We start from the raw sequence: 101,123 nt of genomic DNA, 5'->3' as shown, positions 1-101,123 counted from the left end.
CCACCCTAGCCCGTGCTCACCTCTATTAATATGCATATTAAGTGTTTCTCTTAGTTCTGAACTCCAGTGACACAGTGAGAAAGTCTCTGAAATATTCATGATCTTCTGCTGTAATTAAGAGCTACAGAAAGGAGAGAGAGAGGGAGAGAGAGAGAGAGATGGAGAGAAAGAGAGAGAGAGAGTAGTCTTGCCATACTTGATAGTTCCTTCCTGATTACCCCACTTTAGGGATAAACATTTGTATTATTATTTTTCAGAGTGGGAAAAAAAACAGAAAAGTAAATAGTGTCTCCTCTTCCTTTTCGAGGAATTCTTAGAAGCACGTGTAACCAGCCAGTCCATGGTGTGCTTTTTGTCATTGCACAACAAGTGTTCACTAGTTAACAAGGTTCGAGAGAAAGGGCCGCAAATCCGGTAATGAACCTCCTCCGGTGCCGCAGCGGCTGAGCGCGCGGTACGTCGGGTTGCGCCGTCTCGTGGTGCTCTAGTCTCCGGCCTCCGCGGACCGGCATGGCAACACGGCGGATGTTGAACCGTTGCCCACTTGCGGTGCTGCCGTTGTGTCAGCCTACGGAGAGGCGTGTTGGCGGTGCAGGCCGACTGGTTAGGAGCTGTTACCGCGTGGCTCGCCGGGGCTCCGGCTACGGCGTTTTAAAAATGCAGCGGATCGGCGGCGGGCTACATGTTAACGAATCAGGTGGGATTTACTGATCTTCGCTCATCATTAACCTGCACTAGTCTGTCTGTTCATCCCTTCGTAGCCATACCTTATGGGCGTGACTAACTGGCTTTAATATTCTGGTGATATACAGGTTGTGGCAGATCTACCAAAAGGGAGGATAAGGGGAAAAAATAGGGTGGGTATGAAAAGGGAGGGGAAATAGGGTGATGGAGAAAGACCACGGGACTGTGGATGGGAGAGGGAGAAAAGAGAGAAGGGTACAGAGAGACAGAGCTATAGAGGACTGCCTCAGAGGAGGATTTTGCACAGGGCCTGACAGCCAGGTAGATTGCATCTGACACAGAGCCCAGAGATGAAAGCCGAGCGGACAGCTGGCCCACTGCACCCGCTCCTCACACTCTCCATGTGGTTGCACTCACCGTGTCTGAGACCTGCCTCTCACTCTTCCTCCCTCCAAGGAGGTCTCTCTTGAGGCATCCAGAGTGGTCTCTCCTCATCCCTCCACCCCCGGCTGTCCATTCTGGTACTCTGTCCCGGGGCCCGGTCTTTACAGGTCCCCCCCCCCCCGCACGCTGAACCGAGAGGATGCGTTCCTGGCTAGTACCGGATCTCGCCTTTTCCCTCCTCCTTCTGACCTCCCCACTCTGTTCCTGGCTGTCTCTCTCCCTCTCCCGGCTGCTCGCCTCCTCTCCTCAGCGCCACCCTGGCTTGTTTTGTCAATAACCATTTATTTGTTGGCCGGGACGGCGGTAGGCAGCCATTACATCTGACCTCCCTGTTTCATCAATTATGGATAGATTATTGGATGTGAACATCTGCAAGTGGGAGCCTTTCTGTTGGACTCACCTCCTGGCTGCATGGGATTATATCAAGTATTAAACTGTTGTTTATTGTCAGGCCAAAACTCCACTGGGCGGGGCCGGGAGGCTCGCGGGGATACCCTGCTTCGTTCATTCCTCCATTCGTCTCCAAGCAGGGCGAACGCCCCACCAGGAAGGAACTTCAAATTGTTTTGTTTTTGGTGTGTGTGTGTGTGTGTGTCCTCCTGTGTTCTGGATACACTTGGCATTGCTGTTGTGCTGGGAGGCCAGCAGGAGGTGCTTATTTGGGAATAGCGCTGATGGTGTGGAGAAGGCGTTTGCCGAACATGCTGTTTTAGCGTCGGACCCTCGAGGTATGCACACATATCAGTGCGTGGTTTTCGGAACGACTGGGCCGTGTTCACAGGCTGTCAGGATGTGACCTTCAACTGGCAGGTTCTACAGAGGTCAAGGGGCGGAGCAGTCAACGAGGCACGGCTCCCCGTCAGTTTTGCAATGTGGAGAAGGAGGTGTTATCAGTCCCTCGCACATATGTATATCTTCACAAAAAAAAAAAAACGTGTAGTCACAATTTTTTTTGTTGTACATTTGAGTTGTGGCTTCCATGAAAGTATTTAATGTGTGTGTGTTATCTGCGTGTTATTAACAGTACTTATTAATGGTTGTTTTAATAAACATGATAAAGGCTCCTGGCGTGCCCACAGTGTTCAGTCATTGTTTTTTTATCTTGTTGGAGAATGTATGAAGAGGAGATACGTGAAGCCTCTGAATGGCTGACAATCCATCGCTCCCTATTCCTTTCTGTCTCTCTGTCTCTCGCTACCTTTCTGTCTCTCTGTCTCTGTCTCCCTCTATCTTTCTATTTCTGTCTCTCTTTGTGTGTCTCTTTCTGTCTTGCGCTTTGTCTCTGTGAGGTTGAGTAAGTTACGACTTGGGTTATGGTTTTATAGGTGTCAGGTTTAGCATGTACCAGTTTGAGTTCTAGGTGTTTGGATTAGCATTAGGTTAAGGTTAGGATAAAGTAGAGCAGTGGTTCCCAACTCCTCTCCTCGAGTACCCCCAACAGCACACATTATGGTTGTAGCCCTGGACAAGCACACCCAATTGACAAGTTGAATCAGCTGTGCTTGGCAGGGTTTACAAAGAAAACGTGTACTGTTGGGGGTACTTGAGGACCGTGGTTACGAACCACTCAAGTAGAGGGTTGGATGGAAGTACTTTATAAACCCAAATGTGTGTGTGTGTGTGTGTCCTTTTTCTCATGGCTGTTATAGGGAACAGATGAGTTGTACATTCTTTGTCCATAATCAACCTACACACACACACAGACACACACAGACACACGCACACAGAAATGGCCACCACTGTGCTATCCACTAATGACCAGCAGACTCATAAAGGTGCACACATACACACACCCGCACACACACACACATTCACACACACACACACACACACACACACAGGCAGTGACCAATTGTCAAATCGTACTGTATAAGCACTGTATGAATGCGAGTTTCCTTCTATACTTTCCTTCTATACTTAACTTAATTGTGCCATTCTATTACATAAACAACCATTCCATGAAGGGCTTAATGAGGGTTTTCGCTCCCACCTTGTACTTGATTGATTGATTGATTAGGGTCACTAATTAGGAACTAATTACATAGGAACTCCCCTCATCTGGTTGTCTGTGTCTTAGTCGTTCACCAATTGAAAGGAAAAACAAAAAAGCAGCAGAGGCTGGGCCTTCTGTGGAATGAGTCCAACACCCTGGTCTAATGGAATGTCCTTGTGGTAGGTCTAATGGTTGTACAGTAGGCTAATACGCACTGGGCACCTCTCTTTAGAAGTATGGGCCACAGTAATTACTGTAATCTTGAACACGACCTCCCCCCCATTGTACTTCGGTGCTTTTGAACATACACTGTGGTGTAGTCTCTTGAACGTACCCCGGCCTTGGTAATTAGAATGTAATGGGGTAATCTATGCAACACTAAACATAGCTCCATACAGGCAGTATATTATCCCCTTGTGCGTTTTGCATTATTTAACAGAATTAATCAGCATGTAACTAAAGCCCCCTCTGCATCACTCCATTTTTAGATAATAAGAAACAAAAATCACATTATCATAATTTCCAGGCAGTTTGTAGTTTCGCCCACACAATACAGTGGAGGGCAATGCACCAGTGACTTTCCTGCCTGACTGCTCGGATTTGGGGAGATGAGATGATAATTATGATTTGATTGAGTGTTGCGTACTGTGAGTTTTTTGTCATTTCGTTCCACCCACCCGGTGACTTTCGAGGTTTTTTTTGGGGGGGGTGGGGGTGACTTGACAAATTGTTTTGGTTGATCCTGGGAGGATTTATGCGTAAATATTGAAACGGGGCTGTGATTTTTGGCAGTTAACGCATAATGAATTAATTCAGATGTTGCACGTCATGTTCACATAATCCGCACGGGCCGCCTCGCACAACTGGATTTGTGATGAGTTGACCGATTGAAAGAAGTGCACTGGATCAAATAAGCGGATATGTCTAGAGGGCGGCACTCTGAGATGTTTGTGAAATATCATACCCGAACTTATTTAAAGTTTTAAACATTTAGTCGGTATTTTTGATAGGTGGGCGTTGTTTTGCTCTACGCCTCCCTGTCTTCCGCGGTTGCCAGGCGTCCTCTGAGTTCACGTTCAAGGCACCTCCTCAGCTGTCATCTCCATTTATCAATCTGACACTGAGCATTTTAAGAATTCTCAACCCTAAAATAAAGATACATTTCATACGCCCAAGAGTGTATCCAAACGTCTCCTTATAACCCCAAACTATTTTCATTAATATCTTCCGATAGGTGTAGTAGCCCTGTCAATGATGTAACCTCTCAAACTAACGGGAACGTTTTTTATCCCCCCCCCCCCCCCCCCCATTTCCAGGCTTTGAACAAAGAGCGATGAGAGGATGAAACCCTCCACGCGCGCGGGGAGAGTCAGCGGGGCACCGTGCATCAAAATACTAGTGCAGGTTGAAAGGAAAGGCGGCAAAATAAGGTCAGTGTCACCGTAATACATTATTGAACAGGCCCACGGTTTATCCGCTCGGCCATTGAATCTGTTTGCAACGAAGAAGATGCCACCGAGCCGCTACCCCCTGCTATCAAATATTGATGCAATTTTGCGGCTACACATGGCAAAGTAGGAAATGAAACCAGGTTGTTCACACAGAGGTCTACTGAGAAGATTGGCGCGTTGTGTTGTCGGGTTCTTCTGTAAAACAGGCTGGTAAACTCTAGCAGTGACAAACGCTATATCCGGCTCGTCCTTGCCACCGTTGTTCTTTTGATCGTCAGCAGTAGGTTAGGTTTTCGGCGTTTGCCATAGGCCCGCTTAAAAATGATGCCCATTGCATTTCACATTTCCAAACATTTTGATATTTAGTCGTTATGAGGCGATAGACATATTTAGCCCACTTCCTTAATATCCTCGTTCCTGTGTAGAATTGAGATAGACTGCTCTATATGTTTGCCTTTGAGGAGTGTTTTCCATTAAATGGCATTGTTCCTTTTCTTACTTCATCACAGTTCTTTGTATTTCCAATCTAGTTTAATCACTAAACCTTTTTTCTGATAATAATTAACAATTTACTTGGCTTACATAAGAAATAACCGAATTCTAACAGCTTCTAACAGCTGCTAATAATCTTTTGATGGATAGTTTAAGGACAGGTGTATTTAGTTGTGAATTGCACAGCATTTATATTAGGTGATCTGGCCTCATTAGTCTGTGTAATTATTTTATTATTTGAAGCCATGCAGTTTTAAGTATTCAAGTGGAGTAGTTCAATATTTTATGAAACCTCTCCCTAACCTGCACACAAACAACAACTTCTGTGATCATCAGGGGAGTACTCAGTGTCGAACCAGGAAATAGGACTAGTACTAAACTAGAATGGCCCATTACAATTTGCAATATTGACAGATCCATGTCTCCATGGTTTTGCATAGACAATCAGAGCTCTTCTAATATACTGCCTATGGGTTATCATGCTCCAGGCTTAGTGGCTTTCGCACTGGATCAGTGATCTAACGCCCGAAACATGTCCTTTTTTCCATTATGCCTCTCAAGTAAATCCACGCACCCTAAAGAAAACCAAATGCCTTTGCACGATACAGAGCAAAAAAACGCCCCGCCCCCCCCAACAAACCCTTTAATCACCAATATGGCCGTGTGTCTTATTAGCAACTACAAGCTATGGTGTCTGTTTTCCCTTCAGTAGGGCCACGGGCCTTTCAGTCGGCCCATTGTAATCACCCCAGCAGTAATGCCTTCGGATTAGCATGCTATCAAAAAGCTTTCTTCATGCATCATCTGGCAACGTCTCGCCGCGTCCCAGCCAGGGCCTCTAAGTGCTTTATGGGTCGAGCGTCTCTTCTCCTGCCATTAGCGTTAGCATTGCAGCGGGCCCGCTGCAGGCTGGCTACAACGGTAGCGGCTGCAGCTGTTAGCGTTAGCATTGACAGACGCGCGTGGGTAAAGCGGAGCGGGAGCAGGGTTTTGGACCACAGCCCATTATTGAGCTAGCTACCCTGTCAGGAGGCATTAGGTGACACTCTTTGATTAATGCTCCTAAGTGATTGTGTGAATAGCACTCAGGGACCTGAAGGAGAGAGAGAGAGAGTGAGGGCAGGAGAGTGGGGGTTTATATATATATATATATATATATATATATATATATATATATATGAGTTGGATAGGGACAGAGGGAGGGATGGGGAGAGGGAGGGATGGGCAGAGTGGGAGGGAGGGGGAGAGAGGGAAGAATAGAGAGCGAGACTGAAGGAATGAGAGAGGAAGAAATACAGAGAGGATGACAGAGGGGGATCGGAGGTAGGCCAAGCAAGAGAGACGGTGAGAAGGAGAGAGAAATGGGGAAAGTGGAAGGGAAGGAGAGAAAGTAAGAGAGCGAGAAAGAGAGAGATGAGGAGAAGGCGTGTGAGAAAGGTTATTGCCTCACAGAGGAATGCCTGAACAGTGAACAGCGGAGTCTGAATGTCAGCCTTGGTGATAAACGAATCTGGGCCCTCCCCACCCCCACCCCCACCCCCACCCCCCCTGCTTTCTGAAAGCGTCGGTGTGCTTGTGTGTAATGTATGTGCGTGTCTTCATAAAGCAGATGTGTTGGCACTGGCTTTAAGGTGCCATTGGCTTTATTCTTGGGGCTGTGGGTTTTACTTCATATCCGTTCAGAGAGGGACCATGGATCTTTAGCCTGGCCAAACCTGGAGCTGTGGCGCTTCCCCTGAATCTGATCTCAGGTCGGTGGCTCCCCTGTTGGCGGCTATTGTGAACGATGAATTATTGATTGATAATAGAAAACAGAACTATATGGCGGATCACATCACCCCCCCTGTTTCTCTCATTTCACAGAGGTAATGGCGGTGATTCTGCCTGTAAACTTCCAAGAGATAAGCAGCGGTTCATCGCCACCACTTCCGTTACACGTTGTATTTTTCACACTCAGACATAACATTGTGTTGAACTATGGTATTTCTGTTTTGTGGGTTTGTTTGATTTCCAACCCAAATCACAGTGAGTTTCCACTCAGATTAGGTCAGATAGAGGATACAAGACGGCCGTTGATTTCAAACGTGTTTCTTTTTTTATTTTTACGATGACCACGGCTGAACCTCTGAGGAATTGTTTGGGGGAAATAATCACCATTACTCCCATTTCAGTTTCCATCTGGGCTGCCGTCCCAGTGCTTTCCCAACCAGCTATCTGTCGAACAGTCAGACCAATGTGTTCTCATGTTCAAATTAATCCATCTGCTTACAGCTTGTGTTCCTGATGACAGCAACCCCCCCCCCCGCCCCCCCAGTATCGGATCAATAAACGAAATGCTATGTTTAAACTGGATCCCATTTTCCACGTGCAGACCTCGTTGCTTTCCTCCACGACCAACCCTCTCTCTTGCCTCCCGTCTCGTTTTCCACCACCACACTGAGCTTCACCGTCGTATATATAATTAAACGCCCCAGTAACCTGGGCGTTTTCATTAGATTGGACCTGCGGGCCCTAACCACGCAAGCATCACCCCACCCCACCCCACCTCCAGAAAAATGACCAGCCAGCCAGTAATTGCATGGGTTTGTGTTTACATTAATTCATGAAACGGGAGGGGAAGTGTTTCCCCAACGCGTTTCCCCATCGCCGCATCCACCTGTCACCCTTTCCATTTGCAGCGTCAGGAGGGGAAAGGGGGGAGCCCCCCCCCCCACACACACACACACAGCCCCAAACTTGGGAGCCGTAATCACTGATCTCACACATACACACACACACAAACACACACACACACACAAACACACTTTGCCGCCTCCAAAGAGAAATATTTTCCTCTGCAATGCAATGCGTTCCCAGTTTCATTCCCTACCACCCTGAACAAATGATTACGTTTTCATGCATTTGGTTCAACCAAAATGTATGTGCACTCAACCACATCCTTTATTGATTAATTCTAGTGCAAACAGTAGGCCAAATGTGATATAAGTAATTGGACAGTTGTCAGGGGAGGGGAGGCGTTATCCGTCCTGATGGAAATAGATTGGAGACACCTGGAAACACAAATAGTCAGTCTGGCTTGTCGTCATAACAGTGAGATATAGCCACTTGCTGGCTAGCAAGGATTTTCCTTCTCTAATCCTAAAGTGGATTTGGAAACATAGATAGTACACTCTGGTTAAAAGATTTGCATGAATATATATGGTTTGGAAATTTAGTTTTTTACTTTGGAACTGTGAAATCTTAGGAGCAGCGAATGCTTTCAGTGTACTCTCTAAGTAATGTAGCCTGGAATAACCTTTAGGTTTCCTACATTTTCAGTTAAAAAGGGTTTTGGGGAGAAACCGCTCTGAAAAGTTTGGCATGTAAACCCAGTTCAAAAGTTGAAACATGAAGCTTTCGGTAATGGGAGGGGTTACATTTTGGAGGTGGAGAAGATTGGATGTGTGGCCATCAGATATTATTTACAGTTCTTTTTGGCCACCCTTCTTTTGGCCCCACCGAATGTTATTTGTGTTTATCATGTTAAGTTCACATACTGCACATGTATATTTACTTATTAAATATTCCAATGTAGTACTAACATAGCTGATTACACGTATGTAGGTAACCATTGACAAACGCAAGGTCTGTGAGCCTATGTGATGACAAAACAATGTCAACAAGAAATGGTCTTGTTGGCGTACAAGCAGAACGGATTCCAAGCATGGTTTCTTAGTTGCAACATGTTCTAGAATGCCATTTCGGTTTGGGGATTCGAACAAACAGCCTTTCAGTTTGCGGTCCACTGCTCTAACCACCAGGCTAGATCTGCCATCAGTAGGCATTCTGCCGTCACAGTGCCTGGATGTTTCTGCGGTAAGAGAGCACAGAGGAGGATAGTCACAGAGACAGGAAAGGCCCGGTTGGCCATTAAGAACTGCGCGCCACTAATGTGTTCTGTGACCACTGACTTCTGACTTCCTGTCAGTACTTGGATCATTGAACATGTCCTTTCCACTCTGCTTCTGTGCAAACAGCTGCTGTGTGTATTGACAAGTCCGGCCCCTGTCTGTTTGTGTGTGGCGTGGTGTGTGTGTCAGCGTCAGCCATATCAGACCTCGGCCACCGCATCACAGGTGATGGCTTATCTCCCATGGTCCATAGCGATTGGAATAAAATTACGCTCTCCAAGAAGCAACCTCTCCAGCCTTTCCTTGTATTGACCTGGTCAAATAAGAATCCAAGTGGAATTCGGCAGTAAGTGTGCATTCTATACGGTTGGTCGAACCACAGCCCTCCCATGAACTCTTCACCCCTTTTCCCTCCTCACTCCTCCTCTCTCACTCCACATCTCTCACTCCAACACACTCACCCTTCTTCCACACACCAAACTCTTCAACCTTAACACTCCAACTATCCACCCCTACCTAATCCACTCCTCCACCCTTAACCTAATCCACCGCTTCACTCCTAACCTAACCTGCACCCCTAACTTAATCCACCCCTAACCTAATCCAACCCTCCACCCCTAACTTAATCCACCCCTAACCTAATCCAACTCTCCACCCCTAACTTAATCCACCCCTAACCTAATCCAACCCTCCACCCCTAACTTAATCCACCCCTAACTTAATCCAACCCTCCACCCCTAATTTAATCCACCCCTAACTTAATCCACCCCTAACTTAATCCACCCCTAACTTAATCCAACCCTCCACCCCTAATTTAATCCACCCCTAACTTAATCCACCCCTAACTTAATCCACCCCTAACTTAATCCACCCCTAACTTAATCCAACCCTCCACCCCTAATTTAATCCACCCCTAACTTAATCCACCCCTAACTTAATCCACCCCTAACCTAATCCAACCCTCCACCCCTAACTTAATCCACCCCTAACCTAATCCAACTCTCCACCCCTAACTTAATCCACCCCTAACTTAATCCACCCCTAACTTAATCCACCCCTAACCTAATCCAACTCTCCACCCATCCCTGGCACCAACAGTGGTGTGCGTATTTGTACTGTGCAACAGCAGTGGTCCCAGTTATGTAAGTGGATGTTTTTGTAATATTGAGGCCCTTGAGGGAATAAGGGGTTGCCTGGAAGAGGCAGTTTGATTACCCAGCTGACAAAACCATGGTCTAACCTGCAGTGGGATTGAATGGGAAAAGGATAGACGTGATATTCTGGATCATGTCTCTCTGTTTACATAGCGCTGTGTCAACAGAGGGACGTGAGCTTGATGGAGTAATTCCATGTTTTTTGCTGTCAGGACCAGTGATTCTTGTCCTCCATTTGTGTTGCTGAATCTGTTACCCGTGTCGGGGAGGATTGCTAAGCCCACATTCTGCTGGAGCATCTCATCAGTGTGCTGTCATGGGTCAGTCAATTATCCCACATCTGTTTGCTTTTCATTACAGACATACAAACTTTATGGGGCCTTTCCTTCATCTAATAGCTGAACCATGTTTACTCTACAGATGATTAGAGGGATATTGTGCTAGCTAGCCCTGTGTCTCGGTCGCATAGTTTCACAGGCAGGTAGGGGATGGGGAGTATGAGCATGTGCAGTAAGCACATTTGGTACACATACATTGTACGTATACCAAATGAGTTAATTCAGCGGTACAGCGTCCACATGACCAAAGAGGTAGAAACGGCTCTCTGGCCTGTGCGGGTATCCTTCACACTTGCTAACACAGTGAGGACTAGAACCTTCTGGAACTCCTGAAGTCTGTTTCCGGAGGTGCGTCCGAGCACCCTGGCGGGTTGCATGGGTGGGCGATTGACTGGCCTGATTGATAGGGCAGGACACTTTTTACAATGCATCATGTCCATTTTAGGTGTGCGTTTGAGGACAACATCCAATTAACCTACTTCTTGTCATCCAGTATTTTATAACAATTGTTGGACCTTGAAAGATTTCAAGGTCCAACGGTTGTGAAGTTGTAATTTCTTTCTGAAAATCACTTTAGGCTGCAGTCAAATATTATTCTTTGTCAGACACTCTTATCAATATAGTGCACATCCGAACACTGGCCCGTAAATGGATAGTGTTTTAAAGTTTTGGTCCCACACATTATAACAGTGGTTTGGCGGAAGAATGTTGGTCAATGCTGTTATACTATTTAGCCAGTTAAATAAAGACTGCAGGTATGAAATGATAAATTACAAAGACGATAATAGTAATAATAATAATTAAAGTAAAAACAACATAAATGTACTATTCTTTCTTTACCTGGCTGCAATGTTGACTCGTCAAGGACGTCCACAACCTTCCCCGTATCCCATTATGTTCATCTGATTATCCCAATCGTCAAAGCTACACAGGCCAATCAGACAAAGGAGGGTTAATGCATACTTTGTCTGAATCCAGCAGTACTCTGCCCGCCCATCTCCTGCCCCGCAACATCACAGCAAGTCTTTGACTAATGGCTTGTAGCCGACCAATTCCTGAGACTCTCAGGTGGCTCCCTCCAGCTCGGCTCCGAGCCATGATGAAAAGCCGGAGATAAAATAAACTGACAGTTGCAACTCATTGCTGTCAGAGCACAGCACCGGCGCGGCATTGGTCCTTCTCTTCCTCCGCTCCTCTTCGCTTCCAGGCCCCTTCCCTTCGCCTGTCAGTGTGTGTTTGTTTGTGTGTGCGTGCTGTTCCCCTAATTAAAGGCCATTCCCACCTCTTTTATTTCAGTCCATTAAGCAGAAAACAGTAGCCACCCCTCTTTCATTCCCTGTCTCGCCTTTGCACATGACACACACGAATCAATACGCTCCCACCGGCTGCCTCTGTGTGAGCTCAAATGAATAGATTGCAGTGACACTAATTGAATTGGGTACCGCAACACTACAGCCACAGATTTCTACCTATCTACCTATTGGGAAAAAATGTTTTACACAGGAATCTTCTGGGAATTATTTTCCAGATTCCACCTACTCTGTGTTTGTTATTTCCCGAGGTTATCGAGAAACGGGAATAAATGTGGACTGAGACTTCCCGTGACAGGGGTGAATTGTGGGCTTAGTCGAGCGCAAACTCAGCCGTGCCGTGTTGATTACATGGAACGATTTGGCCCGTTCCCGTCTCCGTCCGACCAGCGGTTGTCGGTGTGGCAGGCTGCTGATACTGACAGTGAACCATGCAGCCGTAGACCCGGTGCCATAGTCACCTACCCACTTACCTCGTCACAGTAGTCCACATTAGCACTCTATCCCCTGGGGCACGGGAGGGAGGGAGGCCTCCCTTGCCTGGTGGCTGCGGGGGTGGCTGAGGTGGAGGAGCCGGGGGTGTGACGTGGAGGGGAGGGGGGGTTGTAACCAAGCCAGCGGGGAAGGTTGGCAGATGGTTCGGTGGGGTGTCTGACTGGCTGGCTGGCCGGCTGGATGGCTGATGGGGCTGACTCAGTGACACACACCCAGGGAGGGGCGGCACATCAAGGGTCACTGCCTCTCCGGGTGAGTTAACGCGTCACCTCGTTTGACATTTACCCGGTGCCATTTTCTCGTCCTCCTCTCCTCTCAGCTGTCCTCCACTTGTGGGCGAAGAGCAAGCTTGCACGTAGCTCCTCAATTCCCACTAATGACTTTCAGAAGCCGAGATCAGGGTGTTTTGTTATTTGTTATCATTTGTTTGTTGTTTTCTTGGCATCCCCGGGACAAGGAGCTGCTGCTTCTGCAGGACCCAAAGGGGATCCTGATAAACAAGCTCACACTGTACTGGACTATTGACTGCTATTTTTCACCATGTTGAAAATAACACTATATCCAAGTCAATCCGACTGAATACAACAATGCAATGTATATTATGCCCCATTTAATGAAGTACAAGCGTCCTGTCAGGGGACTTCAATATGGAACACCTTACTGTGCCTTTAGTGACCACAGCGGCAGATCTCTGGCCAATTAGCAAAGCCAGGCCCGTCTGACGTGCCAAGGCAAATATTTAGCTAATTATCAATATTTAATATCGTATTTTTTATATACGATACAATACCTCCTTCCTAAGGTCCAGCAGATGTCATTAAATCTCACCCATAGATACACAGTTATGACATGTAATAACTACTTGAATATAAAAGAGATTAATAATTCATAGGGAGCTAACAAATTAGGGCCATCATAAAAAAAAAAAAAAAGAAAAAACTAGCCAGGGCTTGAAACCATTTTGCATAAAAACCGGTGTAAGGTAATGTTCAGACTAGGCTCTCTCCTCGATAAAGAATTACAGCATTAATTCAGCCAAAGTAAACTTATTGCTCTAGTTCGTTTCATAGAGATCCCTGGAGCTTTCCAAGTGGAGATGGAGGAATAAAACGTGTGTGTGTGTGTGTACATAGACGTTTACATGTATGTGCACATGAATGTGTCGTGTGTGTGTGTGTGTGTGTGTGTGTGTGCGTGCGTGCGGGCACACATTGAGGTTGAATGGGGGTTGCAGCTTTTACCATGTGGTACAATTGCTGAGGTTGGCCCCATGAATACTGGGATGTTTGCTCTTGGTTTTCTCCCCAGAGAGGGTAGTAGGAACCACTTCTCTGCCTGATAGAGCTCAATTACGCACGCACACACACACACACACACACACACACATATACACACGCGCGTGCGCACGCACGAACGCATGCATGCACACGCACACACTGACCTCTGAAGGTCCACTCTGGAATAATATAGACACAGATAACATACTGTTGATGTGAAGATCTGCTCTGGCATCTTAATTGGATTTCAAAGCCGCTCACAAAACGAGCCAAACGAGCTCCAGCCATTGAAGTGATCACCTCATGAAATCGCTCTTAAAAAGTGTTTGTGGATAAAAAGCAGGCTGGTGTTTTTCACAGTGCGATGCGTTTTGATGTCACCCATAACATGTGCGACGTAATCTAAACACTTTCACCATGACAGCTAACATGATACGGCTTCTCTTATGTATATAGTTGACTAGAGAACACGGTTGTAGACAGGATGTTGTTAAGCCTTTAACATTAAAGCGAGTTCAATTCCCCTCAGAGTAAACATCGACTAGAGGGAAAACTGAGGCACCTTGTGAGGGAAAAACCTCCTTTAAAGGAGCGCGTTGCTCGAGGCGTCTGCACGCAGTTCTGTGATACGGCTACTGTTTCTTGTTGTTTCTGATTTATTTATTTTTGCGAATAGCAATGAAAAGATCAGGAGAGGTGACGAATCCCAGATCTCCCTTTTACAGTTTAACCTCGGTTGTTGTTTTTGACTACATTCTAATTTAAGACTTGACATTGAAGTTCCCTGCAAGGCCTTTAGGGATTTAACCTGTGCCAGGGAAAGCGGGGGAAAGCTATTCAATTTCCCCAAGGATGTACATTCATAGGCTAAGAAAACATCAAGAGACCGTCTTTGACGGTTCACATGAGTCTTTGTAGATCCGACAGGGACTCTTCAAATTGTTTTGGGACTGATCAGCAGGTGAATTCTAGGTCAGATCTAGCAACCTGAGTAGGCAGGGCTGAATTAACTCATTAGATTTGATTTCATATGTTGAGTCAGATAATTTGTGAAGGTTAAAACATTACTTATTCTGCTAGTTATTCAGATATATTGATGGCTTGGTCAGAGACCGTCAAAGGTTGGTTTGAAAAACTGGAAATTGCCCAGGATGATTGTAATTTATGTCTGAATCCTACCATTTATTATGGGTATTTTTTGGTGCAGAAATCTCCCATTGACTTCTATGCAATTTTTATTTGAAAACCCAAGTTCAGCGCACAGATTTCAAATTATTATTTTGTCTTCACTACTTAATATTCTGTAAATGTGAAGCCATGGGATCCTCTATGGGTGCAAGACTTCCAGGCTTCATCCACTTCCATTGTCAGGACCAAGCTCTCCTGTCTGCAATGAAAGGAATGCAGCTGTAAACTTGTATGGGCAGATCTTATAGGAACATATCTCTGCAGATTATTTGTCAGCCTTCTCTGAGACAACAAAGGGACTTGTCGAGGTAGCCCCAGGACATTACTATCTTGTTTGAACAGAATACGCACGCAGTAGTACAAGTTCTTTGCTTCGCCAATGTGTCTCGGAGCACATTGCCACTTTCTATGGGGAAGATGGAGAAGCCCAATGAAGTGTCTGGGTTGGGTGTTATTATTGCCTCATTACAGTGTGATCTCTCAGCAATACAAAGCCAAAAGTATGTCGTGAACTGTTGAGCTGACAGCTTTTTGGCTACATTGGATTATGCTGTTAGAATGGGTGTCTCGCTGTCCATTTGTTAATACGAATGATTCACTATTGTTCAAGCCAACCGTATTAAACACATAGCTCACACTGTAGCATGCAAATTGGGTCTTTCTGATTACCAACGTAAACACTTTTGAGGTATGGCAACTTTCTTTGAAGATGCTTTTTGGTGTTTTTGGCCCCTGGCTGTGAAAGACAAAACGGGTCCCCGTTTGGTGTACCTATGTCGTGTATTTGCTGATGTCATCAAAACTACTCACTTTCAAACGTAGAATTTCAGGACTAACTGAAGTACAGTGCGATACGTATTCTACTTACAGAGAACGCACAGATAAATGACACACCCAGCCCAAAGTGAGAGGTTTAAAAAAAATTATATATATATATATATTGTTGTTTTCAAAAGTCCCGGACTGAATCGTCGAAATGAGTTGAAACTCACCAGTACAGCTTTTACTCTCCTGACGGGTTAAGGTGGCCCCGATGGTTGTCGTTTTGATGTGGTTGTAATTGAGATGTGACAAGCATGTCATATATTGGACACGGCAAACCCCGAAGACCCTGTAAAGCACTTTGACAATGGATCAGGGCACATGACTTGCCGGATCTGGCTACAGTCTGGTACCGGAACCCTGATTGGAAGCCATGTGAGTGTTTTGAATGGCAAATCACATCCTGTTTGGAACCCAGCCGCTGATTAATATTTTGTCTGCCTGTAAGATAAAGATAATAAAGTCCTGTTGTCCCCAGGACACGTTCGAGTCCTGCAGTTAAAAAAAAAAACAGTTTGCATCTTTATATTTCTTTCTTTGTTTAAATTTAGGCGTGAAAATTGACCCGTGTGGAAAGTGCTAATGAGACAAGGAAACATGCGCAAGGTCACCACTGTAGAGCAGAAATATCATCGCTGTGGGGCACCGAAGACAGACATTTTTGTTTCAGCCGACCGACCGTCAAATAAGCATAATCTCCATCAGGATTCAAACAGCGTTCCGAAGTCATCCTGAAGGCGTCGCGGCGTCTCCCTCTCAAATTAGTAACTCAGATAAATCACCATTAATTAGCTAATAAAAGCCAGCAGGTGGTTCGGAGCCCGGAGACATTCCCTGGTCGTTTGAAGTGGGCATATTACACCGGCACACTGATAAAGTAAATGAGGGGGAACAACAGGCAGTAGCACTCCTGAGCTGGGCGGGGGGGGGGGGGGGTGGGGGGGTGGGGGGGGCCCCTCGCGTCTAGGGATAACGCCCCGTTCAAATCTCCTGCAATCCCCCAATACCACCCACAGGAACACACGACTCTCTGACCCCTGCTCAAACAATAGGAGGCACAGGGCTCCAGCGCCGAGCGCCGGGCATATTTCAAACATCGATTATGCATGCAGAATACTAAGTTTACTCAGCTCGGTTCCTACCCACCCCCACCAACTCTGCCGCGGAGCTGATTGTTTACTCTGGTTAAGAGGGAGGACAATTATTGCTACAGAGAGGCCGGGCGTGGGTTTAGTAATATCTTGGACCTTGAACCTGGGAGTGTTGTTAACGGACAATACCTGCAACCACGTGACTAAATTCAAACTTTTGAGTGAGTTCGTGCTGAGACGGTTTGACGGGGTTGGCGTTAGTTACCTTGAAAAGTAACAAAAAGGTTACAAAAGGTGACACACTATTACTGTATTACCATACATGGAATCAAACATGTCGTATTTGACCAATAAGGGATGAGGGGGTGTGGCGTATGGCCAAGGACGGTTCTACTAATCTGCTAATATGCTGTGGTGATTTTAAAATGACAGTATTGGTTTGGCAAACTCAACGAGCCCATATGCTTTGAATCCATATGTTTGCGCTGCAAACTAAAGGCACTAATATTCAAACCCAGAAATCTCAGAAAAGTACACAAACGTCATGAGTTTATGCCCTAATATAGCACCGAAAACCGCATTAATCAAGCATAATGGAGTCAAGTTTATTTTACTTCAGAAATAATTGCAGAAACATTGGTGTTTTACTCAAACAATCAGCTGGAGCTCTGACAGAGTGTGTGCCGTCTTAGCTTTTACACGTCTGCAAACTGAGACATTGTGAAAGTTGCCTGTTAGGGGTTTGTGACACGGACCAAACACCTGAAAGCGTTGGACTTGAATCCGGCCCAGTGCGATTCTAGCACACTTCTTTGCCTCCAGCCTTTTCTTGACAGTCCTACCTAACAAGAACATACAGAGAATATGAACAGTAAAGGCGTGCGACTACCTGCTTTATCTATGGGCGACAATGTTTGAAAGTTAACCTGATCACCTACAAAGTTCAGTGACTACCACCAAGGCCAAAATACACAGCACCTCCCTTAAGTGGGCATTAGCCACTTCTCTAGGCACCAACAACTCAACCAAAACCACATTTTCCAGCCTGCTTTATATTTTAATGGATGTCCCTTAGACACGTGAACTTTCAATGCTGCCATTTAAATTTTTTTGATACAGCATGACCATTTTTACAATCAGTGTAATTATTTTTATTGCAGGTTCTCTGTGGCAAGAAGTTTTGCAAATATTCCGCAAGCAGTGTTTGAGGTATCCAAATCTACAGACGGATCCACAGTCCCCTCCCAGATTTCTTTGTGCCCTGACAATAATGTAGTACACTAATACTGTAGTGCAAATGCATACATGCAGGTAAAGAGGGAAATTATGATACACTGCACATGCAAGGCTGCTGTGTTGGTCATCTGTTATACTGTGTCTGAACATCTGAAGGCAGATCACTTTGAGCGGTCTTTCTATGTGTTTCCCTACTATTGGACAAGGGTGTGAATGGATGATATACTCAGCTTTTATACGTCATGTTTTTGGGGCTGTTTTTGGTATTCTTATCATCAACCTCGATCATTTCTTTTGGATTTTCCCAGTAATTTCTAGTTTATTTTTTTACTCTTTCTGTGCATAGGTACATCGTAAGTATCAATAGGATATTTGCATTACATTACGGTATCATAATTTAACTTAACAAAGCTAATTATTTTCGTAACCCATCTTTCTAAATTTGTTCAAAACTGCCATGACCAGGTTACACAGCCAAGTGACGCTCGCACCAGCACACCAGACGAGCCGCGCGTGCACACACACACACACGCACACACACACACTTTGCTTCTTCTTTCCTCCTTTTTATTTTCCCTGGGTTAGATATCCTGAGGCTTCGACTTGGCAGTGGGTGAAAGAAATGGCAAAATGCATCCACACCAAGTGGGACATAGGAACAGATGGGACACTGGTTGCTGTGTTGTTTATAGCGGTTTAGGTCCTCCTCCGCAACCCTTGGCGGTCAGAAACTCAGAGACACATTGGACATCTCTCCCCCGTGCGGACACGCTGAACATTATCGTGGTGGTAATGTGTTCATTGTGTTTGATGTTCTTTCCCGCGGATCTTGACCTGTGGTCACCTGTGAAGAAGACCCTTCATGAAACCCATCTGCACAGAAACAGAAACATTTATAAAATGTCATTGTAATTCAGGAGTATTGTCCCATTCGATTACAGATACAGCATTATAACAGTGGCTGAGAGATACTGCTTTCGCCATAGAAGTACTTGTTCTCAATTGCACAGCAATTGTACAGAAATGTGTCATTGTGGTGATCAAATATGGCATGCCCTATGCCAGCTGGTAGGGTCCTGTGTGCTATCTGACAGGCAGGACTCGATGGTCTGCTAAACAGACCTTCCACTGATGACCATGTTTCGACAACTTTGCCAACCCGTAGTGTGTTTGAGGTGTAACAAGGCTTTGGAAGAATGTACTTTCCAGACTGAGGTTTCCTGCGAACTGGCTCAGATTAACATCCTTCAAACTGTCAGTTTCTTCATTAAAAGTTTGGATTTTTGTCCTCCCAAGAGGCACAGCGTTCGCAGTGTGGATGTGCCATTTCACCCTGGGTGTGAAAATAAACGGAACGGCTTGGTCTGTCTCAGTGGATGGGTGTCCCAATCTTCAACTCTCCTGAGCCCGTTGGGAGTGGCTGCCACAAGACAAGGTCGTAACAGCTAATTAGACGACACTGGGAGAAAAATTCGATTTTAATTGGACAACTAAATTAAATAGAAAGAATGCAGATTATCTTCCACTGCCTTAGTTGGTCGTACTGAAGGTGAGTAGGCAGGACAATTGGCGACAGCTGCCACCCAGCCTGAGTCTATGAGAAAAGCCATCCAACACAAAGGTATTTTGCGATCGTTAACATTTCTTTATGCCCGCATGAATCACTTTATATGGTTTAGATGAAACCTCTGCCCATTCACTAGCGCTCCATCAAGGCCCGGTGACTCTAGTCCACATCCAGAGCAATAATAGCCCTTGGCAGTGGCTGAAGGAATATATCCAATAGTCATCAACCTTTCGCAAAGACACCTCAGAAGCAGAAGGTTTCAATAGTGAAGTGTAATCCAATAAGGAGGTGAAAATACTGCATCAACATGATTTCGCCGAGATTATACTTTTGCTGTGTTGCGCATTTGCGCGGTTGGATCACTTGAGGTTTTGTCACTTGAATGCAATAAAAATGATAATGCCACACATACGTTGAATACAATATGTTGTAGAAACATTTATATAGTATTGAAAATGTGGGGGAGGTTTACATTTCACTCAGGCTGGTGTGTATATTGCTTGCTCCTACCACTAGGGGCACTGATTCTAGTGGGGTTGGAAATTATCATGAAGGGAAATAGTTTAGATTTCCTGTAATGTGTGTATATACAAGACTATTTGTTGACAGGAGACACTACCTATCCAAAATACACAACTGTCTTTAAATAAAAGGTAAACTAACCATAATTGTTCTTTACAAATCAGTACACCATTGTCGTGTGATCTGGTGGAGGGATTCCTTCTCTTCCCTTTGACTGATACACCAGCTTAGCCTATATGATTGACAGGTGTTAGGCCCAATGATCTTGAGTCAATGATAGCTCTCCGTCAGATCAATTTTTTAACTAATCTCTTCTTTTGCATGATTTTGAACTTGTTCTAATGTCTTGCATAAAAAAATACTGATTCATGCGAGAACAGTTATGAACAATAAACCATATTATTCTTTAAATTAAATAAATTAAAATGTTCCCCATTAGGTTCTGCAGTACAGGGGTTAATTTCACACCTCTGGTTCTCCATACTGTACTGCATTCAGCAGTTTCCAGTCCGCCGTTTGAGTTTCCCTCCCGATGTAGAACAAATGCACGGGTCTGGAGGGGTATTAGAGGGTCCAGCTGCATGAAGAGACTTCTACAAGATGACGAGTCTTTTTACACTGAGATAGTTTCATTTAGATGAAAAATTTATGAGACTTGTTGCCTTGGAGATGCATTTTTGTATGGTGTAAATGGCTGTGAAGGTAATTTGCCGCACCTCACTATCTGAGGTAATGTGACGTAAGACATGTGGTTTTGTAGCTCCTTGAACAGGATCAGGAAAAAAATTGCAGTTGGGAAGCAACTGAAAACGCCTCACAAAGGCCCCTCGAAAAGTTATACAGTCACATGCAACAGCACCTGCTCAATGGAGAGCACCTTGTCAGTTGCCAGGTTAGCTACGCGGTCAGTGATTTTATACGACTTCCAGATCAGGAGTCCAGCACGAGCATGTGGTTTTCCTCAAGGCGTGCTGCTTGTGTGAATCAAAAATACCGTTTTGTTGTAATGTAATGTTATTGTAAACAATCTCATTTAAATTAAATTGTTTCCATGACAGTTGTGGTCTAAATAGGCTCTACAGCAATTGTTGTGTAAATAATTGAATTTAAATAACATTAACATCATATGTAAATGACATTTTTGAGTTTCGGAAAAGTGCCGAACGTTACCACTGAGGCAACGTGGGACAATTGCCATTTCCGCCCGTATACACTCTAAAAGTAAGTGCATCTACAACGCAAATCTGACGTAAAGTCTCTTTCATCTAAATAAAACTATCGCACTGTAAAAACTCAATGTAGGCCAATAGATCAAGCATAGAAAGCCAGGCAAACCTCCAGTCAGTGTCATATTTACAGGCAGATATCAGAGAGAAACCCATAAAGCACTTTAATGGCCTAGTTGTTCTCTCTCTCTGTGTTTGTGTGTGTGTGTGTGTTGTAACATTCCCCATCTGATGGCATCCTAGCTACACAACGCTGTAGCCCCAATCAGTTCATACATGGTGCGTTTCCTTCTGTTTCAAACAGACACAGCCTTGATCACTCCCATAGGTAGTGCCGTTTCATTTCGTGGACGGGATACCTTCACATTAAGGGGGTTAAGTGGGTCAAGTGTGGAGCTTTGACCCCTGCATTGTGGGGATTTCAGGCTGTTCTGGTTTGAAAATGGCTGGCATATTGTGACTGGAACTGCGTCTCTGTGCTTTTGAACTATCTCCTTTTAATGGATCAATATAATGTACCTCATACGATTTAAACTACAGAAACGGTAAAGTCTTGCATATAGATTATGTCCCATTGTTTAGTATTGGAATGTTGTAATTCATTCATTGTCAAGGGTTATCTGAAGTGACTGAAGCTACACGCATTGACCCAATTTATTGTTGGTTGTTACAGTGAGACGTTTTTCCGCCCCCTAACCCGTTATTCAGTCCCTTCAGTTTAATATAGTATTTCTTATGATTAATTTAAGTACACAAAAAAGTTCACAAATAATTATATGGTTCATATGCTCGTTAAATAGGATGACATTCCTGTAGTTAATGTATTTTAATAATGCAAATATTGTAATTAGCCATCCCCCTCCGCCATGCCTGTGATCTCATGTGTATAGTGTTTTATGTTCACGTCTGATTTTGTATGCGGTGATGTACCTGTCCATTGTTCCACGTGCCGAGCCAGTCTGTTGTAATAATATAAAATTACTCTTACTTGGACAACTACTGAGGCTTATTATGTTGTATCAACGAATTAAATCGCCTTCAGGATGACACAAAGCGAAAGATCACCTGAGTGTCTCAAACATGATCCGCAAAACATTTGAAATTGATTTGGGACCATTACGGTACGAATTAGCTTGGATCTAATGTACGTGTATGTGATTTCTGTTCGCCACATAGCTTGGGCCTATTGACAGCACAGGCTATCCGAAGCAGTCTAGATTTTATGCACATGCATAATATAAAATATTGTCTTAGATTTAACCCACATATATGTGTGTTTATCCTCATTGGTGCTGGGTGTTTGAGATGCATGGCCGTTGAGCTCCCCTAATTTAGTCCGTGGTGGCCGTGGTTTCGCAGAAGTAGCCCCGGGCCTCTTACACCACACACCGCTCCGTGTCATTTGCTACCAACTGGGTTTTTGATGAGAGCCTGACCTGGACGCCTCATCCTTCACCACTGTCTCATTCCCTTTATTTACATCTGTCTTAGGGCTGCGTACCCAAATGGCAGCCCATTCCCTGTGTAGTGTGCTCTTTTCGAACGGGACCCTATTGCACTGGTTGAAAGTGGTGCACTACAAAGGGAATAGGATGCAATTTAGGACAGACTCTTTAGCCTTCTAATTACTCGCTTTATTGCTTTAGCCGGAAGGTATCGGTTCGGGGAGAGTAGAAAGAGCGCGAGAGGGGGAGAACTAAGGACATCAAGAGTTTTTAACCAATAAGAAAACGCTATAACTCGCGGAGTGGCGCCCACGGGCAACGGGAAGACACGTGCGTCCCTAATTATGGTTCTGAGGGCTACAGATCGTGAACCGTGCACATGGACCTCTTACTCGCTAGTCCTGTATCACGGGAGCAATATTTGTTTCACTCTGTGTGTAATTTCGTTATCAATTGACTTGACCAACAGACCCAAAACAATTGACATGAATATGGCAATTCGTACTGCTAATGCCACTGAATAATTATTGGATTTATTTGTGGCCAAGTTGCATTTTACTGACTATTATAATCAAGTGAGTTGATGGCCAATATATATGAATCACGAATTCAGAATGTCATAGACAAATTGTCGCCATGAAATGTGAAACTTGTGCGTACATGTCTTTCTCTTTTCCTCCTTTATGCGTGAAACGTAAGATAGCACATATGCATTTTCTAACAAAAACATTTTAACGACACCAGTAGCCTATAAAAAAACCGTTTAAATTCTCTGTCCTCGCTCTCCAGCATTTTATAAAACAGCAGATATAGCACATAGTGCAACAGCCTTTAATGAGCTTGAGCTCTCAACTTTAAAGACTTGAAGGATATTAACAAGCTACTTGACAAATGGCGCTTAGAAGCACATTAAAGACGCGGCTAATGGCGCGCATAATGACGGCTAATTTTCGATCAGATATAAATTAGAGCCCCCAACAGTTATTTGCCTTGAGGACTTTATGTAAATGATTCTGTTCTGTATAAACTGAAAGCCGGAGAAAAGGGGGAGGGAGCATGGTGTGTGTGTGTGTGTGTGTGGGGGGGGGGGCACTTACTCCTTGTGGATATGATGAATAGATCTGCAAGAAAGCACGCGGCTGTCAGAGCTCAGTGAACACGCATCCAGCAGACGTCTATACCGCCTTCTGGATGCCCAATATTTACCGCGACTTCCAACGCAACAGCCGAGAATGAGAGAATCTAACAGTTTACGCGTTAAATGGCTTTTGCAATGCAGATAGGAGAGAGGGTTATGGAAGGCGCGAGGGAGATGCACGGAGGAGACTATTAACTGTTCATAAACGTGCGTGCCCATCCTGGGTTGTTTAATATTTAATAGGATCGCGCCCATTTTGACGCTATCAATGTGAACAATGGGCCATAATATGTTGGAGAGTGCACAGGATGCTACGATGAGTTTGAAAATAGGGACATTAGAAAACATATATTGGAAAATAGCCCTTTCTGATGGCGCCCTCAGTGGAACTTGCGCTATTCAGGAAAGCGTATAGACTAGTAATTGTAATTGGTCTGATTTTTTGATTGTTTTGCATTTTGCTTTTACATAATCTGTTGTGTTGTCTCGGAAGTTGATATGTTCATCATGTTTTGAACCTTGGAATTACATTAGATACACCATTGGAATTACAGTAGATACTCGGTTGCATTGCCTAGGCTTTGGATGTCGGTCACTGGCATCGTTTAAAGGGTTGCAATCTAAGGCATTTAAGTTCTATTAATAATAAAGCATTACACCCGATAAGTGGTTCATTAAGAGTAAGCGCTGGTCTTAATTACAGATTGCACTCAAAACTGTTTAACTCGTTAAGGTCCACGTGTCCCTTTCACCCAAATAGGCTATACTAGGATTGGGAAATAGTCATTAGCCTACTGGATCTAATTTCGAATGTGATTATTGTGCGACTGTATTGGTGGCTGTAGTTGTGCTTTAGATGTTTACCTCAAAACATGCACTGTAACCACCCTGATGGAAATCAAGCAAAGATGGCCCAATTTATTTAAATAAAATCAATCGGATAAATATTTAATGACAAAATGGTGCTGCCCATGGGTATGCTGCATTCGTTCTTTCTGACAGTTTGACCATTTGAGTTGAGTAAGCAGTTCGCAACTTCGTTGGCTTTTTTTTTTTTACAGAGGTCAAACGTCAACGTCTAATTCATAACTCTTAAACAAGGCAACCTGTTTTTCATCTTTCCACTGCCCCAAAACAATATCGTTGCTATTTTGCATTTAGCAACCGCAATGTAAATATTTTGAAATCGAAATACATACATACCTACACTAACAACGTATAATTCAAATTGTTATAGTTGCAGCCGTTGCAGGTCTATGTATTCTCTATAGGCCTAGCACTCCATTGTGTTCTCTTACATGTACCTAATAGGCTGAAAATAATACTCAGTTTAAATCTAAACTAAGCACACAAATGATCAATTGTAATAATGACGTCAATGACCACAATCAGTAATTACATTTCCTGTGTACCTCCTATTGCATGATGGATCCACGTCATAATTGAGTGTTTCTTGTCCAATCACTTATCCGCAAAACATTGTAAATGGATCGCCTGCCATTGGGACATTAAATGCAACACAGCATTTAATAAGAAATCATTAAAACCTTCTGTGGGTTTAATGCAACCTGGTAAAAGCATTGGTGAAATTAAAATGCAACCTGGTAAAAGCATTGGTGAAATTAAAATGCAACCTGGTAAAAGCATTGGTGAAATATTTCAGTAGAATATAACTTACAAATGCTGACCTGTCAATCATTATTATGGCTGTGATTTAGATTTCAGCAGAATTCAAGAAATGCATTGGTTATTTTATATTTACTATAATTAAAAAAATGCTTTATTACGTTGTGGTAAGCAAGATAGAGTGCATCCATTATTTGTTTTCTGACATTACCCGGGTGTGAGTTTAGATGAGGGAGTGAGACACGTGCATAAATGGGAGATCAGGATTGTGTTTGTGTGTGAGTGAGTGAGTGAGTGAAAGAAAGAAAAAGAGGGGAGGGGTCAGGCGTCTGTACGTGCACGCGTTTTTTTTCCACCGCCTTACACATAGCGCTCCCTGCACTTTCAGAACAACATTCATATCAAAGAATAAATAAATACAAATGGAGAGTTGGCAGCAGCCTACTCACCTGTTTACACGAGTGAACCGAATAAAGGGCACCCATTTCTGTTCTTCGTCTCTGTAAAACACTTGACAAACTAATCACCAGTGAGAAGTAATTAATATTGCATCAACAACTCCATTACGAATCCAGAATTACACAGATTGGCGACCATATTAAACAACACGCTTGTTATTCAAAGACCCATGGCGCGCTGACAACAGTGTAGTTTCAGAACTACCAAAGCTAAATAAAGGGTTACAGTGTCTCGCGTTCGATTTCTGGCCTCGTGGTTCCTCTAATTCGAGATTGGAGATCTCAGTCGCGTCTTTGAAGGCAGACACTTGGTGTAAATGTACAGTTAAAATATTCTATTCTCAGGTCCCCAGGCGGATCTCCGACAGTCCCCGGCTTCATTAAAATTTCATCAGCATCCCTGTGAAAGGGGGGAAATGTTCAGGGGAAAGGAGAAAATAAAACAGAAGGCCTAATTATAACAAAGGGGAACACTGCTGCCCTTTTCTTTTTGAATGTAGCGACCACAGAGTCAGTGCACTGTTTCTGGAAACATAACACAGGCCTGCCTACTGTAGCAATGCGGGGTTGTGTCTCTCAACTTGTTGGCTTTGGTAAAATATTCCAAGGAAAAATATTCGATTCTAGGCCTACATAGTGTGTGTGTGTGTCTCTTTTCTTTATCTTTGTGTTGTCGGAGCGAGAGAGCAACCTGGATTGATTCGCAATATCAAAGAATCCAAATCGATTTTTTTCGCACCTATATCTGAAAGTTAAATAGGGGGGAATAGTGTGTCTAGCTGTGATGGGAGCTACCATATTTCCAGTGTGCAGACAGTGCAGTGAACACACGCTGGGCTGGTGTCAAGCAGCAAGACTCAATGAATTAAGTTAATTTCAATTCCCGATGAGACTCTCGGTCTGCAGCCCTCCCTGACCAGCACTGATAATTAACAGCGATAGCTAATGACTACTTACTCTTTGCTCGCTCCTCATAATTATCTTCTTTTCATAATTCGATGTGTAATTTAATAATTCGCTCTTATTAGCCTATTAAGTGAATGGCTCATTTAGTGAAAATTATAGAACCGCTCACCGGGAGCATCTTTTAATTGATGAATCATCAAGACTGTCTCGTTAATAACGTCTCGTTTGGATTTTTTTTATTGGTGAAATTGTGGTGTTATAAACTTCTTCGATTTTGTGTTTAAGACTTCAGTACATTTAAGGGAGAATACAGAAAAGAGAGAAAATATTTCTGTTATGGAATATTATGTAGGACCCATATTTAGCAAATGTATTGTCATAGCAGAACACATACCCATAGATTTAGCGGTTCAAGGTTCTAGTAATCCACTCAGTGTCTTTGAAAATCTCAGTTTAGAAATGATTACATATTCTGTTATGGCCACACTGGGAAATGAAAAATATAACATTTTCTCTGAATTTCAGGGTTATCATTGGTTTTAGAAATGTTGAGATGTCAAAGGTATAGACTAAGGTATACTAAGTAACTAATAGGATTTGCACCAATGATATTTTCTTCAAACAGCCAAGAGGCCCACACCAATTCGGCTAATTCTTGCATTTAATGTTCGCGGGTAATGTACTTCCGGTTGCACATCAATGAATTCCCCTTTGAAATTAATTGATGTAATACACTAATAAATGTTTTATTTGCAGCATTATCTGGTTACTAATATTTACTATTGACCGACCATGCTTTGTCATCTTTAAATTAGTGTGTAATCAAATTATATTTATTAAAAATAATCACATGCAAATGCATTCCACTGCTATAAATAATCTCTTTAAAATGTGGAAGACATATTTCAGAAGTGGATACCGAAGACGGCTGGCTGCTCTCCTCTAGGTTGCTTGGGAGCTATCCAAGGTGCTGAAAGCTGCTGTGCTGAAAACCCCATAGAACGTTAACGTTTCAAGCAGCCTGTCAGCCAACCGCACAGCCACGCCCCCATCGGTCTGACATGAACGGCGCTTTAGAAATGACACTCCATTCAAAATGTTTATTTTTTATCTAGCCCCGCACGCGAACCAAGGTGTAGGCTAGCCCGCTTCAAAGCCATATCATGCCCCGCGCTGGTGCAGGAATGAGTAGTGTTTGACTGTGTATTTAAATAGAGACGGGCACATTGGCAGGCGAGGCTGTTTTTCTGGCGGGCTGACATCTGGCAGAGCTGAGCTCGAGGGACCTATCCAGTTCTCTATAGACTCCATGATTAGACTCTAATAGAATATTAGCATTTGCTCTCAGGTAGGCTACTGCGAGCTGCAAGATCTGGCAGCCAGTCAGTCAAATAAAGCACGTGTCTTTTTTACAGTGCATGATGGAACAGTAATGGGATTTTGCTGGAATTTGTAGGGAAATTGGATGGCCTATGTAAAAATAGGATATCTTGATCCTTGATGGTCTATCTTTGCACCTTTCAGTAGAGAAGACAGATTTAGCTACAACATAAATCCTTCTGTGATATATACCTGTAGGTATAATCATGGCCTCGGTGTTTGTAGGATTACTATTTTTTCAATTCGAATTTTGTCTATAAAATCGAATTCGACTGAGAATGCATGACGATATGCATGCACATACAATAGGCATTAATTTCCACTCTTTCTAAGAATTGGGCCTACACAAATTCACTCATTCAAAACGTCCATTAAAATGTTAAAATTTGTTCTTTAATGAAACACATATTGCAATTCAATAATTAAATAACTTAAGATACAATTATGTAAAAAATAAATAAAAATAAATTCGACCAGGAACCTAAAAAGCAACAAACATTACAGAAATAAGTCACCTCAGCTAAAACAGCAATACAGCAAAACCTGTACGGATATATTTATGTGCATCGACTGGATTTAATGAAATATTTACATTTACACATATACTTCCAAGAAACGGTTCATTTCTCGATTAGAAAACATCAGCCTACTAAACAAGGTGAATTTAACAAGCAACAACTCCATAATGATGCGCGTATATTTATACAAATAACCAGACAAATCATACATAAAAATAATTTAAAATGAGAATACTATCTCATATATCTCTCGATTGTTCCATCTCAAACGTTTAGCAGAAACGAAATTAAATTCCTGACAATAGCTTTAGATTTCTCTGGAATTTCCCTATATGAAAACAACACATTTTACTTGCTGTCAGAATTTGATTTTCTCAAGCAAAACGGGGGACGAGGGGGGCGGGGGGAATCCCAATAAATATATAATGATGTAAACATGACCTCACTTAATAAATAGTTCATAAGAAACAGAACCACGTTGGACTGCAAAAACAAACGTAGATATTGCAACCGGTAGTAAAGTCCTATTTGGCATTTGTAAACCTCAATCAAATGCATACATTTGATCCACTATTTCTATATCTACAATCAGAGAGATGTTTATGCCATACAAAAACAACCCTAAACCAGCTATATTTTATATTTCGTTTTGCTCGTAGGGCCTATACTCCGGGAATGTCCTGTATATCCTCCTTATTTGTTCAGTTTTTTATCTCACTCTAAAATTAAATAGGTGGAATTAATTACATGGGACACAAAATGAAGGGTATGTGACAGCTAAATTAATAATTTACACATCGGGGTTGTTTGGCAGTACTCTAATAATAGCTTCCAAGGCCAAGCAAGTGACTACTGGGCTGCCCTATTTTTCCCTGTGTGAACCCTGAATCAATTCCAGACTGCATCGTCATTTTAATAAACTCAGAATCAAAATGTAGCCTACCGACTAAAATATAAACACACCAATACTAGCCCAGTGGGCACCGACCAAGTGCTCCCAAGTTCAAAATACAGTATTGGCCGCCTACCTTCCCATGGCAACCGTTATTTTCAGTACGTCCACTATTGTAGGCTAGACTAAATTAATCAACACCATAAACCAAAAACATATGTGTGATTAATGTCTATAATACTTCATTGGCATAAAAAGGTGAAGCATTGTAAGTGCAGAAAAACCATGGTCTTACTTGCTCTGTTCAATCACTCCTGTACAAGACTCCACGTCCCTTCTCCTGCGAATAAGAGGTGACAGCTGTGGTTTGAGCTTTCAGTCATTTTGAATCTAGGCCTATAGCCTATGAATTATTCGGGTTGTTCAAAGCACAAGTCATTGATGATTGAAAAAAGTGTGTGATAAGAAATATTTTACAGATCGTCTCTAAACAGTGTTCAGTCTCTCAACATTGTTTTGATGATTTTTTTTTTTTAGAGCGAGTATTCAGAGTCAGACGCAAGCAGAATACTTCATTCGTTTCTGTTTCTGCCTTTGGTTGCAAAACCAGACGCGCACCACGTTCTTTTTGAGGTCCAGTTTCTCTGCGATAGCAGCGATTTTCTCTGAGGAGGGACGCGGTTGAATGGCGAAGTAAGCTTCCAGTGATCTCTTTTCCGGTGCGGCTATCGACGTGCGCTTCCTCTTCTTCTCTGCGCCGTTATATAACTCTGGCTTGTTGAGTTTCTCTCTGTGTGATTTCTCGGCTTCTTCCAGCCACGCCTGCAGAATCGGCTTCAAAGCGATCATGTTGTTGTGGGAGAGGGTGAGGGACTCGAATCGGCAGATGGTGCTCTGACTGAGAGAGCCCACGCCGGGAATCTTCAGGTTGGCCAAGGCTCCCCCTACATCCGCCTGGGTCACGCCGAGTTTGATCCGTCTCTGCTTAAACCTCTCAGCAAAGGCTTCCAAGTCCCTGGGATCGGCGTCCACGTCGCTCATGCAGCCCATGTGAGAGGGTAGCCCGTGGGCATGAGCCATGTTGAGGGCTGCCTGGTGCATGTGGTTCATGCCTGCCATGTGGGCAGGGTGCGCAGTTGCGGAGCCGTCCGGCCCTGCCATGGAGCCTAGAGCCAGTCCTGGGGTGATGTGGTCCAGCAGGTCGCCCTCCAGCGCCTGGTGGGGCTGGTGGTGGTGGTGATGGTGGTGGTGGTGGTGGTGGCCGTGTCCGGACAGGGCGGACGGGTGAGAAATGGGCACCGAAGAGGAAGACGACGAGGAGGTGCAGGGGAGAGTATTCATGGTGTGGTAGGTCGCGTCCGGCTTGAAGGGACTGTGATGTGGAGGGTGGTGGTGGCTCTTGGTCTGCGAGACTATATCCACCGCCGCTAGAGCTTCAGCGCGGGCCAACAAACTCTCATCCAAGCCTCCGAATATATTGCTCTGCAATTGCAAATAGAATGCACACATAACTGTCAGCAGGGAATTCTCTATCCACTGCTCGGTTTAAAACATTTCCAGAATGAGATGAGAGAAAAAAAGAAATCCTAAAAAAGAACACACAAAACAAGACACATGCAACATCCCAGGTCATAAAAATTTATACGCAAGGCAAACCCGACTGAATACATAAGTTGGGCTGAGGTGGAAAAAAATGAGGTGTTGGGTGATTTGCTGTTGCAGACATGAAAAAAACATCAAGCAAAAAAGTGGGCTGTCAAAATGTGCCTTTAAGCGGTGATTATGCAGAATACGTACCGGTGGGGTCGGAAGACATCCTCGGCGCATCGCCTCCGAGCCTCCTCCGCCGCTGCTGCTGATGATGGTGCTACTGTGTCGGGAAGAGGAGCACGAAGAGGGCGCATTCGAAGTCAAGGTGGAGGACGAGGAGGAATGCAAGGAATACTTTGGCTCGGGCAAGCTGCTGTGGGCCATGGCGAATGCCTGCTTGCTGTTCAGAGACATCATCATCATATTTGCAGGCGTCCAAGTCTCGGCAAGTTCCTTTTAATAAGTTAAGACTCCGCCTCTTCGGTTGGAGTTGAAGAACCCAATGTTGCTTCGTCGGGAATCTCAAGTCACTGTCTTATATACTGTAACTGCAGCTGCTACAAAAAGGGGAAGATGATCGTCCAATTCTCTAGTTAGCGCATCTATTATTACCTAGCCTTGTGTGCGGAGGTATGGCCGCGCGCAGTCGTTTTGCTGGAGAGATGTCGCACGCGCAAACAAGCCATGCAATCGAACGTCGCCTGCGCCCCCAGTTACCTCTTCCGCTATGGGCTGTGGCGCGACAGCTCAAAAATAAATCTCAATATTTCTCGTTATTTTTCTCGCAAATCTTTCCTTCGAGTCTTATTTTTGTCACCGTGGATGTTTTGGAGAGCTCCAAAATTACGCAACGAAAAAAAACAGTAGGCTACAAAAAAGTTGTTTTCTGTCCTCCTGGTACGGATTTCTAAAATACAATTACGAGTTAAAATATAATCTCGTTTGTTTACCTTTTTCTGTAAAGTTTCCGTTTCACAAACTTTAATTAAGATAAAACGGTGACAGTCTCGATACCTCGACTACGTTCAATGCTGCGGGGACTCGAACTGCCTCTGCTCTGAGGCGAAGGGCAGGCTGTGTTTGCCCCTCTCTCTCTCCGCCTCTCTTTCACACACTCTCTCTTGCTCGTTCGCTCTCTCTCTCACTCACTCGCTCCCTCTACTCTCACACTCTCTCCGCTGTACCTGAAAAACCTTTCATGATTTATTCTTCATTAGCCACACTGCCGCTGGGGACTCTGCGCATGGGCAGTCTGCGACAAGGCATTCATTTCAAACCGCTCTCCAGCCAGTATTATGGTTTGCTTCGTCTAAGTTATGTTGGATCTACAAAAGATCCAAATGTAACCACGCCGATTTTTGATATTTAATATTGTACAGTTTATTTAAAATTAAATCAAAATGTTGTTCAGTTTAAAGATTAGAAACCGTCTTGTTTAGAGGAGGTCACAGAAAAGTGTTATAGGTATAGATGAGAAAAACGTACCATGGACAGCTCCATCAAGCACCATCCCTGTTGGGGCGAAATAAATCAAAGTTAAATGCTTGACTATCATTTCATTATGGCACCAAAGGCAAATTGAAGACAGGAGGAACATCTTTAAACAAATTTGGTTCCGGGGAAAAAATTGATTATTAGATTTAAAATTAATTTAGGATATGTGAAATAGTTTTTCAATTTTCAAGGGGACCTGCTCACGCGGTGCTTTATGTGCGTAATTCATCTTGACCAATCTATTGGCTATGAAAATAATGCAAAGAAAAACTGTAGCCTCATGCGTTACCAAAAGTATATTGTGATTTTTTTTTTGTTATTGGTGCATTAACGAGCGTTGTGTGTAAAATATTTTATTAATGACAGTGGAAAGTGGATTTTTTAAGTCTTTAGGATTTAATTGCAAACCCAATACAATTATATACTTCTCGCAGCGGGCTATTATCATATCTTCATACTAATTAGGCTACTTCATCAGTGATATAATTAAAAACCTTTAATCATATTCTAATTAACAAGGCTTGTCTAATTTGTTTAATCTGTCCAAATCCATTGGATGGGTTAATTGATATAACGTGGTGATTGAATACCCATATAGAAAAATATTACGGTTAGGGCTATACATAAAATGTTTAGCATTATATGGAACTCATGGCATCTGCTTATGATGATATATTTTGCACTTGTTCTTTGTAGCCTAAAAAGCTAAAAGCTATATTTTGGTAGCAGGGAGCTCGACAGAATGGAATTTAAATTGGGAGGGATTGGGCAAAATTCTCGGCAATCTTGTTTTTTTGCTCATTATTCCTGAGATATTGCTCATTATTCCTCGTTTTTTAAGTGCTTTTAGTCAAACAAACATTTCTGTCGCATATCTACTAGTATTGGTGAATAAATTATCCGATTCTCCGTTTATAAGGAGATGCAGTAGAGAGGACGTTGCGAAAAAGACAGCGCTTTTTCAGACAACTATGCTAGTGTTGGCCCATTGTATAGAAATAACACTTTTCTCCACACAACGGGTGTTTACTTTCAGGCAATGCTTCAAAAAGAAAACCTGCATAGAGCCGTTATAGTAGGATGCCCTCTCAAATTATCATTGCAAAACCACCACAATATAATCACTAAGATTCCCATCTCTGATCTAATATGCTGTTAGCAGTTTTAGTGCACCGCCTATGCCGAAGTCAATAAAGCAATTTAACGCTGAGAGGACAGATGTTGGGCCATGAATATAGCATGCAAAAACCCGGTTGCACGCTTTGCTACAGACGATGACGCGTCCTGTCTCCAGCACACACCGCAGGACGGCTCTCTTTGTTCGCGCACTGGTTGTCAGTGGTTTTTCGGGAGGATTCTGATGTGCACAGACATTTAATACGTCCCAACGGCTGCGACAAAGCTGTTGGTGAAAGTGCACGAGTACTTTACATCGCGAGAGCCACCCTGCGGGCTGAGGATTTACCTCTCAAGTGGGACCGCAGGCGCGCAGAAGCCACCCCTCCGCCCCGGAGACATCAAGGGGCAATCAGTGTCTACTCACATATAGCGACGGACTGATTTATGATGAAACTTTAACGAAATCATTTATATTTCACCACCTCTAAATCGGGATATGAAATTTTCATCCACAAATGAAACACAAAAAGTTAGATTGTACAGTATATCTTAAGTCAAATAAATCAATTGGGTTTAGCTCGCAAGCAATTGACTTTGAAGTGCGTTTTCTCCACTTTGACAGTGTTCAATACAATATTAATCCAAGTTAGGCCTAGTTCTTATGTGCTCGTTCACGGTGCCTTTAGGCCTAGGCTACTCGTGAGCAGGATATCTCCATTAAGGATATCTAACGACCCTAACTACTGACATACGGACAGAATAAGCAAAAAGAACGAAACATGGTTCATATGAATTCAATGAGATGTTGCAATATGGAAGATTTATCTTTTGCATTGATTGCGTGGAATAATACGATTTGTTATTTAGTCATTAGGGAGGGCATTGTCTCTGTGAGGCTGTCGATCTTGCTTTTACAGTCATCTCAAAACAATACATTGCATTATAGGCTATATAATTGTACATTTTGCACAAGAAAACAAATAGTGTAGTTTTTCACGGATTTCACTATAAAGTATTTCGTTTTTATTACCAATCACTAATTAATCAAAGAGGACTAATCATATTTCTTTAACAAACCATATCACATCTCAATGCACTGATTATTTGTATATAACTCAGTTTGTAATATGATACAGGGACTGAGTGGAGGACATGGCAGAATTGCCCTTCCTCATCTAAAGACATGCCTTAACACCAGCAGGTAGATTTACTAAAAGATATAACAGTAAAATAACATTCTCTGAGGAACACCGAATCAGAATCGAGCTTCACAGTAGCATTAACACATATACTAAATAAAAGTGCACCTGGATAAAAAAAAAAAAGAAAAGAAAAAAAGAACGAGAAATAAAAGCATAATAGTCCCAGCCATGGCTTGATATAGCTCAGGTGACTTGTTTGCTCTTTCTTTTTTTATTTTTGCTCTCACTACTGTACTTACACAGGAATCAAGGTACGCTGCAGAGAGAGGTTTAGAGCATGTGTGCTTTACTTTACACAAAGACAGGCACACTCCTCTCCTCCTCTCGCTGTCCCTCAGGAGCTCTCCGCGTTAACAGTCCCAATTACACTGGGACCACCAGAGACTGCTGTTTTTATTACAGTGCCTATCTACCGCTCTTTTGTGGCTCCCTCCACCAACAAGGTAGAACTGCTGCTAGCTCAGAAGAGAATGAGACACACCGTGAGAGAGAGAGAGAGAGAGAGAGATAGAGAGAGGGAGGGGGGGGGGGGGCGGAGAAGGAAGGAAAGGAGAGGACAGGATGAGAGAATAACTGATACAAAGCTCTGACTGCACCTACTGAGCAGAGAATGAGAGAAGAGAGGAGAGGATGAAGTCTCTTGGCTGCTCACGGTGGTGATGCCTTCATTCAAACACACGCACGACGGAGCGTGCATACACACACGCACACAGACACACACACACACACACACAGCTTCCCCCTCTCCTCCACCACTGTTCAGATCGCAGGAGTTCTTTACATCTAGGAGCAGAAGGTCAATGCTTGTTAGGAGAGCATCTACAAAGAGATCTGGCTTTAAGACACACACACATTCACTAGCTTTCTCACACACGCACGTACACACAAACACACACAAAGTTGTGTTTCTATATTCTTCACCAGCCCCATGACAGTTCTTTATTTATTCATTTGTTTTTACCTGGGAGACGTGTCAGGTTTCAGTGGCAGAAACACACTCTTTAATACCTTGTTTAATGCACAGACCAAAAAGAAAAGCCAGAGAGAAGCCTGCAGGAGTTACTTAATTGTCACGTAGCTCTTCTCCACGGCAGTGACTCACCAACGCTGAGATAATGCAACCTGTGATTTGGGGAGGAAAAAACAAACTGTTGCTTGAATTATGGCTCAACTGAAAAACAAAACTCCTTGAGCGTTTTCTATTTGATCTTTTGTCAAGGATTAAATATAGAATACACAGTGAGCTCAGGAATGTGTTATCACGCGGTATGTTGATAGTTCTTTGACAGAACTACTTGTCTGTAGCAATTCACCTCAGCCGAGGCATTTCACTGTAATACCTTCATAAGATAATCATAAGACCAACATACGGCCTGTATTTGGAGCGATACATTATCCGTGTTCAGGGTCCTGCGTGCCCCCGTGCAGTTGAACGGTTATAATAGACATGTCGGTTTATGGTCAATTTTATATTTTATTAAAGGAAACTCATCTCTCAAATATCTTCAAACCATCTCTTACACTCACATCCCTCCCCAAATATATCGATGGTTGGTCTGTATTAGCTGTTCCTCTACTGACAAAAAGTGTCAACAAGGCCTATTCTATTATAGCCTGGTCTTTTAGTATGGATCATCCACCACCAGCCTGGTTCTCTGGTATACATCTTCCTATATTAGCCTGGGCTTTTGGTATAGATCATCCTATAGCATCCTTGTTCTCAGGAATAGATCATCCTATACCATCCTGGTACTGGGGTTAGATCATTCTATAGCATCCAGGTTCCCTGGTATAGATCATCCTATAGCAGCCTGGTTCTCTGGTATAGATCATCCTATAGCAGTCAGGTTCTCTGGTATAGATCATCCTATAGCATCCTGGTTCTCTGGTATAGATCATCCTATAGCATCCTGGTTCTCTGGTATAGATCATCCTATAGCATCCTGGTACTCCAGTAGAGACTGCAACCTGTTCAAAGAGGAGGCGGAGCCTCAGGCGGCGACTGATTAGAGACCAAGAAGGTGAGGGGAGCCGGGAGGTCAGCAAAACAAATAACACCACCACCAATTTTCCCATGACAGACTGCCGGCCACCACACGCAGTCCTGTCCTCTGGGGCTAAGGCATTAGACTGGGCCAGGACACCTGAGTGGTAGAAACACACACACACAGGAGGCTGCAGGGCAGTGGAGGAGAAGGTCAGGCCTCATAATGATGTCACATACCTCTAGGTCCTCGGGATCAATATTGAGAGGCCCCCTCTCCACCTGTCAACCAGGCCTTCAAATAATGCAAGCAGGAAGAAATCACAGCCTCTTGAGAAATTGTCTCTTTCGATAATATGAGATTGAGAAACTTCCCTGGCATCACCAACCCCCCTTTCGGCAGTCTTAATGAAGCAGGCAGATTCACGGACTACTTTGAAACATGGTCAATATGGCAGACCTGTGTAAGAGATACGGAACAGGCATTATAAAACAGAGACGGGCAATATATTGAATGAAATAAAGGACGGGATTATTTCCCAAAACGAGCAGTGAGAGTCCTCGTTCCTCGTAGAAGCCGTTGCTTCAGTTGTGCCCAGCCTCGTATTGTCTTAAGATGCACCGCATAGGACGATGAACAAGGCCTCTCCGGAGCGAAACCTCTCATCGGTGCAGCGACATGTTGGTAAAGAATGTGTAGGGTGTCAAGTGCTTACTTGTGATTAGCATCGGAGTGTGGGGGTATCAGGGCGACTGCATAAACCCTGTTCAACCTGGTGGAATATCTCCTCTGCCGCTCTCATTAGTTTGAGTGCCCCGCGCGAGGCTGCGTAATATGGGGTTTGTCACGCGGTTGTCTAATAGTTGATGCTAATTGACCCCCTTTCCTCCTTTCTTCTGCACAAATGAAAAGATTTCCCCGTGTCCTCTGACGGAGCATGTCACGATCCGATCCGACAAATTAAAAAGCTCTCTGCTGTCACGCTGTCACACGGCGCTACATCCGCAAGCCGCCGCGCGCCTCATCATCTATAATGATCATTTTTACCACATCCAATCTGCCGCGCTGCACTACAGATACCAAACACCATATTTAAAGAGAAGTCACTACAGCTAGAGATGTCCCTGTATGTGCGTGCGCGCGCACTTGTGTGTGTGTGAGAGAGAGAGACAAAGTTAATCGAGTACCTAACATGAAGGGAAACTAAAGTAAAAGTTTCACCGTTTGTTTTTTTTTACAACCAAGTCCCTTTGCCACACGCTGAAGCAGAACACGGGTTGTATTGACAATGACAACCATGGGGCACATATTGACACGTTAATGACCCAGTACGCAATTTCCGGCACCGATTTGGACTCTACAGCACCAGTTTTACAAGCAGTGGACATTTATTTCAAGAAGTACCGGAGAAAGTGGACTATAACAGTTAGTTTCTTTTTTTTTAATAAGACATGTCTGATATCCGCCTGAAGAAGTTTTGAAATGGCAGGTGAATGTAGGCTTCACAAGCATAATGAAATAAATGTGTGGTCTATCTGCAGCAACTAGTTAACAGGGTTGACGTGCTATGGTATGTCCAGACAGTTTGCTATGTTATGTCCACACCAGAAAGTTGTCAAAATGGATAAAATCTGCTAATTTGTCTATAATCTATAGATTAAATATTAGGTCACAGTTTCCCAGTCACAGATTAAGACACCCCTAAGGGTTCAATGTTTCTTTTGGGGATTTTTCTTTTTTATTGGAATGTTTTACCAGCTTTCCCACAGTAGTGAAACTTAGAGAAATGTTTGGATTAAGTGGATTCTAAGTGGTTTTGATGGAAGGACATGCCGAATTCTATCTCTTGAGCTAGCCTTATTCATGTTAAACAAATCTGATTCATTGAAATGTCCATGTAGTCTCCACTAAAGGGCTCCTTAGAATATCAAAAGATTGTAGAAGACCCAGATATAGTATTGGGTCTGTATTTTAGATTAATAATAAATACATTCAAATTTACAGCAGTAATCCTCGGAGAAACTGGGTGTCTTCATATTTGTGTGGATATTAAAATCACATTATTAGCAACCGCTAATTTGGGTTAAACCTCAACACACGATCTTGACACCATCTAGACCCCACTGTGTATTTCAGTCAATGAAAAACCAATGGTCTTGGTAGACAAACACATGTTGGGCTTGATATTACTCAGCTACTTTATGCTATCTGTGCGTTTGTAAATCAGTTCACCTTGGGCACTGTCTACTTGGCATGGGGTGTATTCAAAATAACACAATTACAATACAAATATGGAAACCCAGTGCTTATAACAAGGGATAGTGACTTAGCCACGTGGTTTTGTGGCACAGTTGATGCCTCTCAGGATTACGAGCCTAGACGGTTGACGTTTTTCCGTCAACCATGTTGGAGCTCGCTGTCCTCTGGTTGCGATATGATAATAGCCAGTTGATGGGAAATCCACTTTTTATAACATGTTGTTGCACATATAATTCACTACATATTAATGTATTTCACTACATATTAAACCTTTCCTGGATAACATAACCAATAAGCAACATACAACTACATACCCATGACCAACTCGGGACATTTCAACATCATAATTTGCATTTCCAGAACTCCAACAAGTGTTATTCAGAAAAAGAAAAACATCAGGGCTTTTGAGAATTTTTTTCATATCACCTACAGTAGTAGGCCAGAAGTACAATTCCAACCATCCCAAAATCAACCAACACAAATGGAAAAAACTATATGCCAGTCATGTTTAAATAATAACACTTAAGATAATCAGCCTTAGTTATTTTCTAAACACATTAATCAGCATTATGTTCTGTCATTTTCTATTGGTTAAATCTTTCTGTAGTTGTTCAGCAATCAAAGGCCTGATATTTCAGTCATATTAGCTACCAACATCCTCTGTCTAGAATTCTAAGAGATATTTTAATAGTTCATTTCAAACGGAACCATATGTGTTGAATGTGGGTATAATTCAACCTGAAAGACCTGCATCTCGTCAGACCTATCAGACAGAAAAATCACAGACTACTACGGCTCAGTGGTTTTAAAAAGCCAAATGCCACTCTCATCAGTTTAGTTTGAACAAAATGTATTTTTTTAGTTGACCTTGCATTCAGACGAATCTCGGTTTGCGTAATCATTTCAATAGCGTTTGAATTTACAGCGGCATGTTCGAAACATATTGTGCATGATTGTGCACGACAATCACAATCAAATACGAACGATATATGGGCGCCTCGCACAAAAACCTGATTCTTCACCCTTGCAAAAACACCAAGGGGGCTCTATCAAATATGGCACTCAGGAGGTTGCGTCCCAAGCTTTAAGCAAGTTTACATCACAAAATAATCTAGCTTTGCGAGTCTTCTTCGATACGCCTTGGAAAATGTAGCGAAATGTAAACAAGCCCTATAAGAGTGTGTAGTTCAAACACAAAAGGAATCCACAACAGGTCTGTGAAGAAAGTCCGGATATGTTTACCGATAGTCTCTTTCTTCTCAGTGGGGATTATCTTTGTTCTTTGTTATGGTAATGTCAGCGGGGGCTAGTAGCTAATTAGCAAACCCTTGAACTTGGACATCCATTGTGTGATCATGCACGGCCCGATTTAAACGGAGCCGTGCCATATGGACTGTGTATCGCAATGAGCGTAAACAGTTTCTGACGCGTGTTTTATAGTGGTGCCTCCCCAAACAATGCATGTTTAAATCATTTCTGAGCAAAACAAAGTCCCGGAATTTCAGTCGCACATATCAGGGAGACTAAGTGTTTCCGAGAACAATATTTTCAAGTTGAATGGCAGAGTGTCCTAAGGAAATGTGCTTCCTTATCGGCACACTGAATTGAAGCAGTGGTCATGGATTTACACAAGCCTCAATGGATGGGCCATTCATCTGTTCATAGAATTCACAAAGGCTTCCTCTTTTGATCATGTGACTGTTGAGTAGTCTAGGTTCATTGGCCGGGGAGACCGCGCCACGGCGCCCATATGTCCGCCGCCGACCGGCGGCCGCCTAAGACCACAACGTTCGTTAGAGACAATCAGCGGCCCGTCTGCGTTCCCGGCGCATTATCGAGCATGGCACTTTACCTGCCGTCTCGGTGTGTGTGTAACCTTGTAATTTATTCGGTGTACGCCGCGCTATCGACACAAAACGCGCCGCGCTGATCAAAGGGTGCCGTTCAGCGAGTTGGACGGGGCCACGAAGACAGGGTCTGTAGCACTAATCATCTTCAAACGCCCCCCCCCCCCCATTTCACTGGGGGCCGTGCACAGCCACTCACCAGCGAGTCACCCCATCATCCCTCCCCCTGCGGAGGTAATTGTGGCTGGCTGGTTGGGTGACAGGTGTCAAGTGGCCCCTCCTTGTGTCATTCATCATGCTAAGCAGAGAGGAAAATCCCTGCTGCACTTCAGCCCCATTCAACCCGCTCGCTCGTTGTTGGATTCCTTACCTGGTGTTTCAGCTGTGTGTTTTTGCGTGTGGGTCTGTGTGTGTGTGTGTGTGCGACTGTGTGCACGCGCAAGTTCGCCATAGGCTTCAGTGCTCCGTCGCTGGACTGAATCACTGTGGGCAGTCAACCCTTTCAGTGGTGCTCTGAATGCAGTCAGCTCAGCTGTGTTGAATGTCGTTCCCCATGACGAGATGGGTGAAGGTGGTGAAGCAAGCACAACAAGCTTCCAGAGAGTCAACATGCTTGAGTTAGTGAAGCTGTGAATCTTCAGCTCTGTACGGGGGGTGACATTATGTTGACCGGTAGCGTTGGCGTTAACAGGAGGTTTACCACAGGGCCTCTGGCATGCCGGCCAATCAGGGCCTGGCGCAGTGGCCAGGTGACCTATGACCCCCTAATCTCAGCCAGAGAGAGAATGAGTGGTGGGAGAGGGCAGGGGGAAGGTGGGTTGGGGTTGGGGTTGGGCGTGTGTAAAAAACAACGTGAGGAGTTGAGAGAATGAGAGAGATAGACAGCAAGAGAGAGACCCCACCTTCCGCACAGTGAGCGTCTGCCTTAGCAGAACCCCATAGGGACCTGCCATTGACATGGCTTTCACACACACCCCTGTCATTAATTCCTGCTTTGCATCTCCACACCATGTAATATTTATGGGTCGCCGCAGCCCTGTGTTCATAAATGGAAAAGCCGAGAGGGGGAAAGACACCGACCTCAATCAATGCTGTGAATAGGGTTCGGTTTGTCCTACACTGTTTGTTTTTTTTGTCTGAGCCAGCGCTTAGGCAGGAATATTTTACTTGGACCTCTAAATAAGTTTTTGTGGAGACCGTTTAAGTACATACAAATGTCTCAGAGACTAGGCGGGCATCTAATTTAACCTCACTGGTGTGAAATAACCGAATCCAGGGGACAGCATGTCTGTGGTGCCGAACTTGACTTGAGCGATTGTGTGAGAATCATAAAGCGGCATTAGGCAATGTTATAAAATCAAATATCGACAAATCTGACAGGCTATCTGTGATTGAATTAGATTAATTTTGGAGAAACCGAACGTCTTCACATTCAAAACATATCACTCTATGCTAATTCACATCTGTAGATTCAGAATAATGAACTGGAGGAGCGCTTGTCTTCCAATTATTTACCTTCCCTTTAAGCCTGGCAGATCACTTGTAGACAAGGTAATTAGGGCCTTTTTTTCTTCTCCACTCCCTATGATGTTGTGGGAGACCCATGATGCAATGGGTGTATGGTGCTGTACCTCCGCCACCTCGCCTCTCAGAACGCTGGCCTCTCTCCGCTTAGGATCTGCTGCAGCCCCGGCACAGGGCCGCGAGGAACCCCAGCGGATCACGGCTCACCAGCCCCCCTGTAGAGATTTGAGGACCACTTTGGAACTCTAAACCACTCAAAATGTGCTGATAATTTTGCTTGCCAGGACACTCTGTGCCTGGTGTCACAAGAGTGTCCTCCCGGGAGCGGATCAGCCAATGATAACAAAGTAGCCAGATGTCTGGCGCTGGCAGGGTCCCAGAAGCTCAGACAGCGGTACGCGGAAGCATCCGCTGTGGGCCGCAGATCAAAGATACCTGAGAATTACTTATGGGCACAAAATATGTGTTGCTTACTCTACAGTTCCCATTAATAACAATCTGGGTGGAATTTGTATTTCTAATTAACTGTTTTCTTTCGGCGTAGTGTGAAAAGTCCTATAGGTTCCTTTCCCTCGGCTGCGGCGTTTTTTTTTTTCTACTTCGGCGAGTGAGCGCGAGTCGACAACAGGAAGTCGGATGCAGGCAGCAGCATCCCCCCCACCCCCCCCCACCTCGGCTGAAGGAGCCAGATCAGCTTTTCATGCAGTTCTGAGGCGCCGGAGCCAACACCTCTTGACTCCCCCCCCCCGCTCCCCCCCCCACACAAACAGACAGACAGAGCAAGAGTCAGCGGATTCTGCTCACACCAGGCTTGCGTCGCGAGGCCTACCTCCGAGACGGAGCGACGTTAGATGTAACGGATGAGAGGAGCCACGCCACGGGAAAAGAAGGGCGCTAAAGTCTAGGGACACCGAAGGTAGGCCGCGTTGCGGTGGCTCGTACGGTTTGCCGGGCACCAGTGCTGTTCAAATGCCCTTTATGACTTTTCAGGAGTGCCGATGTCACATTCTAATCCGTGGTTAGACTTTTTCTCCTGGGATAGCTGTCTTCTGCAATGGGACCACTGTCACTTGGAGGCCCGGTTATTCGTGGCGGGCAACATCATTTTACCAGACTCGTACCCGGTTTATTGTTATTGGAATGTCAGCATTGTTCAGATGGACGTTGAGAACTACTGCTGCTGTCCCATGTTGGCTGTTTGCCCTCGTCGGACCTGTACGTCCTTAAAGGAGTCGATCCGTTCATTCCGTCCTGCGTGCTATGTTAATTACACTCATATTTAGAATGGACCCACGGCACTCAACAGAGAAAACAAGATTTGCTCTCCGCCCTGAGAAATCGTTTGCTGCTTCTGTCCGCTTGGGTTTCGCGGCAGGGGAAGCGCGTCCGTTTCGTTATGGGACGTGCACATACGTTGCTGTTCAAAAGTCATTGTTCAACTGTGTTCAACCTATAGATGGCATGTATGCCTGTTCCAGTTTCATGTTGCTATCCATTATTAATGGGAGAAATTGTTGCTTTGTGTTCGGGTTTGATGAAAAGATCTCACCCCCCCCCCTCTTTCACCCAGCGCCGTTATGAAAATGAATCTGTATGTGTGTGCCAGTAATCCTACTTCCTATTCGTTGGATCGTGGTTTATCGTGGACTGCAATTGGTCCTCTGACTGTTCTGGGCAGGCCTGGTTGGGATGTCGGGATGCCTCACAGAAATCCCATAGTGACGGCTACTTTTTCCACCCGATTTATGAATCTTTCGCCGCATTTAATGATTATTTTAAGTACATTGATGTGTGTGAACTTCACACAGCAAACACAACAAGGATGGTTAGTATCGAGTATGTGTGTTTATTTCACCTGTACTATAATGTGTGTCTATATAACATGTTTATACATTTTTTGACTGAGAGAGGGGAAAAAAGGCAGCATGTCACAATCACATGTGTCATTTTTATGGTAACTGGTTGATATGCTAGTTAGTTTTAGGTGGGATGATTGCATACATGGTATACAGAATTCATTGGTAATCTATTGTGAATGCATATCTACAGGATATCTGATCTTATCTGATCCACTTCAACCTAGTTTGAGTATAATATTCTCACATTTCCACAAAATCCTAATGCATGGACAAATGGTATGTGGAGACAAGTTAAACTGCTCACGAAATCTGAATTCGCCTTCTGTCCTTTCACAACAATAGATGTTACTCCAGCTGAAAGGAAGTATAAAATGTTTTGCTTCTGCTTCCAGGCTCTACAACATCACACTAAAGGTCCTTAAAGTAGGTAAAATAGGTAATTTCACTTCCTATAATGGAACTTTAAAAAAGGGTAAGTTACACAACTACCTCTGTGAAAGAAACAAAGCAGCTTGTCACTCCTCCCTGAAAAGTTTCTCTCTCTAACTATGCTTTCTCTGTCTCTCTCATTCATTTTCTCTCTTTCTCTCACTTACTTTCTCTCTTAGTTTTTTTCCCTCTCTCTCTTTCTGTCTTTCCTTGCCCAGGCCCAGACCATTATTAATGTGCCCTGAATAATTTATTCGGGTAAAATTACCATGCTCTTCTGAAGAGATTTTTGCCTACACAATTAAAGAGCATTATAGTGATTTTAGTCGGGCCAGAAGAATTATGGCTATTTTTTTCCTCTTGTTCTGTAAAGCCTTAGTCAAGCTATGGATGAGAAGAGCTAACGCTCTCTTTCTCCCTCTCTTTTCTGTGTCATTTCCTTCTCTCTTTCTTTGTTTCTCCCTTTTCATTTTATCTCGCTCCCCCCGTCATCTGTCTTACTCTCTCCCTTCTTCTGTCTCTGTCTCTCTCTCTCTCTCTCTCTCTCTCTCTCCCCCTGTCCTAGGCTATGAGGAAAGGTTTTGGTCTAGCTGTGACCCTAACCAAGACGAACAACTAATGGATAATGTATGAACTGGTATGTGTTGAGTCTCCACTGAGAAGCCATATAATGGTATTTTCCTCACTCTAAACATAGACTGAGCTTGGAGTGTGTCTGAAAAGTACAGGTTTTGTCAGTTAGCATCACTTATTGTTAGCCGATCCAATAATTTGAAATAACTGACCATTTCCAAAGTCTTGCAAATGTAAAGAAAAATAAACTGACCTTTTGTCAGTGTTGCGATTCTGTTTGTAATTTATTTTAACCCCTTACAATCGTTAATAGGCCTGCAAGTCAATATTACAAAAGAAGTAGAAAAATGCATTTCAGTAGCTAGGGTAGGAAAAAGTGAACACACAACAGTTCGTCTAACCCAAGACTACATACAATGATCAATTTTACATATATGATATTGATGTTTTTTTGTTGCCACATACAATAATGAAATACTTTTGATGCATTCAATTTCATGATCATCTCCAGTGTCCTTGAGGTCTCCAATTGGACAGGGCCACCTTTTTTAACTTTCCTAGCTCTGGGATTAAAGAACTTGAGCAAGTACGCTTGTTTTTGTTTCGTTTGGAACAGAGCCCTGCATTTCCACCATCACACAATTACCATCATTATCCATGCAATCCAAAAACCATCCATCACCAGCCGGACCAAGTCTAATCATACATAATTTCAGAAGTCTTTTGATTGGCCCAGCTGACTGCAATAATCAAGTTTTGGATATTTGTACTTGGAGGTACATTGTACATTTTCACATCAAATCTCTTACCTAAAAGTTCAGTGGATTTTCAGTTTACTCCTGGAATTGACCGTCAAAAGGCTGCAACATTTATTCCTGCAACTTGTTGCAGTCACCCATGTCTGTCAGGCAGTGGAGGTGTGTATCCTGATTGCAGATTACCCCTGGGTCAAATGAAGGGTGGTGCAATCGACAAAACCACGTTTTTAGGGGGTTACTAAGCAAATATGGTTGCCTAACAAGGAGTTGTCAGAGCCCGGTCGAGCTCTAAAGGCTCCTCATTGCAGCTTGTGAGCTCAATCGAGCCATAGAGTACAGAGTGCATTCCCTCTGGCGCGAAGGATTCCGGTATATACGTCCTGGTTGCACATGCAGCGTGATCAGAACCAGCACAGCGTCGGATGAGCTCTGGAGGACACGTATCTTGACGTTGAGTCCACCCAGACGTTGCGGTCGTGAGGCAGGTTGTTGGTCACAAATTGGATATCAACACATTTGGGAGAAAAGTAAGATTAACAGGGGACAAACACCTGTGACAAGCACAGGCTCATTCTCTTTCAAACTGAAAATATATCAAGCATATCTGTCATAAACACTCACACTATATGGCAGTTTTGTTTTATGGAAATGTGAAGGGCACATTTTGATGGCATCAGAAAGCTAAATATTCAAATTTTCAATGTCTAATTTTCAAAAAATCTCCTCATGACCTCTAAATAAACAGCGTCCTTCTAATTCAGACAAGGAAAATGTTTGCCAAACTTGCCCTAAGTTGCCCAGCCGTGTTCCAATTTAGCCACTTATCAGTGTCCAAATCGACCTTCAAAAACCTGCATATGGTCAGTAGGAGTACAAGGATGTACGACTGTGTTGTCTCGGGCAAAAGTGACCACCCCCCTGCTTCTGTCTTCTAGAAATAGCAGGCGCCATATCCTGGTCATTCGGCGCTGGTGTTTTCCACAGAAACACCGTTGGACAGGAATATCCTGTGAGTGGCCCCCCCCCCGCCCACCTCCCAAGCGGACAACTGTCCACATCTCAAGCACCGGGCCAACAATTGGCAGTAATTGGCGCGTTGCCGGGGTCTGTCCTGGGAGAGATCTGAGAGAGCCACGGCACACGGGCGCGGACAGGCTGCCTTCTCCACCAATTAGAGAGGCTCTCCCCGTTGGGGGGGGTGGGGGGGGGGGGTTGCTGCCTCGCAGGAGTCGCTTGATCAGGTTGTTTGTGGAGAACGGGAGTTACCAGGTCTCTCTGCCTTGCTCTCTCACTCCCCCCTCTCTCCACCCCTGTCCTATAATCCCCTCCCTCCGCCGATCTCAGTGGCCTGTCAGTGAGAGGCTTCGGAGCCTGATGCCACTACTGATAGCCGTCCGTTATGCGGTGTCTGTCGGTCTGGCCCACGGTTGGGAGTGCTGTCAGCTGGCTGCCCTGACCGGTCAAACTGCACCTCCCATGGAACTCGCCGCAGAGTTTTCCGACACCTAGCCGCAGAGAGAGGAAAACTCTCTAACTCTCTCCGATGAGAGCCCCTCGTGCTTTTCTGATCAGTGGATCGACATGCACGCCAGATTCACAAAGTGACTGTTCTGTGAGCGGTTGATGCTATTTTGGACTTTATAGCTCTGCTTTTTCTCTCTGTGGTTTGTGCCGTCTTGTTGTTTGTGTCTCCAGGCGTTAGAAGGAGCATTGTGCCTCCTCTTTACTGGGGGAATAGAAGGCTTGCAGCTCCACGCGGTGCCAGGGGACCAACCAGAGCACAGGATCACAGGCCCGGTGCAGGCTGGGTAAAGCAGGGAGCGCCAATGCCACTGGGAGGCAGTGGGAAACCCCCCCCCCCTGTGATCCAACCCCCTTGTCTGTCCTCAAAGGCTTCTGTTTCTCTGCATTTCACTTCGGCACGCATGAGATGCTTCCTATACTCCTACATATGTGTCACGCGTCGATACTGTGTGCTGTTGGGTTTCACGCTATATGAAGGCCAGCGTTGCTTCCTGTAGTACAGCCATCTGCCTGGGTGGCCTCCGAAGAGTCAAAGAGTGTTAAACCCTCGACCGCTTGCAGAATCTGACAACGCGATGGCATGTTGAATGCAGACCGTCGTCGACATCATATGAACCCCGTCCTTGCACACTGCATTTCCCATAATTCCAGAAACGGCAACACTTCCCACGGCGTTGTGGACACGTGTGAGCGCCACCGGTTGATAGGCGAGCAGTGTGGCAAAGCCGCTTTATTTCCCCCTAGTTCTTTCAAATGGACCGCGGGGGAGTGGGGGCGGGGCGGCGGGGTCGGCGTGGGGTTCTTCCTACCTACTACCTAATATGCTGTCTGGCCCCGGGGCCTGTGGGGAGCGCGGTTGGATCATTATGTTAATGCGTGCGCCTTCTGCCCTCCCTCTGTCCCAGCTGGCCCGGGCTGTCGTTAGGAAGTGCTTTGCTCTGACAGTGGAGTAATATGCTTCATGATTGAAGGGCCAAAAGATCGAGCCTTTAAAAAAAGAGGGGAACGGCGAGCGAGCAAGAGAGGGAGAGCAAGTGTGAGAGAGAGAGAGGGGCCTCGTCTGATAAGCGTATGATAAAGCTGGTCCTATTGTACACGAAGGCCTCAGCGACGTCGGGGGAGAGACGACTTAGCGATTCCTATGGATTTCGAGTGTGGAAAAGAGTGAATATGTATTAGGGGTTGTGCGGTGGGTGTGTGCGAGTTGACTTTAATTGCCCATAGCATTGTGCGCGTTGTGTTACGCTACGGCCCCGTTATTGCAGAGACCGTTTCATTACGTCCCAGTGACACCAACACATACCTGTGAATAAGACAGCCGAACGTGTCGCAGAGGCTTGACAGTTTTAATCATACTGTACGAATCAATACAGGGCTGAGGTGGGAGTTTATTTAGTTAATTTGGTTGGGTAAAATGTGTAACAATATTATTCAATTGATTGTCTCTTACTTAAAATCCCATCAGTGAAACCATCAGTACCGCATTCGCGTAGATTCAATTTCGAAAAGCCGGAGCAATACCTTCCAATCGCCGCGTGTGCCATTTAACTTCACTGGAACACACTCAGTCCTAATATTAGTTGAACGAGATTAGTTGGTGAGCTCAGTACGGCGCGGGGGGGGTGAAAAAAACCCACAGTGACACTGTTCTGCCACGTGGCATTATCCCACAAAATCCATACCGGCGCACTCTCGCTTAATCAACGTGACACTCAAGCCGGAGAGAAAAAAGAAAAGCTAAAACTTATTTTTTGACTGTCAGGAGGAGCCAGCCCAGGACGCTCTTCTTCAGAACTGCACATAATTGTGTAAATATGTCAGCTAAACAAACTGAGGAGGATCGCTCTCATCACTCCCTCTCTCTCTCTCTCTCTCTCTCTCTCTCTCCCCCTTTAAACGCCTTTTCTTCTTCCCGTCTCCTCGCGTATGGAGGGGGCCCCCGCGCGCCAACACACAAAGCCTGTGTCCCAAATGGCGCCCTGTTTTGTTTGCGGCGCACTCCATTTGACCAGGAGCCTATCGAGGTTGGAGCACAGACTGAAGGGCACTGGCTGTTTGTGTCTTGTGGAGCTGGGTTTGTTTTCCTTTTTAATCAAGCAACCATATCTCTCATTTTCAATCTGAGGTGTGTTGACGCCTCATTCAGTGCCCCCCCCCCTCCGCTTTCATGTCTTCTTGGATCACAATGAGCCTCCTTGGTGGGAGCCAACCTGCACCTTGTTTGCTTTTTGCGGAGGCCCCGGCTTTATCACAAGATGAATGGCATCGGCTGGTAATTGCTGGGTAAATACGGTTTGCTCTGACTAAAAACGTCAGTGAGGAAGAGGTTGCAACTAAAGCAGGTTGTTGTGCTCCCAAACAAGAGATCTGAGAAAAGAAAGGGAGAGAAAGAGAGAGAGAGAGAGAGAGCAGGCGAGAGAGAGACTAAGAGAGAGAACTTGGAACAGGCCTTTTGCTGTGCTTGTAATTGCTTTTCTTCCAGATCTCTCGAGTGAATCCCCTTGCAGTTCTATTTCAACCTGTATGTCTTTAGTCAGTGTTCCATTTGAACAACTAATAAAAAGGGCTTACCACAGTGGAATACAATGGAGAGGGATTGGGTTTCATGTCTCAGGGAAGGTCTGCCTGTCGGTGGTACTAACTGACGTGAACATACATTCTATCAACCAAGTCTGAACTCTCCTGGCGTTTGAACCACACGTGAAAATGTAATCATTTCACATTTGCAAATTTTTTTTTTTTTTACTTTACATATTACAAAATGCAAATACCCACTTTATGAGGCTGAGACTCACTGATCTCACTCGGGTTTGTTGTAACAGGAGGGACATGCTTAGCTATCAGCTCAGGGCCGGCATCCCGTCCTCTTTCTAAACTCACAGCCGTTGTCTCTGCAGCTCGTCCTCTTTCCAAACTCACAGCCGTTGGTAAATACAGTCCCCAGTCCTCAAATGAGTCCTGTAAAACCTCAGACGGGAGATGATGCCGTCAAACGTTGTGACACACAAACGTCACCGTCAGCCCCCCCCCCCCCCCCCCCCCCCCCCCACTGTGCGCGGACCTGCCGAGTTGTGTACAGTGAATATGCCATCTCCGCCATTTCCCGGCGTCTCCTCCGCGGTTCAAACGCAGCCGCCGTCTCTGGTTCCCCTCAGCTTGTTGTGTGTGTGTGTTCCTGTGTTTGTCAAAGAAGCCTGCTGCGTTCTCCTCTCGGAGGATCCTTGGCTGGCTGGGGCCTGATGCATGAAATGACTGGGAATAAGAGCCGGATGCTTCCTACCATCCATCCAAAATGGGAATTCTTCTAACAGTCAGACACACACACACACACACACACACACCCACCCTACCTTCCCAACTTCACTGGATGTTACACTTCTTTGTTTCTGGCCTGGTTAGACTGCTCATCACTCGGTAATCAGTAGTGGCATTGCTTCTTGTTTGCACGCAATGTGTTCTGTGTGGTCCCCTATTTCAGGAGTCGGCTGGATCTCTGTAGGGAGAGGCCTGAGACATGTACTCTGACTGACATGTGGAGGTTTCAGTCAGACATTGTTTTTCCCAGGATGAGGTTCTTTCATTGGTTTCACCCAGCTGGTTTCTTCTTGCCTTTTTTTCTGGTTACAAGAATTCTCGATTTTGGCCATTTTGTTTGCCAGGGATTCTACTTGACATGAAACTGGGGGATTCATTGGGCAAACTTTAATCAGACCACAAGAAGTTGACACAATCAGAAATAAAATCCCAAGTTAAATCAATTTACATTCTTTATATTGGAACTGCATATTTCTTTTCTAGCGATATGCAGTATTTCTCAATTCCTACGAACGCCTCATGGCTTCACACCGACTGTGTCATTTGGGAGATCAAGGCAATCCTAATATGACATCCGCTCTGAATTGAACTCCTCCAAACTTTGAGAACCAAGAACTTTCCTCCTGAACCTGTCAATGTACCAATCTACTCCTATACCCTCCAACTTCAGACAGGCTCTGTCCCTCAGAGATGTCCTGTGATGAACCAACCCAGGCCGCGCTGACCAGCCCCACTTTCCTACATGATGAGAAGCTCTGGGGCAGACGGACGGACTCTGGTTCTTTGTCCGAGTGCGAACGCACACACTCACTCTCTCTCTCTCAGGCCATTAAAGAGTAAGTACGACCGCGTGGTCAGAAGAAGAGCCAGGGCCAACAGTGGGGTTCGTCTCACCCCTAGCATCGCTAACCAGGAACCGTGGCCAAGACTTCCCATCCCCGGTAATGAGCAGGATCCAGACCGCCAGGTCAATAATTCATACCTCATCTCAACTGGGAGAAAGGGGGGTGGGGGGGGTGGGGGTAGTCTGGGGGGGGGGGGTGGGGGTAGTCTGGGGGGGGGTGGCGGGGGGGTAGAGTTGTATCCCTTCATCCTCTTCTATCCACCAATCTCTCCTGTATCAGTGTTCTTCACCGTGCCTGCCTTTGCTCGACGCAATTCCTGTCCCGGCGTCGTGTGACTTTAACTGGCAGACATCAACGGATGAGGATGGACAGTCCGCCCAGCGTTCTGTCTCACTCCCTCTCGCGCACTACGCCTCGACCGCCTCCCCATTCTGTGATTCGTGGTTTACGGTGCACTCTCAAGGAATGTGTCATTGATCCCGATCGCTCATATTGATGCCGTTGTGTTCCAGGCCCGCGCTGCGCTGTCCAGTTGGAGTCTACAACCGAGCCGCGGCTCCAGTGTCAGCCAGAGAGAGAATTTGACACGTTTACAGGAAATCCCGATCACAGTAGCGATGATGACAGCCATAGGTCAACCCTGCAGGGAAATGACTCCAATACCCAGATTCCCTTTTTGAACGCTGGGCCACCGGAGGAAACCAAGATGGAGGATGAGCCGAGAGCCGATCGGGAATGCAAATTAGAAGCCTGATCAGCGTTAATGCCCGGTCAAGATGCATCAAGCCCATAGAGACCCCCCTTCACGTCCCTTTTCAAAGTAGACGCCCTGGAGACATTGAAGATAGTGATGGAATGTCTCTTGGGAACGGGCTGTGGGCTGGCTCTTCAGTTTTAGCCGTCAGGCTGCGCATTTCCATATCGTTCACCTTTTAAGGGGCTTTTTCTCCCCTTGCGATAATCCATTTAGGTGACAGATTGCTGAGCTTTTCACACTTAGGTTTAATGTTTATCTCTGTATTGATAATGTAGTGGGTATCCATCTGGTTAAAATGGGCATATTTTGCATATTATCTCAATACTACCATTTATTTGTATTTTAATTTATCTGCATTAGATAAGCATCTGAAGACGTGGCAGCAAGGTCCTTTGTAACAAGTTTGACAAACTGATACTTCTGCCTAGGCAAAAAAGAAAAAAGAGAATTGCCTGGTTGAATTAAACATTCAAGGTTCATACCGAAGTAATTTCCCATGAAAAAGAGAAGTATTTAATGTTCACATTGATGAAGAAAAGGTCACGAAGATTTAGCAAATGAAGTTTGCTAAGACTAGACAATCATATAATAATGGAACCTGTAAATGGAGCTCCTTCAGGTTTTTCCTCAGATTTTACGATCTGTCTCAGTTCCACCAGATTAAACGTAGTACAATCATAAAAGAGATCTGTCAGATCACCTGTAAAAGACACCCCATGAAATTAATCTTTTCTCTACACTCCACAACTATTAAATTAAGCCTATTCACCCAAAATGGGACAATAATGACCATCCCTGCTCCTGTTCTGAACCACAAAGCATGCTGGGTCGTAGCCACCACACTTGTCACCCTTAGCAGAGCCAGCGTAGACATTTATCAACAGGGAATAATGATGGCCGTCAGGAAGTGTGGAAATACACGGAGGAGGACATTCAGCTCTTTATTAGCTGTCGTCATCCTCCAGAATATATGTCCAAATAAACGGCTAGTAATAACCACGTAGGGAGACAATGTGCCCCTGGTGAGGGCTAGGGAATGTGGGGGGGAGGGGGGGGTAGAAAGAGAGAGGGAGAGAGGGAATGTGTCGCATATATAGAGGGGGTTGGAGGGTTCCTGGATGACAAATGGTTCTGGACCCAGATGCAGATAGATATTGTGGTAGTCTTTCTCTCTCCCTCAGTGTCTTTCCCTCTCTATCTCTCTCTCCCTCACTGTCTTCCTCTCTCTCTATCTCTCCCGCTCTCATCCGGCATCACACATCCATTCGTCACTGTCGCCGGTCCTGCTTCTCATTAAGTGGGCCGGCGCTGGCGACAACTTAATTTCCTTAAGAGGAACAGACACCTGATTCAATTGTGCCGTCCCATTACGAGGAGGCCCCGCGGAATCTGTTTTCCCCTGTCCGGGGCGCCCGCCGCTTCGCTGGGATGAGCGATGATCACGTGACGGCCACAGTACAAGGGTGGAACGGCAAGCCACGCTGAAGCCCGTTCTATATTATTGAACGCTGTGGACATAATTCCCTGACACATGATTCATGCCTGGCTCCGGGTGTCCATCCCTCACTCCTCTCCCCGCCGTTCGAATGTACTGAGTGACCCGGTGCCCCTTCAAACACTTCACCCCCCTCTCCCGGCTTTGCCTTTCTGTCAGCCGTACTCGTCCACTTCCTGTTTCCTCCTCAGCCAGCGTGGCCTGTCTCTGCTTCTCCCCCCCCCCCCCGCCCCGTTCCCACTCCCACCCCGCTTGTGGCATCAATCTTTCTCACTGTAAGTGGATGAGCTGTGTCCGCGGAGAGCTGTGGTAATCCATCCCCTCTTGGTCTGCGGTAAATCCGAGTGTCTGAGCCCGGCTGGAGATCCCACCTTTTACCAGCGCCTTGTTGACAGCCGGGGCAATTATAGCGGCTTCGTTCACCATCACATTGGATCCGCGGATCTGCGGTTTGATCAGTGAAAGTGTCTCCGCATATGCAGCGGAGAAGATGTGGAAGACAGAACCATTTTGGGGTACACATCCCCTCGACCAGTGGGAATATAGCATTGGGGGAAGGGGTGTAATGACATTATCAGTTTTGGGGTCAGTTGGTGGATCTAGGACTGGAGTGTCGGTAGGGGAAAAGAGAATACATGCCGTTGCTACTCTAAGTTGCTCTAAAAATAAGACTCTGTGCTAAATGACTACATCCAGACCAGAGCTCTCCACGCGCCCACGCCTGTCAGTCAAACAGTCGCCATCGGAGACCAGAGGAACACCCCTGTCTGAGTCTGAAATAGCATCCTATTGGCTATACGGCGGTACTTTTGATCAGGGGCCCACGGGGTCCGTGGTGTTCTGGTCAAACGGAGTGCGCGGCGGTGAACAGGTTACCGTTTCACACTGTTGTTTTCACCGGGACTTAAACTGATTGTGAACGTAATTGTTCTGTCAGGGCTTTTATCTGCAAGGTGTGAGCGTGTTTGATAGCAGCTGCTCACACAAAACCAACACAAAAGGCCCTGGTATTCATTTATTTATGCTTTTCTTTTTTTACAAGCCGTCCTGTCAATTACCCCAAAAACGTATCCTTTGTGGGGTTTCCCCCCCCCCCCTGCATCTTTCTCCCTATAGACTAGTCCAGACTGAATCGATATGAAGTGTGTGATTGTGGGGATTAAAGTGTGTCTGTCTCTCTGTGAAATTCAGAGTTTGTGAACTGTTATGAGCAGATAATTAATTTTCTTAACATTGCAACATTATTTTCTCTTCTCACACTCTCCCTCTCTTCATCCCTCCTTCTCTTCATCCCTCCCTCTCTTCATCCCTCCTTCTCTTCATCCCTCCTTGTCTTCATCCCTCCTTCTCTTCATCCCTCCCTCTCTTCATCCCTCCTTCTCTTCATCCCTCCCTCTCTTCATCCCTCCCTCTCTTCATCCCTCCTTCTCTTCATCCCTCCCTCTCTTCATCCCTCCTTCTCTTCATCCCTCCTTGTCTTCATCCCTCCCTCTCTTCATCCCTCCCTCTCTTCATCCCTCCTTCTCTTCATCCCTCCCTCTCTTCATCCCTCCCTCTCTTCATCCCTCCTTCTCTTCATCCCTCCTTCTCTTCATCCCTCCCTCTCTTCATCCCTCCTTCTCTTCATCCCTCCTTCTCTTCATACCTCCCTCTCTTCATCCCTCCCTCTCTTCATCCCTCCTTCTCTTCATACCTCCCTCTCTTCATCCAAATCTCTCTTTCCATCTTTCTATCCTGCTCTGCCCTTCTCTATCTTTCTCTCTCTCTTCCTGTCCATCTTTCCCTCAGTTGGTTTCTCTCTCCTTCCTCGCCCAATGTGTACACGTCTGTCTGTATCCATGCATACCATTGGACCTCCTAGATTCCAGTCAGTCAGTCAACTAGTCAGCCATTCAATCAGTCAGTCAGCCAGATTGTTGGTCAACTAGTCAGTCAGTCAGTCATCTAGCTAATTAGTCAACTAGTCAGTCAGCCAACCAGTTAGTCAGTCTGCCAGCCAGTCAGTCAGTCCCCCCTCCCCAACTCCTTATCCCCCCCCCCGCCCCCCCGTCCTCCCCCCTCCCTCTTCAGGAGGATCAAACAGAGCAGGACACACGCCGGCTGTTTGAAGAGCCCTCCGTGGTTCCCCTATGGGTGGGGAACTGGCAGATGCTCAAACCACACAACTCTATCAAGGGGGAGGAGCGTGCCTCTCATCTGCTTTTGTACCCAGCATCAGTTAGCCCGCAGTCACAAACGGACCGGTCCTCCATATTGGCTTTGCATTATACCAACTACATTTCTCAGTATCTTTAATTGGTCTGGATCTCCCTATAAGTTAATTGTTATATTGTGATTCACGTGATGCATTTTCCACAGCAAAAAAAAAAATCCCCATGAGATCAACTTGTTACCATGAGGATAGCCGTCTAGGGAACCCATTTACACTGGCAGAAAAAGAGAGTAAAATAAATTTGAATTATACTACTATACTACTACTACTGCAACTACACTACTACAATTCATTAGCATCATACTACTACATACTACTACTACTACTACTGCTGCTACATTATTACAATAGAGGAACATTTTACTACTATAGACTACTACTACTTCTATATTACTAGAATTAACATTATACTACTATAGACTACAATATACTACTACCACCACTACATTACCAGAATGAATTAGCATTAGGCTACTATATACTACAACAATATTGCTATAATACCGTAGCATTATACTACTATATACTACTACTACTATATTACTACAATACATTAGCATCATACTACTATAGACTACCATATTCTACTAATATCTTACTACAGTCCATTAGTACAGTAGCATTATACTACAATAGACAGGGATGTACCATAACCGCTGTCATGTTTCCTTTATCCTGGTCAGTTTAGCTGGTATAGCCACAGCAGTTCCTGAAACTATCAAAATAGGTTTTTCCGTCCTTTAGCCGCCCTTCTTTTCCAGAGCAATTAGGGTTACATGCCTTGCTCAAGGCCGCTTCGGACGTTTTTTATACCTCGGGGATTCGAACTAGCAACCTTTAGGGGGGACTGGCCCAACGCCCTAACCGGCAGCCGACCCGCCGCCCAATGACAGGCAGGTACTGGATTTACTATGACAGACGGGTCTGTTCTCTGTCTCACTCAAATGTGCTTGCAGGCATGCTGATTGGCTGAACCCTCTGGCTTCCTGGGAGCTAGCGCCGGTGCTTTGACCCAGTGCTGTCACACTGCCGTGCCTTCCTCTCCCTCCCCCGTCTCCCTCTCTCCCTCTTTCTCTCTTTCTCTCTCTCTGTCTTTCTCTGCGCTCCACATACAGTGGCACACGTCTCACATATCAGACAGGGCTTTAGACTCCCACGGAAAGAGTAGGGCCTCTCTCTTCCACCCCTCTGTCTCCCGGCCGCTCCCCGCCAGCCCGCCTGTCCGTCCATCACGACCGCTCCTCCTTGTCAGCGGGGAGGTGAAAGGGCTCTCCCCGCGCGCCAAGGAAAAGATTCTGAGCTTAGTTTTGTCGTGGCTGTAGATGGCATCCAGCTCCCCGCACCTCATTATTAACCTGCTTGGGACGGCGGAGGCTCTTCTCTCCCAGCCGGCCAGGTCCGATGGGCTGTCAGGGGAAGGTTTGTTTTCACACTCTCTGTTGTGTTCAGACGTCAAAGCTGCACTTTGACCCCAAGCGGTTGCGGGGACGGCGAAGGCGTGGATGAATGGCGGCGGTTGATGTCGTTGCGGGCGTCTTTTGCGTTTCACAGGTGTGGACGTGGTGATTTAGAAAACCTGTTTTATTTTTGTCCAATGAATGGATTTTGTGATTCAGTGGGGGCCTCAGCTAAGCAGAACACTCTTCTTCTGGCTCACTTTAATTCGATTTTATCCTTTCCTTACCAACCCCTCTATGAAAATATACTGTAGGTAATCGATGTAGTCACATTTTATTGTCGGCCCCATACGTTTCTTTGTATGCTGTTTGTGAGTTTCTATTTGTTTGTATCTGTGTGTTTGTGTCTGTTTGTGTGTGTGTGTGTGTGTGTGCATGTGTTTTTATGAGTGTGTACTCAAAGTGTGGAACTTTTGGCCGGTCCTCACAACGACACTACATTATTATTATTTTTTGCTTAGGGTTAAGTCAAGGATTAGAGTTAGGCTTACAGTTTAAGTTAGGCTTACAGTCAGGTTTAAGTTCAGGCGCGAAGGGGTTCCGAACACCTTCTTTAAGGGCATTAGATTTCCGGGGCCTGTCGGTGCGTGCCTGTCTGAGCGTGTGCGCGTGTGTGTTCTCCCACTAACACGATATCCATTTGATCTCTTGATCTACTAATCAAACAGGGGGCCGTCTCCTGCCCATGTTGAAAAGGGGCCGGCCCAGAAGGTCTCTACACGTGTCCTCCCCGTCATTAGATTTAGGATTACATTTTTTATTAATGAATATTTCAGTAGTTATTGCAGCGAGCTAGCCTGGCGCCTCAAATCTGGTCCCTTTTTTCCTATTAGAATCCCTTTTGCTCACAAGTGAATAATCGTTATAATTATTTAATTAATGGCATTGTACCCAAAGACGAAAAGCATATTTAATCTGCAAAACGGGTTTGAATTGGGACGTTTGCCTGCCTGTCATTGATATGTGCTGTTTGTCCCCCATGTATCTCGGGACGCCTTGAGACAGATACATTTAATGTGGAGGAGTTAATAACAAAATGTAGTCAGACATAATCCCAGGACTCACTCCCTCTGAGCTCTTAATCTGGCTGTTCTGTGTGTGTGTATCTTCTCTGCGTGTGTGTGTGTGTGTGTTTCGTTGTATTTTTGTCTGTGTGTGGATGTTTCTCTTTTTGTTTCTGTGTGTGTGTGTGTGTGTGAGAGACACACTCTAGTCCCTGGCTACACTCCCTCTGTCCTCTGTGCCAAGTAACACACAGCTGTTATGTTGCGCCAGGGTCACTATATTTACCTGAGAAGCCCCTGTGATTCCGTGACTGCCATATGTTAGTCCCCACTGTGACTGGTGTGTGTGTGTGTCTGGGTAGTGTCTGAACTGCAAGTATCCTACCAATTCTTCCGATTGTGTGTGCTCTCACTAAGTCTGTGTGTTTAGCTGAGCCTCAGCGTCACGGTAAGGGCCAGGCCCCGGTCTGTCAGCCCCCATCATTTATAGATAACGGGCCTGGGAAAATACGCGGGAACCTAATGAAATTATCAACGCCATTGAATTAATGATGAACCGGGAAGATAAGAAAAGGCTGGGCTCTCAGGAGCCGCCGGACGATGTGGCCGCGTCACGGGTTTGTTCATTAGCCATGCGGTCTCATCACATCCTCTCCTGGAGCTGCTGAGCTTCGCAGACCAGGACCTGCCGTTGGACTTATTTCAAAACTTACTTTCGTTTCAACCTGCCCTCCCTCGGCCGGTCCCCGGCTTCGTCCCTCCTTCGGCCGGTCCCTGGTGCACTTCAACTGCTGTCGTCGCCGGACAGTTTTCTTTTTAGTTTTTTCCCTCCTTGATTTCTCTTTTGATGAGACAAGAGGTTTTGGGGGAGTCATTTCCTTTTTTTCTTTCTCTTCTGCGTTCTCTGTTTGTTCTGTTTAAGGGAAGAGGTGAAGACGGAGGGGGGGAAACCAAATTTGTTTTGGAAGCGGCAATGGTCAGAGAGCAGAGCCACCTGCCTATCAATTATTTTCTTCTCTCTCTCTTTCTCTCTCTCTCTCTCTCTCTCTCTCAGATTTCTCTCTTCCTCTCACTTGGTCCTGGAGCTCTCTGCGGACATCGTTCCATGACTCCTTGATGCCGTGCAGGCATCCCCCAGGGAGGAGCAGGGATGAGGTGGGGGTAACTGAGAAAGAGGTGGAGGTGGGGATCTTAAGACAGACAGACCCAGGCACACTGACGCGTCGTGCTCTCATTAGGTAAGAAATGGCCTAGGCAAGATGGGCCCCATGCTCTTCACATGCTGCGTTACATTAGTCTAATGACTATATCAGTTCTCCGTGTCTTCCTGCTGCTACTGTACACCACATGTCTGTCAGGCTGGCTGGCCAGGTTTGCACTGTCCGTTTTAACTCTCCGACTGTGATCGACGGGTGACTGTCACACTGGTTTCGTCATTATCTTCGGTTGGTGAACGTTTGATGGATTAGATAGCATTTCAGTTGTAGCTCTGTTTAAAATACTTGAAGAATGTTACACCTGGCAACCGATCCACATACAATTGAATATATAAATATATTTAAATTCCAAAGGCTTGTTTCCGTGGTGCTCCTTGGTTTCATTCAAAGTTGTACTGGCGTTCTGAATAAAGACCGTCCTCTTTAAAACCATTTCAAAATGTTTAATTTGCACGGGTGCATTTTGGGTTCTTTTTTTGCGTGGCGGTGTTAAAAGACACTGACGTTCTCCACTTTCCCCCTTCAGGGCATTCCTCTCAGACGTTTGTCGGCTGAAGGATGCCGGTGAGTCCGTCCATCTCCCTCACATGGTCGTTCTGGGGCCTGCGCAGCGCATGCCTTGTTAATCTTTTGACGGTCGAGCGCCTATACGAATGACGTCACAGCTTGCGATGAACACGGGACACACGCGCCGCCGTAAGAGATGCATCTCAGACCCCGCCCTCTGAAAGCCTTGGCGTGGACGCGAGACGCCAGAGAGCCGGCAGACTATTGCCGCCCCGCTCCCTTTGCATGCTGATCCGATCCGTGGACCCGCTGAATTATTTAATAACAGCATCACCTCAGACAGACTGTCGTCACGCTGGAGTGCCAGTGTCAACACACTGAGTTCGGAGGTCACAGGTGTAATGTTATTTCTAAAGTCTGCAGCCCCCCCCTCCCACCCCCCGTCTGGTCCTCCTGCTCCTCTTCCCCATGAATTGAACTGAATTGATCCCCATACAAATTACTTGGTTGGCTTTCAAAGGGGCTCCTGTCAATACATTGACTCCTTTTATGAGGGTCATCAAACAGCCATTACGGGCGTCAGGGGGCCCCGTCCGTGGAGAGGTCCTGCCCAGGGTGACTGATGACTGGGGAGGAGATGGGAGGCCCTGGTCGGCCTGGCTCTCGGGGAGGGTTGGCTGGTTATTGAGTGTGGATGGATTCATCTGTTACATCAGGTCTGTTTTTGCCCTTTTATTTCGCCGGAGTGTGTTGGTTTGTTAGCTTGTATGTCGTTATTGTGCTTGAGTGTCTGTCTCACAGCTCCGACCGGTTTGTTCCAATAAATAATATAAGTCATTCAGTGGAGGCTTTTCTTTCAGAGACTCACAGCCATGCGTGCCAACTGATTGCTCTATCCAGTCAGGGCCTGATTACACCAAAGTCTCTCTGTACTGTGCTTAGTTTCTGATCAAATTCTCCCCAAACCTCAGGCCTTTAAGTCTTAATTAAGTACCATTAGCAATTAGCCTGGATTCTACACCAGGGCTGTCCCTGCTACATTGAATCCCAAGGGTACTTTGCGGTACAGCAGATGAAAAGGTAGGTCCACCACCTTTGTACAGTGGCATATACGGCTGCCTGTCTATAATTGTCAGTTACACGTTTCACTTGAACAGTATGGCTACGCTATGACGCTAACACTCCATCACGGTTTATTAGCCACCCGTCATCCAGTAAAATGCTAATCTTTTCTTCTGTTTTCCAATTATTGTAAAGCGGCAGAGCTTAAAATGAACGAGGGGGGCGGAGGAGATAATGAAATTAACTTCCTCTAACTTAGAGCAATTCTCTGTGGCACAATGATCAGATATTCTCTGGGTCTTGGTATGATGAAATGTATGCTAATGTTATTCATCCATCATTAGTTATTACCATTGCCGCAACATAAAACACAGTTTTCTTGAACAATTAGACTTAAAAACTGTGCATGTTAATCAGCCAGGGGACTTTAACATGAATAGTAACATTTGGGTAATTGAAAGGACTGAACTTTTGACACTTCTCAAAGTGACTGCTTGACAGCCATCGTTGGTGAGCGCTGGTTGTTGCTTGTTCATTTGGCTCTCGGCTGGCTCTGTGTGGATTCAAAGGCTCTTTTCAAAACACCTGAATGATACCAACAGAGGTTATGACAGTTGCATAGCTTTGCTTTCTTCGCTTTCTCTTTGTTTCGTGGCGGATTTGTCCGATTGACAAAATAAGGAAACAATGGCAAGATTCCTGATCTCCTCCACTGAGGAAAGTATCATGGAACTTGAGCCAATGAGAACCCAGACGGTCCATCTTCATTAGGAAGTGGGCGGAGGAACATGACTCGGGTCAGCAGAGACCATCTGTATACATACCATTCAGACATCCCACCCCCTCGTCCCTCAGCCTGTCACCACGGTGACACCGCTGGGACATAACCGCATTGGACACGGTCACCGCGTGACCCCTTCCTTTGACTACACCTGCTGTTCATTGAGACATTTAGATTTCGACAGCCCCGAAACCGAACGCACACACACACACACACACACACATATATATATATATATATACCATGACAATAGACTGACTTTAAAATGCCAGGATTTCACATTTGTTCTTCACACACAAACACACACCAACCAATAGCAAAAAAACGCAGAGCCAGGTGGAACTGTAGGCCGCCTCAGTAGGCAGGTACTGTAGGCTGCTGGCTGGCCCCTTGTTGTTCTCTGCTCTGGCTGGCGCACAACTGACACTCATCAAAAACAGCCCTTTGTTGTCAGGCTCCTCACACGGGAAAATTGCATATTCATGGGGGTGTATTTAGACCTGTTTCTGCTGGCATAAGCATGCAGTGTTGTTATCAGGTACTAGACTGGAGCCCTTCTTCTCCTCTCGTCTTCTTAGGAGTCTTTGCCACTTATCCCCTCCTGTGTTCTGGTGCCACGGCGTGCCTAGGAACGCACGCCGCCGTGCTTGGCGCTGTTTTGATGACGCCTTTGGTTTGGTCCCTGATCTGAATATCCCAGTTTAATAGTGGCTGGGAGGCCCGTTGTATGGGATGGTGAGACTAGGTGCTTCCTGTCTGTGCGTCGGAGGAGCGGGGAATGCAGGGTAATTCAATTGACATCATTTCTTTTGTGGGGGTGGCGGCGGTGGGCAAATAGAATTGCCTTTGAATTAGCGCGGAGCAGCGCTTCTCCGGCGGGCGTTGAGTTGTGGCTGCCGCCGAGTCTTGCAGGGGTTATGTCGGAGCTTCTGATTTTATTCAATCAACAACACAAATGCATGAGGGCAGTCTCTTTCAAACACACACAGACACACACACACGCGCACACACACACACGCACACACACACACATACCCAAACCTTCCCTCTCACCTGAGATAAGAGATCTATATTTCATCCGTTCTCCTCCATCCCCTTTAGTTTAACCACCAGCTAGCTTTCCTCAGATCATATCTCCGTGCTGGGGCTGAATCATCAAAAACCTTCCATTCTAACACATACAAAACAGACTTTTAAAGAGCAAGTCCATATCAACCCTTTCAGCCAATTGATCTGGGAGATTTCTTATTGAGAAAGAAGACTGTTGCAGTTCCGTGTTCAGATGGACCTGAATAATCCCTCACAGGCCCAGGTTCTACTTTGGTTCTGATCAACACTTCTTAGGCACCATTGAAGCCCAACACACACGGCCATTTGCGGGTGACTGATCTCCGTGTGTGTTGTTCTCGGCACAAACCGATGGAGTCATCAGACCCCTCCTGTGGACACGGCGTGGCCTCATTGATCCTGGACACGTTCCAGCCGAGCCGTCTCCTCTCCTCCACCTAATTGTGCCTTTGTAGGAGCTGCCAATAAAGATCTGGGCCGTTTGAAGACTGATGTCACAGGACTCTGGGAGCGGTACTCTAACCCTCCGGATGCGCACGTGCACACGCACGCACACACACACAGAGACACCCGTTGCACACATTCACACAACACACACATGCGCACGCCCACCCTCTCTCAGTCTGACGGACACCGGGCCAATAGAATCCACATTGAAAACAAGGCCTCATTAAGTAACCCACCCGTGTGGTTTTCCTCTCTGACGACTGGGGTGAAAGAGACACCCTGACCCCTGAGATCCAATGGTGGTGTGGTAAAGGCCCCTGAGGTCCAATGGTGGTGTGGTTAAGGCCCCTGAGATCCAATGGTGGTGTGGTTAAGGCCCCTGAGGTCCAATGGTGGTGTGGTAAAGGCCCCTGAGGTCCAATGGTGGTGTGGTTAAGGCCCCTGAGATCCAATGGTGGTGTGGTTAAGGCCACTGAGGTCCCTACTACTAGTTCAAAATGGAGAAAGCCTGAGTGGCCTTTTGCCTGAGTACGCAGGTGAGACCTCGTTCCATCCCGGAGTGTCATGCTCCTTGAGGCTTCTCTCCTGGAATACGCGGCACGCCGTTTCGAAGAACATCTCTTGGGCGCAGGTGTGTTTTGAACAACATGTATACAACAATTATTAAGATCGGATTATTTTCAAGTGCATTCACATGACTTCTTGTCATCTTGATATATTAGGTGGGACAGCACACCACCAAGTAACCCTAAGCACAGATCAGTAAATCCAGTGAAGACCTTAGTTGTGGAATTATTTTAGATGCCCTTTAAAAGGTAGTGTTTCAGAAGTTTTCCGAAATAGGCCAGAGGATGGTGTAACTACTTCAACGGGAGCCTTTACACATCACCGCTCAAGTCTTTAGCCGAACATTTTATACATAGGGTGTATAACTCAGCTTAATTAATGTTGAAGGCGGTGCGTGGATGAAGTATCTACAGGTGCAAAGCGATTTATAATTTACCCTCGGAATGATCACCACGTGAATTATCCTAATTAGGAATACAACCCCAAGCACTTCCTATTGATCGGCAAGCCATAGTAAAATACGCACGCGCGCACGCACACACACACACACACACAAACGTACGCACACATGCGCCCGTGTACACACTCGCGCATGTGGAGACACATTAAATAAACGAGGAAGTGGTTTTGGACAGTTACAGAAGGGGATGTATTGACTAGCTCTGCCATTCCTTTCCATAATTATTCTTTTACTGAATTTCTCTCCCTTTTAATGCGTCCTGGGTTGTTTTTGCCCGGTCCCACTCGTGTTTTGTATTTTTAATTTTTACCGCTTTTTGATTCTCCCTAACTTTTCATGACTTGCCAGTGGGCTCCAATGGTTGCCTTTTTTTCCTTGCGAGGGGGGTACTAGGACGTGTATAAATATGTTCCAATTGATTAATACGATAAAACGGTCGGGCATCTTTGATGGCCCCTTCTGGGGTCCTGGGTGATGTCATAATGGCACGGTTTAGGACTCTGGGCGAGACACCCCGAGTTTCCACACCAGAGAGTTAGTTCAGTCGCTGTGACTCCCTCTGTGTTTAATATTACAACACGGTATACAGGGCCAGACCAAAGGATGGGAAGAAGGGGGGGGGGTTTCGACTGCCGCTTTGGGGACTGGAGCGTGTTTAAGGTCATGCCATCTTCCACATCACAGATTTGTTGTTTTGGTGATTTATCTTCAACCCTGTTCTCGTTTTTAATGCATGCAGTCATTGGAGATAGATGACTGCTTGGAGTTAAATTTGACGTACATTTTTTTTTGGATTATGCCAAGTAAAACCTTTAAAAGTTCATTGACTGACATTGTTAGGCTCATGACCGCAATCGTTTCTCTGACTTCAGAACCAGAACCATTTTTCGGGGTGGGTCTTCGTTGATGTCTTGATAACGTATGTTGCATGTGGTGTTTGTTTGTGTCATAGTATGTCATATATGTTGTGTGCTCTTGTTTACTTATTATAGAAAATGTAAAATAAAATATTTCAAAGAAAACCAAATCTTTTTATTTATTTTTTTCTAAACCGGAGACACTGAAAGGTTGGAGGGTAAATCACCAGGGGGACGTGAACTTTTCCTCCACGTTCCAGAGGACGTTGCTCTCTCGTCTCTCAAACCCCAAAAAACAAGTGTGCGGTTTTTCCTGCTAAACAGGAAAGAGGCTCCAGTACTTTCTCAAAACCACCGCTGTGACCTGCAGTCTGGGTTTGAAATTCCCGTGGTTTAGGCTGTTTAATTGCATTATGTATAATGCATAGGGACTTAGGATGTAGATTATGACTTATTGCTGCTTATTCCAGAGTTTCCTCTCTTCCGTGAGGCATGGGTAACGTGTTTTGGTGGAGGAGGGGGTGGTTTGGGCGGGGGGGGCGGGGGGGGGGTTGCGATAAGTTGAATGCATGCAGCTTGTCTTGTTGATTTAGTTTTCCATTCCACTCTCTTTAAAAAGGGGCTGTCTCGAATGATACCATTCAGCCTTTTTTTTTTTTTTAAACAGATTTTGTAGTGTCGAGATGATCCAACAAAGGTTACCGACTCCCGGGTAGAGAGAGGGAGAGGCTGTCTGTGAGTCGAGCTATCGAACTTGTGTCCTGGTTTCTCCCTGCTAGATAATGATCTCTTGAAACACTCTGTTCTCTTCTCTCTCTTCTCTTTTTGTTCCTCCAGTAACTGTGGGTTGTGTGTGTGTGCCTGTGCGTGTGTGTGTGTCTCTATGTTTGCGTGTGTTTGTGTCAGTGTGTGTGTGTGTGTGTGTCTGTGTGAGATGAAAGCTGGTTCCGGGGCTAGCTGTGCTCCAGCGCTGCATCTGACTGAGGCAGGTGTTGGAAATGCAGATGACTGGGGGAGACTAAAGACAATACAAATTTGAAGTGAAAACGCTACTGGCACGCCTCCTCTGTTCTTAACACGTGAAGCCCCGGGACAATAAATTATTCATCCCTTGTAGTGTGTGTGTGTGTGTGTCTCTGTGTCTGTGTATATATATATACAGTATATTGTGTCTGTGTGTGTGTGTGTGATAGAGGAGAGGAGGTGTCTGTTGCAGTTAAAGAGTAAACCCCCTTGTCACTGTGGCAGGGGCTCTCTCTCCTCTCTCCTCTCTCTGTTTCTCTCTTTCATTTCTCTGTTTCTCTCTCTCCCCTGTCTCCCTCCCTCCTCTGTCTCTCCTCTCTTTCTGTCTTTCTCTCCTCTCTCTGTTTCTCTCTCTCCTCTGTCTCTCTCCCTCCTCTGTCTCTCCTCTCTCCTCTCTCTGTTTCTCTCTTTCCCCTGTCTCCCTCCCTCCTCTGTCTCTCCTCTCTTTCTGTCTTTCTCTCCTCTGGCTCCCCATCCTCTGTTTTTCTTTCTCCTCTCTGTCTTCCTCCAACTCTCAGTCCTTGTTTCTCTCTTTCTCTCTACACTTTCTCTGCTTTATCTCTCCTTTCCTCTCTCTGTCACTCTCCTTCTCTCTCTCTCTCTCTCTGTCTGTCCCCTTGTTTCTTTCTTTCCACGTAAATCACGCCTGCCTGAGCTGTTTTAATGATGGGATCAGGGGGCCACATTTGGTGGCTAAAGTGCAGCTTCAGTTATTTGAAGGAAGAGAAAGAGAGAAAGAAGAGGGCGACGGAGAGAGAAGTATGGGGAAGGCTTTGTACACTGGGGGTGTTTTTCAAAGGAGTGCAGACTCCAAGCCATTGGGAGGCTCCTTTGACTTTAATCTTGGGCTGATCCTTTGAAAATTATGGCCGAGGACCGCGGTTGCTTCATTAAAAGACATGTTCTTCTCTTTTCTTGTGTAGTTTCAGCCAGATTATTTTCGCTCCTCGCTCTGTGCTGATTTCAGCCTTCCCCCCGTGGAGCCCCACACCCCATCGTTGAGGCACTCCTGAGCACCTCGACACCAATGTGTTAAGGGCCATTCGCTTTAGAAATGGACCGCGTGTCTGACTGTGTATGTAAATAGAATGTCAGCTTGACAGCCGTACTCTTGTGGCCGACACGCGTGGTTCCAAACCAATTCCGACTCATTGCCCACCGCTCGTCCAAACAGGAAGTTTGTGGAATCAGTGCTTGCGGGGCCATGGATTCCTCGAGTAACGCTTACAGGTGCTCCGACCTGCCCACAGCCCCTCGGGACTCCCGTCACTAGACTGTGGTGGACTCGTCTGCACCGTGGACGATGCCGTGACTTGAACCACAGCGCCATCCGGGTGCCTGGACAGTCTTCCTTGCTCTTCTTTTTTCAGTCCATGAGTGGTGGTTAATCAGATAGAGATCAGGGTACTTCAGTAAATGTCAGACGCCTTTTCAGTAATGTCTGCCGCAAGACTCAAGCTCGTCCACGCTGCCTGAGAGAGCATACACAGACATGACTTCCCTGCTCTTCCTCTGATTGGTTACATCCCTATAAGGTCTCTCCCTGATTGGTTATATCTCGATGAGCTATCTCTCTGATTGGTTACTCCTTACAAAGGTCTGTTTCTGGTTCCCCCTCTCATGTAGGAAAGGTCACTGGAGGCAGACTTTCTGTCTCCTCTCTCTTTCTCTTCTTTTCCTCCTTTCTCTCCCTCTCTCCTTTTCTATCGTTCTGTCCCTCTCTTTCTGTCTCTCCCTCTGAGGTGCCGATGCTGTGGCCACTGGAGTTAGAAGGGCCTGTGTGAAATGCCACAGGAGGGAGGTTCTAATCGATCCCACACTGAGAAGGCTCAAGTCACGGCACATCAAGCTGCCTCTAATGACCCCAGCCTGGGCAAACACACACACACACACAAACCCCCACACACACCCATTATTATTACACACACACAGCCCTTTGTTCAGCAGGGGCGATAATCTCTCCTCCTCATTTATATTTTTTTAAACAGACACAGACACACACACACACACACATATACTGTACACAAATATTGGCTGGTAAATGCTTTATGATGTGGTTGTGTAAATAATGATGTTAGTGCGAGGACCCAACATCCCGCCAGGAGAATGCTACAGCAGGTTGTGATTTTTGCTTTGACCGATGCACAATTCATGGGGAACCACTACCGCTGTCTGCTTGCTTAAAGACAGGATGTGTGTGTGTGTGTGTGTGTTTGACAAAGACGTCACACCTTGTCGGGGTGTCAGCCTGCAGAAATACCACAAGGTGTTTCTTCCCAAGCGTGTCTGTCGAAGACCCGCGTCACCAGGTGTGGGCAGGACACACATCTAAACCAGGACACACCTCCAGACCAGGACACACCCCCTGCAGAAGGCCAGCGGTTGTGATCAGTTCCACAGCATGCAGTATTGACAGCTACGGAATCAAAAGTCTTCCTCTTCAGTTCTTCGAAGCCGAGGTGTGACGTTGAAACGGGCGAAACTAACGTCTCTTCTTTGCACCATTATCTTTGTTTTATTTCGAGAAGACTTCGAGAAGCATCTCAGCGACTGCTGGATTTACGTCGGTACTGGTTGGCTGATGGATGACATCAGTGTTGCACTTCCCCTGGGACGACCAGTTCTTCGCTGCTCTTCTGCAGGTCTCTCCACACTGCCCCGCATCCAGGCGGGCTATCATGAAAGCCCCTCATCAGGGAGGGAGTGGAGCCACGCTAGTCTGGGATGCTGTTCTTGGGATGGCGAGTGCAATATCTGCTCTTCGACTCTGAGGTGGTCTGTGGGAAAAGCGCGGTGTGCTGAACTAAACAGGCCGTGCTGTTGAGGTTCATGGCACGCAGTTGTCTGACAGGAGTGGAACATGTGCCCACGGGTTATCATGGTCCTTGTATTATGAACTGGCGTTTGTCAGTAGACGTCGATGGCTGTTAGGAAATCCCGTGTGAAAGGTTTTACGTGCTTGTCTCACTGTTTTTCAGACATTCGCGGTTGATGACGCCGGCGACGGTCGTGATTTTGTGGCACGTATGGCGAAACCAGCACGTATGGTGAAACCAGAGTGGTTGAACGTTCCCGCCCCAGTGGAACGGACAGTGAAAACCCCACTGTTGCTATAGTAGCGTAACGAAACTCCAACTGTCCCCCCCAGTATGTTTACATGAAACAAACAAAGAGACGGCGGCGTCCCTTTGATCAGTCAATCCATAAACAAATCCTGGCACGCTAGTGTTGTTGTAGGAGCTCTGCTATTGGTTGCGTAGAGATCAAACTGTGTCAAATCATTGCTGCCAACCACCAGTTAATGAGTCTGGTGATGGACAGCAGTCACTACAATCACCAGAACAGACACGTCAGTTAATGATACTGGTGATGGACAGCAGTCACCACAATCACCAGAACAGACACGTCAGTTAATGATACTGGTGATGGACAGCAGTCACCACAATCACCAGAACAGACATGTCAGTTAATGAGACTGGTGATGGACAGCAGTCACCACAATCACCAGAACAGACACGTCAGTTAATGATACTGGTGATGGACAGCAGTCACCACAATCACCAGAACAGACATGTCAGTTAATGAGACTGGTGATGGACAGCAGTCACCACAATCACCAGAACAGACATGTCAGTTAATGAGACTGGTGATGGACAGCAGTCACCACAATCACCAGAACAGACACGTCAGTTAATGAGACTGGTGATGGACAGCAGTCACCACAATCACCAGAACAGACACGTCAGTTAATGACACTTGTGATGGACAGCAGTCACCATAATCACCAGAACAGACATGTCAGTTGGACTGTAGTCACCTTGAGGTCCCTTCCACTTCTGCACTATCGACCTGACAGCTTAGTGAGAGAGACAGAGACACAGAGAGGCAGACTGAGAAAGAGGGAGACGGACAGAGAGAGAGACAAAAGGAGAGAGGGACCGAAATAAAGCAGAGAAAGATGGAGGGAGAGAAACAGCCTGCTGTGTGAACATCCCCCACTATCTCATTGCTTCCTCAGACTTAAAGGCTGCTGATAAAATTGACCGTATGTATGAAAAAAACTAACTTCTGGGTATTTATGATCCGTAAATGTTGCTGTGCTGCCTGAGAGTGGAAAAGTCACCTGACAGCCTGAGTGGTGGGGTTCCGCCAAAGGCCCTGTGCATTTAGAAGGATGGTGCTCTCCGGGTACTGTCACACAGGCAGCGGGGCATGATGGGGAGATGAGTCTGGGTGGACACGTGCTATTACTACCGTCAGTCACACCTGGCTGTCATGGATGCATCGGCCCAGTTTGTTTGAGAGCACCGCAGCATTGCATTGGCAGCGTTACATTAGCAGTGTTACATTGGCAGTGTGTTGGCAGTGTTACATTGGCAGTGTATTGGCAGCGTTGTATTGGCAGTGTATTGGCAGCATTACATTGGCAGTGTGTTGGCAGCGTTACATTGGCAGTGTGCTGGCAGTGTATTGGCAGCGTTACATAGGCAGTGTGTTGGCAGCGTTACATTGGCAGTGTATTGGCAGCTTTACATTGGCAGAGTTACATTGCCAGTATATTGGCAGCGTTACATTGGCAGTGTGTTGGCAGCGTTACATAGGCAGTGTATTGGCAGCGTTACATTGGCAGTGTATTGGCAGCGTTACATTGGCAGTGTATTGGCAGCGTTACATTGGCAGTGTATTGGCAGCGTTACATTGGCAGTGTATTGGCAGCGTTACATTGGCAGTGTGTTGGCAGCATTACATTGGCAGTTTGTTGGCAGTGTTACATTGGCAGTGTGTTGGCAGCATTATATTGGCAGTGTATTGGCAGCGTTACATTGCCAGCATTACATTGCCAGTATATTGGGAGCGTTACATTGGCAGTGTATAAGGAGCGTTACATTGGCAGTGTATTGGCAGCGTTACATTGGCAGTGTATTGGCAGCGTATTGGCTTGTTCCTATTACCGGTCAGAGCTCAACTCCATGCTCCACACTACATGCTCTGTTAGCCTCAAACAAGTCCATCCATCTTTGTTTTTAGCCTCTAAAGGGACCCCCCCCACCCAAAAAAAATTTCATAAAAAAAGGCAAGCAGGCTGAACCCAAGGAGAGGAGCAGGCTTTGGGATCAATGGTGTCTTCTTTCCATCCAACTTGATTTAATTTAGTCCTACCAGGACTCTGAAGTTCTCTCTCTCTGCCATGTTCGTCTTGAAAGAATGAGCGACGGCGTGCTGGAGTGCGTCAAGCGCCGACTCCAAAGGCCCGTACCATTACCATCGGCCTATTAATAATTTAATGCAAATAATCATTGAGTATGCAGTTTGTGCGCAGGAATTTGAGCTGAAAGACAAAAGTAAAAACAAATGGAAGGGGGGGGTGGGGGGGGCGTTATGGGATGAGAAAAATAAAATGAGATGTTACACAAGTTTCTTTCTTGTGAGGTGGTCCCGGCGGGTGAAGGCTCGAGCCGGTCCTCCCAAGGCCTGTGTTGACCGTTTCATCTAGCTGCGCGCGCCAGTCTGAATCCGTTCCCCCCTCCGCCCGTGTAGCTGTACGTGTCAAAGTGTAATTTAGACTGGGTTTTCACCGGCGTGATGGTACGCTAACAAGTGCTCCCCACTCGTCCCCGCTTCTCTTCCTCCTTTCTCCCCCGACCAAAAAGAGGGACAGTGGAATGTCCTACAGGGGCCGGCTGAGTTCTGAGCGGCGGGGTGGAGGCAGGGGGAGCGGTTTGCACGTCGCACGCCACTGAAACAGACGATATTAAAGATTCCCGTATAGTCATGGATGCTCTCAGCATCGGTCCCACAAGACACTGTCAATAATTCATGGTTGGTATTTCAGGGGATTCAGCAGATATTATCTTCACCTCCATATTGATGGTGAATTTCTTTTATTTACAATATAATGAAATAAGTCTCATATAAATGTACTTAGTCTGTAGGTTAATTTCAAACGTGGGGAGGGGGTGGGCTAGGTGGGAGTCGAGCCGTTGGGGTTTTGGGTTTGATTTTCTCTTCCTCCTTCCCAGCCTTCCTTCTCACAGTAACTACATCTCCAGCTCGGCATCTCTCCAGGACGGGCGTTTTGCGTTCAAGTGCGCCGTGTACTGCCGGTGTTCTGGACTTAACCCATTTATTTATCCTTTTATTTATCCTGTTATTCAGTGTTCAATGAGCTGGTCCGGGCGCTTTTTTATACATGATAAACGTGACGCAAACCACGCCCACAACGAGTAATCTAGCGTGTTTTCCGAAACCGCACCGATTGGTCAGAGTTTGGCTGCTCCCTGTCATCAAGTAAACGTGTTCTGCCTGGACCGCAGCTTTGACTCGGCTAGAACTCGAACGCAAATGAAGGGGCGGAGTAAATGAGTCTAAATGACCGAAATAGAGTGTGCCGTGTTACAACAGCCGCGGTACTAAAACATAATGATAGGAAAATGGTTCTATCATCACACCGTCAATCAGTTAAATTACAGTATGCAAAAACGCCGGCGCGCGCACACACACACACACACACGCGCGTGCTTAAAAACACAGCACAGACCAGAGAATGAATCAGTGAGTGCCTGTGGACATTGTCAGGAAGGGACGTATTAGCGCGAGTGCTGGATTCCTCGGTGCTTTATGTGTATCATTTCCCCTTGATGGCGCCGCACTGCCTTCACCGCGGAGGGCGGCAGTGATGTAGAGGGATGAGGGGGGCTGGAGACAGGAGTGCCGCCCCCCAGTAATGAGGCCTTTTATAGGCTTTAATTTGTCCGGACTCCCCCGGGAGACTGATGGATGGTGCTCTTTATTCTCTCTCTCCATCTGTGATACAGACCCTGGTATTTATACCCCACGTTAGCCCACTAACAAGTAGCGTCCCTTTGCTGTTAATGGTGGTGGCTCCTGGATGCTGCGCACTTCATGTCCGTTCACAGAGAGGGAGAGAGAGCCAGATAGCTGTACCGTGGACCCGGGTCTGGATCGACTGACTAATGGGCTTTAAAGGGGGGACTTCTGGCATTCAGATGGATGTTAGCTGTGTGTTGGATATGTTTTCTTCTGGTGTGGGTGTAAGATGTTTGTGTGTGTGTGTGTGTGTGTGTGTGTGTGTTTGTTTGTTGTGTGTGTGATGTCCTAACTACTTTAGTAACCCTGGAAATCTTGTCAGTACTCACTGGTTTTAATTGGTTTTTAGGCTTAGGGTTTATAATTGGGTTTTAGTGGTTAAGGTCAAGGTTGGAGTTTATAGTAAGGTTTTAGTTGCTGGGGGTGAGGTTAGGGTTTCTAATGGGGTTTTAGTGGTTAGGTTTAGGTTATGGTTTCTAATGGGGTTTTAGTGGTTAGGGTTAGGTTAGGGTTTTTAATGGGGTTTTAGTGGTTAGTTTAGGGTTGAAATTGGGGTTTTAGTGATTAGGGTTAGGTTAGGGTTTATAATGGGATTTTAGTGGTTAGGTTTAGGTTAGGGTTTAAATTGGGGTTTTAGAGATTAGGGTTAGGTTAGGGTTTATAATGGGGTTTTAGTGGTTAGGTTTGGGTTAGGGTTTAAATTGGGGTTTTAGTGGTTATGGTTAGGGATTATATTGGGGTTTTAGTGGTTATGGTTAGGGATTATAATGGGGTTTTAGTGGTTATGGTTAGGGATTATAATGGGGTTTTAGTGGTTATGGTTAGGGATTATAATGGGGTTTTAGTGGTTATGGTTAGGGATTATAATGGGGTTTTAGTGGTTATGGTTAGGGATTATAATGGGGTTTTAGTGGTTATGGTTAGGGATTATAATGGGGTTTTAGTGGTTATGGTTAGGGATTATAATGGGGTTTTAGTGGTTATGGTTAGGGATTATAATGGGGTTTTAGTGGTTAGGGTTAGGGATTATAATGGGGTTTTAGTGGTTAGGGTTAAGGTTAGGGGGCGTGGTTAGAAGAATACAACATTTTATGGAAACTAGTTAGGATCCCCATAAAACTTCCCAATAGTTTTGTAAAACAAGGGTGTGTCTGTGTGTGTGTGTGTGTGTGTGCCTGCGTGCATGTGTGTGTGTGTGTGTGCTTGCGCACCTCTGTGTGTCTATGTGTTACCACACTTCATATCTCCTCTCCTCTTTCCATAATTTTGATGTTGTTCATTTCTTTTCAGTGAGGGTTTGGAAATTGACTGAGCATTTCGCCCAAAGGCAGCTCATTTAGAGGTCTGGTTGGCTGAACTCTTTCGGAAAGGAAATGTTGAAACTATCTTTAAAGTTTATCACCAGTTGGCAGTTTTGGCAAGTGATAAAAATTACCAGACGGGCTAATTTAGTCTGACAGTCTCAATGGACCGAAATTGCAGGGACACTGCATACATTTACCTACAGCACTCTGGAGGGAGTGTGGGCACCGAGCAGACAGATGGACACCCAGCTCTGTTATGATGTGGGAACTTCCAATACTAAAGTGACAATGAGTCTGTGTCACTTATTTATGACATGTCTGGGGTGTGTGTGTGTGTGGGTCTACACGTGTTCACATCTCTAGAGATGGCAAACTAAACCTTCTGCAATGAAGACGCATTGTCAGGTGCTGTCAAGTACAGAACACACTAATCCTTTCTATCAGTTTGCATCCACCCACCTTCATCCTTTGATCCCTACACTGTCATCCCTCCATCCTCTTCTCTCTACTCTCTGCCCCTCATCCCTCCATCCCTCCACTCATATCTGTCTATCCCTGCACCCTCATCCCACTATCCCTCCACAATCGCTCTATCCCTTCACCATCATCCCTCCAACGTATCTGTTTCCCTCGACGCTCATTGGTCCATGCCTCCACCCTCATCCCTGAGTGGGGAAGGATGGCGTTGAAAAGAGTGAGCAGAAACATATTGGTTTTCTTTACATTATCGGCTGGCCGTCATTTATGAGAGCCTGGGTTGACAGCAGGCTGCACATTGGTTGTGAGCAGTTCTCAACACACACACTCAAACAGACTGACACACACCCAGACAGACACACACAAACACACACACCCAGACAGAGAGAAACACACGCACACAGACACACACACATCCAGAGACAGACTTAGTAGCTGTGTGGCCCTGCAGCTTAACTTACATCGTCTTCTGATCTGATCTGTCTGTCTGGGTTTCTGGAGAAGGGCCAGGAGAGAAGACAGTTGACAAACACACACATTCGGAAAGCAGACTGCCTCTGTTCCTGGCAGACAAGAGACCTGCAAGTGTGAACATTCTAGCCAAATAAACAGCAGCCAGCCTGCACATAAGACTGACTGTGTTATTAACTGTTAATACACAGCGAGTACATGACAAGCTGTTAAATGTTAACACACAGCTATTACATGGAACTTACACACATGCGCACATGCACGCCACACACACAAAATTTAAAGTTGAGCCCCCAGCCCACACCCTGCTTTGGGAGTGAAGCCCTCTCCTCTCAGGTGGGCGAGCTGGCATGAAGCTCCCTCTGGCTGTTCTTTTCAACTCCAGCGTGTCCCGTGGTCCAGCTTGGATCTCCTGCACAAGGCCATCTGCCCACTGTGATCCGGCACTGAAGTGTCTTAATTAGACCCGTAGTGTCTTTCTTTGTGTCCGGCCCAACGCACCAAACACACCTACAGCGAGTGTAGAAGCCAGAGTAATTACTTTGTAGCATTTGTCATTTTAAAGAACATGAGCTGCAAGAAGTCGGCTGTCCCACGCGGAATGGCTCTTTATCGCGTAATTATCACAGGTGTCAAACTGAGCGAAAGCCACAGATGGAAGGAAGTCAGGCTGCGGTGTTAATGTGAAAACGCACGCGCATACCTGCGCACGAACGCACACGCACCCACACACACCCACACACACACACACACACACACACAGATGAACACTGGCTGGTGTGTTTCAACAGGGCTTGGTGCATGCATGTCTTCTTCTTCAGGGCTTATGAGAGACGCAGAGGCACGTCCCAGAAGACTCCTGCATGTGTCACCTCAGCTCTCCCGAATCAAACGACAGGCCATGCTGTTGCTCGTCCCTCCAACCAGCTGCACCTATCTAGAGGCTTGCGCTCGTGATGAATGCATTTCACCCGCTTTCATGCACCTTTTTTTTTTTTTTACTCTTTTCTCACAAGCCGTGACTGATGTGGGCCCCGCTGCGTGGTCCTGTGGACAGGTCAAGGAGATTTACCGCCACCGGCCTCGACAGTTGGGATTGACGGATCGCTCGCCGGTCTCAGTGTGGGATGACGGAGGATTCTCCTTTCTTTGTCGGTCCATCAATAACCCGGGCGTGACAGCCAGAGCGGACCCAGAGTTCAGCCCTACAGCCCCGCTAGCAGAACCTGGGACCCAGTCCCAACAGGCCAGGGCAGGTGGGAGACTGGGCCCCTTTGTCGCGGGGCCGTGACACGAAAACAAACGACCCTGCGCGGTCCGCAATGCATCACCACATGGACCCCCCTCCCACCCCCACCCACGACTGGCGACCAGTCAGCCGTGTGACAGAGGACCTGGTCCCACCGCGGTGCCATACGGTTGGGGGGGGGGGGGGGGGGGGGCGTCTGGAGGTGTTGTAGGTGGGCACCTGTGTTTGTAGGCCTGTGTTTGAATGTGCGTCTGGACCGACGTTAATACTTTGGAAAGTTTGAGAGGGAAATGGAGAGAGCGTGTGTGCGTGCGTGTGTGAGAGATCGGAGGAGATGTACTGTGGGGCAGAGAAATAAGCGGGGGTCAGCACCCAGGAGGGTCTCCGGAGCAGCGGAGTAGAAAGGATCGCAAATGAGGCGTGGCTTTAATTATATCCCGTTAGATCCGGTTGTGAATCACATGACCCTGTCCGGTCAGCCTCCCATTATTGTTTACTAAGGGCACTTATTACCCCGACTCCCAGGGGTCCCCGGGGACCCGGCGTCTTGCACGGCGGCGATGGGGGTGTGGGGGTCCTGCCCCCCGGCAACAAACCCGTCCCCGGTAAGTCTACTGTGGCAGAATTGTTAATTTGCCCCGGCAGTGGGATTAACCGTATTATATCAAATAACTGCCACAGACAATTGGCCAGCCAGCCCCGTGACTTCGTTTTAATTGATTTCCTTACATGCTCTCTGCCCGTCGTGATTCGGTTTCCTCTGACAGAATGTTTATTAAAGGTTCATTGCATAAAGAAATAAATAGATATTGTTGGGCGGGTTTATATGAGCTCCGAGCGAGCGGATGGAAGTCGAGGGTGAACCGCTGCGTTTTAATATGAGCCAGTGAGTAAACGCGGTTGAGTTTTGATAAGGGTTTGATTTTAGGTTTGACCTCGGACACCCTTTATGCAATGCCTGTTTGCACACCCTTTCGACCTTGGCATTGTTAAACGCAGGACATTTGGCACAACTAATGTAGCATATGGTACTAATTCGATTCGTAGCGTACATACAAATTGCAAAACACCTGAAACATATGTTGGTTTGTTTTTTCTGCCAGGATGTTTACGTACCACACAACATGAATGACATAGTAAACTATTTGACCGCACGGTAGAAATAAACCGGGACCTGTCTTGCCTCCGCTTTCAAAACCAGTGGCCGACATTATACGAGCTCTGGAGAGTCCCTTTAATGCAGTCAGTGATTGAGGTGGAGTAACCTAAATGTGCAGACAGTTCAGTGCTGGGTTAACGCAGACACCTTGGTCCAAAAGGTGTTTTTTCAGGCCTTCAGGTGTGATTGCCGCGAGAGGAGCCGGAAACTTCTTGTCCCGGGTTCCATTACCAGCTGTCTCAGCCTTACAGACATGCTGTTAGGGCCGAAAGAAAAGCCCACTAATCATCTGTTGGTGTTTCAGGGCACAATAGCTGAAGCAAGCAGGGTGCCAGCACACACGCACACACACACACACGCACACACACACACACACACATGCACACACACACATTCACACACACACACATTCACACTGGCTACAGCAGCATGCCTTCCGCTCTCATGTCCTTATTCCCTAATAAGAGGAGAAGGAGCAACGGATGAGAAAGAAGGGAGGAGCAGGATGAAAAGAGGAAGAGGATGGGACGAGGTGGAGGAAAAGAGGAAGAGGATGGGATGAGGTGGAGGAAAAGAGGAAGAGGATGGGATGAGGTGGTGGAAATTTGGATGGGACGAGGTGGAGGAGAGAAGAGGATGGGATGAGGTGGAGGAAAAGAGGATGGGACGAGGTGAAGGATAGGGCTAGAGGATGGGATGAGGTGGAGGAAAGAGGGAGAGGGTGGGACGAGGTGGAGGAGAGGAAACGAGCTGGAGGAGGAAAAGAAGAGGCGGGCCTTCATTATAATAATCCTGTGGGTGGCCTGGCTTGGCTCTCTCAGTTTCTCTTCTTTCAGGGACCTCCTACCTTCTTTCTCTCCCTCCATCTTTCAGTTGGCCCCGTTCTTATGTGTCTCTCCCTCTATGTCTACAATATATCTACGTCCCCCCGTTCCCAGGCCGACCACTATTCCCCAACAAAGCCCTGCGTCCTTCTATTCACTGTGTTCAACATGGGGATTTAGTCCTTCTGCGTCCGAGACAGGCCACCATTCAGGCCTCCCTTGCTACATATGTCAGCCTCGAAAGAGCCAGCCCTCTCAACAAACGAGCCACGCAGTCAGATGAACAGGCGGCAGCTTTCTCGATGGCCAATGCCCGGGCGTTGTTTGTCCTTTCCGTGTTGCTGGGTTTTGCCCGTCGTTACGGTAATGCTGACTAACGCTGGCTCCGTAAATCACTGCATATCTGCTTAGCAGCATGCTCTTCATGTGCAAAGCATCAATTGACGTTCTGCCGTAACGTGCCTTCTGTCTTTTAGTTAATGTATTCAGGCTTATGGGAACTGTTCATTTCAATGTGTGTAGCTACCAATGCTGTAAATGACCTCTACTGGATGCAGTGACCTCTCTTCCAGTGGTTTATAGGTAGAGGGCAGGGGCTAAGGACAAGGTTCATCTGAATTGCTTTTAACTGGAAACTAAGGGTTATTAAACTGAAAACATCAGAGAACAGGGGCACCTTCAAGACACACAAACACACCACACACACACACACACACACATACACACAAAACCCCTGAAATATCACAAGCCTGAAGTTTAGAGAGGCTGGAGGTCTTTATATCTTTATAGCACTATGAGAAACGTAACTTGGCATTATTTGGAATGTTCCCACCCAACGTTCTATCTCCCTGGCTCCATATCACATCATAAAGAATACATAAACTCCATCTTCCAAAAAAAAAATCCCCCCATCTCTAAGGCATCACTGCCTAGCCTCACTCTCTCTATAACTCAAAACAGAAAGAAGGGCACAAAAGAGGCCCCCACCCCACACACACACACACACACACAAAAACCCCAACCCAAAACAGCCCAAGTGCTATAAAATACACAAAGACAATGCTAATAACGCTAAAATATGAATAGCGACTTGACATCATATTTACAAATGGGCTGCGAGGCGCCCCGCTAAATGCGTTGAACGGGGGAACAAATGGCGTGGAAAAAAGCTCTTTCTGGGCTCCAACTCTTGCCATTAGATGTTAGTCTGGGAGCTGTCAACAGAAGGCACATTTGCCTGCCAAGCCTCCCGTCTCTCTGAGCTCTAAGGGGAGCTGGGAGCCTCCAGCATGCCCCCAGCTCCTCTTTGACTCAAAGGGTTCATTTCACTTCTTCTCTTAGCCTCATTCGCATGTTGCCGCTGTGCCAAACAAGAGTCAGAAACAGAGAGATGTGCGCGAGCCCGCGTGTGCACGTCTTCCTGCATGCTCGCTCGCGTTGGCGGTTTGATCGTGTGCGCTTAAGCCCCCCCCCCCCCCCCCCCCCCCCCTCGGAATGATGGGCACAGTGCCTAGTGACGGCAGGGACCTCGTTAGCACGCGATTGGCCGGAGGGTAGGTATCACAGCGATGGAGGTAGCAGAAGGCCGGGTCCCCGTTCACCTCATAACGACCGTTAGCATTAGCATCATGGCATCGTTTGTTACCCGGCATAGCTAAGTGTGCTATGCCGGGTAACAAACCCTTTTCATATTCACAACATTTGCAAGGTTAGCCTATTAGCTGACAGCCGTCCTAATGCTAATTCTTATTGGTACAGCCAAACCCCCCGAGAGTATTACTAACACTCTGTTTTTCGAGACAGTTTGAGACAAGTCTGAGTTGGGCTTTAAAAGTATTTTTTCTCAAAACGAATTATACGTCCACAAATACCGGCATAGGACGAACTGTCAACATCAGCCGGGTATTATGCAACGTAATATTTTACAGACTTTTCCCCGGCAGCTGGGACGATTCGACACTGGCAACAATCGACTCGCTGATTAAGTGTTGACAGCGTGTATTTGTAAGTGCAAGCATCTGCACGCCACAACCTAAGTGTGTGTCGCTGTCCCCTGCATCAGCTCCGCACGCACCAACCCCCCCCCCCCTCCCGGCTTTCGGCGTCTGCTGCCAGCCTCAGGGCTGGCCCAGCGAGGTGGAAGTTAAAGAGGGGCCCTTTGAACGTAATAGGTTTGGACTGGCATGTGTTGTGCGCTCCACTGCACCATTGATTGAGGGGCTTGTTTGCTAAATCACTGCTGGTTTCCCTGTTTGGCAGGCTGGTGACACGTGTGGTCACTTCAGCTCAAATGGCCGAGCGGCGAGAGAAAGAGAGGGAGGGAGGCAGAGGGAGGAAAGAAGGGAGTGGGAAGAAGGAAAGGAGAGGGAGGGAGGAGGTGATAGGGAGGGAGGAAGTGAGAGGCGGGTGATGGAGCATGACATTGGAGAGAGGAAGTGGGGAATAAAAAGAGGGAGGCATAAAGGGAGGTCTTGCAGTGGACAATGTGGTGAGGGCTTTTATTGTCTTTATTGACATTGACAGCTGATTGAAGTTAGAAAAAGGGAAGACACGCCTAATTTCATTCATGTGTTTTTTTTACTAGGAGGCTCTTCAGTCCCTGGACACACACAATGCACACACACACAGACACACAGACACAATGACAAGCACACACAGAGACGTACGTCCCCACTCTCTCCCCCCTCAGCAGCACCTCATCTCCAACCCCACCCGCCCGCCCGCCTCCCCAAACGTGCTTTTTACAGCTGACATGCAGGGGGTGACGAGAGGTCAGGCAGCCCCACACAGATGGGGGGACAGCCCTTCCGAGAGACCCACCCACTCCCCGCACCCCAACGCCACCGCAACCCCTCTTGCCCGCGGCCAGGACGCCCGCCGACGTCCTGACAGCTCACGGCCGGCTACGGTTTTATCGGCGTTCTTGTTGTGTTGAGACGGAGGCTTGTGACGTACGAGCCCGGCTTGACTGCATTCTACAGTGGCCCTACGAAACTAATCCTATGCTGTGTGTTTTTCCGCCAGTCGTTTTATTTCTTTGGCCGTCTCATCCATTCCCAGTGGTAAGTCCCTGCAATAAACACACACAGAGATGTATCTATAACGGGATGTGACGACGGGTTTAGAGGTTTGGCCCGTGCTAATAACCGTACACACATCACACTAGGAATTGTTTACTCAGCTAACATGGACCTAGAGTGTTTACCTCATTAAATTCAGTTCCCTTTGAATAGGAATGTGTTTGCCTGTGCTTGTGTTGCGTGTATGCATTCTCGTGTCGGTATGTTTCTTACGTGTCTGTCCGTGTGTATAGAAAGCTGTTGCTCAGACAGGTTGGGGAGCTCAGCGTATATCCCCCTCTGCTGTGGGAAGGCTCGGAGAGTAAACAGTGTCTTTGCTGATTAGAGGGCCTCTCTTCCTCTCCCTCTCTCTCTCTCCCTCTTCCTCTCTCTCTCTCTCTCTCTCCCTCTCTCTCTCCCTCTCTCTCTCCCTCTCTCTCTCCCTCTCTCTCTCCCTCTCTCTCTCCCTCTCACCCAGGATACAGTGAAACAGTTTGATCTGATATTGATTGGTTCTTGTCCAAACAGCGTAGGCGTCTAGTCGAGTGGAAGAAACGGGCGATGTTTCTCTCTAGTATTTCTTGGCTGTTGCTCATGAGGTTAATTAATATCCTCAGATGAGAATATGAAATTAAATATGCTTAAGGAAACCTTAAAGTGACATGATTCCAGAATATGACATCCGGTATGACAACAATGGAGTTTTCATATTTATCTCTGTTAGGGCACCGCAAAGCGTGAATTATTCTTTGAGACTTTGCTGGGTGTTTTTTTTTTTTATTCGTATGCAGACTACAGCGGTGAAATCAGCCAATGAAGAAATCAATCAGCCACTGGAGAGAGGGAGAGAGAGCATTTCCAAGCAGAAAAACTAATAACATTTATAACAATGAGAAATGGTTTGATGACAATGGTAATGAGAAATTGTAAAAACCCCAAAAATATTTTAGGAACCTATCCAACCAAAAACAAAGAGAACCAGAAAACAAAAACACTCTTATACTATGAGGAAACCCTAAAACACAGAAATATGCAAATAAGAAAAAGGAAGGACAAGTTAGAGAACTGGTCAATGTGATTGAAAAATCCATAATATAACCAATTCACTCCTGGGAAAATGGGAAACACTAAACAAACAACACGAAGAGCTAGCTATCTGAAATGGAGATGTGAATACACAAACCACTTCTACAACCTTTTCAGGCCTATAACAAACAAAATTAGACCAAAAACGAATTACATTAACATTAATAAAACTTGGAATCAGATATGAAAAACGACCACAATACACTAAATTATCCAGTCACACTGAACGAACTACAAGACAAAATGCAAAACCACAGACCGAGAAATTACCCAAGGTCTTGGTGGCATACTAAACGAAATGATAAAATACACAGACCAAATTCACAAATCGAGCCTACAGAGCGCCGGGTGAACAACACACCCGTGGCCGACCCAAAGTTGAGTTTTAGTTTTTTACTGCGTGCAGACTCTTTGAGCACGGCCTTCCTATGCGCACTGTGTCCGCCATGGGCGATGTGTAAGACGGGCTATGCACACTGTGTCCGCCATGGGCGATGTGTAAGACCGGCTGTGTGCACACTTCCCACAGGATGAGGTGAAAACAGAGGTGTGAGATACCCAACGGCCAATCACGGCAGCAAGATTTGTGACCTGTTGCCATGAGAATTGGGCAACCAGTGGAGTGTAAACAACATGGCATAAACGCGACAAATATTCAGATCTCTTTATTTTCAGGTTTTAACTATAGGCACTTGATGTAGCTTGCGTTATTACCGTTGAAATGCCTTTTGAAACTATTGTGTGTTTGTGTGTGTCTGTGTGTGTGTACATGTTTACTTCCAATAAAGTGCTTTCAATTCAAACGTAATTGCAATTCAAATGAATTAAATTATTTTTTGTCAGTCTTGAAAGAGACATCCTCATTGTGCTGAAGGCCCCTAACCTCGACTATGTTACATTCAACATCTGAATCGACATGGTGAACAAAAACGTAGTACCATTCCGCGGCGTCAAGAGAAACAGAGAGACAGAAAGAATGACAGAGAGAGAGAGAAAGAGACGTACAGAGACAGAGGAGCAGAAGATCTATCCAATATTTGGTTCTGCTTGTCACCTGAAGGTGATTTAGGTGTTCTGAAGTGCCAACTGTCATGTTTCTCAGTCTCCTCAAACCTTAATGAAAAAGTTCTGTGAAGTAGTTCCTAGTCACTCCTGCTGGTCTTTCTTCTTTCACTCTGTCTCTTTCCTTAATTCATCTTTCCCTCCTCTCTGTCATTCTCTCCTTACTTTTCTCTCTCTCTCCTTTCTCCCTGGCTGAGAGCTGCGTATTGAGGCTCTAACTGTGGATGATGGAGTTTCGGGCTGAGGTGGAGGTGCCATCCATTACAGGAATGGCACGCGCACACACATACACGCACACACACACACACACACACGCGCGCACACACACACAAACACGCACACAGAAAAACACGCACATGCACGGACACAGAGGTGGGAGAGATAAATCACCTTATCAGGCTCTGCCTCTCCCTGCAGTGCACAGGGGAACACAGCAAGCCGGGAGGGAAATCCATCAAGCACCGCAAAATGGGACACGAGTCACACTTCAGTCCTTCCAGACGTAACGCCGGGCCTCCATACAACAGCCCCACTAGCCTGACCACTAGCCCAACAATGTCTCTGTGTATTACCAGTTATACACAGAAACACCCATTGGTGTGTGTGTGTGTGTGTGTGTGTGTGATGTGTTGTATGTCTCTCGCAGACGCCTGTGTTTTCTCATACGCGGTTGCTAGGCAACAATAACGAAAGTGACCTTTTAGAAATCAATGGGATATGAGCCCGCCACGCCTTTATGAAGAACATGTATACGGTGAGATCGCAGCAGACGCCTGCCAGGTGTCGGGTCTTAATTTGATCGCCGTGTGGCAGGGGAGAGGCCTTAACGCATCGCTGGACATTTAAAACTTTCGGGGGATTTTGGAAGTTTGACATTTCCATTTAGAAATGACAGACTTGTTTGGAAAAATATAACTAAGTATGAACTATACATCATGCCTCGGCCCATCAATTGCAGCTGAATAGCTCTTTGTTGTGGGAAACTGGTTCAAATAGGGATCCTGCATTGGTGCCTCTGTGCAGCAGTAGCTAAACAACACAGATGCATTACAGTAAGCATTGTTTTGCCCTTGAGGAAATCCTAGGGAAGTGTGGCAACTAGTGTTTTACACACGCGCACGCACGCACGCACACACACACTTATACCTTGTTTTACCCTTCATTACCATGCTGTCACTTTTGGTTAACCCTATTGGTATTCACCAGCAGCAGGTATCTAAGGGAGTGAACGTCTATGAAACATCTTAACCGCTGTTTGTTCCGTCTCTGGAGGCCAGGTACAGTACGCTAGGGGTTTGACAACAGACGACAGGAATTGCACATTTGTTTGCTGGGTGAGTTGGGCTCTGTAAATACCTTGTTTGTGTTGTAGCGTTGCGTGCTATATTAAGCCTGGATCACAAAGGTTTATTTTTGTTTTATTTATTCCTGTTGGTGGGGTTTTCTCTTTAGTCTGAGCTAATGATTTAAAGTGTGCTTACATGGCACTGTCTAGGCCCCTCCTTGTTTGTTTTTGCGTTATTGAAATCACGCGTTATTATGACGTGGGACCTTGCCAAACTTGCCGATGTGACGCCATCGTAGGTGGACTGAACCCGATCTCTTTTCGGCTGCATCTTCAGATTTTTTACTGACCGGTCGGCCAAGCTGTGAAAGAGATCTGATGTGAGGAGATCCCGAAGTGATTAATGTAACAAAGACCAAGTGCAACGTGAGGAACTCATGGCTTCCTGGCTGGATGCGCCCACCTAGCTTCATTTCCTTGGCAGCGATTCATTCCCCCCGCTAGGTTTGTGTTCGACTTGAACCCCTGACAGCGCAGCTCACGCCACCATCAGCGTGAGCTCCCAACTAGCCCCGAGACAACAGACAGCCCAGGAACAAAGGGAAACACCTGGCTAGATGCCGATGCCTGACTCTCCCATCCACCTTGCCATGCATCCGAATGACAAACCAGTGTCTTTCTCCCCTTTAAGAAATGTTTTACAAGCCTGGGCAGAGGAGCTGTATATTTCTATTCATAATTGATGACCCAGAGCCCCGGACAGATGACACACAAACACATGTAATATGGATTGACTGTGGGCCTCAGATCCGTGGTTCTGGACCGGCGTGCAGAGCATGTCCGTGGGCGTCGGGGAGGCATACATTGGCTCAGTGCCAGGTGCAGCCAGGTATCGAGTGGGGGTCTCAGTATGCTCCAGGTCGGGAGGCTGGCCTTGGTGTTGGGTTGTTCGGGTGTGGAAGCCACTCCCATGGTAGGTTGTCCGGAGCCCGTTTGATGAATCGTGTTTTACATTTTGCCTATACTTCAACAGCACTGTATGGCTCTTTGTATTGGACAGTCTGAAATCAGGTGTCTTCTTATTACAATGGTGTGTCGTAATATGCTGCTGTGAGGCAAATCCCGCTATTGTTCAGGCGAAAGGAGTCTGTACCCCGCCCCCCGTTCCCATAGCAAACACACGTCACCCCGGGCCAGTGAATGTCCCCCCCATCAGCCGTCCGTAATGGCTATGACCCCTGACCTCTCTCTGTCTCCCACTCTCCACAGATCTGACGCACATCCACGTGTGAAAAGCGCGCTCGCTCGCTCTCTCTCTCTCCACAGCCCCTCCAATTGTCACCGCACTACTCCCCCTAGTCATCAGGAACATAGGTTAAGCGTAACTCTGCAAAGGCCCATGTCAGCTAAAGGGACTAGCTTATCCCAGCCTAAAGCCCATCACTGTACTGCAGCTGTGAACAGTGGTATACTGCATCGCTCCGCAGATGTAGAAACGGTATAATCCTGTTTCGGCGGTGACATATGTTTCGTGAGATGAGTCACTCGTTCACTTGAATTGGGTCAGCCTGAAAGCACACAGCACTTTATAGTTTAAACGAGATAACAAAGGTAAGAGGGATCTGAGATGTGTCTTGACACCGTGGGTCGGTGTGTGTCCTAAGAGTTGAGGCAGTGTGTAACAGTAGTCCAAAACACTGCATGGGATATACAATGTGCCTGATGTTTACAGTGTGTAACAGGAGTCCAAAACACTGCGTGGGATATACAATGTGCCTGATGTTTAGTGTGTAACAGTAGTCCAAAACACTGCGTGGGATATACAATGTGCCTGATGTGTACAGTGTGTAACAGGAGTTCAAAACACTGCGTGGGATATACAATGTGCCTGATGTTTACAGTGTGTAACAGTAGTCCAAAACACTGCGTGAGATATACAATGTGCCTGATGTTTACAGTGTGTAACAGTAGTCCAAAACACTGCATGGGATATACAATGTGCCTGATGTTTACAGTGTGTAACAGGAGTCCAAAACACTGCGTGGGATATACAATGTGTCTGATGTTTAAATGATAGGAAATATGTCTTGCATATTAAAAAAAACATAAAACAACGTGCTTTGAATAAAAAAAAAAAAATCTTAAACAGCTCCACTGATTGCTTTGAAATAAATGAAGCTGCTGCAGGTATGGTGGTTTCTCAGATGGGCGAGTGAATCATGAAGTCACCTCACACCCCAGTCTGATCACCTGTGACCTCACAGTGGTCCCCAAGAAGGCTTTGAACAGGGCCTACCAGGGCGCAGCCAATCCTGTGCTCTCGTCAGCCTCACGCTGCCTTGTTCTTTCGTGCTCTCTTGAACCCAAAAGGCTATCCTAAGCTAGCCACCCCCAGTGCTAACGCCAGCATCCTGACCCGACCATACCTCACTCACAATAGCCCCTGCCTGTGTTTACTCTGGAAACGCTGACAAATGCTAATTGATGCTAGCTTTCTACTCCCAAGTCTGGGCCCATGACCCTTCTGTGTTACGCCCCAATTCAGGAGGTCCTTGGCAGGTCTCATCTGGCCGCTATGCGCTAATTGCCAACAACAGGAAGGCAGTAGAGGTGCTATGCTAGCATACGGAACAACGCAGTGTTTACATGGATCACAAAGCTCCATTACTGGTGTAATTAGCTTCCCGCTACATGGCGGCTCGCTTCCTGGCCTGACGTGCTGACCTCCCCTACACACACACACACACACAGCCAGTAGGCTGTTGAGTTGCCACAGTGTGTTAGAGCAGCAAACCGGATGTTTATTCATTTGAAATGCGTACAGGGAGGAGGGTTTTTATCTCTGGTACACTCTCTCTCCACTCTGTTGGTCCTACCTGAGTTAGGGACAGCTACATCAAAGTGGGCACAGGCGACATCCCTCGTGTAGAGCAGAATACTATGAAGGATTATCTGTATCCATTTGCCTTGTCAAATTCCCAGAAAAAGAAAGAAATATCCGGAATTAGGGATCCAGGTGTGTGTGTCTGCTGTCTTGTGTGAGACAGCATCATTGTCATTCGGCTAGCCTAGCCACTGTTAGCGCTTACCACCATGTTAGCGCTTCACTGTCAGAGGCCACCGCCCTGAGGATGACCGTTGCTGATCACCAATTAGCAGGGAGTGCTCCCCCCCGTGAGTGTGTCTGGCCTGGAGAACTGCCCGGCCGTCTGGATGGAGGAACAGAGAGGGCAAGACAGGCAGTGGAAGGTCCTGAGGCTGAAGGTCTTAGGAAGGACACTGCTCCCTGGGTGACATGGTGTGCACGGGTGCGTGAAGGGCTGGGATGGGTTTCTATCCACAGAGGGCCGGTCAGCTTGTCAGCCAGCCAGCCAGTCAGTCACTCAGATAGTCAGCCAGTCAGTCAGTCAGTCAGATAGTCAGTCAGATAGTCAGTCATATAGTCAGTCAGATAGTCAGTCAGACAGTCACTCAGATAGTCTGTGAGTCAGACAGTCAGACAGTCAGTCAGTCAGATAGTCACTCAGCCAGTCAGTCAGATAGTCAGACAGCCAGTCAGTCAGTCAGATAGTCAGTCAGATATTCAGTCAGTCAGATAGTCAGTCAGACAGTCACTCAGATAGTCCGTGAGTCAGACAGTCAGTCAGTCAGATAGTCACTCAGATAGTCAGTCAGTTAGTCAGACAGCCAGTCAGTCAGATAGTCAGTCAGTCAGATAGTCACTCAGCCAGTCAGTCAGATAGTCAGTCAGTCAGTCAGATAGTCAGTCAGTCAGCCAGCCAGTCAATCATCCAGTCAGTCGGTGAGCCAGCACAGCTCACTGCTCATTCTACCGAACGGATATGATTAATGCAGTGATTCCCAAATGTGTGTGTGTTTTTTAAAGAGTGGTTGCTGGTGTGGTCAGCAGTGCAGTGTAAAGATTGTCCCCCTTCAGGAACACAATCTGTTTGAGCGTAGATCTGTCAATATGTTATCTCTCGTTCTGCGTGTGTGTGTGGCAATGTTTTGTGTGTGAATGTGTGTGTGTGTGTTCGTTTGTCTGTCAGTCTGTCCATCTTCCGGTCTCCAGCTTGGTGTTTGCAGAACACTGGACGTGACTGTGGTTTTTGAATGTGCTGCGTTTGTTTGATGGGTGGGAGTTTGCAGTGCCCTTTTGAACCCTGACATCTTTCGGAATGTGTGTGAATGTGTGTGTGTGTTTGTTTGGATCTCATCTACAGCCTTCCCTCTATGATTCTGGTCCTGTGTGTTTGTTTATGGCTTCTATGTGCAAGTATCATTGAGTATGTGCATGCGTGTGTCAGTGTGTGAGTGTGTGTGTGTGCGTATGCTATCTGTATGTGTGTTTTCAATGTGTGTGTGTATGTGTGTGTGTGAGTGTGTGTAAACAGGTAATGTGTGTCTGTGTGTGTGTGTATACTTGTGTACATGTGTGTGTGTGTGTGGGTCTACAGATGAGATGATACAGATGAAGCCCTCCTCTCCCCACCTGAGACAGACTGGTCTTTTCTTGTAGATTTATCGCTACACACACACATACACACACATACACCCATACACACATATACACACAAACACACACACATTTTTACACACACATAAAGGTACACACATTGTACACACACACACACACATATACACATGTACACACACACGTATACACACACACGTACACACCATGGCATCAAGCAATGTCAACCTGGACCTCAAAATGTATCTCCCAAGAAATCTTAACTTTTACTAACCTTAACCCTTACCCTAAACCTAACTTAACCCCAAACACAAGGATTTAACCCAATCCAAACTCCTTTCCATAAATCAAACTCCCAGTGCTTAGACATAACCTGAATTCTGTCCCTAAACTTTGTTGTAAGTTTCACCCTCATATGAAACACGCAAAAAAATAAAAAATAAAAAAAACGTTTTGTAATCTTCCTGGTATAACCATCGTTTGGGGACACTGCGCCCGTTCATATAGCGAAACCCACACACAAGCTCACACCCACCCATACCCCCCCCCCTACCCCCCCCACCCCACACACACACACAGGGGCATACACCCTTGCGCACACACCCGTACGCGCGCACACGTCACGTACACTTCTGACACACGGAGCAGCAGCGTGCATATCGATCTAATATTGTTGTGTTGAACCCACCAGCTTCACTAGGCTGTGAATCGCTCTCACAGAGCAGGGAGAGGGTAGAGCATCTCCCCAGTGAACAGTACAGTAATACGCCTCCGGGGAAAATGTGGATGTTGGTATGTACATCTGTGTGTGTGTGTGTGTGCGTGTGTGTGAGGAGAGAGAAAGGGAGATACCCATAAAGAGAGGTTTGCGTTATTGTCCGCGGTGAATATCAAATCGCCATATTTTGACGTGAAACACCAGTGTGTAACTTTCACCAAAACAGAGAGGACGTCTAGCTCCACCTGTTCAGGATCAGACAAACGTCGTGGTGCTGGGAAAACGACACTGGCTGGCTGGCCGGTCATTCACACCGGGACACAGTGAAAATGAGTCTGTACTTGAGTTCATACTTGCATCTCTGTGTTTTGGAGTTGCGGCGGCTTTGTCAGAAGTGAAGGACTAAAGCGCCATCTTGTGGTCGACAATAGTACAGCCGGGCCCTCGCTCATCTGGTGGAGAAACCATGTGGTTCTGGGACTCTCTTGACCTTTAACCCCTTGAAGCTCTGTAGAAAGAGACGCTTATTCCGTAATAAGCCCAGGAACTAGATATTTTGTGGGGGAGTTACATTTTATGTAATCTAATGAGAATTTGAGATATTGGCATATGGTTATAATTCTGTATAATATTTGAATGTGTCCTGTTGACAGAATTAATTGTGTTAGTCTGATACTTGAACCTGGCGATTTTGTACATAGATCCTATAACTTGTTCCCAGCAAACTGGCAAACACGAACAGAGGAACGCACACACAGAAATAATTCCACCTTTATTATTAGAATGAGAGAGGGGCGGCATTCGGGGTCTTGCGCCAAGTGTCCGACAAAACGGACCCAGGCACTCTGTACTCTGGCGATGTGCTCTCCTGTTCCAAACAAGGAAACGCCGGTCTGCACACAACAAAGCCCTTATCAATGTAACGCGGATGTCTGCTGAAGTGTCCGCCCTAACCGGCGTTGTCAGGTGTCCCCTGCCCGATTCCGTGCAGCCGTGTCAACCAGAAGGAGGGAGAGACAGCCAAACGGAGGCCCGGGGGACGACGCAGGCAGAGAAGCTGCAGGGGGGACTTAGTAAAGACATGAGACACCTTTGGCAACCCCCTTCTCCTCCTCTTCCTCCCTTTCACTTAACTGACGTCAATAGTTGGTCTCAGTCGGGCGTAAGAGCCGGCAAAGGGAGCTTAGTTTGGACGGCAAACCCAACCAGGAAGTGAGAGACAGGGAAGTGGGGGGGGGGGGGGGGGGGGGGGGGGGGCGGGATGGTATATAATCTAATGCTGTAATGCTACATGGTAGAGGGGTGACTTTGATATTGACAATCGTCATTACGTTCGTTAGGATGGTAAATGCCGCTGATGAGATGGAATGGGGAAACAGACGCAGGAGGACGGCTCCTTTCAAGTTGTGTGGAGGGGTGTCACGTTAAAGTGCGAAGCGCGGAGGCACAGTCAAGTCTTCTCCCTCTCTAACTCATTCCCATTCCTGCCCGTGGCCTGGCTTCAGCCCGTGTTTGCAAGGGCAGAGTGTGTGTGTCAAGTCCCCCTCCCACCGGACAGACTGTGGACCTCTGTTTAATTAATACTAAAGCCTTTACAATGACGAGGCACTAGCCTCTGATCCGAAATATGCGTTCCGGATTGTTGGATTCCTCCTCTGGCGTGACAGCGATGATTAATAATGAAAAACAGATGTCGGCGTCTTTATCTAAAATGTTCATGAAACTTCTCCGTGGTGATTAAAGTGTATGTCTTCGTCGAGCCTCTGTGACTTCTCTCACTGTTTCCCGGGAGGGGCAACAAATCATGCTTTAGACAGCACGTCAGTTCGCGGAAAATCACTTACATGTCAAAGGGATTTTTTTTTGGTTTTTTTTTTATCTAAAAGAAATGTGATCCTCCCCCTCGGAAAAGCTGAATAACACTCAGTTTCAGTGTATTTTACATGTGAAGAGTCAACCGAGAAAACCACGCAGTTCAAATAATGAGGAAAGGAAGACAATGAATACAATGAATACAATGAAATATATTAGGAGGGGGAACAGTGATAACTGGGGGAACTGAGGTATGGGCTTATTCATGCAGTCTTACGTTCCCCCTTGAATCTGGCATACCACCAATTCACAGCCTGATATACATTGGTCCCAGGCTGTGGGTCACAGTACCTACTTGTCCAGGATGGATTTGGGTTTGATTGCGGATGGGTGTCTGTGTGAGGTGGGGGTGTAGGTGGGCAGGCATAAAAAAAATGTGGCTAATAAAATGGTTGACCTGGATGGTCTACCCCCCCCTCCCCGAAATGTTTTTATCATGATTATAATTTGAATTAGAAACATACATAAATAGAGAAGTTCATTGAGTATTAACTCTGTTTCTCTCTGCAGTTCCTGTTAAATAACAAGGCAGTGTGATACTGTAAGAAGTAGAGTGAATGCTTATATTGAACATCACACCGTCTGTTCGATGTAAGCATTTGATCAAGGCTCCAGGACTTTAATAGGGAACAAACAGAAAAGTGCTCAACCTCAAACGTAATATTGAGTAGTCCAGACAAAGGCAGAAAACCGGCAGCTCGATATTATACAGCTTCACCTGATATTATGGTTATAATGGGTACAGAAGTTTTTTATTACGTCCCATTCCCTGTGGCATAAATCTAAGGTGAAATCATTTTTGAAAGACTTGCTGAATTGTTTGTGGTGACTTGCACACTGGGACTTTGACAGGCATTAGTATTATAGGTTTACATTCAAATCTTCTGTCACATAAAGTCAATTATCTCATGGAAAAGACAGCAATAGATCATTTCATGTTGTATGACTTTTATGGCGGTGACAATTTTGCTGAGATGAATCAACTTTAAATGACTTTGACTTTGCATGTGCTTAGGGTCTCTCTACCGCTCTCTCCCTATTCTATTTTTTAGGAGAATTTAATGACATTTCGCCTTGGACAGGCTTCAGAAGCTCTTTTTTTTTTCTCTTTTCGTTCTTAGAAGAAGAAAAGAGAAAAGGATGATGCATTTGCAGTTTAACGCTCGGCAAAGTTTATTTATATCTTAGGAGGCATTTTCAAGCTCTCTTGCCTGTCACAGTGAGTGAGAGTGTGCTCTCACTTGGATCGCAAGGTGCAAATGTATGTAAAAAGGCACAAAGAGTGATACTCAGCTGTAGGTCGTTGGGATTGTTGTGGCAGCGATGAAATCACATCGCTGGAATGCTTCCTCAAACATTTTCTCCAAGAGACACCAGTATCAGCACTGTAAGTGGATGTCTCTCCTCTGTCTCATCTCTCTCTTTCTCACTCTTTCCCTTCCTCTCTCTCTCCTTTTCCACATCCATTTTCTCTCTCTCTGTTTCAGTCTCTTTCCATCCCTCTTTCTGTTTCGATCGTCATGACCTACATACAATCAGTCGTATTAGAACATTTCCACTATACAGTTCTTTAAACTGCATGCGTGTTTTGTTTTTCTCGTACGATTCCAAAAAGATAAAATGTTACCCCAGCAGCATCCTAAATTTAAATTCGGAATTTGGGGAATTATATTCATTTTTCTGTGAATATATGTATGAAAAAAATCGAAGCCAAACTTGATTATTAACTATTTCTTCTAATAAAAAGTATTAATTATTCAGAGGGATTTCTGGTGTAATGACCACACAGGTTACAGGTAAGTTACACCTGCTCTCCAACTGCCAGCACACATTTCCCTGACCTCCTCCAAAATAGTGTACCATCTGTAGAAACCTTTTATTACGTCATCTTTGATGACACCAATGTATAGAAAAAGCGTTTTTCTCCTGAGCCAAGATGAAAACAACCACGGAGACACTGTCGTATGACTAGATCAGCAATCAGCGGACTGTTCCACAATACTGTGACGTGTGGATATGCTAGTATTCTACACAATACTCCGTTGGACATCCTCCTGATCCATCTGTACTGTGTACACAGCAGCTATTCCAAAGTCCACCTATTCCACTGAAGCTGTGTCTTTCTATGTCAAGCTCCTGCAGACTTTAAAGTGGGTCGTTACATCTCCAACCCTCTCCGTCTATAATTATGTCTCAATGTGTCTCATGAATTACACTTTTATGCATTAGAAATGCCATATTCCTTGCAACATGTAAGACAACAATCTGTGCTCTAATTTGAATACATTAAAAGTCGAGGGGTCTATTACTCTCACGCGCTCATTCAGTTGACTCTTCCTACCACACAGTTGACGCAGACACACTCTAAAGAGCAAGCACTGTAAATTGAATAAAAGAACATGTGTATAATGAATAATAAAAGCACCGCTTTAATTATTATTATTTTTTTTCCTCAATTAAAACAGGGGGTTATAGTTATTTTCTCTTTGTCTAAATTCCTTCTCCCTACCTTTTTCACGTTTTCCTCCCAAGGCCAGAAATACATGCCTTTACATATATTACCTTTGTGATTAATGGAGCTGTATTCATTATTCTGCCCTGTTGCTAATTAGAAGACTCACCGCGCTGCTAATGATATACAGTTGGAATAATGCTTGCCCACGAGGCATGATACCACATCGGGAACCTGCTGGTGCACTCCCGATACACCCTAACTACGTACTGACTCCCCCCCCCCCCCACACACACACACACACACACATCAGGCTCTGTCCATTAGCAACAGAGTCACGGCCGACGCTGGGCAGTGTCATTGTTTCTGTTCTCACATAATGAGGGCGGTTGTTCTCCGGGGAGTTCTGGTAAATACAGGGGGGTGAAGTGGAGAGGTGCACTGGTCTGTGTGGGCAGTACCCACTGTGTGTGGGGGTGTGTGTGTGTGATTGTTGGCGCGTCCACATTCCCGTTGATGCACTGTGTGCAGGACTTTCATCCACACCTGTCAACTCCTATTCAGATGTCTCACACACAACTCTCTATTCCCGCTCCGTATCATACTCTACATTAATCGTAACCCCCGTCAGTCCTGCCCAGAAACAAACCCTAACCACACCTAACCACCGACCGTTTATTCTAAACCGAACCGCTATTGTGAATTGATCCCTCAACCTAACCACCGGAGTCGAAAACGGCCTTGCCTTGGGGAACAGGTGTCCGATGTTTAACCATCACATAACCTCACAGCATAGCCTAAGGTCTGAACACAGGGTGGTAGGACATGTTGAAGCGTATCTTTGACTGGAGCACTTAAAGCCGTTCTTTTGCGAGGGCCCTGCGACGGCCTCTCTGTTGTACGGGACCCAGTGCGACAGCCACCAGCATGCAAGCGCTGAACCGCGCTCCGTTAAGGCAGTAACGCGGACCTGTTCTTAGGCTGCCGCCCACACACGTCCCCGTGCCGCCCCGTCCTCTCTCCATCCTCCGTCGGTGAGACGGCCCCCCTGGGTCGCCTCGGTCCCGGCAGGGTCTCGGGGAGAACCGGGGTGCCTTGGTGAAAAACTGTGTGTGTGGGGGGGGGGGGGGGGGGGGTGGTGTTTCACAGAAACGCACTTCTTTCCTTTCTCCTTTCATTCGGTTTTCCCGTAGAGAGGCATTGCTGTGTAAGCAGTGTAGCCAGAGGGATGAGAGGGAGCCGGGTGTGCGAGGCGCGCCGGGGGGGGTGTTATCGGCTCAAGAAGCTGTGGGGGGAACAGTGATGATAGGTTAAAGGTTATGGTCGGAACAGGGAAAGAGCGAGAGTGGTCGGCCAAATAGTCGTTAAGTTCTCCCACCTACTTTCTGCGGCTGACGGAGGTCAGCATTTTCTGAAAATTACCTCTTGATTTCCGCCCCTGTTCGCCCCTTTCTCTATTACAGGCCGGAATGGATCATTGTTATTATGTGGAGTTTAGGGCAAACATAGCGTGGCAGAGGACCATTACACTTCTGCGCGATGCGGTAATGACGCTGTGGGACCCCCGGGGGCCCCTGGGAGTCTCCTGGTTATGGAGGCTTTGCAAAGTTGAGACGGCCGGGCAGGGTCAAGTGTCGTTCGGTGAGCCCTCTCTGCGCCCACCGGGCCGTTCCCTCTGAATGGTCAGTGTGGCGTTCGGCCATTTTGGGTTTCGCTGACCGTTTAGGTTTAACTGTCGTCGGGGACACGTCGCCGGTTTGTTAATAATCTGTTTTTCTGTTTCAGTCTGCGCGCGCGCACACATACACACACACACACACACACAGACACACACAGACACACACAGACACACTCGATGCATATGACATTATGCTAAACAGCCTCTCTGTATCTGGGGCAAGACGCCACAACAACTCGAAAGTTGGCGGATGAGCGCGTGACAAAAGTGGCGATACAAGCACAACTTCTGTGCCGAGCTTCTGTGTCTCTGACACACTAACGGCTAGCCAAGCCATTCACCCGGTCCGTGGGTGAAGAAGACGACGTAAACGCAGACGGAGCCCATTGCTCTGTCTTCCTCATTGCAGGTTTCTCCATCTATTCTGTGCGTCCATGGTACAGCAGAGCTCAGCTAGGTGAGTGTGGTTTCGTACATCCGCATCCGTCCATCCATCCCATAATACCACTGCAGTAATTCCACCGGCGCTTGTTTGTTTTTTTTCACATTCTCTCACGTGACTGAATCACTCTGAGGGCGAGGCCGCATGTTCACGAGAGGACTAAAAATATGTGTTACTTCAGTCAAATGGTGATTTGAGTTTGGGTTTATTTTTTTTGCGCCTGAGTGGCTAGCCTCCTTTGGGTTGGTTAGAGGGTCTCTCATCAACATTGCAGGGGCGTTGCGCTCGGTCCGCTCACCAACTCCGGTTTTCCCCTCCTGCTCCTGTTTGGTAGTAGGGGAGGCCACACCACTGCACTCCGGCTGCAGGCAAGGGTCATCGCGGAGAATCGTCGCACTTCACGACAGCCCCCAACACACACACACACTCTGTCTAAACACTGGGGGCCGACTGTGCATTTTCAAAGACTTGGAAGTTCATAGTGCTCTGCCTATTCTGGGGGTTTTGGCTCCGAACCTCAGGAACCCAGGGACAGGGCTGGCCAATTATAAAATTATGAGTGAGGAGAGGAGATGAGAGTCTACCTTTCCCCATCATCCCCAAGATCCCAGGAAGCCAGATAAGAAGATAAGAAACATTAGCTTTGAACACCTTCCCACTCTCTCTCCAGTAGATAACACAACCTTTCGCTTCCTTCGACTTCTGTCAGGGCGAAGCCTCTATGGCAGCCAGGAGCAAGGATTTTCTCCCTTCTTCTCTTCTTCCCTAGTTCCTTATAGTTCTCTGGGAAAGGAACGGGTGGTGTCACAAGTTCCAAGCCTGTGTCTCTGCTTAATGTCAGCACGACGTTGGTAACATGACAGCCAAGAAGAAACAGCCCCGAGTGCCACAATTGACATATTCCCCATCCTTTTCGAACGTGTCATCTTACTTTTTCTGGACACCTGATTGATTCTGACAGCCTATATTGGGTATTTCATATGAAAGGGAATTTCGCCATTAAAAGTTAATGAGTTGGAATTTCTCTCAGTGCTTTTTATTATCAGGCCGCCAGTTTTGAACAATTTTTCAAAGTAACACACCCCAAATTCCACTGTTTGCAATGAATTAATAATACACTCTTGTCACTGAAGTATCATGCATTCTTTAATCAGGGCGGGTTGAAACAGAAAGCTTCTTGAAAGGTATTTTTTTCATGATCAGAACAATTAACTTAGCTGGCACTGGTGTTCTGTGCGAAGCGTCGGAGCATGGTTTGGATTCATGCATACATCCGCGACCCCCTGGTCTCCAGTCTCTCTGTTGTAGTTCTCTGTCTGTGATACAGTTACAGAGTCTTGACTGCATCACATCAGCCAGATCGTCCGGCTCGCCTGAGAAGACCGGGCTGAAACGCTTTGTGAACTATGAGAACAAGACGGAACAGAGGCACTTCTGAGTCTTTCTTTGCGTCATGCTCTGAGAGCTCTATCCAGACAAGTTCTAGAGTCCAGATGAAAGGTCAGTGAGTTCAACTGAGGGACCCTCCTCCTGTCCCTACAGCTTGAGTGCAACAGCCCCGGAATCAGCCCGTCCGTGTTCCTCTCTGTCAGTCTGTCCGTGTTGTCGTCCATACAGATTTGGGTCATAGTTTGTGGTGCTACAGGAGCTACAGGAGCCAACACTGTCTTGTGTCTTCCCCTGATTCCCGCGCTGAGGCCTGTCGCGGTCTTTCCCTGACGACAAGGAAGAGAACAGGCCAATGAATGGAGGAATATTTTTACTCCATCACGTCAGACGCAATCGTGCAGTGGATATAAAAGTCTGCACACCCCTGTGAAGATTTTTGTGATGTAAAAGAATAAGACAAAGATAAATCATGTCAGAACTTTTAATGTGACCTATAATATGAACTGAAAGAAACGGAAATCTTTGAGGGGGAATAATGAAAAATAAAAACCATACAATAATCTGGTTGCATAAGTGTGCACACCCTCTTATAACTGGGGATGTGGCTGTGCTCAGAATTAACCAATCACATTCAATCTCATGTTAAATAGAAGTGATCACACACCAAAGACTCTGATTAATCACAAATAATGTTCAGCTGTTCTATTAGGATTTTCCTGACATTTGCTTTGTTGCATCTCAGAGCAAAAGCCATGGTCCGTAGAGAGCTTCCAAAGCATCAGAGGGATCTCATTGTTGAAAGATATCAGTCAGGAGAAGGGTACAAATAATTTCCAAAGCATTAGATATACCATGGAACACAGTGAAGACAGTCATCATCAAGTGGAGAACTGGACGTCCCTCCAAAACTGATGAAAAGACGAGAAGAAAACTGGTCAGGGAGGCTTCCAAGAGGCCTACAGCAACATTAAAGGAACTGCAGGAATTTCTGGCAAGTACTGGCTGTGTGCTACATGTGACAACAATTTCTCGTATTCTTCATATGAATGGGCTATTGGGTAGGGTGGCAAGACGGAAGCCTTTTCTTACAAAAAAAAACTATCCAAGCCCGGCTGAAGTTTGCAAAAACAAACATCAAGTCCCCCAAAAGCATGTGGGAAAATGTGTTATGGTCTGATGAAACCAAGGTTAAACTTTTTGGCAATAATTCCAAATGGTATGTTTGGCGCAAATACAACACTGCACAACACTGAAATTATGAACAGTTCCAAATACCAGGCAATTTTGGCACAAAACCTTCAGGCGTCTGTTAGAAAGCTGAAGATGAAGTGGGAGTTCACCTTTCAGCACGACAACGACCCAAAGCACACATCCAAATCCACAAAAGCATGGCATCACCAGAAGCAGATTAAAGTTTTGGAATGGCCCAGCCAGAGCCCAGATCTGAATCCAATTGAACATCTGTGGGGTGATCAGAAGACGGCTGTGCACAGGAGATGTCCTTCCAATCTGACAGATTTGGAGCGCTTTTGCAAAGAAGAGTGGGCAAATATTGCCACGTCAAGATGTGCCATGCTAATAGACCCCTACCCAAAAAGACTGAGTCCTGTAAGACAATCAAAAGGTGCTTCAACAAAGTATTAGTTTAAGGTTGTGCTGGTTTATTTAATTTAATTTTTTCCCCTCAAGAATTTCAGTTTGTTTTTCAATTTAATTGTTCACGTTATAGGTCACATTAAAGGTGGAAAAAGTTCTGACATGATTTATCTTTGTCTCATTCTTTTACATCACAAGAACCAGGCATTTTAACAGGGGTGTGTAGACTTTTTATATCCACTGTAACTCACCTCAACTCTCCCTTTTGTAATGCACTGTATCGTAGCAGCACCCAGGTGTATCACAGGTCAAACCATAGGAGGAGAGGCCCAAAGACAAAATAAGACAGTAAGAAATGCAAGTAGGTAACACAATAAAACGAGTCAGCAGAGTATCAAACAACCATTTTCTATCCCTCTAAAATTGCTGTAGCAGCAGCCAATTACAGCATTTTTGGCCGAATGGAGCCTTTCTTGTACAGAAATGAGAGTTGCTAATGGGTGCAATTCTGCCGCGCAAGATTCTCATTCACTCTGTACAAGAGGCCCTTATTGGAGAGAGCTATGAGAGTTGATCGAACTGCGGGGCTGTCAGGTGGTCACAACTGGGTGTTTGGATTTACTACAACGAGTTGATGGTGTCAGAACCAGTGTGAAATAAAAACTCTGTAGCTGGTTTGAGAGTCGAGTGTGTTTAAAAGGAGCACACAGGAGTAGACAATTAAAAGCACTCTGCACAACAGGGCTTTGCGTGTTTTTCATCTTTTCTCTCTTCACTTTGCCCTAATATCTCTATTTGTCCTTGTCATCTCCACCTAAGAAATGGAACAGCAGTCTGAACAGTTGGCGGCCCTCAATAAGTCATGACGGCCACCCTGACCCGACCGAAGCACGCAGCAGCGGGGAAAGGGAACGAGTA

General features: G+C 46.0%; 1 protein-coding gene and 1 long non-coding RNA gene across 2 annotated transcripts; one reads left to right on the top strand and one right to left on the bottom strand.

The window, feature by feature from the left end:
* The first annotated feature begins 4,449 nt into the window (after window positions 1–4,449).
* On the top strand, window positions 4,450–60,952 carry LOC117594106. The gene is made up of 3 exons (XR_004575483.1): window positions 4,450–4,551; window positions 59,846–60,029; window positions 60,535–60,952. It is a non-coding gene; the product is annotated as an uncharacterized LOC117594106 (long non-coding RNA).
* Window positions 28,552–32,208, bottom strand: pou4f2 (POU class 4 homeobox 2). The gene is made up of 2 exons (XM_010888300.3): window positions 31,341–32,208; window positions 28,552–31,025 (listed from the first exon to the last, which is right to left on the bottom strand). Exons 1-2 carry the CDS (start codon window positions 31,554–31,556, stop codon window positions 30,096–30,098), a joined length of 1,146 nt encoding a protein of 381 aa, XP_010886602.1. The 5' UTR covers window positions 31,557–32,208; the 3' UTR covers window positions 28,552–30,095.
* Window positions 60,953–101,123: the final 40,171 nt, after the last annotated feature.

This window comes from Esox lucius, chromosome 25 (assembly GCF_011004845.1).
Source record: "Esox lucius isolate fEsoLuc1 chromosome 25, fEsoLuc1.pri, whole genome shotgun sequence".
NCBI lineage: Eukaryota > Metazoa > Chordata > Actinopteri > Esociformes > Esocidae > Esox > Esox lucius.
Note: the sequence above shows the minus strand (reverse complement) of the source record. Positions and strands in the feature narration are given on the sequence as shown.

What these genes read in the sequence shown, in the direction of transcription:
- pou4f2 (XM_010888300.3), bottom strand. Translation starts at nt 31,556, where the DNA reads ATGATGATGATGTCTCTGAACAGCAAGCAGGCATTCGCCATGGCCCAC. An exon ending in GATGTCTTCCGACCCCACCG is followed by an intron (nt 31,026 to 31,340) that starts GTACGTATTCTG and finishes TTGCAATTGCAG; the next exon opens with AGCAATATATTCGGAGGCTT.